Raw genomic sequence first — 135,543 nt, 5'->3', positions numbered from 1 at the left:
GTGAAAAAACAGCTGCTGACAGAGACAGACAGGGTGAAAAATCACATTGTTTGTCTCCTGCGGCTCATCAGGTTGTCTGTCTTTCTCTCTGTCATCATGTCCGTCTGACATATAAACAAAGTCCTTGTTTGGCTTGTTCGGTCTGCTTGCAGTCCACTGGCAGGCCAGCTAAACTCTCTGACCAGGTTCTCCACAAACTGCGCTTCCAGTTGTTTGCTCAGGGAACATCCACGATCTTGTCCTGTCCCTCGCTGCCTCACGTTGTCTGTCTTGAAATTTTTCGGGAATGCTGTCCCGTTGAAATTCAATCTCTGCTGGATCCCTGCAACCCCTCCCTGTCCTTTCCCTCCATTTTAGCTATGGGGCAAGACAACCTTCAACCTCCCTATCAAATGTCACCCCTTGCCTGGCACTGCATGGTGTTGCCCTCTCTAACAAGCATGGTACTCTGACTGACAGAGGTCCCTCACTGTTCCTCATTAACTCCTCAAAAGTATTTGATTTGAATGTGTATATATTCAAAAACAAAAAACAGTGGAGCTCCAGCAACAGTTGTGGAAAAAAACATACATAAGAAATAGCCTATTCTTTTCCAGATAAGCAGCAAATATTCAATGTTAGATTACTACATTTAATTGCTAATTTTGATAAATGGATCAGTTGAGATTGTTCTTATGGGGGATTTATACTGGCATGATTTGGAGTATCTTAATTATTAATACTTTGCAAAAGCCATTTTTCTTGCATTTCCCAAACTATAATTTATAATGTGTGTTACTAGATCAAAACTTGTACAGTATAAGATATAAAAATGTTGGAAATGACTTCCCTTTTGTGTGGAAGTGGCTCTGTCTACAATATGTTTACATTTTTTTTGTAATTAATTTAGTATTTAAGTAGGCTATCTGCCATTTTTTGTTAGTAATGTACTTAAATATGAAATGGAATCATGGCATTGTGTCACATTGGACAGCACTTTGTTAACTTATACTTCTTTGATTTTGAGTTTGAGGTTAAAACAATAAATGACAAACAAAGAACAACAACATATACCAAGACTAAATCAACCAACCAATCAGGTTTACTGTTATTAGTCATAGGTCTTCACCCATCTGAATCCACCAAAGCAGACACTACTGTATATCACCACCAGAGGGAGGTGATGTTTTGGCACAAAGGACAAAAAACTGAAATAGGCGTCTGCCATTTCCTCATAGCTGCCTTCAGTCACAGAACAAATCCACTGCTCACTGGGCTGCTCTATTACATTCCCATTTGATCGCATATCATGTCATGAAATGATATAACTGTAACTGCTTACTATGAATCTGATGACCCTCTGTGTGAATGTGCCTATAAAGCAACACGCTTCTGTACAGAGTGTGGACAAAACAAATACAATGAAAAACAATACAGCAATGAATTCTTCATTTTAAAGGATGTTGAAATCAACCACAAAAAGATGCCCCATAAAAATGTTATGTTATGTGATATTCTTGGCGTCATGCATCATAATCTTGGATGCTGTGACAGAGAAGTAGCTGCTTCTGGTTCTGAAAAATGGCTTTAAATTCTTTATCTTACATGCAGCTATGCAGAGCAATCATGAGATCTTGTGACTGATGAGATGGCTGCACATACCACCACAGATTCACCACCATGTAGACCAGTTTGAAACAGACAGTGGGTATCCATAAGAGGAAAATAGATGACTCATCAGACCACATTACTATTTCTCACCATGTGGTCTTTACACCAGCTTATGGTTCTGTGCCTTCATCGCAGATATAAGCATTTTCCAAACAGCAGTGCTGAGATTATTTAGAAACATTTATTATATTCGACTAACTAACTTTTTTGTTTACGTCATTAAAGAAGACGGCTTTTGTAATTCTGATTTAGCGACTTCAAAATTACAGTGAAATATTTCATTTTAATTTTGTCCACCTTGTGCACACGTCCTGTGTGCTCATACAATCTCTGTTATTGGGTCCAAGAACAGAAGTATTCTGTATCAGAAATATTACAGATCCTTATGTTTATAACATGTTGGTGTCCAGTTTCACATATATATGAGAAGTTCAAGTTACAGCTATTTGATATCAAGCAAGGAAAACAGCGCTTACGTTACCTCACCATTCTCCAATATCACGACACGGTTACAGGTGACCTCAAAATTATAGATCACCATCATATGACAAATCTTTTTTGAAGCTCCATATGACTTAATGCAACGGTCACCGGCTAAAAAAGAAACTTGACAGTTGAGCCTTCTTGGAAATGCTGGCATCAAAATACACCATGGTCTTAAACTTCCAGTCATATATGTAAAGTGTCATCCTTCAGTTTCTTGGTAGACTTTGGATTTTCATCGTGTCCTCGCTTCAAGTCAGATTATATCAGTCACTGTACTGTGGTGTACTGGTCCTGACAGGCTGATAAATAATGTTAGTTGTGACAGTCCGTGCAGAATGTAATAGTGTACGTCAGTATGCACAGGAGCACACTTTTCATCAGATAGAAATCTTAAACAAACCGACACACCGTTGATGTCACTTTTTCATTTATTTTAATTTCATTTCAATGATTTTAAGCAATTTTTAATGTCTCTGAAAAAGCATCTCATGACTGTTAATCAGTTGTTCATTCAAGCTGCTATGGAGATTGGTTCACATTAGATCGCTTTGACATTCATACATTTTTAAGTCTCAATAGTAGAAATAATTTCAGTTATGACATTTTATTGATTTATTGATTATTTTTCTTCAAAATATAAAAAGATAGATCATGAACATTCCATTGAAATATACTTTATACAGTTCTTGATGAGTTGTTCTTTGTGTTCCAACATTTCAAAAATAAAATCAGGCATAAGTCACAACCAGATACTCCAGTGACCACCTCCTCTCCCCATTCACTCTCCTACTAAGACCGCAGTTCAATGGACTAGTACCTAAGTATGTTTTATACAATTTGATGGCATGTAAAATGAACATACATCTTTTATCTTTGGAATGCTTGCGTGAACACATGATGTTAGTCTGTACTGTAATATTACATGTATGTGTATTGGTATGACATTAGTGGTGTTAGTCACATAATTTCTGATTAAAATAAGATATCAAATCTATTAGAAACATCTATTAAGTATGATAAAATTTCCTCTAAAACAACTCTGATCTTATCACTTTGTAAAATAAAACATTTTTTAGATAAGTGTGATTGCTAAGTCACTCTATGGAAAGCCATAAAGCCACTACACATGTGGTTGCAATCATCTGGACTGATGACAGAACATCTGTGTCTCAGGGAGCATACAGTTAAGTGTCAATCAGTGGCATTCGTGGTGCAGATTGCATACAGTGTCCTCAATTAAAAAAAACAAAAACAAAAAAAAAACATATCCAACAGAAACAGACACATAAAGAAAGTGAATAGGATGTCATAGAGGATGTGTCATCCAAGGACCACATAACACCTTCCAAACACCTGGAGAGGACATGTCATAATATTGTCACAACACACAGTAGCCGTTAATTTTAACAGTGGCACCTACTTACCATGTAAAGCATCTTTGTTGTTTTGGTTATGTGAGTGTTACACAGGAAATCTCCAACATTGTATAACAGATTGCAAACTTGAGAAAATAAAACAGACTTAGCACTCTCAACATTGTAACTCATTCTGTTCAACGTGACTAAATCAAATGGCAGTATTATGCAATAGAAAAGGAAAGACATCATTTTCAGCCTGGTATTGGCAGAGCAGTCACAATGTAGAAAATTAAGAAATGGTTAAAACGTAACAAACAAAAACAAAAACAAGGAAAGAAAAAAAGACAGCACTTGGCCACGATAAACACAAACAGCTGGGTGAAGCACAAAGTTTTTGCAAGTGTGCACACCATTGCGAGAAGTTTACCTCTGAAATATTCATAAACATCTTTGTGACCATCAAAGCCATAGTTGCTTAATGCCTTCCAAAATGGGAACTGAAACCGGGAGTTTTAAAAATATAAAAGGACCAAAACCCCATGGACCATTTTTGCAAATAGAAGTTCTATGAACCTGTAAAACCTTGAATAGTCTATGTAGTCTACATAACACTATTGAGTCTCATGTTCCGGTGAACCTCCAACTGCAATGTACTTGGAATGGAAAGAGGACCATTCAGCTGCCTGAGCTGAACCCCGGACCAGCAGGGCCTGAAACTCATGTGGAATACCAAACCAAGGTTGAGGTGCTTGGAGAGCACTCAACAATGAGATGCTTTTTTTAGCAAGACTTTTTTTTTCTTTTTCTTTTTTTACATCAATCTCCCCCCTCCCCGGTGGACACTGGTATCTCTCCTCCTCTCTTTCTCGCAACACTTAAAAGTACTTCACTGACATCATTTTGGAAGCTCTGGGTCTCTTTGATTGGTGCTCACATGACTGCGTCGTGTGCTGTAATGAGCTGCCAACTAGCCATGACGATAACTCCACGGGTAATGACGGATGCAAAAGACCTGACCATCTAAAAAAACGAAGACGAGCTACCTATACACACTCATGCTGACACTGTGAGTGTGAGTAGTGTTCAGTTGCCTCTCGGAGGAAGACGTTTCTGCTCTACGACACGGCACAGTGTTCATAGTTATCAGGACTGGGTTCATGACAAACAATGATAGGAGGCTAAGGGGATTATGTCAAGACTCTGTTCCCCCTCGGGAGATTATCAAGTCATAATGCATGCGTTTTTTACACATCACTGTGAGGTGTTCACATTATCGTTGTCTATATACTAGAATTTATTATGTTAGAAAGAAAACACCTACATCCACACACACCATCAACACACCTGAGTCCTTTAAACCACACACAAACTTTGGAATGGCAGTTGGTTCCATGCAAACCTGAAATCTCTCTTGATTGTTCGCCAATATCTTTCATAGTCTGTTATTGGTCTTTATTGGATAACCTGCACTTTTACTCCCATTTTTTTTCTATTTAGGACTAGTGTAACAGAACTGCCAAAATCCTGCCATGGCACAATCCAAGGCCTTTTTTAAGAATCTCTTTAACACTGAGGCGTTGAAGATACTGTCGAGGTTCTCCGTTTGCCCTGCTACAATCATGTGACAACTCTTGTATTATTGCCAAAGAAAAAAAGCAAACTATGAGTACTAATCAAGCAGTCAAAGTTGTGGTTATGGAGAGCTGTTGTTTTAGAACTGCTGCTGCTGTTGCTGCTGCTGCTGCTACGGTAGTTGTGCAAATGATTCAAGGAGGAAAACATGGACTTTACAACAGACATCCTTTGCGCAAATGCTATGGTTCGGCAAAGTCTTGAATGGTCACTGCCGATTAAATGGTTAGAAAACATACTGCTCGATGCATAACAAAGTAAAACTATGGCAGTGGTCGAAAACACTGGAATGAGTGATGTAGGGCAGTAGTAGCAGAGAGATTTCATCAAACAAAACATAGTTCAGGGTGTACTTTGCAAACATACATGTTTCAATATTCACATTTTTTTTACTTTTCAAAACAAAATATAGCTCTTCTCTTTCATTATAATCTTTTTTAAAACATTAATTGCATATAACATTTTTTTTAATTCATTTTATATATACTTTTTTTTGTATCTCTAGCACCCTTGTCTTCAACTAAGGGCTTGCAGAAAAGACAGTCATGCAAAGTAGTCATGCTGGTAAACAAAGTTACAAAAATGCATTATCTTTTTTTTTTTTCATTTGTTTATCTCAGCGTCCATCCTTTGTCATCCCCACATCTTTATAGGCAAGAGTCTTTCATCGCTCATTGTCTTTCCAAAAAACATTTTCCCGGTGCTTGTGGGGAAAACTCCGCCCACACCCACCCCCACGACAAAATATCCACTTCCCATTTTTTCCAGGACTTTGACTCCATTTCATGATGCCAAATTTTCTATTAACATGTGCATCTGATTTTTTTTTCTTTCTTCCATTCTGGATCTTTTCTGCTCAGAAACCTCCTCCGGAGCCATGGATAGTTGATTTGTTTATCAAAATATAGATTTGTTCTCTTTGTACACTTCCACACTTGCTCTACTCTTGGTCCATTTCTTCTCATTTTCCCCTTTGCCTAAGGGCTCCCCTGATGGGCCATCCTTATCTTGACATCGACTCGCCTGTGAAGCAAGTCGTTGGCAGCAAGAGGGACAAGAGAGAGATGGGGCAGTATGCGTCTGGGGATTCTTGTGCCTAATTGGCAGTGTCGGCCTTTGTGTTTGTGGGAACATTTATCTGATTGGTCCCTTTCAAAGTGATAGCACAGAATTTCCAGCAAATGGACAGTTTAATGCGACGTAAAGTGTCCTTGTGGTAGGAATGTTATATTCTTTGTTTTTTTAGGCAGGCCAATATCCCATGATATTGAAGAAAGACTGACAATTGTCTCTAGGACTTTTGTTTTGTCTTCTTGAGTCAGTCTTTCTGCTCCTTGTGACTGAGCACTGTGCCAGTCAGACATTTTAATACTTAAATGTGCATATAGGGATGGGATGCTAGTGGCAGTTTAAGTTGCTTTAGAGGAATGACTTTGTACCAAACAGATGCAATGGCCAGCATGAGGGCGAGTACAAACCTCATCCGAAATGGAATATTTCTCCTAATCTATTGTACATTACAGAAGGTCATTCAGCAAGTGCATGCTACAGGACCTTTGGTATCCCCACAAGGATTTTTCGGGGAAAGCCCATGTCAGTACATGAGAGATAAAGAGAAGTCTTTTTCCACCATTTTCTTATAGTGAATGAGTCTAAATGTACAGTAAAGAGCTGATGCTACATGTGCTTCGTTTGTTCAACTTCATAGTTAGTGCTGTTTTTGATTATCTCAGTACTTGTGAAGAGGGCAGTGTTTCAGTCTGATAGAAGTGAATGGAAGACATAGGTTCAGTGGCAAACACGCTATACAAGTGCTAAACTTGAATGAGGGACTATAGTATGGGTCTTTGTTAAATACTGTGCATTTATGAATGATTTCATACGCACTATTTGTATTAAGTGCACCTTTTTTTTTGGAATGTCAAGTGTTTAAACCAGCAAGACCAATCCTTTGTCTCTCATGTACTCTCAGTATATTTGTTTCTTCACTGGAAAGGAACCCAAGAGGAAAAATGACATCTAAAAGATCCCTTGAATGCATAAATTCCTCTCTCCTCGAACTGTTGATGGTTTAAGTCAAGTTATTCCCCAGCCAACAAATGCTACAATATGTTAGCAGAGATGCTACATTGTTCATTCAGTCCTTTGTGAAGACAAGTGGGTTTTTTTTCTCGGAAACTTGTGAAGTTGCTCAGTTGTTCAGCACTGTAGATGGTACTGAGTTGGTCATCATACAAGATGGCGAGTATAATGTTGTCAGAGATATGTCATCTGGAATGTGTAATCAGGAGTCCTTTTCTCTCCCAAAGTGTGTCAGTGCAATGCTCAATCAGTTTGCCGAAAAAAGGGGAAAAAAAGGGTCAATCAGGCAGTTGTCAAAAATGTGGTCAGAGTTCCAAGAGGCTGCTTTGGTAACAACGTGAGGAGCAGACCATATGATTTTTTAATTCATGATTAACCTCTGGTCTCTCTCTTGTCACCCCAAAAATCTCCTTTAAACTGTCCATCCGTGTCACACATGTCGCTTACGTGGCTCCCGCTGCAAATTTGTGTTTACCGCTTACTGACTCCTCATTAGAGAGAAGGCGAATGCTAGAAACTTAACACTGTGAAGACAAGAACAGAGAGCCATTAATATCACGTTCACAGAGAATAAACATATTGTAAGAAATCATGTACAGTGAAATTGAAACTTGTAACATTACGACTAAGCACTTGTATCTAGATTGGTTCATAGAAGTGATAAACTAATATAAACCAATCTTGGTCATAAATTGATGATTATTCTTGTTCTCATGTTTGGAATTTGCCAATTACATAGATTTCCAGAACACAGTTTCACAGTGTTACTAACATTATGTACAATAGGGAAGTAATCAGGGATTACCATTACCTGTAAACTGCTGGTTAACTGTGCATGTCAGAATGAAGTGCACACATTTAAACTGTAATGACAACTCTAGTACAGCTACAAATACAGTCTAGCTCAAACACACAGACAGAAAGTTGGCACATAAGTTAGTCTTGAATAACAGAATCAAGAAATGGCTGACAATATTAGAAGAAACAAACAATAGACTGAATGAAACAAGCTGCCAGCCAACTGACCAGCACCACACTCTCCACTCGCACGCCAAATCTCAACAAATAAAGCCATCGTCTTTACAGGAGTGAATTATGTACAGAGCATTTCAAAGCGAACAAGATTAGGTGATAGGGAGATGATGACCAGGTATTCACTAGTGTGTGTGTGTGTGTGTGTGTGTGCAAACATTGTCATTTGAATGATGTGTACGCTTCATGGAAAAACACATTTTTGACAGATGGACACATACAAACATACTCAAAGCTATTCATGGCAGTTTTCACATTTAAAAGAGGGAATATTGTACTTTGTGAAGCAAGTCGTGGAATTACACATCGGGCTGACACCATTTCAGGAGGCTTAACCCCCAACTCGAGCTACGCATCACACAAACACAGGTGCCAATTCAAGAAAATGTTTGTCGACAACAGTAGGTTTGCACATTTTCAATTCTTTGCCCACAGTTATGGCAAACACTTCTCGTATCACATGTGCTGGCATCACGCATTATTTACTGGGCGATTAAACACTTCTGTTGTGGTCTCACCGGCAAACATCAACCCAACACAAACATCATCCATTACTGCAGCCGCATTAGCTCTTCCCGTCTGCTCTTCTTTCACCCTCTTCCTCTGTCAACTTTCCACCTTATAGTTGCAGTTTTCTCCAGAGAAAAGCTGTTAACAAGACACAGTTCCTACTTTCTAAAAAGCAGTTGTATGGTAAATGTTAAGTGATACATCCAACAAGCAACTGCGGGCTATGAGGAAGAGTCAGCCCCCATAGACTTTGTAATTGTATGTTGTATGTGAATTTCAAGTTGTATTCAATGCAGAGGCACAGCCATTCTGCACTGGTATTATAAATCATAACAGCTTGTTGATTGATGATACGAGTGGGTCAAAGTAAAGACTGAATGTACATTATTCTTATTCCCACATTATAATATGATATAGCTTAAAATATGTGTGGTGAAACTCCCTCTTAAAAAAAGGATGTTAATGAGCGTTTCGTAGACACACAGAGGTTTAAATGGTGTCAAACTTCTCATTGCACAACTCAAAGTTGATCAAACAGCTTTTTTCTCCCCTTCTCCTCACAAATTTTTCCCTCAAAGCTGCACATGTACCATATAAGCCTTTCAGGATACATTAGCAACAACCACTGAAATATTTACATTTAATGTACATTTATATTCAATAGAACACAGTGCATTTACCCCATGTAGGGCCAGTCCGAACCAAGGCTGCACTCGGAAGTTTCCCTTTGTCATTACAGCTGAATTAATAATGGTATGCTTTAAAAATAAACAGATCATGTGGAAATGGTACAGTAAAATAATAAAAAAACATATTTTGTTTTTTACTTAATATGTATGTATTTATATCCAAAAGGCCAGGTTTTGTCGGTAAGTTATGTGGGTTACTTTGGTGCTGGATTGAGCAAAACACCTTTCTGATGACATATTAAATCTTTAAACTCTGGTAGAAGGAGTCACTGTGAAACTTCCTGCCCCACACTCACAAAGTATACATAGATATATTAATTTCATATGACTTTAATGTATTCACATGTGTAGATACAGATATGTACATATTCAATAATAACCACTGACCTATTAAGCATTGCTTCGAAGGTTTAGCTAGTTAAATCTAGCTAGTTTGCATGAACTCCTAAATTGACATCAGAGCCTACAGGGGCCTCATAGAGGCACTTACAACATCTGCCTGTTTTGTTTACTTAAACAATGTTTGTGTCCTAGGTGATTTGCATTGGCCACAACTATGTGATAAAACTCAATAAAACCACAGTTATGACATTCTTCAGATCAATTTAGATGCAATACAAAGCAAATGTGAACAAATAGAGTACTTTTATAATTATAAATGTTCAAATTAAAGTGGTGGTGAATGAGATTATGTTATTCCTCTCACCCATTGCCAGTCAATTTTAGCATTAAAGAAAAATATTTCACTGCAGATTTATAGAACGGACAACATTTTCCTTCACTGTAACAGAAAATGTATATTCCGAATAAAGTGGCATATCAGTATAATTCAAAGTATCTGCAAATTGTAACATCCACATTGTGGAGTGTTTTAAGGTTATACAATATGCATGTGCGCTTAAAAGGTTTAATGAGGTTTTGTGTGCTGAGAGAAGTGATGCTCGCAAAATTTACAGACCAATATTCAGATTTTCTGATGTGGACTAAGATTAGCTTTGAGGGTTGAACCCAGGCCAATCAATGTGTCATTGTAGACTTTACACATTACATGTTCACAAAACATTTTTCTGCAAGTTAAATCAATTTAAAAACGTACTATCCCAGAGTTTCCCTTCCTTCCCTAAGTTCAGTTTGACATTATACATTGAGGAGTTGCTGTCAAAAAATGCTTGAATTCACTGGAGAAACAAAGCTCTGCATGCTGTTTCAGATATTTTCAGACAACACTAAATTATTCTCATTTTTTGACATCATAATGGTGAAATGTAACAATATTGAGTATAAGCACAACTATTAGCAACTTCTTCGGTCTGAAAATATGTGCGATGGCCTTCAAAAACCCGTATCAGACGAAGCCAGGCAAGCATTACTTCTTGCAGTGAATGTATAGTAGGATCTATCCTAAATGAGACAACTTTTACAAGCCTCTCAAAGTCCAGTCGACAGCTGATTCAAGCAAACATTCAAATAATGTCATAGCTTTCATCTTCAGTCATTATACTGCATATCTAAGTTCTCAAAGTTTGGGGGTCTGGAAGCACATCGATTTTTAAACAAAATGGTAATCAGGACCATAGATTATAACAGTGAGAACATCAGGACCTGACATTTTTTAAACAAGTATGGAAATACTCCGGCAAAAACATTGTTGGTTCTAAAGCACTTGCAGTTTTTCCTGCTGACTTCAGTCTTACCACATTTCTGTTTGTTAAAGAACAGTTAAATACAACATCTGTATCTTTTTTGACAAATGTTATTTTAGACAATCAGTGGTACAGAAAAGTCATTCCTTACAATGAAATACACCAATTAACAGTACAAGTGAAGAAAATATAAAACCATTAAGACCAGTAAGACCACATTGACTTGAAATAAAACAAATGGCTCATGTCATCGTAATACTTTTTTTTTCACTCAGCTAAAAAAAAGATAATAAGTAGACTGCCTAACAAAGTCTGTGCATTTTTAAGATAAAAAATAGATCTGCATATTTACATATGTATGTGCACAGCATGTTTTCCAGCATTAAAATAATATTGCATGTTTATTGCATATGTGAATGTGTCATTATTTTTTCAAATCTTTTTTGCTTAACTTTTAACACGAGATCTATTTTCATACGATGATGGCAATCTTGACGAACCTCAATTACAAAAATAAGTAAAAGCTATAAATAGATTAGTTTATTTTTAGTTATTGAGGGAAATGGTATATTGTAACCACTGTCACATTTTTTCAAAGATTAACCAACAGATTGCATTTGGTCATTTTAATTTGTATTTTTTCAAACTGTTTTAGACAAACATTTAAACCAAAAACAGAAAAATAATGGGAAAAATGTATAAAAAAACATCAAGTGAAGAAGAAGCAAAACAGATATTTAGAAGAGCTGAACATCCTTAGTTAGAGACGTGTTTGATGGGGTGGTCTCACATGTTCAATCTATTCATTCGTTGCAATATGGTCTGTGTCTTAAACATCATGCAAGCTTTAAAGGTTAGTAAATTTACACTGACTGTTAGTAAAGTGCTTGTATTTGTTTTAACTATATGTTATTTATGCAGTCATCCATATCTGACTTTATAGGTACATTTGTTGCACTTAGTTTATTGTTGTACCTTTTAAGTCTTTCTAAATACATTGCATTTAGATTTCTTTTAAAAATTGTATGTCTACAAGTACATATTTCATTTACATAAATGTCCTGATTAGCATTTCTTCAAAGGTCCACTCAGCCATTTATCATCATCAAATAGAAATTATTAATGAGGATATGATACCTAAATTGTGCTAGTGCTAGTTAGCATGTAGCTAGCCAGGCAGCTCAACTCGTGAGGTCTTCAGCTGCCATAACAATGTTAACAACCAAGGATATGATTTTTGCCCAGTTTCAAGCGCTAAAAACACGCTGAATTGGGTACTATACTGCCCATCGGCCTTTATGAGTACATAATCAGCTGGGTTGATGAGGTCTACGTACTCGTGTTAGGTCATTCGGTGTTGCTAACAACCAGCATTGCATATTAGCAAGCTATCTGTAAAGACTTTAAATGCTTAAGTTCCTAGCCATAAAATAACATTTTGTCGAACCCACAGCCATTGGTGTGATCTATTAGCTAAGGCCAGTAGTAAGTAACAAGCTAGCGCTAGCTCGGCTACCTCTCCATCAATCACAAGACTCTCGTCTTGCACATTGTAATGGCCCCTGCACAAAGTGGTCTCCCAACTCCAACTAACCTCATCCTGCACGCCCCCCCGAACTCCAAATATATTTAGGAATCTATCTGAGGAATATTATGAAACAAATGTTTTTGTTTTGGAATATGATTGTTATATCTGCATATAAGATGATACTGATGAATATATAGGAATGTATGAGACAGCATGCTTGCAATTGCCAAAGAAAGTGACTGAATAGACCTTTAACTGTACACCGTAAGGGAACAATTGCATATATGGGCTCCTAACAGCAATGTAATAAAACAAACTACAATTTTCAAATGTTAGGCTGCACAATTGATATAGCTCTTATGGTACAATACTTGTATTCTTTTCATTTAAGCTAAGGTTGTTGGGTTTTTTTTGTTGTTTTTTCAACTTTTGAAATCACTTAGCTTTGCTGTGTAAACTATCAACATAAAGTGTCCAATTATGTTACAATGATAAGATACAAAATGAAGTGTTAACACTGAGACTGTTCGACTGAAGCTGAGTCTGTTTTCTTTAGAGAGAATTACCAAAATGATGTCTCCACTGTACATACATCAATATTCACAAAAGACAGAAAGTAGAAACCTATTTTTAACATCAATATAATGTATAAATGTATTTTTGTCTTTGGCTAAATGAACTGAAGTATCTTGTTTCATGGTCATTTCTCTGGACAGTGTTGTGAGCTCAGTTTTGTTTGGTCCAGAATACTTAAAAATGGATGTCCATCTACACACTTAATTCTACTATTAAAATGTAACTGTGCACATTTTCATGTTTTTTAACCTCTGATACTATTTTATTCACTAACCAATCGAAATATATATATTTTTTTTAACAATTCTTCTAATAATTTAAATTAACAGTGTATCATTAAAGCTAAAATTTGTTTTTGACCCCATCAGCTAACCTGATGCATGCATCATAAACCATTAGATTCACAAGACAAGAGGTCATTCTTTCTACATTCAAGTTCACTTTACGTTATTGCTATTGTTTTTGCACGGTGTACAATCCAAATAGAGGCTTCAGTGTGATCAGTCCATAGCTAATCCAAATCTCTGATCATCCAAGCATGAACAAACTTTCTGCTACAAAATGGAAGGGATGGGGGAGCGACAGCGGCGCAGTGGTCCTGGGGTCTCATAGGTTTCAAAGGGTGGGCTAGTGATAGGAGCAAGCCGCAGTGATGACCCAGTCATTCCCGATATGTTATTGAGACTGCGAGATTTCTCGTAGCTCGTTGCTTTAAGAAAATAATTTATTGAGCGATTCATCAGATTATAATATGTGTTATTGTTTTGATATCATATGCAAATAAAATAAAAGGAAATCATAGTTGAAATGTTTGGATATGTTATGACAATTTCCATATTCAGGTGGTTTATTGAGAGAGTTACGTAGTATTAAAACATGAACGTGAGGTTTAAGATGTTGTAAGAAGAAATCAAAATGAAAAGAGAAGGATAAGAAATTGAAAGCGTTATCAAATCATAAAGACATTTAAAGGACAGACGAGGACAGACACAGACAAGACAGACAAGACAAGACAAGAAAATGCGAGTTATGATATGTTTTTTTTTTTTTTCTTTTTTTCAAAACAGAAAAGCAAAAGATTCTTAGATATTAATAAATGTAACACCTATAGCAGGCCCATTGAATAAAGCACCCAATATTTCATCATGTGAAGCGTAATGATCGGGTGTTTTAGACAACTATTTGGCCGAAACTATACAGTTTTACATAAATACACAGTAGCAAATACTCAGATATCACAGATACAGTGTCGGAGTTGACCACATGAAGTTTTAGGTGAAAACGCTTAGAGATATACCACTAATGAAGTTATGTAGAATAATCAATTGCATTGCATTACGCTTCATAAACAGCCCACTCAGTTTTTGCTTTTGGTTCCTGTAAACTTCAAATGGCCAACACAAAAATGTCCTCGCTGCAACATTTAAAAACACTTCCTATCCCCCGGTAATCGCATCCTGTAATGGAGATCAGTTCACATTTTGTTTACAGTGGGAAATGACACACGGAAAGAAAGGGTGATATATTAAATTGTGCAAGTGTATAGCAGTATAATGCATAGTACTGTGCACTTGTATGTTTACAATAACCAATTTATCTAAGAAATAACACATTGGCCTTTGTGTCCTTTCCCGCTGTATTTGTGGTGTGTAACACAGCATGCAGACGTTGAATTCACCCTGTAGGAAGCAGCCACAGAGAAGGTAGTGCTGTGCTGACGGAGTGTTGTTGCATCAGGTGAAGTGAAAACACCATTGGTAGGTAGGAGTTAATCTGCCCTAACAATGGCTAACTGACCCATAATGGGTGGAGTTTTACAGTTTTTTTAGGAATGTGTTACATTAGCTGAAATTAAATGTTAAGGTAATGTAATAAAGCTGTAATGCTCCAAGTTATGGTGTATATTTTTGTCAAACTCCAACCATCACAGGGCTACAGTCAAACAACAAAGAACACCCATTGGTACAGTATGACGCCTTTTGTGCCTTCCTGCTGAAATGGAAAAATACGGCAATATTGTGTTGCGCACAGTGGCCAACTCTGGATTACGCATCATTTGAGCCAACCATAAATAACAGACCTTTTTTTATTCTGACTAGCTCAGGCACATTAGTCGGATGGCAACTCAGTAAAATATTGATGATGCATTCTTTTTTCCCTGGGTTTCTTAGGCTGTATGTCGCACAAAGATTTCTGAGAAGCTGTCTGGCCAATCTGTGGTGCTGTTTCCAAGTGCTTTGTTCATACCAGCCAAATGTATCAGGACAAATTGTGAGGTTGCATCAAATGGCAGCTATATTTGTGATGTTTGCTGAGTCAGAGTTGAGGGGCAACAACACGAGGTACAATGTAGTGAAAAAAACATCTCCAACTTCTCATCCAGCTAACCACAGGCATCACCAAATCAACCGGGACTGAAATCTTAAGGATACAACTTTAACTTATCTAAATTCATTTTTATTGATTGTGCAACCCGTCTAAACCACAACGCTAACGTGTAATATAACATTGTTCCATTCAATAGTTTGAGTTGCAGAGCTTTTTATGAAATAGATAGCTTTAACGTCTTGTTATTGCTGTTACAACAAGTTGAACTGACATTTTTCAAAGAATAGAAAAATAAATAACGGGTATAAATGAATATTGTGTATTAATTCAACTGTTATAGTGTCCCAACAGCTCATATGAGAGTTCAGCTAATATTAAGCTACAAGTTGTATTAGGTTAAATATTAAGTAACTGCTTTACTTTGATACGTTTGATTAACAATGATGAATGCCCTACAGATCTGACGTATGCATTATGGGAGTTTACAAGACTAATGTTGGGAAGCCCGTACATGAAGCTACAAAAAAGGTTTTGATTCCACTGAGAAATTGCTTTGGATCTATTTTTGGTGCTAAGCAAAAATCAGCATGCAGCATGCAGAGAGGAGAGAAAAAGAAGGAGAGGAAGAACACACACTGCTCACGTGATACAAAAAGACTAAGAACACTGTGTTCCATTTACATTATGATCTTCAACCAAACTAAGACTAAAAAGTAAAAGTATAGGTGGCCATGTTTGCAGTATTTCATTCTTAATTAATAAGTAATTATTAAGTAATTCATCTTTACTGTTGCTTTGAACAAACATCCTTTATTTGGCACTTTTTAGTCTGATATCAGGGGATTTAAAACACTTGTCAAGCGCAATATGAGTAAAATATGGATAAGAGGAATAAAAGGAGTTCCCCTCTGTTGATTAGATGAAGGTGAAAGTGATGAAGAATAATGTAGAGAGGGCAGTAACGTGGTTCTGATGATATATGTAAGTGCCTGGTTTGGTTGGCTGCTTTGCAACCAAAAGCTTTAGTATTAGTTTGCATTAGTTTGCCTTTGCTGTGAAAGTATTGCTTGGTAAAATTAAAGACAAGGAAAGCTTTCAGGAATTACAATAAAAATGCTTATAAAGTTAATCATGTCTCAGCCACTGTAGTCTGTCACGGTCTGCTAGCTACCTCCTCACTGTGCTAAGTAGTGTATTTACAACAACATCAACAGGGGTTTTGTGCTCTGGGATTGTCTATCAAGGGAAATGTTGAGTCTGGCTGTCACTGTATTCAGTGATGACATAATTCCTGCCGAAAGTCACACTTAATTTACACTATGGAGCGAGTGCGTACCTACCTACAGTCAGACTTTAGTTACACTTGCACTGCATTGGCGGCCTGGGGATGGGATGGAGAATGAGTGTTAATCACAGAAGGAGGAGGTTATGGAGAGGGAAGACACAGAGGGACAGAGAGAGGAGAAACTGCAGATATTCTGACCAGACTGTTTACCAAGGAAATAATCATGTCAAATTAAACAGATTGAACCGAGATAATAGACTTAGAATTAATCCTCCTTGTATGTGCGTAGAAGGAAGAGAACTATTTGACCGTCTCTACATATGTCTCATATGTGTGTGCTTGCGGTGGATACACAGGATTTGCTGACTGTTCAGATGCTATTCTTGGCATGGCCACATGCTGTATCATTCTTACATAGGATCAATTGCCTGTTAAAGATGGTATGATCTCCTGTTACCCATAATTAGATTTATTGATCGCTTCATGACCATTACTGAAGCCACAATGTGTCCATACAGTACATACAGTGCCTGGGATGTCTTTAGGGGAAAGTAGATGACATGCAACTGTATCTGCATCCTCTTGTTAGCTCTATGTAGGTCATACAGACCTATATGCGTCAGCTGTTATCATTAGAGCTCAAATCCATTTAATATTTTATATATATACTTCTCATACATATTCATAAATATTTAGCATATGTACATACCTACATAATGTACATGTATACATATCATGTATTATTTCTTTTAGGTAAAAGTCTGGCTTAGAGAAAAGAATATTTGCAGTGTTGTGATGAGACAACATAGTAAGAAACACAGTTATATTGTTTCAAAAGGTAGAACATGCGTGACAATGTAGAACACATTTTACATACTGTTGATGACTGCAATGACGGACAGGAGGACACTGTCAAGTGTTAGCACATAAAACACGTTTTCACACAGATGACTTTCTACAAGAAATATCTTAGGAGTTCAATTTAGAGTTGGTATGTTTTATTTGGTTGTAGCCTGTTGTGCTGAGCCACTTCACATAAGAACTGGAAATTGAGCGTGACAAATAACTCAGGCAGAAACAACAGAGATGTTGTGGTGGCCAGTAAGTGAATATTATAACCACCAACAATCTATCGTAATCAATGTCATTAAAATAAATAAGGGTGGGATGAAATGTGGATGAAGAGCAAATGCGCCCTGCTAAATATAAAAACTTGTTTATAAATAGATTTATACACATTCTGTCTAATGTATGGTACTTTTTAAACTTCAAAATTTTATTAAATTGCAATGCATAAAATATGTTGGTTTACGAGGGCTGGGAAATTATAATCCCTATCTTTGGGTTAAAAAGACATTGAAATTTTTCATATTATGGGTTTGGTTGAATTTGCTGACGAATGAGCTTTTTTGCCAAATAAGTCCTTGAGAATGTCCTGAACCAGTGAGACATTTTTATGTTATTTAATTTCACTGTTTAGTTTGCAATTTCCTTTATCATTCCAATTCATTGAAGACAAATAGTAGGTGATGGTGAAACTCAAAGGAGAGACCACAGGAAGAACATAGGGGGTGTCGAAACATCAAACAACAAAACACAGTTGTACAAAACTCAAAGACATTTAGAAATAACAGACCATAACCACAGACGACAGCAAAATGTGTTAATTCAAAATAAATATAACTTAATCCTACGCACATTGAAAAGATAAAGCATTCACACTACACATGAACACAAATCTCTACAAAAGATGTATACACCATGTTAGAACCACAGAAATAAAAGAAAAGAACTACTCGTACACATGTAGGGAGGGACTGAAAGGAGAGAGAGAGACAGAAACAAACAAGACTGAGACCCTTGAAGAAGGTCTAGAGGAGTGATTGGGAGTGGGCAATCAAAGGGGTGATTGACCGTTCAACCTTAGTGAGACATGCATATATTGCATTGGGTGCATAAGGAAGTAAAATGGCCAACGATCAAAGAGAAGAAACTGAAAAGCTAATAAAAATAAGTTGGCAAAGACATCTTATGCTTGTATCTATGAAATAAATCACAACTGAAGCACACAAGAATGAGTTTTTGACAGCATGAGAATCCCTCTTTAAAAACAAGAAGGAGAATGTTTATTGTCGGCGGAGAACACGGACATGAACTAACTTAAACCCAGTGCTTTTTTTTGTTCATTTTCTAGATATTCAGTACTGTTTGTCTTGTCTTAAATCACAGATTTAACGGATCATTAATCATGTAAGTTGGAACAGCCAAATATACTTTTTATTTTTACATGCACTGGGCGAGAGGTGGGCTACACCCTGGACTGGTCATATGTCTATCACAGGGCTGTATACACATGACCTGGTTATCAAATGCTTGAGAATCAGCTTACAGAGATCAAATATCTCTGGTATTTACAGGAAGCACCGAGGCTCAAAATATTAATGCAGACTAAGAAACAAGGACCATTACAGATCCCCAATCTGTGTATGAACTTTCCTGTGAGAAACCCAAACCCTGAAGCGTCATCCTAGTGATGCCAGCGCTTATTTTCTTCAATGGACTCCTGATTTGCTTTAAAGAGGGATTTTTTTTTGTAGCACTTAAATTGCAGTTTATACATAAGAACCACTGAAACAGAAGCAATGTCAGGGACCTCTAAGTGAAGGGCTTGGACAGCTCAAGGCTTGCTTACCTTAAACAGCATGTAGCCACTTTTCAATCAAATCTGTCATAGCGTTTTTCTGTCGGCCTGGTCAGTAAGTGTGTAAGTGTTTCAGTCACAGAGTGCAGCTTATAACCCTTTTGATTTCTATCCAGGTCTCCACAGTACAAACACAAAAGGTCCTGAACTTTTGGACTACACAAGGCACTGAAAGCACAGATACATGGTCTAGGGAGTAGTATTTCAGATCCATTACACGCTTACAAGGCAGTATTTTGGCAAATAAGTTTTGTCATAATTGGCTTTGTTTACAAAGCTGAAGTAAGACATGTAATGACAGTTTTAAAAAATGTTGTTTTCAGCGTGGCATGTTTCAAGAGGTACTATCCCTTGACCTAGATGGCTCCGCTGACCCCAGTGACCTTGGGCCTTGGACAGATGATTGTCGTACAACACTGCACTCTCACAACTGTGTGAAGCTATCAGGGCTGCCCAATTGATATTACATAAAATACGGCATATGTACATGTAAGTATGCACATCTTGGAGCCTGAAATGTATTCTAGCATAGAAGGAATAAGAAGCTTCAGCTAATACCTGGAGAGTTTGTCAGTTAAACCTGTGCATGAGTACATGTACATACAGTATATATATATATATATATACACAAGTGTAAAAAGACAAGACCTTTCTAAATTGCAGTGTGTGCTTTTGTTTACCAAGGTGGAGGTCTGTGGGGTAGGGAGTAACACGGATAAACACAGTAGAAGGGAAAAACAAAATTAAAGCCACACACAACAGCACAAACACAACACTCAGACGGCATTGAGAGGACAGAGACGCAGTGTATAACATGTAAGAATGAAAAAGCCCACATACACACGCGTGATATGACACAACCTGAAGAGAGAGACAACAACACAGAGGCACATCAGACAACAACGTGACCCGCTGTTCCCGTTCAATCTTCTTCAGTGTTATGTTTTATTAGTTATTGACACAGGACACGACAACTGGGTTATTTTCACTTGAGCTGCTAGATGTATTTGTATGTGCACGCCCAAACGGACGCGCTCTTGCAGTCAAGAGTGTGTGCAGGTTTTAAGGTCTCACACAGACACATACACACAAGTATACACAGGTGTGTGCACACTACTCATTATGGGTGTATATCACAGAGCAATCCCATTTTCTTTCATTTTTTTTATACCTCGTACATTGTTTATTGTTCACAAAAGTATGCAGGTAGGATATTGGGCTGAGGTTAGGTTTCATCGGATAAAATACCTCACAAATCAGATGACGACCCTAAAATGCCATTTGCCACCCAAAACCTTAATGTTCAGATTTAAGCACTACCTAACCTTAGCTCAACTGTTTGCATCAATCCCTTATTTCAATACTTAAAATTGCCAGCACACTTTCCACACTTTCAGGCACAGAGAAGACTCTTCACGGGTGACACTTTAAACTCTATTGAACATGTAGACACAACACTGTGGAAATGGTGGTGTGTCTGTGATTTGAAGTCATGCAAAGTGTGTGCAGCTGCGTCTTGTGTTAAAGTGTGTGCACTGAACTGGTGCAGTGTAGTTTGTGCAACTGCGAAACATGCTATGTCATGGAGAGCCGGATCAGACTTTCTGTATGTTTTCAGTCAAATGTTGACTGGGCTACGGGCTCCTTTACTTAATTTTAACTTTTTGCAGTGTTACCTCTGGTCTATGGTTTGATCCAGGAGGAGGTGGAGTTTGCATTGAGGTCCTGCTGTAACAGAGACCCTTCCATCTTATACCAATCCTCAGTCAGAGGGGAGTCTGGGCTGGGTGCCAGGGCTGCTGCCTCTAGTTTGTTGTCAACAGGGGGTGTTGAAAGTTTGGAGGGAGTGTAAGGGAGTGTTTTGGTGCAGGTTGGCGGCAGTGGTTGTGGTTGGATTGCGGTAGTAAATGAATTAAGGTGTCAGGTTTTCATGAGCATGAAGGTAATGCACATTGGGTAAATTAAAAAAGAAAGGGGGGGGGGGGGCAGGAGGAGGAAAATGAGTGCATGTGTTTAAAGATGGGGCAGAGTAGAAAGGGGGCCAGGAGGGAAAATGTGCGGCAGGTTAGGGAGGGAAAGTCATCACAAGGGGTGGGGAAGGGGGGGGGCAGACCAAAATAAAAAGGCAATGCAAGGCAAGGGAGAGAGAAACAGAGAGGGAGAAACAGAAGTGACAAGAAGTAAATTAATGCATGGTCAACTGTCTGAGTCCAGAAGACAGAGAAAGACAGAGATCGTTCATGAGCATGAATGAATGTGACATCATGGTACAAACAACTGAACTCACGGACGCCGTGGAAAGATGGAAGATGAGGAAGAAGAGAAAGAAAAAGGAGAGAAGTAGAGGGACAGAAAATCTTGTCTGACAGAAGAAATAAAATATGATACCAAGCGGTGATGGATACACAGACAACATGAACGTGAAGAGGTGGAAACAAATAGAGCAGAGCAGAAGAGCTATATGCATGTGTTGTTACTGTGTGTTTGTTTTGCTGCTAGCTGTGATTGGAGCCTTCAATCTGTAGTTTCATGTGTGCTCTCCCATCCAACCCACCCTTCCTAAATGTTTAGATCTTATACACATACAGTGACCTATGTGTGCTCATATATATCACTTATATAATATATATGTTTACAGTATGTTGTGCCTGGCATCTTGCTGTGTGGATCTGTTTACATAAGATGTTCATGTTTATGTATCCGTCTCCTGGTGTGAAACGTACCTTTCCGCACATTCCCATCTGTGGCACGGAATTCCCTGGTGTTGAGCAGGAAGCAGGCGCGGTCCTGCTGGTAGCGTTCCCGGGTAGGCCCTCGCCCAATAGGGCTCCTCTCGTCTGGGCTCAGCACCTGGTCGATGGTGGGGCAGTCCTCATTAGCCAGGGCGGCCGAGGCTGCATCACCGTTCTGCTTGGAATCTAGAGGGACGGTGGGGGCAAAGCAAAGGGAAAACATACAGGAGGATTATGAGGAAACCACAGAGAAGAGCATCTTGTCTGTCGTCTTTAATGGATTAATTGATCTGCAATTTTTTGTAGGTAATTTATTAAGAAAGCTACCAAATCTTTGCTGATTACAGCATCCCAAATGTACACATTGCTTTGCTTGTTTCTATTTCACATCACTCTAAATGTCTAAAAGTCTTGGATGTTTTTTGTTGTTAGATAATACTAATTATTATACTTATTATTATACTAATAATCTTTATCAAATAATGAAATGGTCTTATTCACTTTAGGCTGTGATGTTGTTTAGTGTTGTGCTGGAACATGTGGTGCTGACACTGCACTCCAGTTGTCAACCTTTTGACTAATACAACTTCCTGCTAGAAAATCTACTGACACAACCTACAAGAAACCTTTTTAGACTGGAAGAAAGCCAAGCAGACAGGATGTAGTAGAAGCACTGATGAAACCAATATTTTCCTGGCTCACTGATGACTAAGGCAGTAAAGTAATGCATTAAAGGTGCATTATTGTTGCATGTGACCGACGCCTGATGCTGCAGCATGTAAAGAGCAACAAAGAGCCAAATTACCGCTCGTCCTGATTTTACTGCTAATGCCAGAGAGAAAATATGTGATGTCAGCCCAAATTGAGATGCATTAAGCTGTTTTAATAGATAATTGAGTTCATTTTCCTTCCATAGTGTTTGTTCTTCACTGACAGATGGGCGCCTTAAGGCAACTGTGGACCTACCAGTTGATCATAAATTACACATGAGTTCTGATGGGCCAGTGATTTCTCCAGGGTGGATCCAGAATCAACTATGCATCATTTCTTGATAGTACTCCCACTTCTTTCTCTTGACACTTTGGCACTCTAAACCTCCACCAGACCAATGAAATCCTCCCTGTGCATGCCTAAAGCTGCCATATTTCCCAGAACCATGCCAGTCAGTTTTACCCAATTTACTTTGATTATAAACATTACTCTCCACAAATATTGAGGAATTTGACACTTGACTATCAACTATCAAAATAAAGAGACTTAACATGAAAAAACAAATCTCTCACCTCTGTTAATCTCTATAATTTCTTCTTGGGCGAGAGGACAGTCACCCCCAATGCCTCCAGACCCCATCACTCCACCTAGGACGTTTCCCAAGAGCCTTTGCGGTGATGCGGTAGCCATAGCCAGGGCATCAGGCTTGCAGTAGTTGGGGGACCCTGGTTGGGGTGCTCGGGGGATATGTTTGTTCTTCTTTTTGGGCAGCTTTTGTTTGGCCATGGCCAGAGAGTAGTACATGCCGAAATTGTTGACAATAACAGGTACAGGCATAGCAATGGTCAGCACACCAGCCAAGGCACACAGCGCACCCACCAGCATCCCTGACCACGTTTCCGGGTACATATCTCCATAGCCCAGAGTGGTCATGGTCACAACGGCCCACCAAAATCCAATGGGAATGTTCTTGAAGTTGGTGTGGGCGCTGGCTGTCGGGTCATCTGGGTCTGCGCCAATTCGTTCAGCATAGTAGATCATAGTGGCAAAGATGAGGACACCAAGGGCCAAGAAGATGATAAGCAGGAGGAATTCATTGGTGCTGGCACGAAGGGTGTGGCCAAGGACACGGAGACCCACAAAGTGGCGGGTCAGCTTGAAGATTCGGAGGATACGTACGAATCTGACAACACGGAGGAACCCCAGGACATCCTTGGCAGCTTTGGAGGACAGACCACTCAGGCCCACCTCCAGATAGAAGGGCAGGATGGCGACAAAGTCGATGATGTTGAGGGAGCTTTTGAAGAACTCGAGCTTGTCTGGGCAGAAGGTGACTCGCAGCAGGACCTCAATGGTGAACCAAATGACGCACACACCCTCCACGTATGTCAACCAGCTGTCAGTCACCACCTCGTATACAATCTCCTCATGGGTCGTGTTGCCCACCGTGACGTTCTCCGTCTTGTTGAGGATGGTGTTGAAGGCCTCATGCGTCTCCATGCAGAAAGTGGAGATGGAGATGAGGATGAAGAATAGGGAGCCGAATGCCACATACTGGAAGAAAGGAAACCAAACAGAAAAAGAAGATAGGAAAAGAAAGCGAGGGAAGGAGAAAGAGTCAGTTGCAAATCAATAACATTCAGCTAGGCAAAGAGAACATAGAAAATAATAAAGAACAACTACAGCATTGGTGAAGTTTGAAACCTTAAGCCAACAGCAGAGAAAAACAACTGGTGTATTTGCAACCCGACTACATACCCAAGTGCTAAATACTATACCATGCACGGGAAACTGGCCTATTGTACAGAAAACTACCACTGGTCATCTACATTGAGGTCTCATCTAAAATATTGGAATCATGTTGGAAACAGACCCATGGATGTTTCACCCAAATCTGATGTTTACAATAATTAAAAAATAACCCAAAGACCTGTTTTGTAACAGACCAGAGAAGAAAAAAGAACCATGGCACAATTTGACCCGTTGTGACCAAAGTCCAAGGATAATCAGACTCATTAGGCTGGATCAAATTATATCTGACAGTCATAAATGAGTGTGATGAACAATGAAGCCATAAAAATAGATGTGCTGTCAGTATCATGTCACATCATGTGCCATCAGGAAATGATGACTTACAGCAATTACAAGTTGATCAAATTATTAATAGTACTATGAGTTTAATCTTAAAAAGGTCAGCCTATTTCAATATTATCATACAACATGTTTTACATTTATAATATACAAAGATTGGATTTAAAACATATTAATTTAAAACAAATATAAATAAATAGGTTACACACTTTTCGGTTCTACCCAAGAAAATAGTCTGACCTAAAACCTCAGGGTCCTGGCCAAAATCTTTGAGTCTGGGAGGACCTCTTAAAACCTCTGATCTACACGACATAGGGAGAAAATTGCATAAGAGAATGAGAGAAAAGTACATTATGTATTAATGTAATCCTGACTCCAAAACAAAAGAGGAAAAATTGGTCAAAAATTAGGATACAGCACTTATTGGTGGTACTCTGCCAGAGAGGACACAGGGTGGGATGGAGGGATGAAAAGGAAAATAAGCTGTGAGGATAAGATCAATAAATAACTGATAATCTGTTTGCCACAGTCCAGTAAACTTCAATCCCACAGCTCACTGTCTGCTCTGTGTTGTTAGTGTCAAAACATGAGCTTGGTGCAACTGCAGTTTTCCAGCAAAAATATATTTGTTAGCAGATGTAGAGTATGATGTCAGACCTTGCAAACAATCAATTAGTTACTTTGAAATCTTCTTTTTTAAAATTTAGAAAACTACAATTTTTTCAACATTGATGCATTTTTTACATGCAGCTTCAACGACAGCAGCTCAGAGAAAAACGTCCTGTCACTTCACTTGATTGATGGTCCAAGTAAATTGCAGGTGCTTCGGGTGGCGTTACCCATCACTTCATCATGACATCAATCACTCCTACTTGAGTCATCTATTCAATTTAGATTTAAATAAAAATTAGATTAAAAGATTTGGATTGTTTTTGCTGTTGTTCTTCCTGCGTCCTGGAATTACTAGACGAGCAAAAGACGTTGAGCATTTTCCATTGCTTAATGTTTTCAAAGTCTTGGAAGCAAAGTAATGGATTGATCCATAAAATTATGGCTGTATATGGATTAACTGCACAAATACAAAATGTCTCTCTGCCTCCTCCTCTACCTGCTTCTGAGTTACCTAAACTCGCTGGCATACAATGAATGTCTGTAGTAATAGTTGCCCAGCTTGTACAAGAGGACATAAATCATTTTGTGTCAAAAATATTAAGTCTTGTGTCCTTGAAGTGAACTTCAGGTTTCCATGAAACACTGCCTTTGCTGAATTACCTTTGTTATTGTAACCGAAAAAAAGGAAACAAATACTATTAAAGTCCCTGCTTGAAGTTAAAATGTTTTTATTGGCATTTGCCTCTATCCACATCTTGGGAGTATTACATTAGTAGTCTTTCTACAAGTGGCATCCTTTCTATACTACAATGCCTTACAGCTCCATGTTTGCTTGTTCATTTCCGAAACGTTGTCCTCGGGGTAAATTTCCTGGACAGAAAGCAAAAACTAAGCTAAGTTATAACAGCATATCACCACAGAGATCTCTGTTGTTTTCTCAATGAGGTTTTTTTTTTTTAGCTTTCTCATTCAAAGGCAAATTTCTTAGCATTGGCCATCTGTGTGATCTGCAAGCCTACCATCTGTATGTACCCAAGCTTATTACTCTACTGTAGCCCATTCAATTGTCGCTGAATCAGACACAGTATCGTGATAACCCCAGTGTGTGCGTGGCTACTGCACAGTCTTTCCCAGTTGCAGTCCATTCCTACACGACCTGCGGTGTATTTATAGATGCAGTATACTTTGTGCTTTATCAAATAAATAATAAAACATAGACATGGCCTGAAGAGCAAAAGAGAAAGGTAATTCATACTTGAGTGGAGCCCATATATATAAGAAGCCTGAGTGCCCTCAGTGTATTGTGCGTGTCACCGTGTATTTTCGACATTATGCACTTATGTAATATCAAGAGCAACATACTTATAAGAGGAAGCCGTAAAACTAAGCAAATGGAAGGAACCAGTTTCAGTTATTTTTCTTAAAAGGTCTCGCTTCTCACTCCAAGCTTTTCTTTGAATTGGAAATTGGATGAGAGCCTACACACATTTTCTCTAAGTGCCTTCATGACAGAGACAGACTAAGCAGAAGACTTAAGACTCTGAGCCACTGTATTTATTGAGGAGATTAGCTGAAAAGCATTTAGCCAAACAAGTGACCTTCCAGGAAAGTCAGCGATGTAGTCTAAGTCAATGTCCAATCTTCAGTTTTAAATTGTTAAATTAGCAGAATGCAGCGATGGTGTTAGTGGAATATGCTATTGTGCTTTACAGAAGCAGCATAAAGATGCAAAGTAACTCAAACCATGATATTTTTAAGGATTATCTCTTTGTATCCCAAGTAATTTGACAATTTAGATTATGAGGTTTGCTCCAGGTTTTCTATCTTCTGTCATTCTCACAACCCTCAACCCAAACCCCCCACCCCCCTGCCTTTTTTCCTCATCTCTTTTCCCTACCTCTTTTCTCCTCTGCTATGTTTCTCACTACTCGGTGTCTGACCTACTTTCTCAGATTGCTGCAGTGCTCTCTCCCTCTCTGTATCATGAAAACACACACACACACACACACACACACACACACTGAGGTTCTCAATCACCCTCCTACCTCTACCCCCATACCAGCCCCCCCTGTCCCAGGGAAGCAGCATAGCACCAGCGGGACCTGCTCAGGATGCTCCCTCATTGGCTGAACACCAGAAAACCTTCACATGTACAAATCAGGGCAACGAGGAGAGTTTTGCCCTGAAGTGTTATGCACTTCTTTCTTATGTTACTGTTGCCATTATCCCTTACAATGACATCAATGATGTAAGTAATACAATAACGGTTAGACTGAGGAGATGAGCAGCACTGGTACTTGTAGAAAATAATGAGGCTGAAATGTTGAGGATAATTAGAAGTGTGAGATCTGTCCTCAAACGAAGTGTTTTCATGCTGCAGTGCTTTTAGACCTGAAGAACGCTGTCATTACACATGTACAGAACTGCAGTAACATCACATCTTCTATGTAGGCTACACAGGTGGAGACACAGGAGGGGGCGGACAGGTGGGAGGGAGACCAGACGTTGTGGATCCATGTGTAGAGAAGCACAAAGAAAAGTGCTGAAGCCATCCAGAAGAAAGAACAGGGCATGATAAAAAAAAAAGAGAGAAGGTGAGGACCGAATGCCAAAACAGTGAGAATAAATCAAACACGGACAGAGGAAAGTATCCTGAGCTAAGTTTTACAAAGATACACTAAGGTAGCTCATCGCTCTGATGATCTCGAAGTGATGTGACTGTGTCATGCAAAGAGGACTTTTAAAAAGACAAAGAGGAAGACAGACAGCACAAAAAGAAACAATGAGAGTAAGAGTGAGAAGAAAAGAAAAAAGAGGGAAAGCTATCAGGAGAGTGAAGGCTTATAGTAAATGACAGGCCTTTGCCATAAAGGCGACTTCTGCCGACCAGAGGCACAGAAGGAGTGCTGTGTGTATTTTTCCTACATATCAGAAAATGTTAGAATCTTGTCCACAGTACATCAAAATGAATGATGTACTATAATGTCAAATACACCCATCTAATGACACCAAACCCTGATGTGAGATCTCAACACAGAAGAGGTTGCAGGTGATGTAATAGAGGCCTACATTTTAAAATGTTCAACATCAAAATCTTTTAATCTAATTTAAAAAAAAATATATATATATATATTTTGTTTTGCTAAATCTGTCTGCTGAGTAGCTGCACAGAAAGAAAACAAAGGGTTCATCTACACTTTTGATCAGATTTTATCCAACCCACTGTATCATTTTTTTTAAAAATCTGTATAAAATCAATACAGATACATTTCCAAACAATGAGTCCTGAACTATTATTTTTTACTCAGACATTCCTGAATTAACATACTCCTACACAAAAACAATGTTTTCTTTTCGTGGCTGGTACAGTATGAGTATAGTGAAGGCACCAGAGATTTGTGATGCAAGAGCGGTGGGAACTCTGGTGGGAAATCTTACGCACACAGGACATAATAATATCTGTATTTCAATCTCAGAACCTGAGACTGAAATACAAAAGTCGTTCCTAAACAGCAGAGAAACTCATCACTGACAGCTGACCCTATTCAATGAAAATCAAATGAAGGGCACAAATGAACATTAACATGCTAAGTGCAGCTTTGCAGTGCTGTACTGTAATTAATTTGACCATGCTATAGATAAAAGCCACAATGCAATAGTCCTGCTGATGAAACAAAGGTTCACTCATGGTTTCAGTAATTAAACGATACAGTATTTCAAGATGGCAGAGCACAGTGGATTACACGGTAGATCTGAACATCAAATCAATACTGGTCAATCCATCACAGCAGTCAGTCCTTTTTAAATATGCAGCAGCATGTCAAGCAGAGATCTGCTGTGTGATAGAAAAGCCCCCCCCCCCCCCCCCCCCCCCCACTGCTTGGACATTAAGAACATGTGTCTAAAGCTGTTCATCAAACCTGCATGTATCACACAGGTGTGGATGAGTCTGTGTGTATACTGTATATGCCCCATGTGTTGGCGTAAGTGCCTGGCACAAGTGTGTGTGTGTGTGTGTGTGTGGACATGACTCACCATGTGAGAGAGAGACAAACAGCCTATGGGCACAGGAGGTGTGTGTGCACACTTGCTGATCGCAGATAGTGAGTGGTAGCTACATGAGCACTGCATTGAGGTGATGGAGAGGGATGAGCGGAGAGAGAGACGGAGAGAAAGAAAGAGGTGGAGGAAGATGATAAAAGGACGAGTAGCAATTTGTCACTTCACACTTATTTACCTCCTCGGGCACTTTGTCTCTCTCCTCACTGCAACATGGCGGTATGTGTGCGTGAATATACGATTCAGAGGCACACTGTAATATTGGTGTGGAGCTTAAATGCCCTGAATTCCCTACAGTAAAGCTACCATGTGTGACACCTGCAGCTCCAATGACCTTCAAGGCCCGATAGAGTCTCCCTCGCTCTCTAGACTCTGAAATTAGATTTGGAAAGATCATCAACATAAATTTAAAAGAGCGGGAGTCAAGAGATGGGGAGAGAAAGAGAGAGGAGCAAATGAGAAAGAGCCTCTGAGAGAGAGAGAGAGAGAGAGAGAAAGAGCAACTGTGAAAGGAAGCTGATGATAGAGAGCGTTGATTGTGTTTAGGCAGATGAATGAAGGAGAGAGAGTGATGGAACGGAGGGAAAGGAGATGAAGAGACGAGCGGAGGAGAGAAGACAATGACGTGAATCTCACCAATCAAGAGGAGAGAGAGCAGGGCATGGTGTGAGTGAGAGTGCAATAAAGAGATAGAGAGGAAGAAAGGAGGAGGTGTTGGGAGAGCATGAATGTAAGTGATATAACCAAGGAGAGATTGTCAGAGCCGATATTAGCCCTATGGGCGTTTTTGCATGCACGGCGGTGCGCTGCGCTCTTCCTTAACGGGACCCTAGTGGCGCTGTGTTTACTGCGGCACCATCCAGAAGAGCTTTATCATTACAGTATTACCACAGCCCTGCCTGGCTCTCTGTCACCATGACAACCACTGCGTTAGCCTCTGCTTTCAGGCACCAAGGACAGGACTAAGCCAAAATACTGCTCCTACAGCTGGCATAAAAGGGCTGAATGTGGAGGAGCGAGAGCCAAATTGTGATCATTCGGTCCGGCTGCTGATTGTTCACTGAGATTAACGTTTGGAAGGTCGAGGGTGAGTGACCTTGACAGAGATGTAAAGACAAAAAAAAGATTTTGCTTCTTATTAACAGTGCTTTTGTTGTGTGTGCACTGATGGTGATGTTTGATCAGCATTAGCATGACGGACGTCTCCCGTTAAGACAGAGGATGTGGAGAGGGCAAAGCAAATGGGCGACCACTGCTGCAGAGTCAGCAATGATAAGAAGACATTGAAGGATGATGTGAAATCTGCACATGAATGAGGCATGAAAAATGAACATTTAAACGATGTGAAATGCGCAGCATTGTCCTGAAGGGCAACCCGAGCAATGGCTCAGACTGGGATCAGGTGATTAATCTATTATCTTAGGTGAACGACTGTGGCCATCACTCAGAGACTTCCAAAGTAGCCACTTAGCGTGCAGTGTGAGTATAACCTTGGGTGGATTACAGGAATAGCCTTCACTTGTAACATCATCATCACTGCTGTCATCATCACTGTTACGTCCTGAGGAACACTACAGAGTAATTGAAGGTTTTGCTACTTTAGACTGAGATTACAAAAAAAGCCTAAACCTAACAGTCAAACACTCTTGAACAAGACAAAGAGAACAACTAAAATGTCAAAAGAGAGTGGAAAGGAGAGAGAGAGAGAGTGAGAGAGAGAGAGAGAGAGAGAGAGAGAGAGAGAGAGAGAGAGAGAGAGAGAGAGAGAGAGAGAGAGAGAGAGCAGAACAGAAAAGATGTTTTTCATTTTTTTCAGTGTTGCATTTTTTTTCTCAGCTGAATTATAAATTACTTTAGTGGCTTTTAGCCGTTTATGACCCTCAACCTCAGGGCGTCCTCATGTGAGTTTAAGTTATGCTGGCATGGTCCATGAAAAGTGTCAAAGAATGTTATTCTTTTATTCTGCAGGAAGTCCGTTACGGACAGTTAATACCACATTGAAAACAACTGACTGCACGTCAATTTAAGGCTGCAATTATCTATTACTTTCATTAATCCGAATCATTATTTAGTCAAATAAGTTACTGATTTTAAAGAAGTTCTAACCAATATTTTTATATCAACAACGGATCACTTGTATGTGAAAGGGGGCTCGCTTAAACTGATGAACCCACAAAGAATTATTACCTGACTCTGCAGTTCCCCTCAGCTCGAAAGAGCATTTTAGTGTCTTTTAGCTCTTTTGGTTCTACGACTCGCAGCTTTACTGTTTTGGTTCACGCTCTCTGCTCTCTCAGCATCATTTTCAGCAAAAACATCTCTGACAAACCATCTGTATGTTACCTGCTCAGCACCAAACAGCAGACAGACAAAGTTAGTGACTAGCTGGTGAACGTAGTGGAGCATTTAGCAGCTAAAGATCTAGATAGATCAGGTGGACTCCAAATTAATGCTAATGTTTTAAAGATTATCGATTAACTGAGTGATCGTTTTAGTGCGACATTGTTGCAAACACCTGGGCAACCTCCTCTTTGTGCTGCAATAACATGATAGAGATTTTGATTGTGGTGGTTCTATCATTGCAGAATAGTCTAGATCTCAAGGTACAGTGATCTCGTGGCCCCTCAGCTTATTTCCAAGAGAGGATCCATGACAGCTGATACTAACAGACTGACAACAGGCAGAGGAGACATCACATTCTTGTGACCCTTTCTTCCCCTCTTTCTGTCCCAGAGGGACTGCAGCTGAGTCTCACCTCAAGGGAAATGCAATTGACGTGGGTGGAGGACGCTGGTGTCCGAGCCAGGACAGGCAGTTAAAGCAGAAGATTGTGAGCCCCTGCTAGGGGTCACCCTGCACCCAACACGGGGCACTGCGGGATAGTGAAGGGCAGGAGAGGTGAGGCGTGGAAAAGGATGGGACTGGCAGAAGTAGCTGGGCGATGGCTGAGAGGAGGGACGTAACGGGACGGTTGCATGTGTTGCATGACTGCAAAACACGTGGCTACATGCTGTGCGAGTCTCACATGTATGCATCAGGCTCATCAAACACCTGAGTGCAGGAGGAGATGAAGGAGGAGGAGCGATGGAGGTGGCGCTGAACTTCAAGATATAATTAGTTTCTGCTCTGGGTAATCCTCCTCACGTATATTTCATTTTCTGATTGTGGGAATCGCTGAGTCTCGGAGGTCAGTGCTCATGGAAGTGATCCTGGTAAAATTTCCATCTCAACACAGAGTTCTGTTTCAGACATTCCCTGAATGACTCAACTCCTTGACACGATACAGTCAAATCGTTGTAAGCTCTCTGACATACACACACACACACACACACACACACACACTGCTCTCCACACGTCACAGTGTCGTATCTGCTCTGCAGCGTTCAGGTCCTCTCCATTTAATTCCCACTGCAGTCCTGTCAAACATTTGTGGAGACAAACAAACACCGTGTGGAGGTGAGTGAACTGTACACGTGTCCGTTCCCTCTCATCTGCTTTGTATTCGCTCCAGATTACTGCAGCATGCTTTGTGCATTTGTCCTTGCGACGCAGCCCCCCTCTTTCTCAGCCGATCCTCCCTTCTTCCTCCCTTCCTCACTCCTTTCTCCATCCATCCTCTCCTGTCCTGCTTGTATTGTTCAAGACAGGTAAAGCAAGTTTGCCAAAGCTGTCCCTGTTCTAATAGCTGTAATGACTGACTGCCTTCATGCCTCCTCTTTTTCTAAACCCCCTCCGTCCTCTCTCCCTCTGTCTTTGCCCCTCGTATTCTACCTCATAGCTCTATCATTAAAGAGAAAATGAAATGTCATGGGACATGCACAAAGGATTTCTTGGTAAACAAGAGCACAACATGTATCAAACTGTCAACTTTTCTATGTCAAGCTGCTCATAGAGTGAAACAGTTGATATACAGTCCTGATCTCAACAAACCTCCACAGCACATTCAGATACATCTCCTGAATGAGACTTCTCTAGATCACGTTTCCATTTAAAGCAGTCATCCCCTCTCTGCCTCCACTCCGCTGCCACTTGGACAGGAGGGACAATCACAAGGAAACAGATGGTCACACAGGAATTGTCCCAGTGACGCCCCTCCAGTGTCATTTTCCAAGGGAATGAGCAGGGATACAGTTTGACTGTTTAAGTGCCACAGGGTAACGACATGTGGCCAACCATGCATAGACGCTCACCAAACCGTTAAGCTGACAACACGGTAACCATCAGCAGGTTAGTTCTGCCTCATACATGTGGCATGTGTGGCAATATTTGATAATTAACTAATTTAACTCATTCTTTAAGCAAATATACCAAAATTCAACTCTTAAATGTGCAGATTTGCTGGTTTTTATAGTCTACGACAGTAAACTGAATCTCTTTGGGTTGATCAGACAAAACGGGAAACATTTACTTGAGCTCTGGGAAATTGTGACGGATGTTTTTCACTATGTTCTGACATTATATGGACTAAATGTTTAATCAAGAAAATGTCATCAGTAGAGCTAAAGAAATTAGTCGATTAATCGATTAGTTGATTGACAGGAAAGAAATGGCAACTATTTTGATAATCAATTAATGGTTTGAGTCATTTTTCAAACCAAAATGCATTCCAACAACATTCCCCAGACTGAGATTCTTAATAGTGAGGTTTCTTTGCGTTATGTGATAGTGAGCTGCATATTTTCAGGTTTTGAAGTGTTTTCCACTGTTTTCTGACCAAATGATTCATTGATTAATCAAGAAAATAATCTGCAGATTAATTAAAAAAAAATGTTGGTTATTAATTAATCATTTAAATTTATTAAGAAAAATAGTAATCATTTAACTTAACTTCTAAAATATGTTGTTTTGTCTCTGTTTGATATTATTTCAAATAAAATATCCTTGGCGTTTTTTTAACGTTGGTCAGATAAAACAAGCTATTTGAAGGAGTCACCTTTTCACTGTTTTCTGAAAAGTTATTTACTAAACAATGAAGTGATTAATAAAAAGAAAATGTAAAGAATTATCAAAATATAAAAATCTAAATATTGATTCGTTTCCATCCCTAAAAATGGCGACAGATTGGAAAGCTTGTTTGCGATGTCATCTGTCATTAACATCCAGTTTGTTGGTTTGTGTCTTTGTTAAATACGCATGTATTTGGGACATCCACATGTGAGAGTGATCTGCAGGGTTACATGGGGGGGGTGTCAAAAAGTGATTTATCTGTGTGCTGTAAGTGTGAACGCTCAGCAGAATGGTTTATGGGCAGCTACACTTACAGAATATGGGCCAGTGTATAAAGGTGAGTGTACTGAGAGTGATTTATGATCAGCCAGCTGTTTGAAGGGGTCAAATGTAAGATGCCTGTTGTAGTGGAAGTGGGTAAATGTGTTTCTATACCACGCTAAGTTCGTCTTTAGTTACAGTGTGTGCTGGATATTGCTTATGAATAATTGACTATCTTGATGCAGTGAAAGCTCTTTTGATTCAGCGCGCAATTAAAAATGTTTTTTTTCTCCGTCAGTATGTGCACACCGTGTACTTGTTTGTTTACATATACATGTGCTTATGCGTGTGGCGGTCTGTGTGACTTCGGTACACAATACACTGCTCTCTCGTGTGATTCGACAAGATTTGCCCCATTTAGAGAATTCAAGACTCCCACCACTGTAATCGGCTCTGGCACCGTGTGAGCTCTCCACCATGCCAGCGTCCTGAATCATTTCGATTCCAGAGCATAAGGGCAAAGTGTCCGGGGTTCACCACAAGGTCCAGCTAATTGACTGTCTGTCCGTTGGTGTGGAGCACTGAGTCAGCACTTAACCAGCATGGCTAAATGGACCGAGGAGGAGGAAGATGGCTGAGAAGGAGATAAAGAGAAGAAGTAAGGCATTTGTGAAGGTGGGGTATGGGGAAGCAGTTTTTGCAGCATAATCACACAACAAGTTAAATGCTTCTGTCGGAAATGTGATGTGATACTTAAAGCAATAGGTTGACATTTAGGAAAATATTCTTCTTCGCTTTCTTGCTGAGTCAGATGAGAAGGTGTATACCACTCTCATGTCTGTACAGTAAATATGTAGCTACAGCCAGCAGCTGGTTAGCCTAGCTTAGCTGGGAACAGCAAGCATAGCTCGTAACGTCTACCAGCATGTTATATCATGTTGGTTTAATCTGCAGAAAAGCCAAAGTGTAAAAATGACAATTCGTTGTTTTACGGTGGATTATGTGCCAAACTATTTCTTGACTCTGAGCAGCTGCAAGGCAACCAGGAGACTCGAAGAAGTTACTGGTGCCGGCCAAGAAATGGTCAGTCTAGCTGTTTCCCCCTATTTCCAAGCTTTGTGCCGGCTGCTGGCTGTAGCTACATATTTACCATACAAACTTACAAGTGGTATCAATCCTCTCATCTAACTCTTAGCAAGAAAGTGGATATGCGTATTTCAAAAAATGTTACATAGCAACAAAGGAACAGCTTCTCAAGTTCAACTCTTAGACTTAAACTGAACCACGACAGCAGGCCATAACCACCAAAAGACTTCAGTTAATGCTACCACTAAGAGAGAAAATGTAGTCACAATAAATAAATGTAGAGTTGTCGTAATACCACTAAGAAGTCCAAATCAAACACTGACGTTTTTTCGTTTTTCCCCCTTTAAAGTGCTTCTCACTTAAGACTACAGGTGTTTTAAAATCCTAACCGATAACTGAAATCGGGTTGCATCACGAACATATGGAGAAACTTCACAGATGTTCTTCTCTCTAATGTCTAAGATTTGAAACATTATCTTGTAATGCTCATTGGCTATCGTGGTCCCACTCAGAAAGTAATCATCCAGATTTTAACCCCTAAATATGGGCATGTTTGAAATGATCGGCCACGATGAGTCTGCGAGCAGTGACTGGACTGGAGACTGGATCTGTAAAGCCCTCACATTACCAGATAATCTGGGCCGAACATCTGCAGTGAACAAAGGTCCCAGACCAGATTTCTCCTCCGATTGTCGGGAGGGGTCAATCTGGAATAAATCGTCCCAAAACTCCTGTGGTCTGAGCCCAGCTTTACTTAACACAAAGATCATGTATCTGCCCTTGTTATGAGACATCAAGCATTTATCCAGTAAAGTATCGCCAACAGACAGTGCTCAAGTTACAAGGCAGCAAACGGAGGGACTGTGACTTCCGAGGATGCAAACACAACATGAGAAGGCCTGCGGTACAAAACCTTGTCAGGGAAAATTGAAACAGAACACTATACATTTACCAATTGGAGGCACAGGAAAGGCAGGTTGACTAATTACCACGCCCCTGTCAGCAGCTACTGCTTGAGGAAAACAGTTTACCTTAATAAACTGTGTGAGCACCTAAGAATTTCTCCCTCCATCTGTTTTTCTCTGTCAAGACAGGTTTGGTGCTTCAGCTACATTAGAATTGCTTATGTGCTGAACGGTCATACAAAGAACATAGTCTCATCCTCTCACCAGTAATGGAGGAATAGATTTGCCACCAGCGAATGAAATTAAGGCCTCCTTTCCCTCTCTTTGCTATTTTCAGATGCAGCCCACAGGGAAAGGAGCAAGAATGGAAGCGGGAAATAGGCCTTTCAGCGGGGTCGGGGTTTGAATGGAAACAACCTGGAAGCACGAATACTAAACCCCACTGCTGAAAGTAAAAGTTTAATGCTACGCTCTCAAGACCTGTTCAGTTCACAAAAGAGCACTAATGTAATGTAATGAGAAATCCTCTCAATTTCACATCATCGCTGACACTGGGACACTGGTGAGGGAAGCTACAGCTTTGAGGTTCAATCAGGGTGTTTGCACACTAAGGAGATGGATGTCTTTTTCGCAGGTTTAGGGTGAGATGCACCTTGTTTTAAGATACAGGTAATGATAGTGGGAGCTGGTAGCAATGGGTATACACAACAAATAACAGAGGACTAAGGCAAGGTAGAGTCCAGAGTTTGCTATGATTGGCTGAGGCCTGAATAAACAACACACAGTCACCTTCACAACAGTTCCCATTAAGCTCCGACCAGAGTTGGGAGGCACTGTACCTTGGAACTACGTGGCTCGGGGGCAAACAAAACTAGTGCAAAAAAATCTCACAAGACTATTCAAAATTAGAAGTGACCTAGTATGTAGTCAAAATGAGCTTCTTGATACTGGTTAAAATCAAAAGAGGACAGCATGTTTTATTGAAAATGAAACGTAAGGCCTCACTTTTGTCTTTTCCAAACCCACAAAGAACTTCTCGGTCACAAGGTCTTCTCCCCTAACAATGTGACGCAATGTCCCCGACAAAAATGGTAATGTCACCCAAACCCTCATCCGATCTACCCACCCAACACCATGTCTATATATAAACCAACACCTATCAATACATCTTTTTTTCCCTATTTTCTGTCCACCACAGTGATTTTCTACCCGGAGACGAGGCCGTCCAGCACAGTGGCAGGACACATTTGTGTTTATGACAGCATTGTGCGCTCCAGCACTGAACACTGTGGAAAAGAACAGCAAACAATGAACCACAAGATATGACCTTCAGGGAGGGAGGGGGGGTGGGAGGTGGGCGGGGGACTCTACACATTATTGCTCCCCCAAAACGAATCAAATACAGGCACAAAAAGTCCGATTTGGAGGGGGGCAAAGGGGCATCTTGTACATGCTGAGCTACAAATGGTGCTTTGTCAGGAGATTGCTGACAAAGACAACTGTGCCCTTCTGGTGCGAAACTGGAAGTGACCAAAACACAGCTAAACCTGTGGGACAGTGGGACTACATTATAGGACAACATCCAGACTGTCAGCAGTGGATTAAAAGGTTTAAAATGTTTCAGGCGATCAAAGTGCTTCTTTTTTTTTAAAGAAAGACGCAGTATTTAGAATATTCTGCTTCTCATGTTTCTATTTATGCAAGAATTTACACTGTATTAATGTACAATGTGTCACATCCATTCAATTTATCTCCAGAATTTACTGGTTTATACACGCTTTTTTCTTTATATACATGTAACTTGCACCTGACATATTCACCAACATTGAAACCTTCAATATTCCTTTTACTAATTGCACCATTTGATTTTTCCAAAAGACCACCTATCTTGAGGGCTATTTTCTAACTATGACCATCTTCTTCATCTTAGTTTAACACCACACATTCAACCTGCTGAGTGACAAGTGATTACATCAAATTAGATTACCAAACAAAACTCTGACTAAACCATAACCACAGTTCGTCAATACTGGCGTATCCTTGATTATTCCATTGGGATCATTGTCATTGAGGCAGATTAGAGTTTAAAACAGTTGAGTTAGGAAATGGGCCAAAGATCCAAATCTGTCAAACATGATATAACAGCTCCGTGTCATCTTAGCTGCACTGCGAGTTCTGGTTAACGATCATGTAGCCAGAGTAGAATAAGTTCCAGAAGGTGATGGAGACAGAGAATGGCTTTAAAAACAGACAAAAAGATAATCAATTGATTATCAATCAATAGGCAGGCAGCAGGGCCAGGGGAGGAAGATTGGATGGCTCAAACCTTCACAGATAATCGAAGATGCTAAGACAAAGGTCCCCACCCCCATCATGCAACGTCTCTCTCTCAGTGGTTGTCACCTCCTCCCTGTTTATCTCGATACCCCCCTTTTCCTCCTCTTCGTCTTCCTCTTTCTCCCTCCGTGTCCCTCTCAGGCTCCCCTTCAGCCCCTTTCCCCTCTGTTTCTCTCCAGCTATCTCCCTCTTCACTATTTCCCTCACTCCATCTATCCCCCTCACCCCCCCCCCCACCTCTTTTCTCTTCCTACAGTGCTCCCCCTCCTCTCTCCCGTGTCTACTGCAGCAGAAAAGCCAGCACAGACACCAGCATGTGTGTGTTTGTACATGTGTGTGTGCCACTACGGTAGATCCGCGAGCAAGCCTCACACGATCATGAGCAACGAAGGAGGTGAGATTTAGAAAAAGAAAGCCCTGCATGAGTGTCGAACGCTCTGATCAAAACATTGATTGCTGATGCGTTACATCACAGCCGTGCAAACAAACCCCCTTAAATCATTAGAGTAATGTCTCTCCTCCTGTCTCCCTTTATTTCCTCCCGTCTCCCTCCTCCTGCCTCTGTCTCTCTCTCATCTGTCTCATTGTATTTCCACATCGGCATCTCTTTTTTTTCCTGTCCTAGCCTCTCTCTCCGTCTCTCTTGTCTTTTCTCTCCACATGTAATTTGCATCTCTCAGGACCGAAAGACCAAAAGGTTCTGCCGCGTCGGACAGGATACTTTTAGAAAGAGCGAGGGTGGAAAAAAAGACGAGCGATCTGGGTCACAACGCTGTTTGACGTATAGCACTGGCATATTAGACCTACAGAAATGGGGCTGCGTTCACCCACAAATAGAGCCACTGAAATGAATCCCACCTACTACCTGCTCTGTACTCTGCATAACCCCAACGTGCCATTACACTCAATCAATGTTAGTTTTTGTATGATTCATGAGATCTTGGCCACTGTAACCAGTGGATGTGGTGTAAAACTGTACATTACATAATATACAGCATTCCAGCAGCAAAGGCAGCAGCTACAGTATTTTGAATCCGAGGTATGGCAGTGCTGCAAACGCTGCCTCCTCTTGCTGTAGGATAATTCAGCACCAAACACCACACACATTTGAAGCATTTTGCCTTGCTCTCGTCAAATCTACAATGTGATTTGAAATATCCAAACCCTGAAGCTGTCTACCTCTCATGCAACATTTGGACATTCTGCAAAGAACGAGCCCACTCTGAGCTGTTTTGTTGCATGGAGCAGGGGTAGAGAGGGGTGGGATAGTAAGAAATCAATCCGATTGGCATGAGAGTGACATTTAGAGAAGCACTTCCTGCCTGATCCTGAGTTCAGAGAGGCAGATCAGGTGGCCTAAACCAGACTATCTGTCTGACACTTTCCTCTTCCTTTGGAGGGAACTGAATCCGGGTATGTAGATTTATACCTGGTGCCAGAAGAGGTGTGTATGTGTGTGTGGGGGGGAATAGAGGGTAAGTATGTCCTTATCTGTGATTGTAGATACAGTATGTATTGCTGAGTGTGCAGTGATTTGTTTTAATTTTATTTTTTATTTTTCACAGACATTCTGCTATTTTCCGTGTGATGCCATGAATTGGCCACTGCAGGTGTCTGCTGACTGTCTGGTTTTGCATGTGCACCTACAGTGTGCATGCATTCACAGTATCTATATCTATCCCCACACACACTCACCACAGGAAAATAGTACTAACAAAAGCCTAGACAGGGTGCAAGACAAGAATGATCAAGCTATATCACTGGATGTACAAAACAATGCAAATCAAAGCAGCTGTGATCAAGCAGCTGGATTCGTCTGTAACTGGAGGGTCTGAGAAAAAACACCCACAAGCCCACTGTAACTGTTTTCATGTGCCACGGATCAAAAACACAGTCGGGGTACTTGTTACTCGTACACCTGTATGATCAAATGCCATCAAACGTTTGCTCTTAAGAAGTAAATCATTAACTATTTACATGAAAACAATAAAGGGTATTCCAACACAGGAGCAAGTTATGCGTAACAGCAAGGAAGCCCGTGCGTAAAAGCCATGTAGCATTCAACTGGGAGAGGGGGGACTGGCAGAAAAACAAGCCAGCAGACTGTAGCACTACCAAGGGCAAATGTGGGAAAAGACATGCACTTCAACACCGATTCGGCGTCGTATGAGCCTCCTCAGTGCGGTGCCACAATAAATAAGACCAACATGAAATACGGCGCGTTGATGTGCATCGTAAACGGACAAATATGAGCTAATGAAGGCGTTTGGATGCAGGGAGCGCAGCAGATGCTGCGTTTGGAGGCAGGTTTGTATTAAAACTGCTCGAGTCGCAGAATACAGCGACAGGAATTATGATAGCAATAAAAACGGTATTCAGTGTGAAACCAGCTAGTCTGAAACATGTGATATATCAAGCGGAAGATGTGTTTGACAAAAACCTTGGTTGCTATATCAACTAGTACCCATCTACCAATAGATGGCCTATAGCTGCCATACCATTTTCCATTTTTCCTTTGCTATCAACATAAATTATTCAATATCAGTAAGTCTATATCCTGCCATTGAACACAAGCTGTACTGTCAGAGAGGACACACATTCCTGCAGTCAGCCTGCAGTTAATGATGAAGGCGGGTTCATCAGCAGTGATGATGAGGACAGAACATTAAAAAGACAAAGTTTTAAAAACTTCTCATGACTCAAGCAGTGCCCTGAGGCATCACCAGGTAGAGCATGCAACAGTACAGAAACAAGTTGCCCCCCCCACCCAGGAGAGACATGGGTAACTCACCCGGGCATACTTGGAGGAATACGGGTCTTCAAACAGTGCCCATATTCTAGGCTGCCAGGTTTTCCACCAACCCGCTTTCCTCGCGTCCTCCTGCATGCACAGTCTTTTCAAGTCCCCATCCGCGCCGCCCAGCGCAGGGTCGTCGTCCGGCGCGTCCGGTTCTGGAGTCTCGAAGCTGTCCAGCGCCTCCTCCGCATCCCGGTGCTGCCGGTAATTCATCCAGCAACACGCCTCCACGTCCGTCTCATCGATGCCCCAGAAGGCCAGCTCCTCTTCAAACAGGGGACCGCACACATCGTTGGGACAGTGCAACTTCCCGGTGCGGTAATAGTTGAGGATGAAGGAAAACACTGACGGGTGGCGGTCGAAGAAGAACTCGTCTAATTTGGGGTCGTAGTCGAAGTTGCTGAACGCGTCCGGCTCGGTGAGCCACGATAAGCGGGTACCGGGCAACGTTTTTAGGGTGCTCCGGTAGGTCTCATGCCGCACCCCCCCGCAGTTTATCACGATTTTCTCGCTTTCCGACGGACAAGTCATGTCTGCACTGTAACATGCTTTGTTGGACGACTTGTTCCCACCCTTGCGCCCTTTGAAAGAGGATACACACACCGAACTGAGCATAGAGGATCGGGGGGGAGGGAGAGGATGAGAGAAACCGAAGGGAGGAGGAGGGAGGAGTCTGAGGAGTCTGCGGGGAGAGAAAAAAAGGGCAGAAATTTTAGCAGAAGGGAGAAATAAATGTGGATTATCAACATTGCAATACAAACGAAGAACCACACGCTAACAGCAGCTGTATGTGCAATCATTCACTTGATAATCAGCTGGTGGAAGGGCACTAAATGACCTTGTGCAGGTGCAGTGAGAGGGGGGGGGGGGGGAGGAGAGGGGGGTGAAACTGAGGGGTGGCAGAGTTGTTTTTAACACAGCATCCTGGAGCCAAAAAAGATGTCTTTAACTTATTGGTGCAACATATGAAAACAGGTGAGCGCATCCATGAGTCAGCATCCTCGCAGGCTGTGAGTGTTGACAGCACGGAGATGAGAAGATGCCCCAAGCTGCTGTGATGTGAGTGGGGGTCCCTGCACTGTTACCACCCCCTTTATTCCCTCCGCTGAACCAATATTCCATCCGTCACTGCGTGCTGTCCCTAAGCTAACAATCTCCAAATTGATCTGGCTGACGCTCAAGTCAGTGTTCATTCAAATCCTCTCCCTAATTAGGCCACTGTGAAACTTGCCCCCCCCCCCCCCCCCTCCCCCCTCCCAAACACACACACACACACACACACACACACACACACACACCACCACCACCACCACCAAGATGGGAGAAAGAGAGGAAAAGTGGGGATCCATCTCCCTGCCCCCGCCCCCCCACCCTTCCACGAGAATGCCACTCTGACGTAAGGTGGCGCAGCACCGTGTGTGTGTGTGTGTGTGTGTGTTAATTGCCTCCCGAGAGTGCGGTGTCCGTACTAATGTTAGATCTCCTCAATCAGCCTATGTGCGTGCTTCACACACACTGCTGCAGCCCCCTCCGACCGCACCGACATTCATGCGATGCACAATTATGTCAATGCTCTCTCTGCCACTTCTCCCGTGCACTGTGTGTGTAAAGACATGCAGAGCGAGCGGGGGGGGGGGGGGGTGTTGAAGAGGCCATAAATTTGATTTTTAACGGGAAGGATCGAAAAGGACAGAACAATCAGGTAAACAAGGCAGGCCCAGACCTGCAGATGGGGACGGAGAGAGAGAGAGAGAGAGAGAGAGAGAGAGGATGGGGGAGATGTGGAGGGAAAGTGAATGCAGCACACTGACTAGAGGCAGTGTAATATTGCCTCCCCCCTATTAATGGAAGAAGGGGGTTGAAGAGAGAGGAGTGTAGGGGGGAGGAGGAGGAAGAGCATCGAAAAGGAGAGTGCACTATAAAAGTGAATGAATTCTGCTGCAGTAAAAAGCCAGAGTTATTTGCTCTCTCTCTCTCTCTCTCTCTCTCTTTTTCTCCCAGCGAGGTCAGATTATTCGCCTGCGAGCGATGCGTTTGGGGGGGGGGGGGGGGGGGGGGGCTTCAGAAAAGACACGCGTTCACAGCAAAAAGCCCATACATGCACCGTATCTATGTTGTTAACCTTTTTCTCTATTCAAAGAAATGCACCACTCGCCTCCTCCCCTCCTCTCCTGTGAGCACTCGCCGGCCCTCCCCCTCTCTCTCCTACTACTCTCTCTCTCTCTCTCTCTCTCTCTCTCTCTCTCTCTCTCTCTCTCTCACTTTCTCTTCCTTGCTCGCTCTCATATTCCGCATAAAGGAATCACATTTCATTGAAGGAGGAGAATCAAGGCTTCATTTCTTCCTCCTCTTCCTCCTCTCACAACAGGGTCTCATTCCTATCCAGTGCCCCCCTCTCCCTCTCATTCTTTCTCTTCACTGCTGCTCTTTCTTTCCCTCCCCCTCACTGCATTTTTACTCTAATGCATCTTTCTTCCATTTGCTTCACTCATATCCTCCTGTCCCATTCTTTCCCCTTCCCAAAGTCAGCTTCCTTCACTTTGGGTCAACTCTCCTCCTCTTCCCCCCTCAGACTTTTGCTTTCTGTCATGTCAGGTCACTGCAGTCTTTCTTTCGTACTTGTTACTAGTGTTCAGTCTTTACTTTACTGATAATTTCACTGCACTTTACACCTGAAGGAACAACTTTTTGTACATGGAAAAGTTTTCTTTCTCCAGATCTTATATTGACTTTCAGTTGTTTCTTTGTTTTTTAGATCACTTTCTTGACTTTTCTTTTTCTTATCCTTTTTTTCTTCATTTTTGAGAGCCTGGAAAAAGACAGAAGAACACTCAGGTAAGATCTACTACGACCAAGGTTATTGCATGGGTACGCAGTCAGTTTGGAAACATTAAACTCATCCTCCACAAATATTTAGTACGTGCACAGTTGACAAAAACTCAAATGGATGTATCATGTGTGCACAGATCAGAAAAATCAAGATCAGGAGTTAAAAGCATTACATTTCTACTGTTTTTCCGAACTATCTCAAGTCTTTGCAGTGTCTGCTGCAGGAGCATCAAATCTGCTTGCTTGACAAAAAAAAATCCTGCACCCTGAGTTTCAGAGTTGTACTGCATCATCCTGCTGAAGTAGTTTATTCTGCATCTTTACAACTAAAAACTCTAAGGAAGTAATAACTTCTAAAACTAAACAATTTGAAAGTGAGGTCTGGCAGGGAGAGTGTAAAAAGATCTTTGTCTACAGTCAGCTTTGTCCTGCGGGGCATTCCAGCAGGGACCGCTTATGTTGTGGGATGGATTACATTTCAGCACCATGGACAGCGACACTCTCTCCCTCTCTGGGACAAACTCTTTCTAACGGGATACTAAACTTTCCAGAAGCAGCTTCTATGATCTCACAGTGAAACTTTTCTCCCTTAGATGACTTTTTTTTCTGACTTCACTTTGTAACTCTGTGCCCCTTGCTTCCACTTCATAGGCAGCTGTAGCTTATTTGTGAACTGCTGAATATTTTATACATGGACAGCCACAAGTCTGTAACTGTGGTTAAGTGCCTTTTTGTTCCCTCTAAGTCATGTGTGGTGAGCTTATTGATTTAAATTTTTACTTGAGTATTCTTTTATGCATTAAAACCAATTTGGAGGTTAGTTGGGACAGGGAGCTGTTAGGTTCGTCCCTCCTTCCCTCAGAACAGACTACACTGTTAGATTTAGACATCTGAAGTTGGAGTGAAAACAGTTGTCAACAAGACCAGATTACTAGATCTTAATGAGTTCGGGGCATGTCAGTTTAAGGCTTTGTAGTTGCATTTCAGGAGAATGTTTCAGCTTAAAAACAGGGGAAGTAAGCACATCTCTCTAAGAGCGAGCCTCAGCACTTTAATCACTGACATTGCTCGAAGAACAAAAAAAAAACGCCACCGGAGAGCAAAGGGGGGACAGCATGAGGAGGAGGACAGGTATGGAAGGGGGGGGGGCTGAAGCTTGAGGTGTAAAATGGAGGAAGGAAGTCGAGATCTTGTGGAGATGAAAAAATGCACAGAGATGACAGGGAAGGCAGAAAGAGAGTATGCATAAGGAAGAGGCTAAAAACTGAAGCGGGAAGAGGGGGACAGGCAGAGGGGCACAGAGGAGAAACAACACCCCCCCTCCACCACCCCTCTCTCTCTCTCCTGCAGCATTTCCTGCCTTGGCCACCATGTCCTGCGCCACCCTGCTACAACTGCCTCACCACTGCACACACACAAGGGGAAAGAAAGCGAGAGGGAGGGAAGAGGGGAGGGAGACACACACACACACACACACACACCTGGCTGCAACAAACAAGGCTAAGAAAACCATTTTGAGGGCAAAATGAGGCTTGATCATGATGAGCCTTTAGGGAGAGAAGATCTGCAGTGGACTGACAGATAGAATAAGAATGGGGCTGAGAGAGAGAAAGAGCGTGCACACGGCTCGCACGCGAAAAAGGCTGCACTGACGCTAATATATATTAGCAGAAACACTGCAGCAAGAGGGGGAGGGAGCACGGGATTATGGGATGCATTGACTGTGAGGTACCAGCAGCAGTAACCGGGGGGAGGGGAGGAGAGCGCACACTAGAGAGAGAGAGAGAGAGAGAGAGAGAGAGAGAGAGAGGGAGAGAAGGCAAGGGAGGAATTTGGAGGAGTGCTGACTATGCGGAACAGACCCAGCAGTTGGCAGAAAAATGCAAAAACCTTTACCAATCACAGAGGGGGAGAGATAGAGGGAGTGAGATGAGATGGAGAAGTAGGGGTACTGGAAAGAGAAGGAGAGAAAGAGGGGGGGCAGGTAAGGTAGAGGGGAGAGGAGAATGTACGATCTTGGGGAAAATGAAAGAGGTGGGGGAGGACAGGGAGAAGACAGAAAAGGACCTTGCAGTGGCTCAGGATAACACCTGAATGGCTGTCAAGGTGTGTGGGGGGTTAGAAATGGTCAGCAATACTAATAAGAGGAGTGGAAACAGTGATTAAGAGAGAGGAGCAGAGGAAGGAGAACAAGTGTAAGGATGTAAAGCAGACGCACAGCTGAGCTGAGTGGCAAACACACCACTGGGGAAAAGGAGGGCTCTGCAGGCGAGTGTGTAATGTATGTTTGTGTGAGAGCGATAGCACGAATTACGTATGTGTTTCTGGTGCGCAGCCATTTTTTTTTCCCACCCGCTACCTCATCAAAGGATGTAACCACAAGGCTTCACGCTGTTCCACCCATATCACCTCCCTCCCTCCTTTCCCTCATTCCTCTTCCCCTCATCTCTTCCTTATCTCCCTTCGCCTCTCCTCTCCTCTCCTCTCCTACGCACTCCCCAGTGCTGAGGAGACCCCAACAGGAGAAAGTGAGGCACTGCAGCGCAGTGAAAGCACTGCGGTCACCTCCCCTTTTAGTGCGGTGTCACACCACACAGTGTCCTCTCCCCCCTCCAAATTGTCATTGCACCTCAAATTATAACTCTGATTCTGCCAGGAGAGGAGAAGCCAAATAAGGTGTGTGGCATGTGTGAGGATAGCAGTGGGGTAAGAATTGAATGAATAAGAATGAAAATGGCAGAAATATCATGAATGGATGGAGCCAAAGACAAAAATAAACGCGGTGCGTATGCAAAGGAAAACAGAGAGATGCCACACAATGACCCAGTAGCTCTGAGACAGCCAATGTACACAGAGGAGGGGGAAAAAACAAGGCATTTCTCATCATAATACAGCTCACCAGTGGCCAATTCCCAGAACATGAATTAAATAGCCAATCAATTAAGCAAGCAGAAAGGAAATGGACAATCTACCAGAGGCAGCTCCTCTACTCAGCAACACCAGCGAGGAGATCTCCAGGGGCTGACCAATCCACACATACTGCAACACGCCCTCGGGGGTCTTGAGCCTTGTGCATATGGGTCCCCCCCCCCTCTATGATCCCTCCAGCCACGTCTTTTCTTTTTTTATGAGAGAAAAGAAGAATCATGTGCTCCTGGTTTTCTCCTTTTAGCCAGCTGGGGATGATTAATACATATGGCCATTTTCAGGAATAGACCAGCAGAAATGAAGCCTGTAATAGAGCTCTAGAGCTCAGGCAGTGTCCATGACTAAAATCCTTCCTGCCCACGGGAGGATAAATGTTGAGATTTGCTGGGTAGATATGCCCACTGGGTGAGGCTTCACCAGTGACAGAGGGACGGTAGGGTGAAGGAAGTGATGGAAGAAGAGGTGCTAAATCTCCCTTCAAGGACCAACGATTGGTGGAGGAGAGGTCAGAAAAATCCTGAAACAGCAGAGTGCAGGGAGGAGAGAGAAAAAAAGCCACGGGATAGTGTGTCATGTCGGGGAGGAACTATTTTTGGACCTGGATAAATCTGAGCTAATATCCCTCAGTATTCAGCTTTAAAATCTAGTTAGACAATTTGCATCAGGAGCAAATAGCTTTGACACACACACCTCCCCAACTCTCTCTTAGGTCATTTAAACCTGTCTACTCCTAATTAATGACGCTACCCTTCCTGCATGATTAGGACCATTATGATCCAGCGGTGCAATGATGTGGTACACGGGGCCAGACAGACAAATGGGACAAGGGAAGAAGTATTATTGACTCCTGACCTGTGAACTAGCCGGCGATTAGACATAGAGGAGAACTAGGGAAGTCACAGATTACACAGATTACACTCTCAACGGCCGTGGGAGGAGGGAGAGAAGTTGGGTTTCAACGGGAAGAAATAAAATGAGGGGAAAGGAGAACAAAAGGAGATGGAAGGTGAGCTGGAGGTGAGGCTCAAGGTCAGGGATTTGTAACACAGAGGCCGGATCAGCTCGAGTTGAAGGACAGGGGGAAAGTTCTCTGAAAGCTGGAACGAAGACGAGAGAGAAACCATCACAGCCGAGGAGAGAGGAAGGGTCAGAGGCAAGAACACACGCAAACCCAGGACACGACGGATGCGTAATTCAATCACAGCCTCAAAATAGATTTATTCCCCCCGTTGCTTAAACAGCAGCGCCCTCCTTTTCGAGCCCCATCACCCCTCCACCAATCACATCCACTGACAGCATGCCACTGTCTCTGGTGGGGAGGCTTTTTTCCTTTTTTTTTTCTTTTTTTGCTAAAATCGAAGGGGTGTTTTCTGGGTTACCCTCAATCTAAAAATAGCATCAGCTGTAGATTTATAATGCAGGATTGTGTGTGTGTGTGTGTGTGTGTGTGTGTGTGTGTGTGTGTGTGGAGGGGGGGGGGGGGGGGGGGGGGGGGGGGGGCAGGGAGAGAGCAAATGGAGGAAGAGAGGGAAGAGAGTTCCCATTAGGGGAAGAGCACGCTGGCAGAAAAAGCGAGGCATGCGCTGGAAAGTGAAGGAGGAAGAGGTGTTATGAAACTAGAGACTTTGTGTGGAATGCAGTGGAATGCAGATGGAGCAGGTTGACAGGGCATAGGTGGTGTAGGGGAAGAAGTCTAGACATTTAACTGCCCCCAAAGACTTCCTGGATGAGATCTCAGTGGCTGTGTCCTTCCTGTGGTTCCGCTCCAGTGCCCCCCATATCCCCATCTCTTCCTCACACCTTCTTCCTCCTCTCCCTCTCTCTCTCATGTGTGTGTGTTAGTGTGTCAGCCCTCTCACCCTCCTCCTATGGTTCCTTTATCAAACCTCCATTTCAGGCCTTGACACTTACCCAGTGCTGCCACGCCGCCGCACGAACACACACACACACACACACTGAAGGCACATACAAGTAAAACAAACGCATGCATACACATGAACAAAGCAATACACACATGAGACAACTGAGAAACAGACAAGACACAAAATGATGCTGAGAGGAATGCACACACACACACACACACACACACACACACACTCCCCTCAGAGGCATGAAACTGCTCTGATCTAGTGGTGTAGATGGGGAAACACCCACCATTTGTGCAATGAGGAATATTAGGATTTATAAAATGAAAATCTTTAGGCGTCATATCAGTGGATACATCAAATCTGACTGTGTAAAAGTGCAGCTCCCTTTGCATTACAGCAGCTAATATTAATAACAGAAATACAGTGTCCAATTTCAACAATGTTCACACACAGATAATAAAATAAATCGCAATTATTGTGGATAAAACGATACTTGTTGAATGTAGGCTAGACGCTGTGCTTTCCCCCCCCCTCCCTGTTAGAGCTGGCCAATGAATGCTCTGTTATTAGACGGATAAAGGCAGAATAAAGCCACTAAAATACAGACATATACACAGACACGGTTAATACTCACTTGCTTTTGGTTCAGGTTCGTTTTCGAGTGCGTGCGGAAACACGCACATCAAGCTTAAAAGATCAATCAAAATGTAGTTTTCTTTGTCAGATCGCTCTTAATGATTTCAGAGTATCCAGTTTCTCGCAGGCATTCAGATGATCTGGGGTTTTTTTTGTTTGTTGTTGTTGTGGCTCCCCGATTATAATAAATCAGAATAGGATTGCGCGCGTCTGTTGCTGAAAATCTCGTTTTGACACCGTTATTGCCGAATGTTACTTATAGCTTATGGTCATGCTGATGATGGCAAAGGGATGAGTCTTTTCGGATGAAATGAAGCAGAAGTCCCCCTGAAAACTGGCTTCTTTTTTTGTTGCTATTTCCCTCGATTTCAGAGCCCCTCTCCCACCTGTTTGTTATTGCCAAAAAATAATTGCCAGCCTTTGTTACAGTGTCTCTACGCTTCCAGGCGCAGGGTGTAGCTACCATTCAGCTCTTCCTCTGTCTCCCTCTTCCAAATGTTTCAATGGAGATGCAGCCTGTAGACACCTCTCTCTTATAGCCTTTCCCTCTCTGTGCCTCTCTCTGTTCCTTAGGAGGAGCGTCACCTCCTGCACTATTTTTTTCCTCAGACGGTACATGTGGGCGGATTAGAGAACAAGACAGAGGGGTGGGAGGACCCGGGTGAATACAGAGGCTAATTTCTCATATGGCTGCTGAGCTTCATAAATACATATGCTGTGGGGGGAAAAAATAAAACATAAATATACACATAGCAGGGCTATAAGAGGGACGATTGTGTTGATTCACTGCCATCTGTTTAATTGGTTCTCTTTCTCTCTTCTTCCTCCACTTAGCCTACATTGCCCACACATGCTCACTCTGCTGGACGGCCGCACAAACACCATTTTGTCTACAGGTTCCCAGCCTTGACTCCGGCTTGGCTGACATCAGCAGTCATGTGGTATACAGAGGAGCAGGTGGGTTATACGACAGAGTCAGCATGACAGCACAACAGAGTAACAGAGTCAGCTAACAGCATGTTAGCATGCTCAAAATGTGCAAAATAGCTCTAAACAAAGTAGCTGCTGCTGAGGCTGAAATGAATGTTAGTTTTGCAGATACTGTTTGGTACTGGGAAAGTATTGGGGAATTTGAAATGTTGACTTAATAATGGCGTGAGATAAACAGTCAGGGGATCATCAAAGTCCAGCTTCCAAGCATTTCTCTCTGAACCAACAAGTCAACCTGTTTTTGGCGCTGAGGTCAAACCAGCCGCCCCCGTGTTTCAAGTGTGCAACTAATCTAACATTTACGGTAAATCACAGTTTGAAGTGATATTTGAATACAGTTGCAAAAATATGGAACAGATGTTACAGAAATACTTTCACATTAATTATTCCCAGTAATGAACTGAATAAATACAAAGTTTTGTACATACAGTATTATGTAATCGGCCACTTTAAAGCTTACACAATTCCCACCAAGGTTTAGGCCTACTTCGGTATTTCAAAGGAAAAGATGGCGGGAGTTTCATTTCCATTATTTGCGATTAAGGAACATAAAAATGCTTGTTTATCAAAAGATTTAACAAAAGTCGACTCCATTACAGTTCAGAAATAGTTCAAGACACTTGGGCAGATGGAATTAGTACTTCTTAGACTACTTCAACCAATACTGTGAAGTACCTCAACTATGTAGTTTTTGAGAAATCCAATGTCCCTTCAGACAGCAATAAGCCTTTTCCTTTTTAACTCTAACTTTAATGTGGGATAAAAAAACATTTCTTCTATGAGTACTTCATGAGCCTAATATTTTTGGAACAAGTACTTCTTAGACTATTTGCACTTCTTGTACAAATACTATGAACTACTTTTACTGTGTACTTTTTGAGTGATCCAATGTCAAAGTCCCTTCTAGAGAAAAATAATGAGCCTTTTCCTCTAACTTGTTAAAGTCACTTATAGTGCTGGACTTAGTACTTCTTAGAGTACTTGCACAAACACTATGAACTACTTTTACTGTGTAAGTTTTTTTTTTTAAGTGCATTAAGAATTAGTACAAAGGAGATTGTGTTAATGTTAGATTAACAATTTAAAAATGCAAAAGGGCTGGTTGTTTTGCCGCTGCGGTCACGCACACGGGAATGGTGGCTGACTTGACTGCAGTCTTTTACTGGAGGAAAAGTCTGGAGATCACTCAGTTATTATTATAGTTATTGAAATAGCACGCAAGCAGCAAAGTGGTGGAAAGCTCTGTTAGTATCAGCTAAGAATTTAATTAATATACAGCATTTGCATGTTCAGCTAAGACAATAACAACAAGACCGTTAGTCACCTCTCATAAAGGCAACAATCTGTGCATCAAACTAACACCAGAACAGATGAACAGGGAAGTGGTCCACAGGAAGAAGCTGACACTGTATAATAATAATAAGAAGATGAAGAGGGACAGACACTGTTTTGATGGACTTAATATTTGCTCTCTGTTCTCAACAAACATATGTCTGTTTTTAAAATATGGCACTATTTCAATGAAATTCCAGAAAGAAGACAAGCTGCAGGGACATTAGCAGATCATTTCAGTCTCTTTATGAAATATAAGTGACTTGTTATTTGAAGGCATTTTGAAACCGGTATTTTGAACACTACAGACACTGACACTGAGGCCTAATTGTCCCGAGCCATGTTCTAGTGGAAGTACAGTGATCAGCAATGCTGCCGATGCACTTATCGGCAGGAAACTCAGAATGAGTTTGCCTCGTAAAAATTACAACAGCAAAAAGGGCAAAAGGCTATTGCTTAGGTGCCTGTAGCATCTTCCTTTGACCACAAAATGTTCTTATGAGAGCAAAGTGCAGACAGAAAGGATGAGTGAAGGAGACACAGTGAGATGGGAGGTTTTTTTTCTTTTAAAGTGCATTAAGAATTAGTACAAAGGAGATAGTGTTAATGTTAGATTAACCATTTAAAATGCAAAAGGGCTGGTTGTAAATAAGTCTACAGAAGACATTCATTTGTTAATCAATTATTTTTAGTGGATTTTTCCAAAGTTAAGGCGCATACAAGCAACATTCAGATCTCCAAACAACCTAACTTGTAGGTGTTTAGACTGGAGGGAAACCATTTGAACAACCTCTACCGAGATAAAGGTCAGGCTTCTCAGTGCTAAACACAGAGCCACTGCAACGTCCTTCCAAAGACCTTACAACTCATAAAACACTTCACTTCTTTAGTCAACCATATCTTTCTGTGATTCTGATACATCAAATTTGGTACTTGTGTCAGATGGGAGACTCTGTGTTTTGGTAGAACATATAAAGTAAAGGAGGAGGGGAGCTGTTGAATGCAGAAATATATAATATGTGCACAAATACAGGCACTTAATATCATGAAGAACACAAAAAAGGCTTAGATCAGCAGCTATTCTGGACTGCAGATCGAAACCTTTTTTGTGTTCTTCATTAAATGTTCTCACTTTTGTGCTGCCCTCCTTTTTTCTTTGTATTATCACGGACCTGTTTGGGAAGCCTTTTTCCATGGTTTCCATGGATTTTGGTAAAAAAAAAAAAAAAAAAGATTACAGGTTTGATCCCTTCATACTTCGCATTCATACGTAAACATGAAAGTATTTTAGGTCTTTTAAAGCTGCTTTTTTTCTGTATGTATTTTGTATGTCTTACATTTAGGAACAAAGTCACACCTTACGTAGCTCCCAACCAATATCTCTACTAAATGTGAGGTTTAGAGCTGTTTTCTGCACCCTCAGGAAAAAATGCATAACTCTATTCTGCACTATATCACTCCTTGTTCATTTACAACCCCCAAACCCCCACAGCACCGTCTAGGATCGGCCAAACACAAGATTTATACAGGTGTTGTACTCAAGAATTCTTAGATATTTCAGGCTGTTCAAACAGCAGCCAGTGGCCCTCCACCAGAGTCTGTAAGACTTTTTATACATGCATTTAACAGCAGTTTGTATAAAGGTATAACAATAACAAGAGTCTACAGCCATGCTAGCGGCTCCATAAGTCTGTACTTAGGCACATCATTGACACAGTAACAATGCTGTGCTGAGCAGGCAATATTTACCATGGTCACCATCTTAGTTTGTTATGTTAGCATGCTAAAAATTTGCAAAATAGCACTGAACAAAGTAGCTACAACTGAGGCTGATAGGTAGTAGATACTATTTGATATTGGGAAATTTGAAATGTTGACTTAATAATGGCGCGAGATAAACAGTCGGGATCATCAAGTTACAACATCCAAGCATTTCTCTCTGAACCAACAAGTCAACCTGTTTTTGGCGCTGTGGTCAAACCAGCCGCCCCCGTGTTTCAAGTGTGCAACTAATCTAACATTTACGGTAAATCACAGTTTGAAGTGATATTCGAATACAGTTACACAAATATGGGGTAGATGTTACAGAAATACTTTCACATTAATTCCCAGTAATTAACTGAATAAACACTGAATAAATAGTTTTGTACATACAGTATTATGTAATCGGCCACTTTAAAGCTTACGCAATTCCCACCGAGGTTTAGGCCTACTTCTGTATTTCAAAGGAAAAGATGGCGGGAGTTTCATTTCCATTATTTGCGATTAAAGAACATAAAAATGCTTGTTTATCAAAAAATTTAACAAACCTCAGATGATCGACTCCATTACAGTTCAAAAGTAGTTCAAGACACTTGGGCAGATGAAACTAGTACTTCTTAGACTACTTCAACCAATACTGTGAAGTACCTCAACTATGTAGTTTTTGAGAAATCCAATGTCCCTTCAGACAACAATAAGCCTTTTCCCATTTCCCAACATTTCTACCATGAGTACTTCATGAGCCTAATATTTTTGAAAGAAGTACTTCTTAGACTACTTGCACAAATACTATGAACTACTTTTACTGTGTACTTTTGGAGTGATCCAATGTCAAAGTCCCTTCTAGAGAAAAAGAATGAGCCTTTTCCTCTAATCTGCATGTGGGATAAAGACATTTTGTGTTGATTCACTGCCATCTGTTTAATTGGTTCTCTTTCTCTCTTCTTCCTCCACTTAGCCTACATTGCCCACACATGCTCACTCTGCTGGACGGCCGCACAAACACCATTTTGTCTACAGGTTCCCAGCCTTGACTCCGGCTTGGCTGACATCAGCAGTCATGTGGTATACAGAGGAGCAGGTGGATTATACGACAGAGTCAGCATGACAGCACAACAGAGTAACAGAGTCAGCTAACAGCATGTTAGCATGCTCAAAATGTGCAAAATAGCTCTAAACAAAGTAGCTACTGCTGAGGCTGAAATGAATGTTAGTTTTGCAGATACTGTTTGGTACTGGGAAAGTATTGGGGAATTTGAAATGTTGACTTAATAATGGCGTGAGATAAACAGTCAGGGGATCATCAAAGTCCAGCTTCCAAGCATTTCTCTCTGACCCAACAAGTCAACCTGTTTTTGGCGCTGAGGTCAAACCAGCCGCCCCCGTGTTTCAAGTGTGCAACTAATCTAACATTTACGGTAAATCACAGTTTGAAGTGATATTTGAATACAGTTGCAAAAATATGGAACAGATGTTACAGAAATACTTTCACATTAATTATTCCCAGTAATGAACTGAATAAATACAAAGTTTTGTACATACAGTATTATGTAATCGGCCACTTTAAAGCTTACACAATTCCCACCAAGGTTTAGGCCTACTTCTGTATTTCAAAGGAAAAGATGGCGGGAGTTTCATTTCCATTATTTGCGATTAAGGAACATAAAAATGCTTGTTTATCAAAAGATTTAACAAAAGTCGACTCCATTACAGTTCAGAAATAGTTCAAGACACTTGGGCAGATGGAATTAGTACTTCTTAGACTACTTCAACCAATACTGTGAAGTACCTCAACTATGTAGTTTTTGAGAAATCCAATGTCCCTTCAGACAGCAATAAGCCTTTTCCTTTTTAACTCTAACTTTAATGTGGGATAAAAAAACATTTCTTCTATGAGTACTTCATGAGCCTAATATTTTTGAAAGAAGTACTTCTTAGACTACTTGCACAAATACTATGAACTACTTTTACTGTGTACTTTTTGAGTGATCCAATGTCAAAGTCCCTTCAAGAGAAAAAGAATGAGCCTTTTCCTCTAATCTGCATGTGGGATAAAGACATTTCTTCCGTAAGTAGTTCAAGTCACTTATAGTGCTGGACTTAGTACTTCTTAGAGTACTTGCACAAACACTACGAACTACTTTTACTTTTTACTGTCTAAGGTTTTTTTTTAAGTGCATTAAGAATTAGTACAAAGGACATTGTGTTAATGTTAGATTAACAGTTTAAAAATGCAAAAGCGCTGGTTGTTTTGGTGCTGCACTCAAACCAACCGCCCCCATGTTTCGACTACTTCAACCAATACTGTGAAGTACCTCAACTATGTCGTTTTTGAGAAATCTTTTCAGACAATAATAAGCCTTTTCCCCTAACTTTAATGTCCCGCCATCCTTTCCTCGGAAGTAATCCTTGGTGGGATTTGCGGCCACTTTAAAGTGGCTGCAGCGTACAGAACTTTCTATTTATTGTTTATTTTATGTATATTCAGTTAATTACTGGGAATAATTAATGTTAAAGTATTTCTGTAACATCTCCCATATTTGTGCAACTGTATTCGAAAATCATTTCAAACAGCGATTTACCGTAAACGTTAAATCAGTTGCACACTTGAAACACAGGGGAGGCTGGTTTGACCGCAGTGCCAGAGCAATCTTTTACTGGAGGAAAAGAGACCGTTAGTCACCTCTCATAAAGGCAACAATCTGCGCATCAAACTAAAAGTGACCCCCCCGTGTCACAAGGCCAGAACAGATGAACAGGAAAGTGGTCCACAGAAAGTAGCTGACACTGTTTCTTCATCAACCTGCATAAATACTGAATGTTCAATTTTGTTCATCCTAAGAGTGCGCATTAGTCAACAACAGACACATCCACAGTCAGTCTCTTGGCGGCAGCATAGTGCAGCTCATGCATAAGGAAGTAGCGAGCAGCAGACCTGAGGAGACATTGTGTGGTCACGAGAAGATCCTCCAGCACTGACTGAGGAAAAAAGCACATCGGTTATGTTGTCCTCAGTCTATTCGGTTCACCATTATTTCCAGTAAATGTTATTATCATTATTTTGTGGGTAGACATTAAAAATTGTATATATTATGAAAATGAAAAAAAGATTGCAAGGAACAGCAAACAGCCTACTAGACACTGTGTTTGCTGTATATCTAGCATGTACAGTATGTAGGACTGCACTGTTGGGTAAACAAGGATCGCTGGCCTTGAGGATGCAAAGACTGATTGACAATGAGAAACTGGCGGTTCAATAATCTGTATAGATGTTGTCCATCACTAATCGAAAAACAGTGTCCGCCGACTTGGTGCTTCCTTGTGTACAGAAATGAAAAATGTCACTTCAGAGATGAAACCTGGAGTGATCTTCAGGTCTGTAACATATTTTATGTTCAGTGGACGGCGCTCGCACGGGAACGTAAAATTGGTTTTGGTGTGAGAACTAAACAAGACACACAAATCAAACTTTGCTGCGCTCACTGCTCATATGTTGTGTGTTGAAAACCTACAGAGCACACAGCAAAAGCCGAGGCAGAAACAATGTGCAGGAGTATGGAAGACGGTAAGCTAGAGTTTATTGAATTATGAACTAAGTGCCATGTTAGCAACAGCAGTAATGGCTCCAATCCCATCATGAAATTTGGACACCGTCATATTACCATGTTATATCCAGCACTGCAGTTATTAGGAGGAAAATCTCAGCAAGCGTGTATGCAGCCAACATCTTGATTACCTTTTAAAGACAGCCTTATTGAGACCATAGTTTTACACATAAACTACATTCCACTGTACGTGTAACAGACTCATTAAATAGGATTTTTGTGGTGGCCTGAGGTCTTGACATACAACTGTACATGATGTTCTTCCAGACTGATATCAAATATAATCACAACACAGACCTGAAGATCATTCCAAAGGGCAATAAAGTCAAGGCATTGCCAGATGAGATGAAATAATGTTTTGGGCCTCATTTAAGCAAAAATTGAATTTGCCATCAATCTCTAATTGAATAGACGTGTTCTGTTCTGCTCGCCTGTGAGCCATCACAATGTGGAGCCGCACAGGCAGCAGCAGCAGCAGGGTGGATGGATGGATGGAGCAAAAGATGAATGATGATCGCAACAGTGTGGCTTAATACATTCCATACAACTTCTCAGAATAAAATCCTTTTTGATAAAAGGTCTCTTGAGTAATGACTCGTTTTTGTACTCTCGTTTCTGTGTGTTCAGATGTCTCTTTTATAAAGGCTACAGCAAATAAAACAAACTTTATTGATTCCATGAATTAGTAGTGTTAAACCTTTAACCCTTACATACAGTACATAATTTGTCAGTATGGAGCCAAATGTTGAACAATAACTATTTTGCATTCATAAATAGTTGTAAATGAATGGACAATTAATCCCTAATTAATGCTGTAAATCAGAGAGCATCGAGAGTGTATTCTTTCTAGGTTTTATACATTTGGTTTATGGAGAAACATTTGCCAGTTTATTATGTACATCCAGCTACAACTAATGCAGTCTAATAGAGAAGTCCAGCAATAAATCCTAACAATTCCTAATGAAAGCTATAATATTTAGATTTGTTGAAACTGTTTTAGAAAGGTTTCCATTCAACTCTATGGTCATTTGGAGACTGTAATTTGTGTAGCTGTTGAATTATATTACATTATATATATTTCTAACATTTAGTCAACCCTCACTGAGTATGTTTACATGCATATTAGGATCCTGGTTTTGATCTTATTCAGGATATGATGTTTACATGGAACATGAGAAACCTGGTTATTCACATCCTTGTACACAACATTCAACAGTATCCAGGTTTACGATCATCTGTATGCAGTTGTGTCTTGATGAATATCTCAGCCACTATGTTCTGTACCAACAGAGAATATTCAGAAACCTAGATAAGGTGTTTACATGCCACAGTATCCTGGCTTTTATCAGAGTACTCCAGGTAGCATAACCAGGTTTCTCAAAACCAGGACCAGGTGTTTACAGGTGGGAGATCTAAAGACTGTGGAGATGGTTGTGGATTTCAGGAAGAACCCAGCCCCATATATTGATATAGAAGTGTTAAACCTTTATCAGCTATGTTCAGCAATTAATTTCCTATGATTTATCAAATCTGCAACTAGCCTGCATCTTCTCCTCATAAGCCCTGACTGAGCTGTATGATGAGCAAGAGTCTCTTCTTAAGCCTCCCTCCTTCAATGGCTGCTATTAGCTTTCATTAATTGTCAATGTTACAGGCCCCCGGTCTCTCTAACTTGCGCCTCCAGGTTAAGATTCAGACAAAGTGGCCTTGATACAAAGACAGGTGAAGCCCTACATCATCACAATTATTCTTAGATTTGTATTCATTCTGCTGACTTTTCTTTTATGCTAATCTGCTGACTTTTAGTTAGCCAATCACTTCCCAATCAATTTCACAGAAGAGAAATAGTCATCAGTTTGAACAGATCTCAACATATTGTTATATATCAACAACCGCGCAGCTTTTCAATTTCAATCAAATTTCCACAAAATCTTGTGTTGTGATTGCCTGTATTACATGTTTACAATATGTTTTATGTACTGTAAATGTTTAACCACTAGAGGGAGACATTATATAGTTTAACAGTTATTGGCGGTACATATGGGACATCCAGTGAGGAATCATCTCTGTTGCACTACAATCATACAATCCATCTATACAGAAAACTGAATATTTATCATTTATATATATATTTATCCTGCATTCAACTGAGGTTTGCTGTCCTGCTCTTCATCTGCCAGAGACCTTCACAGTGTCAGACCAAGCTCCACATAGAGCCTAATTTAGAGCCTGCAGGCTGCAGACCAAGGGCATCATCTTCATTTCAGCAATGCAGGGCACAAAATGCACCAGCTTCTGGGCAACAAATCACACCGACACACTGTTGGCACACTGGGAGCCTAAATCCCTAACTTCATCACCATGAAGCAAAAAAACAAAAACTTTGTTAAGATGCTTGATGATATTAAAAGTATATTCAAACATATAACACACTTTAAAAAAAAGATACACTAGCATTTGAAGCACAAACAATCAGGAAAGCTCGTCCTTCTAAAACTGAAGGGTGTCCGTCACTCTGTGTGTTTGTCAGAGAAAGAAAGACAGTTTGTAACTGCCTGAGGCCTCCTGAGTCTGATCAGGCTCCATAACATAAGAACTTCATTTAGAGCCTGGACTCTAATCAAGGTTTCACTTCTACTATGAGAAGGGCACATTCTCCATCAAACATGTGCAGCAAATCACACTGGCATGCTGTGGGCACACGAGCAGTCCAAACGCCTCGCTCTATCACTGGAGTTGAAGCATGAGACACATTTTTATAGAAGACTACGCAGCTATGAGGAGTCCCCATCCAAATAGGAAAGACCAGTCTCGTGAAGAATATGTTCTTTTTAAAGGCGTGAACAGAAAAGGTGACAATACAGTACACTTGGGTGGGTGGTCTAACTTTGAACAAACTTTGGCTGTGAATAATCCAACAAATTATGTCGTAGTAAACCAGCATCACCTCGAGCAAGATGACGTAAACAAGCTACAAGACACTACTGTCGCCATGCTTCCAAACAACTCGAGGGTCATTAGCTCATAAGAGAGAGGATTAAAGAAGACATGAGCATAAAAATGTAAAGGAGCAGATTTTGGATATTCTATGTTCCAACAGTGAACCCTCAGCTTCTTAGAGATCAGCATATGGCACGACCGGACTTGGAAAGGTTCACTTCTGTCATTGACAAAAACAGTATCACTGGTGATGAGTTTCATAAACAATAATTGCAATATAGCTACTTAGAAAGCATTAATCTCATGTTTTATTCATGCTTTTTTTTTTTAAAAACATACAACTTTTAAGGCAACCAGGAATCAAATTATTACAAACCAAATCATGAGAGAGCAAAGATCTAAACAAACTATTTATAGAACACTGGAACCATAATGCAAAAACAATACTTTGACAACGCCTCGAGTGGACAAATGATTTTGGGCACTCTGTAGAGGAAACTGGATTGATTTCAACACCTGCCTCCAACTGCTGGGAATAACATGAGGGAAATGATGTCTGGAAATATTTAAGGAGGAAAGGGCTGAAAGGATCAGTGCACCTCTCTTAGATGTTTTAATCCCTGTATGAGTCACAGCCTGAGATGCTCAGGCACAACACTACTGGGCAATCAAGTCTTCCACATCCTGTAACGCCCTATCAAGCTGACAAAATCACTCTCACCAACTTTTTAAAAAATGCTTTTTTAAATGGACATTGCTATTCTTAATAGTATGCTTTTCCTAACTTTGAAATCGATCTTACATAAGCTCATGAGTGTCACAATTTTACACTGTCAGAAGTGTTCAACATCTGTTACTTTCAGAGGTCTGACTGTCAACAAACCCAAACCTCTGATCATTTCAGTCCAGTCTGCTCTGATCCAGGGACGGTCTGTCCTCTCGCAGTTTTAAAATTCATAATCCTGTGAGATTCTTTCCCTTGTTCTTGGGTAACCTGGGCTTTCTCTGACTCTTCTTGTCTGAGTCTTTGTTCGTCCGACTGGCTTTAATCTCTGCTTCCCACTGTTTTTTCACCATTGTGTAGAGTCTCATGGTGGCCTGTGCGTCTTGGACCTGGTAGACAGCGGAAGAGAGAGAGGGGGGGGGTCATACAGGGTCATAACAGGGGGAGATCAGTCCAAGATGCTGTGTGTGGGGCTGTGTCACCATTTGAAAACAATGTGAACCAGTGAGAGATGTGTTTGATGTGTTGATGACTTACGGATGAATGTTCACCCTGTTGGACCTTAACGTTGAGTATTTCTCTACAGAGGAGTTTCAGCGAGGGTCGACCACTCTAAAAAACAAAATAATCACATAACATACAACTTGGATTCTGAGAATTGAGTCAGGGACACTTGGGTCTTCTGGAGTGTCCACATTCACATGGTTTTGTTAACTTTAAAGTACCTTTACAGTCTTCCTAAAAGGTTTGTACTTCTGAGTGTCCCGGATTTTCTTTTTCGGATGATCCAAGAGTAAAATCTGAAACAGGAGTTTAAGATTGGTTTATAAGTGCTTTCGTTTATTTAGAAAATTATTACATTTCCCTCTCAGATATTTCATCCAGCTTACCTTTAAGTCATTGTGTATGGCGTGTCCAACCACTATTCTGCCTCGCATGATCTCACCAACCTCCCTCTGCACAGTCTGTACATCCTCTCCTGCGGTGAGGCAAACATGGATGATAAATTATGGTATTTCAGTTTCTCTAATCGTTGTTTATTGTTCATTAAAACTTCTTTCATGGCTCACCGTCTTTGATGTCCTGCGGTCGGATTCCACTGAAGGCTGTCCTGTAGTCTGTCACCTTCTCTGTGGGTTTCACGTACTTGTCATAGATGCATTTCCCAAACTGGTTCACGAGGGACACACGAGCCAAGATGCTCTCCTCTCCGCCAGGACCAACTCCCACCATCTCGCAATCAATGGCCACGGCTCTGGTGAGGCTAACGGTTGGCAAATTGCAAACCGGGTGGCAAGGACAGTCATCACTATTATGTCAGACTGCCTGAGGAGTTAAAGCTGGGAGGTTGTATTGCCCCGTTTTGTTACATGTGCTGTTTTATTCGTGTTCTACATTCAAGGCAGTTATTTCGTAGCTTTGTCGTTGTAAAAAACAGCTGTTTGTCAGCTGATTCTGAAGGCTCAGATGTGGGAAAACCAACACTTGAACACACCTCAGAGAAGGCATTTTGCTCTTAAATGCAAAGTTTTATGTTGATTTTTTTTTTTCAAGTTGATTTTCATTACAAAACAAATGGAAACCAGTGGCTGTCTGGAACAATCTAAACAAGTATGATACACTGGGGAAAACAGTAAGCAGAAAGGCCTTTGAAAGCACAGAGCATGCACATCTTCCACTTGCAGCATTAAGTTGACAACACTGCCGCCAGACTGGTACCAATGCTGCCTTCGGGTTATATTGGATTTATCAGTTAATTAAGATAATTCTGGATGATGGCATTCTAATTAATTTCACTTGTGAATGTTCACCCTACTCACCCCTCAAAGGCTTTCTCCTTGACCAGGGCACTCTCTGTGTCCTTCGTCTGAATGCCCAGCTTCTTCTTCATGATCTCCGCTGCCTCTGCTCCCATCGCTGCCTCAATGTCGTCTGGGTCGACATCATCAAACCAAAGATCATCTCTACAACAGCACAGAGAAAGATTAAGTTAGCAGCCACAATTCTTCTTGACCTCAATATTAGCAGAAGTTAGTGCTGTATACTTACTCTGTAGGTTTCGTCACTTCAACCACAGTCTTCTTTTTCTTGGCTGCTTGCTCGCTGTTTGACTTTCCACTGTCCTTCTTCCTTTTTGGAGCAGCAGACGGCCTTGTCTCTGAGACAGCTGGAGCCTTTAACTTCACCTGAGAGTCCTTGGAGACAACACTGTTGGGACCGGTTTTGTGCTTCACCTTTTTTCCACTGTCTGTCAGCCCGGGACTGACACTGTTCTTGGAAATATTTTTAGAAGAATTATCTATGGCCTGCTTTTTTCGCAGAGCACCATTCTGATGTTTTGGTGCCACAGGCTGCTTCTTCTCTGGTTGACTGGCCTTTAATATCTGTGGAAAGTTTAGCAGTTTAGTAAGTTGTGAACAGTCTTCAGGGATGTAATGAATGTGACAAAATCTAATACACACATATGACATGCAAGCTTGTTAACAAGCATAGACATTCTGAACTCTGCAAATGACAAACCTCTTGTAAGCTTTTCCAGTTGGCAGAGAAATGTTGGACATCTTTTGGAGGTAATGTTTGCTGAACTTTAGCTTTTTCTTGTTCCTTGGGTGGAGGCTTTCTCCTTCTAAACTTCTCTTTCATCCAGTTCTTCCTTTTCCTTTTCGCTGTGTTGTTTTTCTCTGTAGATGTGGGTCGTTGTGATTTAGCAGGAACGTGACTTTTCTTTTCCTTCACCTCAGACATTATGGCCAATTGAAATATTTTGTATTATCTGTTTAAAGTATGTAAAATCTGTTGACCGTCCCCAGCCACGTTGGACCGTCAGAGCTCCGTCACTTGGTTACCAGGTAACGTTAAAAGAAGTAACGGTCAACGCCGTCTCGTCAATAAATGTTTCTCCAGACTAAGTTTACCGTGTAGCCGCACAAAAGCAGAGGAATTGTTCGGCTATTCTCCTTAACTTCTGAGAAAATTGCTCAGTGCTAAACTCCAGCTGCTCCAAAGCCATGCTGAGATGTAAATTTCCGAGATGTGTACCAACCAAATGTGTCCGGCAAGAACATGAAACCCTAACATAAGCGCGTGTATTGAGCTACTAAACTAAATAATCCAAGGAATAAGGTGTAGTTTTTCAACTAATACCCAGTCCAATTTATATATTGAATTAATATTTGACGTATTAAGTTATGTTTTGGTGTTTGGTTTGCTTCTAATTCCAAATGCGGAAATATTTTTCTGGCAAACGTTTCACATCGGACCGAATATCATATGGGACACAATACAGGCAAGATAATTGGTCAACGATGTTTGACAGTTTTAGAGAAGAGGAGTTTTGGTTGACATATTGATTACAACGTCGTTTTTTAAATGTCTCTTTACTTCCATTTTGGATAAACACGTCGTGTCGCATATTTCGAGGACATCTTGGAAATGAAGCAAAGCTCAGTTGAGGTGCGCTGACAGGAAAATATCTGGTCCTGGGAAGTCAGGACGTCCACAGGAGGCGTGCACTAGCTGATCAAGATTAACCAAACTTGTACGTTTTTATAGGTATGTAACTAACTTTGGGTCTGACGCTTTATTTGAATTGTGACACTTCTTCATCTACACCTTTCTCTGTTTCTGTTGTGGTTTCAGATCATGGTGGAAAACTCTCCCTCTCCTCTGCCTGAGCGGGCCATTTATGGTTTTGTTCTTTTCCTTGGCTCACAGTTCGGCTTCTGTAAGTCAGATATTGTTATTTGACATGTCTAATTAAAATGAGCAGTCCACAGAGACATTAAGTGAATTGAATAGCATGTTAGCATCATGTACATACTAATACAACAGCACAAACCTTATTCCAGTAGGCTCAAAACAATTTTAATCAGGTCTGACTTCCCAGGTCATAACGTAAGCCAGGCAAATGATGTAGTCTTAAATATAAGACACAATAATACAAGGTAGAAATGTAGCCCGAGTTTGTTCTCTCATATATGATCATTACATCCGAGTCACAGAGCTAAGCATCTGTTTTCTGGAACATAAATACCCGGCCATCTTTGGAAAAACCCAGAAGGTTGTTTAACAACACTTCACCGCTTTTCTGGAGGAATTTCCAAACAAAGAGCGTAGCCCGAAATTACATCTGTGCTTGCTCGGCTACATAACAAACCTGTAATCTTTTATCCAACACAGCAAGACACAATGCAGTCAGTGCTTATAGCAACAAATTAATGTCTAATTTCTTTCATGGGCAAAATCCTGGTGAAAAGCTTGTTTCCATTGTTGCATGTCTATGAAATGTTTTTAATTTATGCAGCTACCAATATAAAAACACATTTTATGTATTTTGTATATTAATTTCATGTGTTGAATTAGTATTCAAACAAAAAAGCCTGTCAGCAATACAACATCTGCTTTCCTTTCCTCTCTCCACAGTCCTGTATTGCCTGTGGGCATTTATACCAGAGGAGTGGCTTCATTCAATAGGGCTCACTTACTGGCCTCAAAAGTAAGTAGAAAATTATGATCAGATGTTAGTTATCCAATAACAAGCTCCCTCTCTTGACTGTTAAATGAAATTGTGTGCCTCAGGAAATACATGAATCACATTAGAAGAGTTTGATCCGTTAACAGATACACTTTGTCTCGTGTAGATATTGGGCTCTTGCTGTGCCGATCTATCTGCTGGTCGCATTAATGATCTTTGTGGTGTTGCTGTTCGGAGTGAACATGAACAACACGGCTCCACTCGACTCCGTGGACAACATCACAGGTAAGGACGTTTGCTACAGTCTAACTGTGATCTGCTGGTGAGATGACCGTGCACCTGCGTGGCAACATTATACAGTAATTAGTACTACAAGTACTTCTGCTAAAAGAAGAGCAACATACTACTAGATATTTCATACATACATCATGCTTCCCGACATAAGAAAACACTAATTTTCTCATGGAGATCCGACCCCGCCACCTTTGAATGTCTTCTTTCTGTCACAGATGTGTACGCTCAAGGCCAGAGGACAGAAGGCTGCCGCAAGGGAGGAATACCCAGACTGAAAGACGTTTCTATTAGTGAGGTCAACCGAATGTTCTATTTGTCACCCAAGCTGTAACACCTGGAGGCAGAGTACGAGTGAAGCTGCTGGGGATTTGTAGTGGTGTCACTGTTTATACAAGAATGACTATGGTTTATTTATTCATCCAGGAACAATGCAACCTTCATAACATACTGAATGTGATGTAACACAATATCACAATATGAACAAATTAACCTTTTGTCAGAGCAACTTGTACAATGGATGAAAAGGCTAGCATATGATTATATTCAATAAATTACGTACTTTTTATATGTTTGTTTTTTCAAGTAATTACACTTTTGATGACATTATTATCATATGAAATAAATAAGCTATGATATCTGTTACATCCATGTGATCGGTCTAAATCACAACTAGAACTGTATAAAGTATGAAAGTTAATGCATGTGTTAATCGTGTGTTAACTCTATGTCCTCACTTTTAGTTCTCCAACAGGTTTTGGTTTATAGAGATACATTTTAAAACATTTTGTTTGTTTGTTTTTTAAACATAGTTGCATTCATTCAGTCATTTTTATTCCCGTCCACTGGGTGGCGATAAAGACGCATTTGCAGACTGCCTACACATGACAGAAGAAGACCGTGCCTCCATGATACTTTCTACTGTTTATCATTTGCCATTCATCCAGTATTCTTTGCTGGATGTGTGTACTTAAACAAACTGCAGTAGTAAACAAATGGCCTTCGCTCTGCCGGTGTGGCTCGCCGTCCAGGAGGAGCTCCTCGGACACGGCGGAGCGGACTCTGGGGCCCCGAGCTGTTTCGACGAGTTCGACGACGAAGCTTTGTTCCAGATGTTCCACCTCACCAGACCATGCATCGCTTTCGTCACAGACGCTGTCAGCAACCGCATGAAGAAAGTCGATTTGAAGAAACCTGCGCTGTCCGTGGACGCGATGATCATGGTGGCTCTGAACCATTACGCGCACGGAGTCTCCGCCGCTGCCGTCCTGCAGAGAGTCGGGCTGAGCCAGGCGGACTGCCTCGCTCTCATCAGTACAGTCTCCGGGGTCATCGCAGGGATGTCCGATCAGTTCATCTCATTCCCACTAATCCGGGAAGCCAGAGCCAACGTCGCCTTCAACACAGAGAAATTCTGTGGGATCCCCAACGTGCTCGGCGTACTGGCTCCAGCTCACTTCAAGATCAGAGCTTCTCCCTATGAGAAGGACACTTTCAGGTCTTTTGTCAACACCTTGGGCTACACGTCGGTCGTGAGCCAGATCATATGTGACTCCGACGGCAACATACTGAGTGTTGAAAAATGTTGTGTGGGCAGCACGTTTGAGCAGGAAATGTGGGACTCGTCGTTCAAAGGAAGGGAAATGGAGGAGGAGTTGCACGGATCATATTGGGTTATTGGTGAGATATCAAAATATAAATTAGATACAAAAGGAAATGAATGGGAGAGGCCCATTTCATCATACGCATAAATAACAATGGTGACCTCCTGTTTGGTCTTTACTCTGTGCAAAGTGATGCTTAACCAATGTATGTTATTTTTTGATTTCAGTGTGAAATCAGCCCTTACACACAGCCTATAACTTCATTACCTCCAAGTCAACAAACACATTAGAATAACACTGTTAAAAATAATATTCAATTTTGACCCAAAAAAACTCAGCTGAAGGTCCACTTACTAGCTCTTTCAAGCTGTATGTCAGAGTCTTCCTCAGCAGATTTAATTTGCTCAGTTATCACTGAATCTCCATGACAGTTGTCTCCAGCTCAGGTGCCATGGAATCACCATGACAACTGAGCAAACTCCATTTTCTGAGGAAGACCACAATATAGGGTTGCGCTCTCTCCTCACTCAGTATGTAAATAATGCACATCCTCTTAGTGTCTAGTCAGCTTTGAAACACATTATTGTTTCATCATCTTCTAAGTAAAACATTCACTTCTGGTGTAATCATGCTGGCTTCCTTGAGTTTCTCAACTTTGTGTTATGAATTTCTGACAGACTGTACACTGCAAGGCGGGTTTGTACCCTCCACAATCAATACTACATGTTGAGTTTCATCCGCATTATTAAAACTCATTACATTACAATCTCTAGGATTAACATTTTAATGGTGTTTCTCTGACGCTGTATTAATTGCATTCTCTTGTGTCTTTTCTTAAAGGTGGAAATGGCTACCACTTAAGCAAACATGTCTTGACTCCTGTGTCAGAACCTGAAAATGACAACGACGCCCGCTTCAATGAGGCCCACGCAAAGATCCACGACGTCATGCGGACTACGCTCGGCTCCATGAAGAGGCGTTTCAGGTGTCTGATGCAACTCGGTTTTGCACAAGAGGGCTCTTTGGACAAGAAGTCCAACATTATCAAGGCGTGCAGTATCCTGCACAACATCGCTAAGAAGTTCTCCGTCCCTCCCCCACCTGTAGCTGGTAAAATTGAGGCCCTGCATCCAGGCAAGCAGCATTCAGTGCCAGTAGAGATCAACTCTGAGGCCCTAAAAGCCAGACAGGAACTCATCAATGGCTACTTCTCTGTTGTCTCCAGTAGCCAAGACCCACCAAGTAAATGCATCACAGAGGAGGATGTGTGAGCAGAGCGAGTGTGTTGTCTGCTCTAGAGGATCATCGACATGCTGACACATAAAGGACAAACGCTGGAACCAAAAACACAGTTTATAATGCTGATTTATACAGTTACTGCTGTAACTGTATAAATCTGCTCACTGTCAGCTTGACACTAACACGTAAAGGTGACAGCATACTGTCTGCAGACTTTGTAAAAACACATTCAGGTATTTTTGTAAAAATAGTTTATTTCTTGTACAAATAGAAAATCATTCTTTTCTACCTACATTTCTTATTGTTAATAAATGTAATTTGAAAACATTCTTTGGTCGTCTGGAGTGTTGTTCCCTTTCATAATGATGATGTTAATAATAATAATAATAATAATAATAACAATTACAGACATTAAGCAGAGGATAGGAACAAAAAATATTTTACAGAAAAGTTAAATACAATCTTAAGTGTGCTATGCATATACAGTAAATATATAAGACTAAGATGTTTTTCACATTTACAGCGTATAACGAAATACAGCAAGTAGACGTTAAAATTAGTTTGTCATTAAGTGCATAAAAGACTGACTGCATGGCTGACAATCTTGTTTAGTTTAGGCATGTGAGTTAAACTCTCGGAGTGCAGTGGCATTGGCGTATACCACGTCTGCATTCTCATATATGTTCTCTTCAGTCTTGTCATTTTGCTGCAGATAGTCCATGACGCATTGGTGCAGGAAAACATACTGGGACTGAAAAGAAATAACCCAAAGATGCTGGTTATTTGAGAAACAGAACTTTGGGTGTAGAGTGCTTATGTACACATGTATTCTGGCTGGTACTTCCTTGTTTGCAGTATTTCCACAGAAATTGTTGAACACATTAAACTGTAGATGTTTACAAGCCTCAGAGTTTCCTAATAATGTAGGCCAAGCTTTTGTTTGGACTTACTTTAATTTAGCATCACAAAGAATGTGCATATAAGTATACACCTTAGCCTAGTGTTTAAATGGGACAGTAGATGGAAATGAGCAACTACATAGAAATCTAAGCATATTTTACACATGCTATAGTATCGCTGCTTGTACTGTATCACCAGCTGTGTGTTAAATGGGTACCTAACTAAAGAAGTGGTAGCTCAGCCTGAAGCAACTTGGTATGATCAGTTTTACCTCTGTCTGCACCATGTGCGGTCGACTCAGTCTCATCTTGTGCACAAAGGCATTGATGTCCACTGCTCTTTCTTTCTCTAGCTGCTGAAGCAGCACATCCAGGGCAATGATCGTGCCTGTCCTCCCCACTCCAGCACTAAGAGAGAGACACACAGCAAAAGGTAAGCAGTCAGTGCCCAGGTATGATGGTCATCATCAGGTAGTCCTGACAGATTTTTAACATGTAGAAATCACCTACTACTGACTTAGAAACTGAAGACCTTGTTATCTATAACTAACATAAAAACTAAGCCAGTAAAGGTTATAAAAGCTGGTATTCCATGTAAAATGTATGTATCATAAGATATAATTGCAGTAAGCTATTCAGTTGACCTTTAACTGAAATGTTTGTCACACTAAAGTGTTTTTCATTTCAAAGTACCCAAATGGCATAGGTTAAAACAAGCACTCATTCTGTACCTGCAGTGCACCGCGGTTGGTGCTCCAGCTCCTTCTCTCTCTATGTGCTGCCTCACCAGTTCTCTGAACTGGATCAGGATTTCTGTGCCCCGTGGGACTCCATGGTCAGGCCAGGCAGTGAAATGAAAATGTTTCACTGGGCGCTCCTCTGCAGTGTTCCTCTGTGAAGAAGATTCACATAGAGGAATTCAAATACTTTAGGTCTAAGTCCTGAACTTACATACTTATAGTCATCAAGCATTATCCTCTTTAAAAGCAAACGTGTACAATTTCAAGCAAGCTTCTTCTTATGACATTTAATATTTTTTTGTGCTGTGACACAGTTCGAGATAAACAGTCACTCACTTTGTGACTTGGAGAAATATTAATACCCAAACTAGTTAGTTACACCAGAAACATTTTAGAGATGTTTCGTACATGTTTCACACTAAATTCCCTCAATGTCCAGTTGGGCTCCTGCTGCTCAGATCTGATGGTGACCAACAGCTCTCCATAAAGGCAAGGCTTACTGTCTGCGGGCCAGTATTGCTCACACTTAGTCTAAAAAAAGGGAAACATACAGAAAAACAAAATTAGGTTCTTGAAGTTGTTTTAATGTAGTCGTAGCAATAGACTAAAACATGTCAATGAACTGTGACACTTGGACACGTAAACTGTCACCATTTGATGACACATTAGCTATAAGAGCAAATGATTCACAGCAGCTCACTAAATTTTAAGTTTGCACTTCCCTTAAAATCTGGCAATAAAAGATTCTCAGATATTCCTGTGAACTCACCCGTCCACTCTCAGTGCAGTTGGTTACCATGACAATGCCTTTCACTCTTTGTTCCCAGATCATCCTCCAGAAATCATTGACTGTGGTGGGCAGAGGACCCTGAGTGGCAATGTACTCTCTGTTGCCGTTGTAGCCCTGAGAAGCAATTGCCAAAATTTATATGTACACTTCTCTAGCTTTTATATATTTATATGTCCTACATTGCTCAACATGAAAAAAAACACCATATTATCCTCATGAAATCATTGAAAGTCAGCATAAATTGGTAGACTTCAAATGAATGTACGTATGCAGATGTTTTAGCAACCATTTACTTGCAACTGTGGCAACTTCACTCCAGATAGTGAGTGGTTCTAGCTCATCAAATCTGTCCTTTCTTACTAAAGGATTGTTTTGACAGTTGAATCAAGAATTTCATAAGCTTACTGTGTGGTGGTGCACAATAATTTCAGAAAGAGCTTAATCAAATGATAATTATTAAGTAATACCTACTGGCATGTAACTAGCATTAATGTAGTCAGTGATCCCATTGGTAATGGATGCAGTTAGCTTCACCCGACACCAGTCATCTAGGATGAGAAAACCAAAGACGGTTTAACTGCAATGTACCACAACAGCTGCAATTAGAACGAGTCAGTGGATCAGGACTATTTCATGAGTCTCTATTGCTCGTGATAGCATGGTCCAGCAGCCAGAGGGCAGGCTTACATGGCAGGACATTGTTGAAACGATTCCTTGCTTTGTTCTCAGGTACAAGAGCTTCCTTTCGTGTCTGCTCCGTTCCAACAGCAACGAGGCTCTGCAAGAAGTTGGCAGATGACACGGCATGCAATTGAGACAAAGGTCAACGGAAAACAAATAAAACAGTACGAGAACTATTTGCACAGTTTTGCGGTCCAATTCAGAAATAGGAAGATATAGAGAAGGGGAAGAACGAAATACAATTAGCTTTTTTGTGCACCTCATATTCCTGGCTGAAACCCCTGTTCTCATCAGCACTTAACTGGTAGAAGTGGTCTGGAAACTTTGCCACAGAAAGAGCTCTGAAAAAAAGCATGTCATGTCAAGTTGTAAGGCAATTGACATACATAAATATTACAGAATAAAGATTGACATTAATCTTAGATACAGAATATATTTCATATGTAGTTAACCTACTAATTATCTCTCAAATTAACCTCATTATATAAGACTTAATATTCTTTTATTATCGAATTATAAGGGACTGACAGTGGTGTTAACATTGTGAAGAGAAAATGAAACGTAAACTTACTTGCACTTTTTATTAGATAGTTTGGAACCACCAAAGAATGGCTTTTTTCTGTGGTGGGAAAAAAAGCAATGAGGTTCACAGATTGAGTCTAATTAAGTACATTTCAGGGAGATAATCTAACTACAGCCACTGAGGCAGCACCAACCTGTTGACCACAATGAAGGCAGCCAGACAGACCAGGAGACCAAAAAGCAGCACAGCAAATACTGACCCTGCAATGACCCCTACAAAGAATAATAACTGGATTAAATTTGTAATATAAAGTAGATACTCAACACAGCACAGCAGTCTCCATTTGCATCACAGTCACACTATCTTTATTTTTCCACTGGGGTGAATTTTGTAATGTAAGAAAAAAACGAAAATAACCAAAACCAAACAACAAGCAAGTCATATAACTGATGCCAAACAGCACAGTATTGAGGAAAACGCGACAATATATTGTTAGGTTTTACATCAGGAAACACATAATATTTCTATGATAATAATAATAGTAAAATGGTCACTTTGACTCACCCCTTGGATCAGCAAGACATGAAAAAACAAAAGCTTCATGACTCCTTACGGTGCCAGAAAGTAAACCTAGCGAGACCTCATATGTTCTGGCAGGTAGGAATCCAGGTATTTTGATATGCTGTTCCCCATATTCCACTTTGTAAGTTTCCCCAGTCACGTTCACCTCCACTGCAGTCCACACACCATCCGGTTTATTCCAGACAATAGAGACAGAGTAGCCGGCTGCCCAGTACTCACAGTGAGCCCTTAAATCTGGAGGAACTGAGTAAAACAAGATGCCTTTAGAGTACAATCACAAACAGCAACATACCAACACAGTGTAACTATATAATTTGTCACAAATTCATGCATTTCTCTACTAAAGACACTTGAAAATAAGCTATCACTTTAAAATCTGCACTCCACTGCAAAAAAAGTGATTTTTCCATTGAAAATAAGTAGCCCTACATAAGACAATAACGCCACATCATGTATTGTGTTGAAACAATCTTTCATTCAAACAATTAGTCAATTATTTAAAAAACTGTAATAATATTTAATTCATCGCTTAAGTCACAAAAATGCCAATCATTCCAGCTTAACCAAAGTGAGGCTTAGAACCATTTCAAATAGCATCATTAAGTATATATGTGAATACAAGGTACTGTATTTGGTTTTTCCTTTTGATTAATTATATGGTTTCAACAACACAAGAAAACTAAATTAATTACATAAATGTACTAGGCAACTTTCACTACCATTATGGTTAAAATGCTTGGAAATCTTAATTCTTAAAATATAGATTGAGAAAGATCATGTTAGTACACATCATTTCTGTTGGAAATGCAGACAAATATTCAGTTTATGTGGTAAGATCGATTTTTACTTACTGGTTGTCAGTTTGTGGCTACACTGTGGAAAGCATATGGAATTTCCTTCATACACAAAAGACACCTCATAGGTTGCTCCAGGGTAGAGGCCAGAAAACGACACATTGCTCCCTCCAGAACTGACATGAATTTGTGATTCATTCATTTGTGAAGTGGCTGTTGCATTCGAGAACAAGCCTTCAACCATTCCTTGGATCGATGAGGTAGTAACATGCCAGGTTACACTGGTGCAGTCTATGGCTGTAATTAATGAGAAAATAATTGCTCCAGCACATAATTCAATCCAAAAGAACACTAACACTCGAGTTTTCCAGAACCAAGACTTGTAGGGTCTTCATAAGTGTACAAGTGGAACAATATTTTATTATTCATATTGAAAAACTATCCATTGACAACAGTTTGTCAGAGAGAAGGTCTCTAAATACCTGTTACTGCGAAGCCTTTATAAGCAGTGCTGTTGAGTTCAGAGAACATTGTCATCACATTGAATGGATACTCTGTTCCAGGCTGGAGAGATAGGAATGAATGTGACACGACATTCGTAGATCTATTTGAAGAAAATTGCAAGTTTTCTCCATTCATTTGGAGAAAGTAGCCCCACTCTTTATCCACATCCACGTTCCACTCCAGGGTTATACTGGTCACAGAGCATTCAGTCACATTGACAAAAGACACCATTGAGGGAACTGATGAAAAGAAAAAAAAAGCATTCATTCACCACAAATTTAAGGATGTAGGATTTTAGGATGTGCACCTTAAATCAAACACACACACACGATGTATCAATGTGAATACTTTAGGGAATGAATTTCGAATCTGGAAAGGAGCTTAAATTAATAAAATACTTCAGTTTTAAAAAATACTGTACATATTGTAGGACGTAATTTGAGATGCTGTTAACCTTGTCCCATATCAGAGTTATTCTACTCTCATGTTGTGTCAACACAGTATAATCATATCACTATTTTTGCAAATGCAAGTTTTGTTTTGCCCAAATGACGAAGAGGAAAGTGTGTGGAAATGTTAATTGAAAGTACAATTAAATACAGGATGTTGTCTGTAATTTGCATATCACATACAAAATGCCTGAATCCATACTATACTTAAAGATCACTTACCAGTGGGAGCAGAAAATGTGTATCCAGTGCTGTTGACTCCCTCAAACACAGTGATGACAGTGAAATTATATTTTGTCCCAGCAGTAAGTGAAGAGACCACATGTGTAACTGATGCGATTTCATTAGATCCAGTGATAGTTTCCACCTTGAAACTGCCTTGGTCAACATATTGTAGGAAGTATGTTGAGATCTTCTTAACCTTGTTCCACGTCAGAGTTATACTGCTGTCATTTTGTGTCAACACCGTCACCTCCATAACATCTTCAGGTGCTGAAAAGACAAAAGAGTTGACAGAGAAAAGGAGTTGAGTGCTTTTGCTGCAATAATGGGTATTGTGTGGTCTTTTTAGCAAATTAAATGTTTCATTCACTTCCATTAATTCATCAGCAAAAGTCAAAAGTATGGTGAACAATACAGTAAGTGAGCAACACCCATTTATCAATAACAAAAAGTACATTACATATTGTTACAGAGGTCTGTCCTGGTTCTTGTTGTAGGCCTACTTCAAAGGAAACACATCTTACTTTTAAATGCAGTGGTTATTACTCAGCTGCTTCTTACATTTTCAAACAGTAAAGCGAGTGAAACTATGTTCAGTCCCACTTGTGAGTTCTGACATTGGTGCAGTGACGTTTATCTCTCTTTCATTGAATCTAAGGTCATATTTGAGAATAATTTCCACTTTTTTTCATTATCATGTCTCTATATTTCCTATTGCAAGTTTGATTTTACTCAACTGATGAACAGGAAGGTGTGTGAAAATAATACTAGTTCAATGAAACACAGTAATTGCTCTTTAATTTGCATATCACAAGCAAAATGCCTGATTGCAAATGGAAGATCACTTACCAGTGGGAGCAGAAAATGTGTATCCAGTGCTGTTGACTCCCTCAAACACAGTGATGACAGTGAAATTATATTTTGTCCCAGCAGTAAGTGAAGAGACCACATGTGTAACTGATGCGATTTCATTAGATCCAGTGATAGTGTCCTCCTTGAAACTGCCTTGGTCAACATATTGTAGGAAGTATGTTGAGATCTTCTTAACCTTGTTCCACTTCAGTGTTATACTGCTGTCATTTTGTGTCGACACCGTCACCTCCATAACATCTTCAGGTGCTGAAAAGACAAAGAGTTGACAGAGAAAAGGAGTTGAGTGCTTTTGCCGCAATAATGGGTATTGTGTGGTCTTTTTAGCAAATTAAATGTTTCATTCACTTCCATTATTTCATCAGCAAAAGTCAAAAGTATGGTGAACAATACAGTAAGTGAGCAACACCCATTTATCAATAACAAAAAGTACATTACATATTGTTACAGAGGTCTGTCCTGGTTCTTGTTGTAGGCCTACTTCAAAGGAAACACATCTTACTTTTAAATGCAGTGGTTATTACTCAGCTGCTTCTTACATTTTCAAACAGTAAAGCGAGTGAAACTATGTTCAGTCCCACTTGTGAGTTCTGACATTGATGCAGTGACATTTATCTCTCTTTCATTGAATCTAAGGTCATATTTGAGAATAATTTCCACTTTTTTTCATTATCATGTCTCTATATTTCCTATTGCAAGTTTGATTTTACTAAACTGATGAACAGGAAGGTGTGTGAAAATAATACTATTTCAATGAAATACAGTAATTGCTCTTTAATTTGCATATCACAAGCAAAATGCCTGATTGCAAATGGAAGATCACTTACCAGTGGGAGCAGAAAATGTGTATCCAGTGCTGTTGACTCCCTCAAACACAGTGATGACAGTGAAATTATATTTTGTCCCAGCAGTAAGTGAAGAGACCACATGTGTAACTGATGCGATTTCATTAGATCCAGTGATAGTGTCCTCCTTGAAACTGCCTTGGTCAACATATTGTAGGAAGTATGTTGAGATCTTCTTAACCTTGTTCCACGTCAGTGTTATACTGCTGTCATTTTGTGTCAACACCGTCACCTCCATAACATCTTCAGGTGCTGAAATGACAAAGAGTTGACAGAGAAAAGGAGTTGAGTGCTTTGGCCGCAATAATGGGTATTGTGTGGTCTTTTTAGCAAATTAAATGCTTCATTCACTTCCATTATTTTATCAGCAAAAGTCAAAAGTATCAGAATCAGAAATCTGAATCAGAAACTATTTATTGCCAAGTAACATACATTACAAGGAATTTGCCATGGTCTGATGGTGCTACATTGCTTTTAACATATAACATATAATCTGACAGACAACAAGCATGTAAAAATATAAAGGTAAAAGAATAAGATAAGATAAATAGGAAACAGTGCAGTGACCAAAATAAAGTGTCCAGATAAAGTGTCCAGTATTGTCCAGTGGGGGGTGTGTGCGTTAAAGTAACGCAGGGGGGACAGGGGTGGTGTACGTTAATATAAGTATGGTGAACAATACAGTAAGTGAGCAACACCCATCTATTAATAACAAAAAGTACATTACATATTGTTACAGAGGTCTGTCCTGGTTCTTGTTATAGGCCTACTTCAGAGGAAACACATCTTACTTTTAAATGCAGTGGTTATAACTCAGCTGCTTCAGACATTTTTAAACAGTAAAGCGAGTGAAATTATGTTTAGTCCCACTTGTGAGTTCTGACATTGATGCAGTGACGTTTATCTCTCTTTCATTGAATCTAAGGTCATATTTGAGAATAATTTCCACTTTTTTTATTATCATGTCTCTATATTTGCTATTGCAAGTGATATGTTGCTCAACTGATAAATAGGAAGGTGTGTGAAAATAATACTAGTACAATGAAATACAGTAATTGCTCTTTAATTTGCATACCACAAGCAAAATGCCTGATTGCAAATGGAAGATCACTTACCAGTGGGAGCAGAAAATGTGTATCCAGTGCTGTTGACTCCCTCAAACACAGTGATGACAGTGAAATTATATTTTGTCCCAGCAGTAAGTGAAGAGACCACATGTGTAACTGATGCGATTTCATTAGATCCAGTGATAGTTTCCACCTTGAAACTGCCTTGGTCAACATATTGTAGGAAGTATGTTGAGATCTTCTTAACCTTGTTCCACGTCAGAGTTATACTGCTGTCATTTTGTGTCAACACCGTCACCTCCATAACATCTTCAGGTGCTGAAATGACAAAGAGTTGACAGAGAAAAGGAGTTGAGTGCTTTTGCTGCAATAATGGGTATTGTGTGGTCTTTTTAGCAAATTAAATGTTTCATTCACTTCCATTATTTTATCAGCAAAAGTCAAAAGTATGGTGAACAATACAGTAAGTGAGCAACACCCATCTATTAATAACAAAAAGTACATTACATATTGTTACAGAGGTCTGTCCTGGTTCTTGTTGTAGGCCTACTTCAGAGGGAAAACATCTTACTTTTAAATGCAGTGGTTATTACTCAGCTGCTTCAGACATTTTCAAACAGTAAAGCGAGTGAAACTATGTTCAGTCCCACTTGTGAGTTCTGACATTGGTGCAGTGACGTTTATCTCTCTTTCATTGAATCTAAGGTCATATTTGAGAATATTTTCCACTTTTTTTCATTATCATGTCTCTATATTTGCTATTGCAAGTGATATGTTGCTCAACTGATAAATAGGAAGGTGTGTGAAAATAATACTAGGACAATGAAATACAGTAATTGCTCTTTAATTTGCATATCACAAGCAAAATGCCTGATTGCAAATGGAAGATCACTTACCAGTGGGAGCAGAAAATGTGTATCCAGTGCTGTTGATTCCCTCAAACACAGTGATGACAGTGAAATTATATTTTGTCCCAGCAGTAAGTGAAGAGACCACATGTGTAACTGATGCGATTTCATTAGATCCAGTGATAGTTTCCACCTTGAAACTGCCTTGGTCAACATATTGTAGGAAGTATGTTGAGATGTTGTTAACCTTGTTCCACGTCAGAGTTATACTGCTGTCATTTTGTGTCAACACCGTCACCTCCATAACATCTTCAGGTGCTGAAAAGACAAAAGAGTTGACAGAGAAAAGGAGTTGAGTGCTTTGGCCGCAATAATGGGTATTGTGTGGTCTTTTTAGCAAATTAAATGCTTCATTCACTTCCATTATTTTATCAGCAAAAGTCAAAAGTATCAGAATCAGAAATCAGAATCAGAAACTATTTATTGCCAAGTAACATACATTACAAGGAATTTGCCATGGTCTGATGGTGCTACATTGCTTTTAACATATAACATATAATCTGACAGACAACAAGCATGTAAAAATATAAAGGTAAAAGAATAAGATAAGATAAATAGCAAACAGTGCAGTGACCAAAATAAAGTGTCCAGATAAAGTGTCCAGTATTGTCCAGTGGGGGGTGTGTGCGTTAAAGTAACGCAGGGGGGACAGGGGCGGTGTACGTTAATATAAGTATGGTGAACAATACAGTAAGTGAGCAACACCCATCTATTAATAACAAAAAGTACATTACATATTGTTACAGAGGTCTGTCCTGGTTCTTGTTTTAGGCCTACTTCAGAGGAAAAACATCTTACTTTTAAATGCAGTGGTTATTACTCAGCTGCTTCTGACATTTTCAAACAGTAAAGCGAGTGAAATTATGTTTAGTCCCACTTGTGAGTTCCGGCATTGGTGCAGTGACATTTATCTCTCTTTCATTGAATCTAAGGTCATATTTGAGAATATTTTCCACTTTTTTTCATTATCATGTCTCTATATTTGCTATTGCAAGTGATATGTTGCTCAACTGATAAATAGGAAGGTGTGTGAAAATAATACTAGGACAATGAAATACAGTAATTGCTCTTTAATTTGCATATCACAAGCAAAATGCCTGATTGCAAATGGAAGATCACTTACCAGTGGGAGCAGAAAATGTGTATCCAGTGCTGTTGACTCCCTCAAACACAGTGATGACAGTGAAATTATATTTTGTCCCAGCAGTAAGTGAAGAGACCACATGTGTAACTGATGCGATTTCATTAGATCCAGTGATAGTTTCCACCTTGAAACTGCCTTGGTCAACATATTGTAGGAAGTATGTTGAGATGTTGTTAACCTTGTTCCACGTCAGTGTTATACTGCTGTCATTTTGTGTCGACACCGTCACCTCCATAACATCTTCAGGTGCTGAAAAGACAAAAGAGTTGACAGAGAAAAGGAGTTGAGTGCTTTGGCCGCAATAATGGGTATTGTGTGGTCTTTTTAGCAAATTAAATGCTTCATTCACTTCCATTATTTTATCAGCAAAAGTCAAAAGTATCAGAATCAGAAATCAGAATCAGAAACTATTTATTGCCAAGTAACATACATTACAAGGAATTTGCCATGGTCTGATGGTGCTACATTGCTTTTAACATATAACATATAATCTGACAGACAACAAGCATGTAAAAATATAAAGGTAAAAGAATAAGATAAGATAAATAGCAAACAGTGCAGTGACCAAAATAAAGTGTCCAGATAAAGTGTCCAGTATTGTCCAGTGGGGGGTGTGTGCGTTAAAGTAACGCAGGGGGGACAGGGGTGGTGTACGTTAATATAAGTATGGTGAACAATACAGTAAGTGAGCAACACCCATCTATTAATAACAAAAAGTACATTACATATTGTTACAGAGGTCTGTCCTGGTTCTTGTTGTAGGCCTACTTCAAAGGAAACACATCTTACTTTTAAATGCAGTGGTTATTACTCAGCTGCTTCTTACATTTTCAAACAGTAAAGCGAGTGAAACTATGTTCAGTCCCACTTGTGAGTTCTGACATTGATGCAGTGACGTTTATCTCTCTTTCATTGAATCTAAGGTCATATTTGAGAATATTTTCCACTTTTTTTCATTATCATGTCTCTATATTTCCTATTGCAAGTGATATGTTGCTCAACTGATAAATAGGAAGGTGTGTGAAAATAATACTAGGACAATGAAATACAGTAATTGCTCTTTAATTTGCATATCACAGCAAAATGCCTGATTGCAAATGGAAGATCACTTACCAGTGGGAGCAGAAAATGTGTATCCAGTGCTGTTGACTCCCTCAAACACAGTGATGACAGTGAAATTATATTTTGTCCCAGCAGTAAGTGAAGAGACCACATGTGTAACTGATGCGATTTCATTAGATCCAGTGATAGTGTCCTCCTTGAAACTGCCTTGGTCAACATATTGTAGGAAGTATGTTGAGATCTTCTTAACCTTGTTCCACGTCAGAGTTATACTGCTGTCATTTTGTGTCAACACCGTCACCTCCTTAACATCTTCAGGTGCTGAAATGACAAAGAGTTGACAGAGAAAAGGAGTTGAGTGCTTTGGCCGCAATAATGGGTATTGTGTGGTCTTTTTAGCAAATTAAATGTTTCATTCACTTCCATTATTTTATCAGCAAAAGTCAAAAGTATGGTGAACAATACAGTAAGTGAGCAACAACCATCTATTAATAACAAAAAGTACATTACATATTGTTACAGAGGTCTGTCCTGGTTCTTGTTGTAGGCCTACTTCAGAGGAAAAACATCTTACTTTTAAATGCAGTGGTTATTACTCAGCTGCTTCTGACATTTTCAAACAGTAAAGCGAGTGAAACTATGTTTAGTCCCACTTGTGAGTTCCGGCATTGGTGCAGTGACATTTATCTCTCTTTCATTGAATCTAAGGTCATATTTGAGAATATTTTCCACTTTTTTTCATTATCATGTCTCTATATTTGCTATTGCAAGTGATATGTTGCTCAACTGATAAATAGGAAGGTGTGTGAAAATAATACTAGTACAATGAAATACAGTAATTGCTCTTTAATTTGCATATCACAAGCAAAATGCCTGATTCCAAATGGAAGATCACTTACCAGTGGGAGCAGAAAATGTGTATCCAGTGCTGTTGACTCCCTCAAACACAGTGATGACAGTGAAATTATATTTTGTCCCAGCAGTAAGTGAAGAGACCACATGTGTAACTGATGCAATTTCATTAGATCCAGTGATAGTGTCCTCCTTGAAACTGCCTTGGTCAACATATTGTAGGAAATATGTTGAGATGTTGTTAACCTTGTTCCACGTCAGAGTTATACTGCTGTCATTTTGTGTCAACACCATCACCTCCTTAACATCTTCAGGTGCTGAAAAGACAAAGAGTTGATAGTTTCATTAGAGAGTGTTGAGGTGAGTGTGAGACTTTCACCACAATTAACATCATTCATGACTGGCCTTCACACAAGTCTGCAATATAATACAAGAAAGTATAGACATGTCACCTTCCAAAAACAAGGAACAGGGGCTCACACTTACGTGGGTTTGTTGTTGAAAGGGTTGTCAAAGGAGTAGCTTCTGTTACACTTGTCTCCGTTGATTTCGGCATTGTGTCTGGTGTTGATGTAGAGTTGGAGTCAGTGATACCCTAAAAACAGAATAGGAATTGTTGGGGCCCGGAGAGAAGAAAGAAGAAAAAAAATCAAAATCAAAATTTCTGGACAAAATTTCCAGAAGTGTTCATCTGACTATGGAATCTACACAATTAAGAGAACTCTAATGCAAGTATAAGTATCCCAAAGCAATGTTATTTCTGCTATTTTCATGCATGTATATTATATTGTATCTAACATACTGTGAACGCCAGCTTGACAGGGAGGTAAAAAAAAAAAACAACACTACTGTTTCGAGGCGTTCTACTCTGCTTTGTCAACAATTTTCCTTATAGGTAAAAAACATACACCACAAAAAGGTTGACAAAACCTTTTGAGACAAATATATGATATTGTTGTGCAGGAACATGAGATCTTCAAGTGCAAATTATCGCCCGGAAATTGTTTTATCATTTTGCACTTCTACCTTCAAATCTACAACCCAAGTGCAACACCTAAAATATGTTACTTAAAGAACTGAAAAAAAGATAAATTCAGACAAAACTGTCCAACCATTATTTTTTTGTAGTTGTTTTGAAATAATAGCAAATCATGTTCATTAAATACAGCTATTTGTGTGTAAAGATATCTTCCATAGGCTACATTTTCAACCATATCATAACATTAAAAATTCCGTATCTTCTAAAAAACACAAACTATAATACAAAACCGTATCCATCTACTTCACCTTAAATATACAATAAACAAGATAAGTGTTGGACGTATAGCTCCCTTTGTGATTTACATTAAGTTATTTCCTCATCTGTGCTGTTGTTACTCTGAGGAAGTGAGTGACAAGAGATTACTGTTGCTGAGAAATAATTAATTCATATTTCACCATCTGAAAAAGTCCATCATTCTTAAATTGTGCAAGTCTTTTTGTTTTCTGTATATAATGATATTTGAGGAAATGTAATTCCAGTTAAACTTTGTTGTGACGCATATCTTGCTTTCAACATTCACTGTGGTTTTGACTCTAGTTTCCTTTTGTTAACCGTCTTTTGAATAAAGGTACACTATCTGATCACTATCAAAGTGGAAAGCAAAAAAAACTTACCCAAAGTAGACTCAGAAAGACGCACAGCAGCAAGTGGTCTGAGGTGATTTTGAAAGATAAAGGCTTCATCATTGTTACGGTTTATAGAGCTACACACAATGCGAGTTCGTTAAATTCCTTTCTTGTCCAAAGATAAACTTCCAAGTGTCTATTTTCCCAACTGCTATTGGTGTGTTGGCAAAAACAACAACACTTAAGGTTGGCAAAGAATTTCTTCGTGCCTAGGCTGACGCATTCCAATATTAACTTTATTCCAGTGGTGTTGACTTTTAATTCTTAACCATGTCCTCCTTCTGTAACCTCTGGTCCCCTCTCATATTGGCAAGTGACTAAGTAAATAGCTGCTTCTCCTTTTTGGCCTTGTACAACCACACAGACCTTTGCCCCACCTGTTACTTCCTTATTAACGGTCAAAGTTTTACATATTTATTATTGGTAATTGTTTTATATGTGCTGTATGTTTTACCAGTTTCATGCTTGTGACTGCCTATGTACCTTTATGATGTGTGTTTTTTACTATTTTAAAGCATTTTAATGATTTCTTAGTTCAAATCACTGTTTAGTGTCTTCCGTTCGGCTGGTTTCACAGAGCAGTTGATTTGCTTTTGGTTTCTTTGCACTGTCTCAGTAGACTGTGATATTTATATCTTCCTTGTGGTTAACATCTATAAGGAACTGCAGAGAGAAAAAACATCGCCAATACGCTTTTAACTGAACATGAAGTCATGACAGTGGTTATAGGCTCATATTATGGTGCTACACTCAATAAAAGTGATAGGATGTCAAAGAAAACGTTGTCCAATGTTGTCCATTGGGGAAACATGAGAAGGAAGTTCTCTTTATAAATGATCATAGTCTTCCTCACATGCTAATATTTTATGATTACTCTTGAACATAACGACTATAATGAGCTTCCGTATTAGATATTGAGCATAACTAGTGCTTGTTTTAAAAAGCACATTCATTCAACATTCATGCAAACTTACTGTATTTTATAAACTCATGTTCAACGTGGTTATCATGTTTTTTGAGTGTTAATCTTTATGCCTTAAAAGTTTCCACTAATATTTGTTACAAATGTTGGTTGGCTATTAATTAAAACAATCTTGAATTTCAATAAATGTTTAATTTTGATTCAGCACCATTTTTAGGTCAGCAATCAAATTTAAGCTAATTTGTGGCATTAACCAACTCAAAGAAATCTGACCTTGTTGTATCCCTTCCATCGAAGCACGCGTTCAGATGACAGGTGGATTTGATCTACTCATCGGAGGCTTGTTAAATTAACTCAGCTTGCAGCCAGTGTTATAAATATGGCTGTGCCTCAAGTTTCCAGCAGATCATTGCTTACTGTGTAGCATTGTGATAGTGGGAAACAGGGCATCCAAACTAAGTGAAAATGTCAGAAGTCAAATTGTTATTCTGAGCAAAGAGGGGCTTTCTCAGTGTCAAATCATGACAAGTAAAGGTTTCCAGGTGCATGGAACTCTAAAATGGTTTGCAGAAACGGGATCAGTTGTATCCAAAGCACGATCAGGCAGACCAAAAGTGACCACACCATCAGAAGACCAATACATCAAGCTTAGTTCCCTGATAGATAACAAAAGCAACTTCATCACAGATACAGAATTTGCAGATACAGACAGTTCAAAAGAAGGCTGTCTTGTAGTGGTCTCAGACGAGTAGCAGTTTCTAAACCACTTTTCAGAAGGGGAAACTAGGCAAAACGCTTGGGGTGGGCTCATTTTACTGTGGAAAAAAGTCCTATTTACTGATGAATCAGGTGATTTTATGGGTCTGGCCACTCTTTAAGAGAGAAAGGCCTAAAACCAATTAAAAATCATACAAGTCAATGGTTATTTGAAGTACTATTGGTTCTCCAGTCAAAAGTATATGAGGTCATACAGTGCAATATATGTATCTGTATACCACTAGATTCATGTTATCAGGTATTTCTATGAGTGCAACACTAAATATGTTGCCCTTGAAATCAGTCCTTTTCTCTTGAACTGATGATGAGAAGTTCATTCATGACTTCTATCACAACTGTTTCAGTTCCCTGTCAACTGTTTGGTCTCTCAACATATTGCAGCATGTACAGTAACTGTGCCACCTGTCTCCTCTTATCCACCCACTCCTGCCACCACATCACCCCGACTCCAGGACATCCACTGACTTCCCATCCACTTCAGGACTTACTTTAACCCTGACTGCTGCTCATATACATAAACCGGCTTTTTATGTAATCAGTCGTGCGTTGATGTGTTTACCAATCAGGGTCTGCTTACCATCTTCACTTTTAAATCTTCATTTCTGTTTTGACAGATCACTGTGCAGCCTGTTAAAAGAGATGTGTCAGTTACAGTATTATGGCTCGGCAATATGTGGTCAACTTTATTTACAATTAGCTGACATAACGTTGGGTTATTTACACTACGCATTTTGTTAAGGTTGGGTTGAACATACAATCTATGGGTTGAACACTCTCACATTGTCTGAAATATGTCATGCGTCCCCAACACATGAGGTGGCAGTAGACATGCACCGAGAATATGAACACAAAGCGAGCTAACTAGCTAACGTTAGCCAAGGGGAGGATCGCTGTTACGTCGTTTGTAAACAAGAACATAAAGTCAGCTAAGTTGCAGTACTGGCAAAGAGGAGTAGCGGTAACTTCACAAACCTAAGTGAGTGACATTGACTTGTAACAGAGCAATTGAACTTAAGCCATAGTCAAGATCAACATAGCAAAACATGTCTGTTAGCTAATGTTTAGTTGATTCTACCTTAGCTAATGTTAGCTAAACAGTCAGCATGCAACAACTAGAGCTCAGCGTTAACTTGTTAAGATAGCGATAGTAACGTTAGCTAGTTCTTGTTTTCAATGCTTTCAACAAACAAGCTAAACTGGGAGCTTTTGAGGTAACTGTTAGCGTTAATGCTAGTCTGTACTTAAATTAACGTTATCAAGCTAACAAAATATGCTAACGTTAGCGTAACTTTGTAAACACTCTAGAAACGTTGCAACCCACTTGAACTCAACTCATTAGACATGACGTCAGTGTGGCTGGTGTTTTACTGAAGGCTGTTAAACATCGGTTGCTCAAAAGCTGGCTTGCAAATAAGTGCAGAACTTTGGTAAGCTTACTTCAGAGGGCGAGTGAACAAAAGCCAAGTGAGTTGAAGAAGGAAAGGTATTTATTATTCTATGGGACTGTTTTCTTCGACAAAACAGGATACCTATCTACCAAACGTTACCTCTGAAGTTAAGTAATGGTTTTATCTCAACTGTTGTTGGTTTACACTAAGAGCATTTTTTCTTTTAGAAATGCAGTCTGTGGTAAAACAAAACTTCCATTCGGAGACCGAGGGAGACCTCAACAAACTCATCAACCTCAAGCTCAATGCATCCTACACCTACCTCGCTCTGGTATGATTTCTGTAACATTAATCCACAGCAGTGTAGTCCCTGTATGACTACTAGTATTTGTTATGTAATGTATTTAAAGCCTGTTTTTGCATTCATATAAAACAATAGATATTGCTCTCTTTTGATCTTCTTCCGTATCCCCTATTTACTGTGTTTCTCTCATCTGTCTAGGGGATGTATTTTGACAGGGATGATGTTGCCTTGCCAAAATTCTCCATTTTTTTCCTGGAGCGCTCAGTTAAAGAGAGGGAACAGGCTGAGAAGCTGCTGGAATATCAGAACATGAGAGGAGGGAAAATTTTGCTTCAGACTATTGCTGTAAGTATGCAACGTCTTTTCAAGCCGTTATCGATAACATTGGTACATTTCTTGGAACATATGTTTATCCAAGTATCAACTTTCTGTTCTAGAAACCAAGTAGAGAGGATTGGAGAGGTGGTCTGGATGCAATGACCTTTTCCCTGGACTACCAGAAGTCCCTGAACACATGTGTCCTTGATGTGCACCGCAGAGCTGGCACCCACACGGACCCTCACGTAAGTATGGCACTGTTAGATAGATATAACTGCCATTTGTTCTAAGGTTTTTGTTTAGCTGTGAGATAGTGAATATGAAAAAAAAGGTGTGAGTTTAATATACATCAAGCAAGGCTCAAGCTGGAGTATTTGTTTGTCTATTAAATATTGTGTCCTAATTTGTTACCTAATCGACCACCTTCATAGCATTGTTTTACATCTCACTCACTATTTTCTGTCTTACTTCTGTTGTAGCTGTGTGACTTCCTCGAGCAGCACTTCCTCCCCGACAGCCACGACACCATCAAGAAGCTGGGCGATTACGTTGGAAGTCTGACCCGCATCACTGCGTCTGAGACACACGGTCCTATGGGAGAATATCTGTTTGATAAACACACTCTGTAAAGGCCACAGCAGTACAGTGACACAAGCTCCACGTTTCAAAAGTCAAGAGGGCAACGGTCCCTCACACTGTGGGCTCTTTTCCGTTAAGAAAACTACACAATACTTTCACAGTTTACGACAAACTTCTTTCTTGTAGCAATGGCACAAGAGAAGTTGAAAGCAAAATAACAGAAAATACCTCAATTTTTCTTGAAAGCCACAGTGGAAAAAACTAATATGGTGCTAAAAACAAAAAAATCTAAGCTGTTAAAATGAGTCACTTGTTCATTTATGCTCATTTGTATCATGTGTCATACATTCCAGTGTGTCAGAGGTTTTAAATTTAAAATGCATACTATTTTGAGTTAAAGAAAATTATTTAATGAGTTTAAGATTTGGGATATCATTGACAGTTGAATAAAGTCAAATTATGCTAAGATATTGGTTTTGTCTGGGGTTTTTTTACTACCAGTTTAACCAAGTTAAACTGTATGTCCAATTGTTCAGATAGTCATCTCATCTGTGAAGCAGTCCAAACACACTTTCTGTGCTTTTCCTAATGCCATATCTGCACCTATAGAACACTGTAAAGATAACAGTGGGACTTTGCTTACTCACTGTTGGGTGGGAGCTTAATGGTTAACATTAGGCTACCAGACAGCTTGTGGTTAAAAATGCCCATGCTGCTTCTTTGTAAATCATATGTTTCAGCAAAGATAAGATTCAGTTGCAGGATTATGTCAACAGAGTGCATCACAACCACTAACAGAGTAAAATATGTCTCATTTTACTCTGTTAGTGTTTCAGTTGCTATCTAGTGATGCAACACACCCGAGATAAATGAAACACAAATTGTACAGTTAAATAAATTCTTGATTTGTGCCCTCATAGGGGAAAAAGGTCCTGTTAATTAGCTGACCTTGCTGAATACGAAAGCCATATGTTGATCGGACACTCTACACAATACAGGGAGAATATAATGAAACTAAGTACAACGTAGCCCTGCAATAAATGCCATAAAGCTCACAATATTCAATTTTTGTGTGTTAGTGTTTTTCCCCATTTTGTTTCCCTCTGCAGTTTAGTAAGTTAACTATTAGAGGAGGCTGTTGCATGTTGGATTGGAGCCACTGAGATTTCCAGATGTAGCAGTGCAAACACGTGGCAGCATGCCTGAGGATTAATGTTCACAGTGCTCTAAATGCGGATATGTGTTTTGTACAGTAAAATGGTAAGCCAAGGGACGGGGTGGATGGAATATCCACTCTCGCTGAAAGTTGTTGGTAGATTGACGATTGACTGCGAGGACGGCTATGTTGAGGGGATTAGCGAAGGGCCTGATGCACTACAATCTCTTCAGTCTAATGGATAAACACAACCACCACTGCCATGTCTCATCAGCCTAATGAACAGTCATTTTTCTTACTCAACAAGGAGAAGCCTTAAATTGTCCAACGTGTGATTTTTTTAACAGTGGAGTTGTAATATAAGAAAAGGTGACTGCTGCTCTTTACGGATCTTCAGTCAGAGACAAGAAGCAACAGATGTGTTGTCAGCATTCTAATATCAGGAGGAGGGGTAGGGGGATTAAATCACAACACTGCTCTAGTGATTTGCCAGCGATTTAGCTTTGACGGATGGAAAGGGTTGCAGGGAGCCTGCCAGTCAGAGTCAGCAGCGTACAGAAGGAACAATGGGTGTGTGAGGGCTCCAACAGGCCAAAGGGGAAGCAACAAGAAATACACTTTGAACTAAAAGTTGCTCCAAAAGCTCTTTCGGCATAGAGGGAATTAAAGGAGCATGTCACCAGGTAAGATCAATATGCATAAGATTTCAAACATTTCTGTTATGATCAAGTGCAACAGCACTACACTGCAAAGCTAGACTTTTTAAATTGATTTTTTTTTAATGACAAAATCATTTAAGGTTTTGAACATTCAGTACCCACTTAAAAGACAGGTTAATCACTTGACTGGTTCTTTTGATGTAAATGATTTGCCTGTAGAATCTGAACAAAATCATCACCCCCAACCTAACGGCTGAAAAGAGTTAATCTATAAATGTGAATAGACACCAATAATGTTTTAATTTCATTCAGCATCATCTATCAAAAAGCAGCTGCCACTAGACAAATGTGACAATCGCCTTTGACGAATTTCTGTGATTCCAACAAAAAAATTGTACATCTATGTACAGCATATTCTAAAAATTATAATTTTTTCTTATTTTAAATGGCATGGGCATAAATATTTATGAAAACTACAAATAAAAAGATTGGAGTTTTCCCTCAATTTTGGCCATAATCCTCCTGGCTTGCTTTGAAATACCTTAATATACAGTCGATATTCCAGAAAACCCTCCAAAGGAGGAAAATTGAGGGAGGAGACCAACCTCTATTTATTTAAGCTTTGAGGATCTGGGATTTTGGATTAATATTGTAGCGCCAGAGTTTAATCCAGTTACATGCAGAGACAGTGACGAGAGAAAAATGGGGATGGGACCAACGGGGGAGTGAAAGCGTGGGTTGTGGGGCGGGGGAGATGACAGAGAGAATGAGAGTAACAGAGGGATTAGGGTCAGCCATGTTGAGCATCTGGCTTAGAGATGTCCTATGCTCTTGGACCTGTACTGCAACGCATGGACATAGGGATTACACAGCGTACATACAAAATTGTGTTATCTCTGACTGTAGGGGCCAGCATGACAGAGAAGGTAACAAACCAACACCACATGAATAACTTGAACACTGATTCTGCCGTCTTGACAGCTGACATGAGGTTGGGCAGCGCTGGGGTCCGGGCCCGGAGGGCTGCGGAGCCATCTGAACCAGAGCCAGAGGAAGCAACAGAGCCAGTTCATCATGAGCACTCCCACACAGACCACCATGAGCACTCCCATACAGAACATCACCCCGGCCACGACTACAACCACATGAAGGAGAAGTTCATGAATGAACTTGGTCATCTGCCACGTAAGCCACTTGTACAATTTTCCAAAAACATGGCCAATAGAAATTCATGACTTAATTTGATTTGATGAAATATTATTACATATTTGTATTGACCAGTTTAGTCTAGCTTAACATAAAGTCTTTCTTAAAGGTTCAAGATATTGTAGATATGAGGGAAAAAAGAGTGTGTTTGACACACTTTCTGGGTCATTATACCAACTATTTTCAACATTCATGCCCATGAAAATCTATGTGGAAAAAATGAATGAGAATTGTTTTCCCTTCAGTTAAAGACTACTGCTAAGGTGCTTTGAGTAAGGCACTTAATGATGAACTGCACTGCTGGGGACTGTGGTTTTACAGGGCCACTCCCAGCTAGCAGTGTGTTATTATCAGATTGTGGTGAAGGGTGTTGACAACACATATGCGTGTCTAGATAAACGAGTACTTAGAAATGTTGAAAAGAACCCTCCAATCCACTGTTGTAAGAAGCACCATATTTTATTAAGAGTATCATATTTTATGTTGATGATATTACGCCCTTGGTTCTGTTTCCAAGCTTTGGAAAAGCAGTTTATGTTCAACAATATTGTTGGAACTGATTTAAATTATAAGAGTAAACTGATTTATGAAAGTACATTTTTCTTTGATGTAATCTCAAGATGTGAAAGATTTAAATCCTCTTGAAAGTCCTGATGTGTAAGACCAACAAGCTTTTACAAAGCTTTCAATTGAGAGGAGAGTGTTTAAAAAGTTAAGGTGCCTACTTTCTTGTTTTGTTGTTGTTTGGGGGTCAGGATTTTTCCACATCATCCTACTATTGTGAATGTAAAGGACATCAGGGGATCAGACATGCACTCCTCTCTGCCATAATAAACACACTCCCATGCTGCACACAGTGAATACTGATGAGTGAATTCACCTCTTTTTACTTTGCAGTTCCCATGTGGGCAGTAGGAGCCATTGTTGTGGTGGTCCTGGTTTTGGTGGCATGTTTCATCTTCTGTCTTTTCAAAAAATGCTTCGGGAAAAAGAAAAAGCCAAAGAAAGTGAGGGAGAGGAAGACAGGTCGGCGCAGAAAGGAAAAGGAAGGTGAAGGAGAGGCTGGAGAGAAGGTATGTGACCCATCATTGTATAATCTTACCTGATTTAGATCTTCATGATGAATATCCAATGCACTGATTTTTTTTTTCTTGTAGGAGGGGGAGGTGAAGAAGGAAGGGGAGGAAGAGGAGAAAGAACAGGAAAAGTTGGGTAAGCTGGAGTTCTCGTTGGACTACAACTTCACAGATGCCCAGGTAGGTCCTGTGTGAAAACAAAATCATTATCAGGTTAATCAAAGGAATTCATATCAATGATTAGACTAAGGGAACTCAACAAATAACTATCAGAAATAAATGTATACAATCTTTTCATGACAGCTTTTTCTTTTCACTGGTCATTCTGACACTTGTTCTTTGTCCTCTGAAGCTTATAGTGGGTATCCTCCAGGCTCAGGACCTTGCTGCTATGGACATGGGGGGAACCTCAGACCCCTATGTCAAAGTCTTTTTGTTGCCAGACAAAAAGAAGAAGTACGAGACCAAAGTTCAACGCAAGAATTTATGCCCTGTTTTCAATGAGACTTTCATCTTCAAGGTACCACGTGCCTGAAATCGTGTCTCTGTCGACTTGATGTTGTCTGTCTTGTTTGTTCTTTCTCTTGTCTTTATGTCTCTGTCGCAGCTTGTGTTGGTGTTCCAGGTTGTTGATGACATATCACTTTTTACCCCTCATGAGGCAGAAGTTTGGCCTATGTCTCTACTCCCCCTCGTCTTTAGTCTTTCATTCCCTGAATGGCGTCTGTCAAGGTATCCCTCCCCAAAAAATAACAATGCAGTATGTTTTTAATTGTCTCCTGTCACTATATGTTCTTTGTTATAGTCTGAATTAGTATATTTTGTTACATGTAAACAAAATTGTCTATCTTCATCTATTCTACATCTCAATGTTGTAATAATCTCTTTCTAGATCCCGTACGCAGAATTGGGCGGAAAGACTTTGGTGCTGCAAGTCTTTGACTTTGATCGTTTCTCCAAGCATGATATGATTGGTGAGATAAAGATTCCCATGAACAGTGTTGACCTGGGCCAGCCAATGCAACAATGGAGAGACGTGGAGAGTGGTGAGAAGGAGGAGGTATGATATATTGTGTTTTCATTAAATCTTGTGTCAGTTCTTAATTTTAATTTGATGGGGCATGATGGTAAGACATAATATTTTCCTTTCAGCAAGAAAAACTGGGGGATATTTGCATTTCTTTACGGTATGTACCCACTGCTGGAAAACTGACAGTGAACATCATGGAGGCAAAGAATCTGAAGAAAATGGATGTTGGTGGCTTATCAGGTAATTAAGTCTCCTGTCACTTATTATCATTCTCTCAGATATTTGCTTAATTCCTCATATTAATGGGCTACTTCAACAAACGACAACAAAGTCTCATAAGGAGGTAAATTAGCCCCACAAAACACAACTATATCAGCATCTTCTCCTCTTCCATAAGATCCGTATGTGAAGATTGTTCTGCAGCAAAATGGGAAACGGATTAAGAAGAAAAAGACGACGGTCAAGAAAAACACTCTCAATCCTTACTTTAATGAGAGTTTCAGCTTTGACGTCCCCTTTGAGCAGATACAGGTAGGCTGTGCCTTCATATCAATTCTCAATCACTGAGTGTTGATGTGGGGAATGATTTGATAACACGTCTTTCTTTCTTTTTTTCAGAAAGTGCAGGTTGTCATCACAGTGTTTGACTACGATAAACTTGGGAGCAATGACCCCATTGGAAAGACCTTCATGGGTTATGGTGCTACAGGAGTTGGCCTGCGCCACTGGTCAGATATGCTTGCCAATCCCAGACGTCCAGTAGCCCAGTGGCACACTCTCCTGCCGGAAGAAGAAGTCGATGCAGCAGTCAAAGCAAAACCTCGTTAGAGTCGCACTTTATTTGAGTATCAAATACTGCTGATATGTTACTTATTGTTAATCCTGATGTTTTCTCAATTTGCATGTTCCTTTTTCCGTTTTGTTTCTCTTAGATAATTTAATGTGTGTGTGTGTGTGTGTGTGTGTGTGTGTGTGCGTGAATGTGTGTGAGTGTGATAAACAGACAATTTTTGAAATTTGGTTATTAAAACGTGAGCTTCCCCTACTTACCTTGTACTGTAAACCAATATGACTCTGTACGTGTATACTTGGAAAACTTGTATCTTTAAATGTGCATCTTCTGCGTGTATGCTCATGCATGGGCCTGGTAAAATGTGGATGCATGAAGGAATCATTTCAGAATTACTATGTGTTTCTGAAAAGTACCTACATCTCATGGTATGTATACTGGTCCTTTTTGCTGTTTACAAAATGCTTGTTGTAATGCTCTAGATCTTTTCAAATGCAAATAAACCATAATGGACAGTTTCACATCAATGCTTCTCTTACTCTCTTATCTTTACTTTAATTCAATGGGTTATTCAACTTAGTATTAGTTGATGTTCTTACTGTTTAGCCGTGAGGAGGTATTAAATAAAAGCTGAAGGAGTTGTATGAATTACTCAAGAATGCTATTAGAGGGAGAAGAATATTATGGATAATACAATTATCCAACCATGTTTCACCTTAATAATCAATTGGTCTTAAAATGTAAAAAGAGACGCGTATACTCGCATCAAATCAAGTCATATTACCGGTGGATGGCGCCTGCCCTCCCCTTTTAGAAACTGTTGCCAAGCAACAGAACCCAAACTTTCTGTTCAGACGGTTCGCTGCAAACTTTACTCAGTTGACGTAGTTCAGACTGTGAGGTGAGTTTTTCCCATAACTTTTGTTGCAGTTGATAATATCTGGTCGCAGATTATGACTTTGACTTTTGACTTTTATCACTTCATTGACGTTTGTGGCCCTGGAACACAGATTCACTGATAAGCAGTACCGTTAGCTAGCTTTAGTTAACGTTCGTGCTAAGCTAAGTGTCTCACGTGAACACTGTGCTAGCTGACACTGTTAAGACATTAGCCCTACTGGTTGAGTCTTCATGTGAACCACTTACAGTCAGGTGTCTTTCCGTCACTTTACAGGATGAGTGCTGGACGGGCATCTGAGGGCGCGGGCTGCGTCACATGGTGGGGCTTCAGTCCTGCGCGAGACCTGCTGAGTATGGGTGAGTGCCTCAGGTGCACGAGGAAGCGTGGTCCTGCTACACACGTGCATCAGAGCACTTGTGATTTTATACAGTGGTGGAAAATAACTAAGTACTTTTAGCTGACGAAAAGTAGGTCTGTACTTTAGTGCAATTTTGAGGTAGTTGTACTTTACTTGAGTACTTCCATTTACTGCTTCTACTTCAGTAGAGACATATTGTGATTTTTATTCCAATACATTCATCTGACAGCAAAAGTTCCAACAATATAATAAACACTAACAGGGGCCATTCTGCGTTATGATTACTTTAACTTTTGACACTAGCAGTACATTTTGTTACTTTTGTATTGTACTTTTAAACAGGTGAATGCAGTTATTTTACTTGTAATAGAGTATTTGGTAGTATGCTAAGGGTTTTATGTTATACTGGTAGATAATGCATTACAATAACAGAAGCATAAAACAAAACATGAGTTTTAATGAATTTAGCGATGTACACAAAATCAAATGATACTCAGTGCTACAGACACACTTCAGTTGGTACTAAAAAAGTAATGATGTTCGGTACCTCACCCTGGAAGTGTGTTGGAACTGCTGCTTTCTCTCTCTGTATCCAGGCCCTGTGAGACTTGAAGGGGAAGTCAATGTTTTGCTGGTTGGCAGTGGAGATCCACGACATATTTTGAAGACTGTTGCGGGTTTGCAGAACGAAGAAAGCCTTCATGTGAGTCCCAGTCTCTTAAACTCTCTTGTGACACAAATTGGTATGCTCTACTGTGGGCTGCAAATGTCTTCTCTCTGCTCTACTGCAGGTGTGGGTGATAGAAAACAACATGGAGGAGGTGGCCAGACAGCTGCTGCTCCTCTACCTGACACTGATGCCCCAGGAAAGCATGGGAAATAATGGTGCGTGGGATTTTGTGAAAGTATTCACTTAATAAATATTCAGTAGATATATTAATAAACCTAGATGTGTCCTTAACCTTTAAGTTATTTTGCCATGGTTTCTATTTTCAGAGAAGACTGAGGTTTTCCTGGAGGTGTTTGGGAACAGTGAGATCCGCAGTCAGACAGAAGAGACAGTGAGACGTGCAGCATCACAACTCTCACTGTCTGTTACTGAAACACTGGAAACACCCACACATTCCTGTCTGGACACAACTCTTCTCAAGGTACAATCATTAGTTAAACAAGCCCCTCCTGTGTGTTTCTTTAAGACCTTATGATTGATCTTTTTCTGAAATCAGACACTGAGGCCTGTCTGTCAAAACCCATGTGAAACTAGACTTGGTGTACAGTACATGATGGACAAAATGCAGCTGTGTTAGTGCTCCAAAAATTCAGCAAAAGTCTACTAATTTATATAACCCATACATTTATATTTCTACAGTCCAAGGAGCGAGATGAGCTGGCCAGGATATTTAAGTCGTGGATCCAGCCTCAGTCTTCATCATCTTCATCTGGGTTTCCTGCTCCTATCTTAATGTCCCAAGCCTGGGATTATCGGGTCAGGCAGCACCTTGGAACACGCTACAACACCAAGAGGGGCTGCTTCGACTGGGACCTTTCAATGAAACTGCACGAGAAAGGGGTATTTGAATATCTGGTGTACTTTCCTTTATGTGTCCTAATTTGCCTACAGAGGGCGGAAATTTGGAGGCTTGTATGTTGCACTGAAGGATGGACACCCTTTCTATACTGACTCTCTGCAGTGTGGGGTCATCAACAAACAACAATATGTGCAATGGAGGGAACGTGGTTTGGCGTTCGAAATGAGGGAAGGTGTCTACCAAACAACCAATCCAAGTTTGCTCTCTTCAAGAGTGTTCTGTCAGGTAAGTGTTTGTTTTTCTACACAGTGCAGCAGTAAGATAACACAAAGGAGCTTAACTTTGTGTGTGGACAGAAATGGGACAAAGTGGCTGTCAGGGGCTACTGGGGAGACATTGTTTCCAGTCCTTACCTCTCCTTTGGCATTGAAACTGATGACAAGAGCCTGCTGAAGACACAGAATGGGCAACACATCAAGGTAAAATATACAGTAGTAATGGCGCGAATTACATGTGAGATTATAGTTACGTCTCCACTTCCTTTTATCGTCCTCCCTTCATTTCCTCTGCAGACAGCCCAGGATATCTCCATTGCAAATGTACAGGCATTGTTTCAGTCCCTGTCCAGTAGACGGGGCTGCCCCACTACTTCTCAGTCAGAGGCAGAGGCAGTGTCCCCACAGACTGACCGAAAATCTGTCACCCTTAATGGTAAGTGGCTATTAACACTAGCAGGCTTCAGATGATTGTCAGTGCAGCGCATGGTATACGTATGGTAGATCCCTTCCCATCCTTCTGAAGCCTGTTTTGATGTTTAGCACACAGAAAACAGCAACTGTGTATGAAACCTGATGGTTTTAGCACTGAATCTTCTCAAATCCTCTTCAGACTTGATGCGTCTGAATGGGATCTCTGTGACCTTCCTGCCAATGGACTCACTTTACAAACTGCCAGAAAAACAGAAATACTCCCACTTCTTCAACACCATCTACTTTTCTGCCAGGTGAGAGATTTGTTTCTCTAATAACTACAAATGTAATTTCACTGAGGAAGGAATTCATGTTTTATTAAATATGTATACTTTATACGATATAACTTAACCTAAAGTCCCTTCACCATCCAGTCACCTTGGCTGCAGACTACTGAAATGACTGATCATGTTTCTTTTCTGTGTTTTTGTTCCCCTCTTTGTCAATGCTGCAAAGCTGCATGCACCAGTTGGGCCCGCCGATGAGACAGATTGCAGCACCAGACGCTGTGCTTGTCGTGGAGTTGGCCAAGTGAGGGTTTTTATAGTAACAGGGCTTGTTACCATGGTGACAGTACAGTCACCACGAGTACAGTGACTATGCTGTGTAATTCACAAGTGCAGAGAATTTGCTTTGTTTCGTGTTTGCTACATATTTAAGTTCACTGATAAACAGTTAATACCAATTGTAGTCACGTTTTTTGTATTTAAGTTGCATTTGTGTGTCATTGTATATCTCAGGTACATTCTGGATCTGAACAAAGGGCAGGAAGCAGGCTTTGCAAAGAAAGTGGTGAGCATCGCTCTGGAGGCCGAATTTGAGCCAGGGCCGGAGGGGAAGAGTGATGACGTCCATGCTGTTTTCATACCACAGAAGAAGTGAAGGTGGTTAATTTAAGCCGAGCTGTTTACTCTGCTCCCATTGCCAGCAGCTTTACCTCCACAATATGCAACAATAGTCGATAGTCAAGGTGATATTGCTTCACTGCACAGACATTTTACAAGATCTTATGCAGACAATTTATTCCTCCTTCATAAGGAAGTTTACCAGTCAATGAGTAGCAACTGTGAGTGGCCTCAGTAGTTCAGATTTAATTTCCAATTTGAATTGACACTGATAGAAAATGTCAATTTTATGTACACATGCATTTTAATAATTACAAATGCAATTGCAATTCCACACAAAAATATCTTATGTCTCTCAAGTTTAAGTGATGAGCACTGCAGAATTGCTGCAATCTTGTCCTGAAACTAGTGAACCGTCTTCTTGTTTCTCTGTGCCTCCTGTGTGACTTCACTTCCAGCGTCCTCCAACCTTCCCCTTACCATGGACCTTTTTGCTGCATCAAGACAAGAGAATATAAAGTAGATTATCAACAGTCATAGTACACAGAGAAATGAGGTGGGACTGAGTGGCAACTGAAATGCTCTGCTCTATCACTCTATGTTCAAATCTTATATGTGTGCATCTTGTAAATAAAGAGGCAAATGTTTTGTGAGTTTGGCATTTACTGTGTAAATGTTGCCATCCAAATATAGTATGTTTGCATAGTCGATGCAAAGTAGCTCTCTACAATGCTCTACTTGTTCTTTCTCAGGGCGTGGGAGTTGTGTGATGCTGGATTGAGCAGACTGACTCACAATTTCTGAGCATGTTGGATTCTGTTGAGGAGGACGTTGATCTGAAAGAAAAAAAACACGGATTCTGACGTCACAAATTTGCCATTTTTAAAATACTCGTTTTGTGTATTCACAGCTAAATGGCTCACCTCATACTTCTGCCTCCTCATCTTCTCTGTCAGGTCAAATTTCTCTGACTCCAGCTGGTAGATCCATTCCCACATCTCCTTGGCTCTCTCTCTAAAACACGACAGCATTAACAACTTGAAACGGCAGACGTATAAACCTCCTTAAATCTTAATGAAAGGTCACCAGCTACTTGCAGCAGATTTAAATGGCATGTGCCAGGCTTACCCAGCTGGCATGACCTTAAACTGACCTCAGGCTGTCCTCTCTCAGGTTCTCAAGAGCCAGCGGCTTGCGTCTCTCTGCCAGAGTCTTCTTCTTGATTTCCCTCGCAGTTTGTCTTTTGCCTCGCCTCTGCTCTACCTGCAGGAAACAAACACAACTCACTCATCAGACACACATGAACTCTGAAACATCATGCAGAGCGGATCTTTCAGAAAGCACTAGACGTTACATGCACTTCACATACTTGCGGTATATAGTGACACACCTGCCAACAAAAGTATTGTTCTGACCTTGGCCAGGAACCCTCCAAAGTGAGCCCCCATGTTGGAGAGCACCTTCTTCTTCTTGGCCTCATCCTCTGCCCTCTTCTTTGCCTCTTCGTCCTCTTTCCTCTGCCTCTCCTCCTGAGGAAGTCATCTTCAGCTGATTACTGCAGTTCCCTTTACTGGAATTGCTCTTTTATAGTGTGAAGGGTCAAAATATTGTGGATGTGCATGGATTAAACAACATATGTAGGATTAACATTAATTACCGCAATCCTTGTCTGCCTGTCCCGCTCTTTTTCAGCCCTCACGCGCTGCTGCTCAGCTCTTTCTGCCCGGCGGCTCTCCTGTAACAGACAAAAAACATGTCAGCTGGACTTTTACACACGCCTCTTTAATCACTACTACTCTGAATACTCAGTGTTTCCGCACAAATCTCTCTTCCAGACAAATAAATGGGAAAACAGCATTACAATCCTGTCTTTGAGTCCAATCAGCTCCTCTTCCTCTTTCTTCCTCTGCTCAAAGTGGACATCAATCAGGGTCTGCAGCTCCAGAAGATCTTTCTCCATCCTTTTTCTGTGGATGTCCTAACAGGGACCAGTGGATACAAGGATGTAATGCTGTAATGTTGCTTTTGGTGCTGTAATCATGCAATTGTTCCATTAACAACGTTAAAGGAACATACATCGAAGTCGACCCTCTCCCCCTCAGGGATCTTAGGGGCAGCGAGCTGTGTGACCAGTGGCCTGTAAAATAATATGAAGGCATATCAACATAGATGTTTTTTTTCTTTTTTTTGACCGATCACATCATTTTTACTTCTTAGCGATTTTGGTAAACTCTAACAATATTTTTAGATGCTGAGTATTCCCATGTAGTCTTACTTGTATTTGGGGCGTTCTTCTTCAACATGACAGCCAGAGCAGCGGTGAAAAAGTGAATCAGTTTATTTTTTTATAAACCACAGAGAGATTTGAAAACACAACACATAACATGTATCCAAGTTTGACTCTTAATAGGCAAAGAGGCATACAGCAAATTTGAATGAATATTTGTATACATCACAATAAGCCCACTGTTCATAAAAGATAAACAGCGGTTTGTATACTGACACTGTGCCTGGGGGCAATTTGAGGTGTGAAGTTCCCTGTTTATTTAAATTCAAAGTTCTTGTGTTTTTCCATGCTACTCATGATGGACTTGGATCCTGGAAAAAAAACATACTGAAAGCTACAAGTAAACACAATATGTAAATCAATAATTACATTTTGAAGGTTACCCTGAGGGGGCGGCAGGGTTGCTGTTAAAGCTTGTATCTGAACGAGTTATTATAAAGAAAAGGTCGATAAAATCAGCATCTCAGTCTCACCTCCCTCTCCCTGCTCCTCGTCTTCTTCTGGAGGAAGAAAGAGTGACAAAGCAATTGAGTTGAGAGGAAAGAAGAAATGTCTGCTTTATTAAATGAACGAATAAATGTCCTTACCCTCATGATGGCCTCTAAATAAATAAAAATAAATAAATAAACATATACATCAGACATGCCTTAAAGCTGAAGCTCATGTATTATGAATGTAAAAGAGTTTATAGATGAGAAACTACCAGTGAACTGGTAGGACTTGATTGACTCACCCATGATCTTCTAAATCAGACATGGTGATGCTGGAGAGAAAACAATAAGTATAAAAACTGTTATAAATGTGCAACAGCATTAATCCAATATATGAAGGGTCTCATATTATTTTGTTTTTTCATGTTTCTTGTTTTAAAAATGTAGTGTAACGGTTGCATACATGTGTAGAATATATCTTAAATTGTCATAAATTGCCAACAACATGAGGGGTTTTGCTGCTACTGCCATATTTGGTCTGGTATGACTGGTCGCCTAATGATGACGCCTTTAAAGCAACTCAAAAATGTTGGGAAATGAGGAGAAATTCAGTGTTCTGTCTTTCTGCAATTGCCACAGTTCAGCAAAAGTTACACAGTTTAAACGAAAATATACACTGATAAAAACAGCAGTATCTAAATTAAATATTTGAATATAAATAGATGAAAACCTCAATTCCTGGAGTGGAGATCATTTCAATATTATAACTTCTAATTCATGAACATGTTTGATCCAGATCACTGGGCTTCAATAGTCATAAAAGCTCATGTCTCTTGAAAAATAAAGTTTTAAACATATTTCATGACTCGTGAGACAGCCACTGGAGATGCATTACCCGTTCAATGCAGGTCAGTGCTTTTGTTCAAAGAATAAGATTAAGGGGAAGGCCATTTGTGGCTAATGATCTAGGAATAGAAGAGGCCGGAGGGACTACAGGCCGGAACAGTGTCCTGTTACTCAGGATAAGAGTGAGGTATCAGCTGGCCAATCCTTCTCGTTTAATTTGATTTACAAGAGAGAATGTGGGATGGAGAGATTAAGCTGGTCGGCTGGCTGCTATTAACACCAGCCAAGTCCTCTATTATCATTTGATCTACTCGCCATCTCACTGAACTGAAGGGATGTCTAAATGTGCCTGGAGCCCCATAAATATTTTAGCATTCCTAACCATTATTGAAGCAGTTAATATACATATTTCAGTGTGACTTGTTACAGGAGATATAGTATTATCATTTTACAGAGCACAAAGTCAAAACCGCCTGATGAGCTGCAATTATACTGAACAAACAGGAAAATGTGGTTTTCCATATAGATACACCAGCAATAGACACATTGTCAAAACACTATTTTCAATGCAAACGACTGGAAGGGCCCTCCAGGCTGCCTGTCTTTGAGTGTGTTAACATGGCAGATCAAGCACTGAGGCCACCCAAGTCTCTCAGATCCCTTAATAGTTCGTTTTTAGCCAAGATCTCAGGGCATTAGCATGTGAATCTGAATAAACACGGGCACATGGACAAAAGGCAGATGAGGGATTGGGAGAGGAATTCATCCCATCACTTCACTGTTCAATGTTTCTGGCCAAACTGAGCGACACTCAGGCAGACAGAGAGGCCAAGGGCACCCAGAATAACTTGTCATGTGGGAGCACTCTTAATTCCAGATATATAATACACCTTTATCAACGCCCGCTGACCCACTGGTGGGTCCTGTGTTCAAACACATATTATGCTGTTGTGTTTTGATCAAGAAGATCCCACTGAATTTTATCGTAATTAAGTGGAAATTCCAAAGTTTCCAAATATACCTAATACTGCCAACCTAAAATGTCTAGCCATCTAGATTTTTCTGTTTGCTGCTTGGATTTATATATTTGACTCAATATTAAGATGCTATAGCTTCAATCAATGAGTGACAGCAGATACTGAGTATTTTATATCTGTGACAAAAGTGACAGTGTTTAGACTACAAATTTCAGTCTTTCATCAATCATTGTCAATTTAATTTGTTTTGAAGCATCTTTAACTGATCAGTTATTTATTTGCTACTATTTAAGAGTGCAATATATGATTTTTTTGGCCACTTGGGGGCAGCGTAAACAAGGCTACAATGACATATTAGCACCTTTTAAGTTGACATAGCATAATTGTTAGCAAAGATTTGCCATTTACATGTCCAGAAGACATGCAGCAACATGAGCATTCATTCTGAGTCGTGTTTCTGGAAGCTGGCAAATGTAAGTCCAATATTCGCTCTCCTTTTAGCTCTGTTTTTGGTCTCTACCAACTCCAGAAAAATCAAATATGATAATGAGAATGATAATTCTCTGTGGGTTCATCACTATGAGCGGCCCTTTTCACATAACACACGTTTGATCCGTTGTTATCATAAAAAATATTGATTATAGCTGCTTTAAACAAACGAATTTGAGCAAACTGTTTCACAGCCTTGAAATTCATTTAACAATAACGTCATTTAAAACTTTCACAGTCCATCAACAATACTATGTCATCAAAGGTGTGCACATTCACTGGAAATTGTAGAACTACATACCAGTTACAGTACTACATAGTGATTGTGCCAGATAAAAATGATGGAAGAAAAGCCCAACTTTTTGATTGACTGCAAATATCTCAGAAAGACAGAAAGTGCTGCTTCTAGATGGTCACATATTTCAAATATCACAGCACTGTACAAGAATAAACACCTCGGTTTAGGAAAAGAACAGTTAAAGCCCATACCTGAACAGCACAAGAGAAGGATGTTCACTGGTGATGAAAACAACGGGAGCAGCAACTAGAGGGGAGACAGAGCTTTATATAAGGGGTCCTCTGGGGTGACGGAGAGGGGACTTGGAATAAAATGTGTGTGTGTGTGTGTGTTTGTCTATGTGAGGCATTATTCAGAAAAGACTATGTGGATTATTGGCAGCTTCTGGGAGCATAAACTGAAGTCTGACAGCCAGGATAATGAGCAAAGGGTTTGTTGCTGACCTCACTGCAAGAGACAAAAAAACAGGTGGCAGACGAAAAATAGAGACAGAAGACAAAGAAGACAAAAATAAGACAATTTCTGCCAGGACACAAAGGTGACAATGAAAGACCCTGTGTAGAGCCCAGGATGGAGAGGCTCTGAACATCTCTGGTACATGTGGTTTTGGTTACAAAGCTGAACCACGAGCCTATCTATCTGCTGTAACAACAAAACTGCAATTGCTTCTTACTGGACATTTTTGTGAAATACAAATATGCTTTTGCCATATGCAAACAGCATTTCCATAAAGACAAATATGGAAGCTTTTTGGGAACGACTGAAACATATGTATGAAGAGTAAGAGAAAGAAACAACCTGCAGAAGTGCACTTCATCTCTCATGAGGAAACATTTGTACATAAGGTAAGAAGAATAATTTTTAACATTATTCAATTAACATAGAATTTTATATTAAAGTACCTACCATTGAGGACAATGAGGTCATGTCCACAGTAATACTGAGACAAATAGGGGTTTAAAGGGTTTCAATTGTACCATTACGCACATAATACACATGTTGTTTTTTAAGGCTGATTCTAATCTTATTATAGACTAAATATATATCTTTGATTGTTTTGGGGTGTTAAAAATCTGCCCTGCACTGAGATGAGTACCCACTGGTGTTCCACTGAATTAAAGGGACAACATTTTAACATAACCATTTGATTTGTATAACTTGTATAACATTATGCCTTTATAGCTTAGGGGAAAAAATGCTCCATCTGCTGATTTTGCTGTTAGCTTCAGGTAAGTTAAATTAAAACACACACTTTTATAATAATAATGCCCGCTTTATTTGATGTTTTGGTGGTTGTCCCTCTAAAGGTTGTGTCACCTGGTGTTCACACATTCATCGAGAGAATTACCTGATCATGGAGGCAAAGACATGGGACAAGGCCCAGACTAACTGCAGAGAAAACTACACTGACCTCGCTACCATCGGCAGCCATGATGACATGAAGAGGCTGGTGAGCATGGCAGCAGACAGTGGCGTGAAAGCAGAGATCTGGATTGGTCTGAAAAAGACCGGGTTGACGTCCTGGATGTGGTCTGTAGGAGAAACTCAAACCAGTCACGGATTAGCTGAATACACAAACTGGGCCATTTTTCCTAATTCCTCTCACCACTGTGGAGGCATGAGGGGTGATGGGAAATGGCTCAGTGCGCTCTGTGAAACAACACTTCCTTTTTTCTGTCAGGAAAGTAAGTAAGATGACTTTAAGATGACAGTCAATGCTTTAGATGGGGTAAACACCTCAATTTCCTCCAATCAGGAACAAGCTTGAGAGATGTCACTTATCCTCTTGATGCTCAGTTTCAAGGTCTTATTCTTATTCACTTTCTTGGCGAGAGTTAGATGATTAACTGGGGGCATGGAGAATGAAAGATGTTGCTGTTGGAGCTTGAGCTATACTAAGTATTAAAAGTAAGCATATCTCAGCCTCTGCTTTGATTTAGACCACGCTTTTTAAATCTGTCTCTAACACCTCTAACGACTTTATGAAAGTGCAATATTAATCCACTGGAGTATCACTTTAATGCACCTTTAAGTGCATGCAGCCGCTTGAAAGCTAGTAGTGTGTGTGTGTTTTTCCATTCTCTGCAAACATTTTAATCTTTACAGTACACTTTGCAATATTCACAGATAACGGGTCCAGGGGGGTGTATGCTGTTCTTCAAGAGAAGTCTTGGAGGCAAGCCCAAGAGTACTGTCGACTGAATTATACAGACTTGGCCAGTGTGAGGAGCCAGACTGAAAATCAGGCTTTACAGCAAATAGTTCATGAAAAATACCCATCAGCGTCTTTGGTCTGGATCGGTTTGTTCAGAGATGAGTGGAAGTGGTCCGACCAGAGTGACAGTTCCTTCAGATACTGGGGGGTCAATCAGCCAAATAATGACGGACGCTGTGCATTGTATCACCCCGCTTCCAAGAAGTGGTATGACAGAGGTTGTACTTACCAATATCCCTTCTTCTGCTATAATGGTGAGCATATAATATCCGTTACAGTCTGATTCTGTCATGTACGGTATCTGTTTTTTTGTTTGTTCTGTTGAAGGAGATGAATTCCCCCTTTTTGCAAAGATAAATGTGAAATCCATATTTTAGTTCTCAATTGTCATTGTTACATTATTTTTTTAAAATGTCATCCTTAACATGATTGACAAAACAGACTGAATGTACACTTGAAGTATTATTTCTGTTTGTTTTACCACAGAAAAGAAAGTCATGAGGCAGATCGTGAGGGTTGAAATGAAGTCATTCTTCAACTTCTGTGACTTTGCTTTGAGCAAAGCCATTTTGGACCAAGTAAGTTTTGTCTAAATTTCAGTGCTGTTGATAGTTAAAGTAATGTCACATTAATGTTGTTTTTTTTTTTTAAACATTGGTAGAAGTCAGGAAGTTGTTTTATCACTACCAGTGTACACTGGCGATGACCAGGGTAACATAATAACTAGCTAATTTGAATGAAGAATACTATTTTTTTTCTTGCTTCCATAGTTCCAAAAAACATACAAGGGGGTCAAGCTTCAGTGGAGGGTCCAGCCAGATGGGAAGATTTTCCATAAGAAAGAAAATTAAAAAAAAGAATGACGCCTGTTAGAAAGTGACATAAAGTGAAGCTGCCACTGAAGAGTGCTTTCTGATGCATTTGGCAAGTGAGAATTATTATAACAAGTAAATCACTCCTCACTTTTTAAACCCTGCTGTCAGTTTACGCGAGATATTTATCTGACATTGTACACAAGATACTAATCCTGTATTGATGAGGTTGATTTTTACATTTTTCATGCTGACTTCAAAGTTTCATGTCCACTTTATTTCTAATTATTAATTAGCAGTAGGTGTGCGGTTTCCTTTTGTAGAAAAATTACATAAAATAGATACATACACATTTTCCCTTCTAATAGAAGCCGGGAACTAACATGGAGGTCTGGTTACAGGTCTTGAGGAGTACTACTGCATATGTGAGAAAAGTTGTATAAAGCCTTTTGAGCCTCCAGGGGGAGTGGCACAAAATCTGATAAACTGCCTCTAGTGATGTCCTTGGTTGAGTTACATTTTGGGTAATGTAAGCGCCAGGTTCTGACAAGGAAGAGGAATGCATGGAATAAAAACAAGGATATCTCTGGTTCTGCTGCGTCCGACAACGTTGTAGGAGTACAATGCTAAATCAGTAGAGTACTCTTTTAAGGCAACAAAAAGAAACACACTTGAGGCCTTTTTTCTTTAACAATGACTTTATGTTCTCTTGTAATACTGCATTAAAAAAGGCTGACAATAGCAATACAATGAGACAAGCTCAACTGATCTGGAGTTAAAACAAACAAAAAAACAGAGGAATCTGCGTCACTGGTAACACACCATCCTTTGAATCAGATGCACTGCACATGATGTTCATAAATATAGCTTGCATTGTTATGGTGATTGATTAATAACACAGTGATGAAAATAAACAATACAAAACAGATTTATAGATGGCAGTGAAATAACTGGAGTTCATTACAGTACAGTTTGAAACGCGTACTGACCACTGCAAGAAAAACTGACCTAAAGTTTTTGTATGTACAGTTTGAATATGTTTGACAAATAAAATTAAAAGTTATTTCCTGGGTGAGTTGGAACTGAATATAATACCAGTCAAACAGTAATGCCAACCTATGAATTTAATAGAGCCATGTCATTTCACTGCATGTATAAACAGCCTGGCACTCTCAGCACAGCATTACAATCATGTGCTTTTGTAGAAAGCAGATTTATACACAATGAGTAAACACTGAGAAGTCACAGACTTCTTTCAGACTTCACAAACATTTTTAAAATACCTGGAGTCACTGTTACAGCGATGTTGCATTCAGATGGTAGAAACTGAAACAGTCCTGCATGTTTTCTCTCCATGCTGATGCTCTGAGACTCAAGATGTATTTCAACAACAGAAAATTTGTGGCAGAAGAAGTGTGGCATACTTAATGGTGTCAAAACATACTGCTCTTGAATTTATATTAAATTACTCCCTGCAATAAGGTGTTAGGAATTTCTACCTTAACCTTGAGTGGTGCAATTCATACTGGCCTTTTTATAATGGTCAAACCATGTCACGGTAATAACTTTTTCATTTAGGGTTCATGATTATATTTTTTTCAGTGGTTTGACTTAACTAAACCAATAAACCGTACTGTACTTGAATCACACTTCCTGACTTGTTATTCTATGGACCATTTTCCTTCTCACACTACCACACAGCTAATATACATACATAAATACAGATGCAAATCAGTAAAAACACAACCTCCATTATATCAGTTTCCCCATGGAACTGTCTCTTGAATATCATCCGGCTGGCTATAAAATTCTCCCAATGCATGAGGGAAAAAAACCCTGTCTTTCCTCACATCATAGTGTAACATTTATGCTTGCACACCTTCTCTCCAGTATCCTTTTGCCCTGAGTACCCGCCTACAGGTCTTTCTTAACCTCTGGCCGACTCTCTTCCGTCTTGTTGGGCTCTTTTTGGTAGGGGCTCAGCAGATGTAGCAGGTCGTTCAGGGCTTTTCTAATCTCAGCACCAAACTTACGGGCATCCTGGAAGGGAGACGCACAATAAAGAATGAGGAGATAAACGTGTCTGGGACGAAAAAATAATTAGCATTTTACAAAACTTAATTCTAAAAAAGGTCATCACATCTGCTCTCATCAATCTAAATAATAACAGAGATAAACTTCAAATCCAAACAACTTCCCAACCTCAGGGTAACAAAAAGCAGTGCTCGATGTGCTGTTATTGGCTCTCCAGTATTGATATCGATATCTGATCTATCCAGTATCAGTCAAATATCATACTTGCACACATCTCAAACATAAACTTACTACTTTCATTAAACTCACAGTTTCTGGACACGAGTGCTTGCACGCGATGTGGAAGGTCAAGTAATCTCCGAAAACTTGGTAGCTCACCCCATAACCCTCATCGGCAACCTGAAAGAGATACAGACAACATTTATCCCAATGGCTGCTAAATGAAAACAGAGCCACTTTCAAAGAAGAAGAACCTGTGTTGTATGTGCAAGAAATATAAATAAGAGTATTTGCTTATATACTTTAACTATGTCAAGCATGGGATGGTAGTTATTTCTCAAAACTCAAACTGTGTACGGCCATTAAGATGGGCTGTTTCCACTAGAAAGAGAGACTGAAAGTGTGTCCACTAATGTAAAAGCTAGCCATTAACTTAAAACGTTTAAGGACTTTGAGATTGAAGCACGGAGGGCAGCACTGACCGGTCCAAAGCCCCCTCCACAGGAGATGTACTCTGGGTGGTTGACAAGGTCAAACATCTTTAGCAGCTGGGCTGGAGTCTGACTGGTGGACAGCCGCCAAGGCTCAGACAGCACCTGAAATACCCACAAGAAGCCATCGCATCAGTTTGCTGAAGATGCTGCTCTAGTAAAGAGATAAATACTCATAATGAGATGGACTGTCTGATATAAATAAAGCAACAAACCTCTTTCAAGAAAGGAGACTCCACTCCGAGGTATTTGGACACCACATAGAGGCAAAAGAGGTGTCTGTCGATGCCAGCTCCAGTCATAGCCATGCGGTACAGATTCTGGTGCTTTTCTGACGCTGCGCGGAACAAACGCCTGCACACATCTGCTGCCTGGTGGAGAACGGCAAGAGCGGCATGACTGCTTGGCATAGCACACATTAACAATAGAGACTGTATGATTTATGCCAGGAAAATAGCAATTAGACATGATAATTTGTTTCCATGGTCTCACCTCTCCACACTCCAGCGCTTGGACGAAGGCACTGGACTCACTGGTACAGGAGCGAACAGTCTCGGTCCTGCCCTCCCTGAACAGACGGGTCATGGAGGCTTCGTACGTCAAACAGAACCTCTTCTGGTTCTGGAACATAAAAACAAAACTCACATGTAACAGATAATATTGACAATCCCAAATTACATGTGCAAATGTCCAAATTTAATGTAGTCAGATTTTCCTTCTTTTGAGCTGTCACATGTGCAGAGTACAGAGCCAAAACAACAGGCGGACTGCCTTGGTGTTGATCATGTAGGTGTATACACACACATATGTTCTACTTCAGAGGGAGGCTCACCCTGTAGTTGGCCAACTGAAGAGCCATCTGAATGAAGGCATCTGGACTGACTCGACACTTCTTGATCTTTTCTTTGCCAAAGTCTTGGAAGACAAAAACGTGGAAGTCCACATCGTCAGCCAGGGCCTGGGCCACCGCCAGAGACTGGGAGATCTGCTCCTCACACTGAGACAGACACATCCAAACAGTTAACATCAACAAGACTGAGATACCTAAAACCAAAAGATTTCAAAAGAATAAGCCATATTGCTTCCATATTGTTATAAATAATGAATCAGTTTTTACCACCCCTTGTTACATGTCACATGAACGTCTTTTCAATCCATGTGGTCTTTTTCACAATGAACAACAACCAAGTACTATGCATGGCAGTGTGTTTACAACTGAAACCATATGTTTTTTGCAAATACGCTTATTCGCTGTCTTGCTGAGTGTTATTGATTGATACCACTCTCATGTCTATACACCAAATATGAAGCTACAGTAGCTTAACTGGAGTGTTTTTGTCGCTGTGAGGTTGCCAGGCGACAAGTGGACAATCCAGAAAGTTACTGCACCCGACACAAAACAGTCCAGCACTGTGAAACCACAATTTTCTGTTTTTAGATTTCGGTTTATGCGTGATTAATCAAGCGAGATGTAACTCGTAAACAAATTGTACAGACGCTGGTATGGGTAACCGCCCACTGGCTTGACCTTCCTATTTAGCTCACAGACATTAATTAAAAAAATGTTGAACTATTTCTTTAAACATTGAAAGCAGTCTAGCAGTTCAAGGAAAAACAGTACATTTGCTTTTTTAGGTAATGATGGTAGTGATGAGTGATGACATCAGCATCAACCTGTGATGCTGTCAACTCTCACTGCGAAAGACAAAATTAAAATAAGATGTTTGCATGCTACAGTACCCATTTAAATTCAAATAATCTCATTGTGATCTTATAATTTCAGTTTGAGCTTAATGTGAGTTATGATGTGATGATGATTAGCTAAGGGAGTAAAGGAACTAAGGGAAATGTGTCAATGGATAACTAACTTCTGGAGGGATTTCCCAGTTCAGCTTCTGTGGTCGTGGCAGTGATGAGTCCACTTCTCCTTTGCAGTGACCCTCTGCATTGTAGCCAAGTTGGAAACATTCAGTGGCAAGGTTGTGCTGGAAACACAACAACAATTATAAGTATATGTATACACTCAGAACCAGATGATTACAGTGTGCAACCTACTTTACTGTCATGTTTCCTTACCTCCCATAAGTGTGATAACACTGGTGCATCAGCCCACGAGTGCTCACAGTTTAAGCCAGTTTTTCCATTCTTGTAGAAAACAACTGAGAAGGACTTGTCAAACCACCTGCACGACAACCAAGATAATGACTGAAGCATTACAACAATTCAACAACATAACATTAAAAATTAGTTAATATATAACATTACATGTTCACAAGACAGTGATCAGTTTAGTGTAAAATTACCTGTCAAAACATTTCCCATGCAACACGGATTTGGCGTAGCAATCTAAACTAGCTGCGGGGTCATCTCCCATCGTGCACTGCTCATCATCATCCAGGGTCACGAAGAAGGCGGCTTTCTCAATGCAGTCCAGAGAGCGTTTGTTGACCCCACTGCTGAAATACTTCGTCCTGGCTTTAGCCCATGGAATTCTGGGAGACATTTCAGAGGAAAATGACGACATTACATAAAGGATACAGTGTGCTGTACGGTCTGTGTGATTTAAGCACAGGCGGCTCGTCAAACTGACCTGTCTCCAGCGGTGAGGGCCCCGAGTTTGGCCTCTCCTGTGGAAGGAGGTGAAGGGTCATCCAGGATCCTCTGAATTTGGGATTCAATTTCCCTTGGTGACAGGAGTCTGCCTGCCTGGTACACCCTAAGACGAAAGTAGCGACCCCTGTGGTAAACTGCCACAAAGTCACTGTCCTGCCAATGCTGCAGCGTGTCTTCACACATAATAGAAAGAGGAAAAAAGAAAGTGTAAATATTTTGTTTCATTTAGTCAAAGGCATATCATGGAAACACAAATAAAGAGATGATGCACTTCATTCAGGGATTTATGTGTGCTCAGAATAAATGTCTCATTCTATCTTAACTTATTTTTATCTTCTATTTATTTTACTCTTTTAAATCCTATTTAAATGTGTCTTTTTACATTATCTTTTGATATTGCCCTGTGTTTCTTTTCTTAAAGCATTTTACGTCTTATGTAAAGCACTTTGAATCGCCTTGTTGTTGAAAGGTGCTATAAATAAACTTGTCTTGCTTTAGCTTTATTTAAAACCTCAGCATTTTGTCTGTCCTACAGGGGTTTTTTCTCACATTCATCTCATTCATTTAATTCAGTTTTTGTTGGGATTGCAGCACCTGCATCATGTCCTGTTGACAATAATTGTATAAAATGACAATAAAAATGTTGATAAATATGCTAAATAGTCAACAAATACAGTTGGTGGGTGCTCTTAAGTGAGGCTCTTGCACCCCCAATTTGCTCCACTGAAGTTACTCAAAGGCCACAAACAGAAGACAATATCTGCACTGGGCAGCTTCCAGGTAAAACATGTTTGAATATAAAAATTATTGGAAAACACAACTCTGTCGAATGAATAAAGTAAAAAAAACTTAACAAATGGAGGGATGAAGACATACTGTGGGAGGTACGCCTGAGTAAAAATCAGTGCTGCAATACTGGACGCAGGGACGCAATTTGTGTTTCTTTTCAATGACATGATGTTTTAATTTCAAATTCTTAAATTATACACAGTAAAAAAAATGTTAAGCACATTTCTACTGTTATTATATTGGTTTGACATTTATAGATCTAAAGCTAGGATTGGGCCAGTTGTGTAAAAACATAAATACTACCTGTTAGTATTCCAGGGATTCGACAAGTGTCAAACATCCGCTCAAACTGATAGGAACAGCAAGGAACCGCAGACCTCAACAACCACTGAGCAGGATAGAGAAGGAAGGGCCAGTACAGAAACACAGTAAGAGAGAGGAAGAGGGGAAACAAAAAGGAGGACAGGCAGAAGTGTGGGCAGAAGAAAATAGACAGTTAGAGACAGACCCTTTCCAGTAACCCAGACAGACCTGAGACGAGACCAGAAGGCAAGAGGAGACGGATGAGAGATGACAGGATGGGGCTGTACAGCAAACATATCATGACTCAGTGAATCACCACAGCATGCTTCAGAAGACCATACACACTCATACATACACACATACATACACATACACATACACATACACACACACACTTAAACTCAGAGGGTTCGGACACCTTCAGTATGCCTCATCATCTCTGAAGCAGTGGTGTGTGCATTGTTCACTAGGCTTTCTTGTTGAGGTTAACTGCTCATGTTCAGACAGTATCACGTATCATATATCAGCACTGTGTGAAACATCCCTTTGCCACAGTGTGTGTGTGTGTGTGTGTGTGTGTGTGTGTGTACATGTCAGTCTCTTTACCGGTCTCCTCTCCAGGAGTGCGTGTGGTGTTGAACATCCTCTCACACTGAGCAGCACACAGAGGTATGACAGTGCCTGGTATACGAGTCTGGGGAAACGGAGAGGAGAAGACGAAGGCAAGGGCATAGGGAGAAGGACAGAGGAGAGCAGTGGAGGAAACGCAGAGTCAAGCAAAAGAAGGGAGTTTGTTTTTTTTGTTTTTTTAAAGGAGTGAGAGGAAACGAGGGAGGTAAATAGAAAGAAATCAAGCAAGCGAAAGAGAGGTTGACAGGAGTACAAAAGGAAGGGGTGAGAGATGAACATGGTATGAGAACATGAGGGAAATGTCTTCTCATAAACATGAAAACTAAATAAACGAATGGAGACACACATGCTATCATATCACAGTCAAGACACACAAACACTGATGGATGGATGTTACTCACACAGTCAAAACACATACTGATGGTCTCATACAATTCTATGTTCTCTGATTATTTACCAGAACTTAATATTTTGAGGTTCCAGAAAGAAATATCCCAATGTCTCAAAATCTGAGACATTTGATTAACACATCGCCCGTTGCCATGGCAAAGAGACATGAATAATGAACGCCTCCGTGAATGTAGAGCAGCAAGGGTGGACTGGTGGCTAAACTCACAGGTTTAATCTCTTCTTTGTTGAGTTTGCGGCGGTAGAGGAAGAATGCATGAATGTGGTTGCCTGCCCTTGCCGCCTGGATGGGTGTGGGTGTCACACACAAGAAGTCCTGGGGAGAGAACGAACCGAGACCGGAAGTCAGGAGGAGGACCACAAAAAAAGATCCGTAAGTACACATGGGATTGCAGAATCAATGCAGTGAGTCCTTCCAGGAGGGTGTGCATGTAAGTTGTATGAATATAAACTTGAGTGTTGTTGACAATGAGCTTAAATTGTCGGTTAACTTTTCCAAAAACAACCTGTAAGGCCTGGTACAGTCACCATAGCAACATTAACATTGTTAGACTGGAAATGTCTTAGACCAAAAAGATACAAAGATTTTCATACCATTGCATAATAGTTACTGTTGACCATTATTGGGCTCCGTCCACGTAGATAGACATATTCCTCCCACCAGTCACTCACCTGAAAACACACACAGATACGAATCTTTGTGAGAAAGCTGATATGGCAGTCACATCACTTGCATATTCAGGGTGGATAAATAATTCAAGCCACAGAACCTCACAAAGATATACATTGTTAATAGAATTTTAAATTTCCTGCTTTGCTTTGGACATTTGAGTGACGTTTGAAGTAGCCACACTTAACCAGAGCATTGTGGTCAGCCACTTACGTAGTTGGCGGCCCAGAGAGCCTTGAGTTTGATGTACCACTGCAGGCGGTTACCGAGGCTGCTCTCAAACTCGGTGGCCAGCTTGGTCATGCGTTCATACTCATTGTCATCCATCAACGGACGCACTGATTCCAAGTACTAAACAAAAAGAGATGTGCAAAAACATTTAAAACACAATTCAACTGAATAATAATTAGCATCCTTCAGCAGAAATAAAATGACCAACAGGATTACATGGCCTCTACGTACAGAAGCAGTAAAAGTCTTCTACCATCACAACCAAATCTGAATCTGCGGATATAATACCAAATCTCTGGGTCCATACCATGCATTTTTATACATTTCTCAACTAGCTTGCAGCCAGATAAAAAAAACAATAAAGGAAATTTGGTGCAACAGGGGCAGAAAATGATGAATGTGAGAAAGTGATCCATCTGTTTCATGGTCAGCAATCAGCGTGTTGTCATTTCCTCTGCTTCCTATGACGTCTCACCCTCTTCACTGTGTCCTTGATGGCAGGCACCGGCAGGTTTGGCAACGAACCCTGGTAGCTGTAGAGCAGAGGCTTCCTGCCAGAAAAGATCCGCACCAGCGCCTGGCATAGAAACACAAGAAACACAAGCATTCAAAAAACAAACTAAATACTAAAGTGTGGACATACCCTAATTGTTTTTGGGTTTTATTTTTTCTTCAAGTCGTTTTGATAAAAATCAGACAGAAATCTACAAAAAAATAGGTGATTTTGCAGCAAAAATACTTTTTTTATCCATTTGTTGTTCAACTTACTGTCCATTTTCCTATTATTTATCTCTTCACTTTATATTACTGGAAATATTTTCTGAATTAGAGGACCTTATTCATTGTAGAAGTACAGTAAACTGTGTTTTCTTGTAGCATAAAACACGAACATTTTGTACTACTTTGCTACTCAAATCCCAAAAAACAATATGAAAATGCAACAAACACATATGGTGAGCTTTAGATTTAGATTACACTGTAGTAGCTGTATTTTTAACAGCAGCAGGGGACAGTGAACATTATGGTTAATTTACAGTAACAAGTGGAAAAGGTATGAACAACACTGACCACCCAGACTTTGGTGGTGGTGGACATCTTGGCGTGCTGCTCGAACATCCAGCGGTGGTAGGAGAGGAGCTGCTTGAGGCACAGGCGCATGGTGAAGATGAGCAAGAGCCATAGCATGGTGCTGAAGAGCACTGCTGACACCAACGTCCGGCACTGGGTACTCATAGACTGGCTGGGAACGGTGGGAGAAGATGGACAGATAGATAAAGGGGAAGGAGGGAGAAATAAGGACAGTGAGTGAAACATATAATAGAATAATAAAAAAAGAAATTGAAGGAAGATGAGGCCAGAAGCAAAGTAACCACACATAGGGATGGATGGGAAGAACAACAAATACTTTTATTTAGATTACAAAGAGATAGCTGTTTCACAATGGTAATATAAAGCTAGGAAATCTCAAATTAATTTGTTCCATTTGGGAAATATCCCTTCACTTTAAGACAAAAAGATATTACAGAAGACTATGAAAAAGGAAGAATGGGAAGGGGTAAGGCCTATTTAAACAAAACTATACATGTATACATACTGTACACACAATGTACAATCAGGAAAAGGGAACATTTCGTTTCTGCAGGGGTGTCTGGTGAGTCATCAGATTAATCATTAACTTTAACCATTTCATGGAGTCACAAGCTGTGTTACCTGACTGGCAGATGCTCCTGAATCTTGGCTATGAGTCCCATGGAGGGGTCGGAGCGAGTGTACATAGTAGCCAGGATTGCTATGACCACAAAAAGCCAGGAGGAAGGACTAGCAGGATATACCCCTGTTACCACACTGTTCTGTTAATGTGAGAGAAGAGAGATCGATTTTAAATCCCATTCTTCCTGTTTACAATCAGAGACAGACAGAGACATGCAGGCTGATAATTCAGTTATGATCAGATCAAGATAATACATGTCATGTTAACTGCATTTAGCTCAGTCTCAGATATTAACCTGGTTTACACAACTAATGACCAGGAATTTAACTGTTCATTTAAGCTGCAGCTACATGTCCGACTTGGTGTGAAATGCTTACACATCAAACATCACTTATTATCATTAGTCACATTGCTTCTGAAAATGAATGAGTCATGGAAGTGAGGATCGAACAAAGACAAGAGGATACCCACATGCAAAGAGTGATGTGAGTCATAATGCGTGCCATTCATTATTGATTTATGATGAAGTCCACACATGACTCACTGAGAGCAAGCTCTCTTTGTCAGATTACAGGGTTATACAAAACTAAATAAACTAAAACGCAACATTTCAAATTAAGGATTGTATACTATATAAAGGACAACAATTAAAAGACCATATTTGAAAAACTACAATTAAAACAATTCAGCCTGTGCCAATGATTCAATGATTGAGGTGAAAGTACAAGCAACTTAAGTGTTGTTTATTCTTGAGCAAACTAAAAACCTGGAAATTGAGAAGAATGAGCAGAAAATTAATGAAACCACTAAAACCATTATATGTACGGGCCAACAGAACAGAAGAGTCCTCAACATTTAACCAGTAATAACAAGGAGGAAGAGCCACATAATTGTGATTATTATAGACGGTTTTGGGACACATGCACAAGCATGAACAAAAAAAACAGACAACAAGCGTGAGATACCTTGAGTCTGACGATTCGCTTCTTCCAGGAGCGCACACCAGAGAGGTAGATCTCAGTGAGGGCCTGGTGGGACAGCCGCAGATCAATGCCATCCTGGGTGACGGTGAACTGGAAGGCCACCGCCTGGTGGGCTTCTGCCATGGCTACTGTGCACAATGAAAGTGACAGACAAGGAGACAGAGCAAAAGAGAGGAAAAAGAAACTGTCAGCTGTCAATTTAAATGGTCAGCCAACAACCTGAAGGCAAGAAGAAATGTGTGCGTCCCGCCTTTAAAGTGTCAAACCTCAAACAGCTTACGCAAGAGGTGAAAATGGAAATCATGCACAAATACTTACATTCTTAAGTGACTAACAATTGCTAACATTTGAAAGCAGCCTAGCCAATATGTACAAACAATCCTGTTTAAATACCTTGTGTATATTACTGGCAAAATAAACATACAGTATCAGCCTACAGTTAAACTGTCTTTCAGGTTTAACATGACTGTAAAATACCTAATATACGGCGCAAGGTTTGTACGCGTTCTCCTTAAATTCAGAAATAATGAACAGCATCATCTTTTGTAACAAAAGAAATAACATCAAAAAGATAATTGTTAGCTTGACAGACTGCTCAAGTAAAGGTATAGCCTAACTCTGACGCCTTCCACTGTCATGCTGTAGAGGAAGTCCTGCCAGCTCTTGGAGTTTGTGCTTAGAAACAATACACAATGGTTCTGATGAGACCTCGACATTCACATTTAGGTACACATGGGTAGAAACATCTCAACAGCTGCTTTTTATACCATGGAATGACCCACTTAATAGCAGGACAGTGAGGACTGCATGCAAGCTGTCAACAAGGAAAATAAACAAAAAGAACAAAGTAAACTGCCAACAGCAACATCCCTTAGGCTTTGAGAATTGTGATCACAATTCATATATGCGACTGCACTGCAGCAGCTGTGAAGGGACTTGCAGATGATTCATCAAACTAATGATGGATTGCAAAATGTGTGCGTGTATGCCTGGCAAAACAAATCCATCTTATGCATGAGCATTTTTTTAAGAGAAGCTCAAAAGAGACACATTATTTATGAGTCCTTGCAAATGCAAAGTCAGCTTGAAATGGATACAGTTTGATGGGAATGCGCTGACTGGCTGCTGATGTGATCGGGTATTTTTGTTTAAGGCAATAACTGCTTCTCTTCACAAAGAGAATTGATTTTCCTCCATAAATAGGCTATGGGTAATGCCCTGAGGTTTAGTCACTCTGACACTGGACTGCACCCCCATGGAGGCCACGTCTGCTCTTATTGTGTGTTTAAAAAAGGGCAAACACACACACACACACACACACATACACACACACACACATACAGACAGACAATTCCCTCATCGTCCCCAGGTCCCATTGAGGTTCTGCTCTTCAGGTCAGATCTGGCACATACAGTCGTGACTGTGCCAAGGACTAACAGCAGTACATTTCAGCCCCTTTCTTTCAGTGCCAACACAGACACAACACACCTGCTCAGATCAGTGCTGACTGCACGCACACCAAAGGAGCCACTTAAGAAACGCTGGTCCCGCTAAATTTCATTACCTATATCCCTTTGACTGGAAGAAATGTTGTGACAGCAGCTTAGTCTGTATTGACAGTGTGGTAATCCTTAGCATCTCTGCAACTTTGATTCCCAATTCACTGAGAGCTTAGGTCTTTACAGCTGTGTTATAAAAAAAGACTACCAGACAATGATGCAGCTTAACAATGATATTTTTGATAGGCTACAGAAATAGCATAATTTAATAGAGTAATTAATAAGGGGAATGGGCTATGAATAGAAATGTCTGTTCAAAGATGTTACAGTTTAAAGGGTTTTTACTTTTACTTACTACAACAACTTAACAACTTTGCATTTTGATCTCTAGAAAACTTCCAGACAGAAAGCAAGCGGATCAACAGTAGACAGTTGGTTCAGAGCAGGAAGAGAGGACAGAGCTAAGCAAGACCAGTATGTGTAAACTAGGTAAAAAGTAAACACCTCTGAGGCGTTTAGATCGCAGGAAAGGTATAAGCAAACTCAAACAAAATACAGAATGAATGGAAATTATTGTTTTGTGAGATACATTAAACAACCAAAAAAGTCTGTATATTTCTAAAATCTAAATCTGTATATTTTAGTAATAGTTGAAAAAATAAAAACAGACTAAATTACACATTTAAGTCTATCTTAAATCTTTAATTCTATTGTTTGACCCTAACCCAACTTTAGCCTCTTCATGATATGCACAATAAGTTTGTTTTGGGGCCTTTTGCCCACCAGAAACTGTTACAATGAAGAGTAACTGGAAAGTAAAGTAAAGAGTGAGGAGTTACATGAATTTCACACAGCAACAGATATATTCTCAGTGTTTCAGTAAGATCTGCCTTATCATAACTTCTCTTGACAAACCTTTTCCCACCAGTCTGCCTGACAAGGAAATAAGAGAAGATGCAAAATAAAGCTGTGTTACAGTACTACGCCCCATTACGGCAACGAGTGAAAATGTGATATTTACAGGTTACTTGAGGCAATCACATAATTCAAGACACAGAGATGCGAGAAACTAAATATTCTTGAATTTCAGTGAATCTTATTAGTCATTGAGAGCTGGATGTTGCAATTTCCTCCCAAATGTTGACTAAAAATCTGAGATACTTTTTTCGGGTTACCCAATATTCCATGGGCTCTTTTTGGTCGAAATCATGTAAACTTGTCCACCGGCCGTCATTTGGGCATGACATCCCCATCCCAGGTAGGACATTCCTTGTTCTTAAAACATGCTGTTCAGACTTTGCTGTGGAGCTCCCTATGTATGAATATCTAGTAAAGTCTTCTGTTAAATTCAAACTTTATGATACTTCAAGATCTGCTGAGCTTTTATCTGGTTTGCTGAAAAACTAACTTTGTTTTGGAGAGCTAAATATAAATGAATGTATAATGTACACTGGTATCTCAGCAGAGTCTAAGCTTACAGGAGTACCTTGTAGACCACTAATGTAGCTACTGTGTAAACTCTATAGAGAAACATTTGTAAAGCCATGCACTGCATCATTGACTATATAAAGGCATATATGATGGGACAACTCCCGAAATGCATGTCAACAAACGCAGCAAATAACGGTTAAGGTGACATTACAGCCTTGTCAGCCTGGTCTGAAACACTGGAGACCAGACAGGGGGGGGGGGGGGGGGGGGGTCATTATAGCTAGCTAACACTTACATTTTAGTAAAAACTAACGCCAAGAAACGTCCTGTTTGGTCGTGAACACAAAGCAATATATGAATCAGAAGTAGCAGTAATATTAATCATATTTACGTATTTAACTACCAACCGTATTATTATTATATCTGAAAGCGTCACACTAATGTTAGCTGTTATGCTACAATTATGGAGAATCAACTGATGGACGTTAGAGCTAGCTGACGTTTTAACTACAGCAAGTATGAAAATCAACGCTAGCTGCGGCTAGTGCTGGCTAGCCGAGCGCCCAGCCCATTATGTACGTTAGTCAGCTACACAGAAACGGCTGCTGATGGGGCTTCTCAACGGTCCTGGAAAGATGCGACTGTTTGTGTCTTCATTGCAACGCACTACAACGTTGTGAGAACCCTGTTAGCATACCTGTTGTTGCTGTTGTTGTTTACGGGGGCGAAATTTCAATGTAGAGCAGCAGAAACCGACTGTTAACTTCTGACGTCGACCAAGTGCCCGGTGTCTGTTGTATGGATGCTGTGGTATCAGTGGTCGGCCGCCCCCCTCTCGACTGAACAACTGTACTACAGATGCTCGCCTGGATGGAGCAGGTGATGCCTTCAGCGACTGTCGGAAATGTCGCAATCATGCAGTGGCAGTGAGTTCTCTAATGCCCGAGCTGTTACGTTTACGTGGTGGAGAGGTCGTGGTAAAAAAAATCTTTTTTTTCTTATTTTTTAAGTGACATTACTTAAAGTGTTTTAACGTGTGGCTGTCGTATATTTTGAATAAACTCATGAACGAATCCGTGGCGTAGCTTACCTTTATATATAATACTGAGATGATTAAGGCATTTCCAGTCCTAACAAAAAAAACAAAACATCCTCACTCAAAGTCCACTTACTAGATTTTTCAGGAGCTTTCAACTGCATCTCACGGTTTCCCTCAGCTCTTATGTTATGGTGAGTGGATGAAGTAATGTCATCTGGGTGACCATGAGATGAGCTCCATCCGCTGAGGAGAAGCCTGATATGCGATTGAAAGCTCTGAAAAACTAAATTTGCTGAAGAAAACCAGACCTTGAATAAAGGTCAAGAATTAACTTTCATGCAAATTTTTTTTAATTTTGCCACTTTTATCTTGTTTGATTTAGATTCATATTATTATTATTATTATTATTAAATTACTTGATATTATAGCAAATAATTCAAATAATATTCACACCTATAATGTAAAACAATCTAAAGCAATAACTTTTTTGGCATTAGGGCAGGGTAAAAGAAACAGCCACATAAAATGACCATTTTAACCCAGAAACTAAATAGACACACACATGAATTTAGGGTTTATTATTGTAACCATAACAATAAGGTGGATCTCTCTTTATTTTGACCATCACTTCAATCATAATTGTTCTTTTTATCACAGGCAATAGTTATAATAGTGCACTTTTTATATTTAAATTATGATACAGACATTTCTTTTTTTAAACACCTTATTCTACTGACCCTTATGAATGGAGAATAGTTTACAATCTTAGCCAGAGTTGGGTCAATGAAAGTGAAGGTGATGTGGTGATGAGAGTGTGTACGGACAGTGAGGCAAACAACTTTGTACAGTTTCTCTTGTGATGATGACTACACAACAGGTGAAGAGGCAGACAGACAGGTGAGAGGGACAAGGCATCAAAGCAAGAGATGAAGCCAATTAGCAAGCATTCAATGTGTGTGAGATAAATTACGTGCCTGTTAGGGTTTGGCTATGTTAAGTAATTTCATATTCCTGGGTCAGTCGAAATCTCTGTATGTAATCAGCTTAAAATGCATCGGCGGCAAAGTTTTCAGCTCACTCTCACTCCCCCGTCATCCACCCGTCTCACACAAAAAAAATCCATAGTTTCCAGAGATAAGCGTGATAAAAGAGATGTGAGATATAAACACAGGTCATCAGAGAAGTAAGATGACAGCAACTTGTCAGTACTGCAATCAAAGTCGTTCCTTTGCGTGGAAAGAAGCACTCAAAAAAGAGTGGTAATGAGAAATGAATAGAATAAGTTTCTTGAATTAGCTTGATATATTTTTGTTGGCAAGTCTAGTTCGTAAACGAATATATGACACAAGCACATGACCAAATAAATAAATACATAAATAAATAAATATAAATAAATAAATAGATGGACAGATAAGTGGACAAAACAAAACAAAAAAATGTCCATTGAAATAAACAGAGCTGTAGCATGTATCTCTCTGAAAACATTCTGCACTTTTGTTGCATATTGTGCTGTATGGAAGACTGGTGATGAACATCGACTAGTCTGATAGAGTGCTGGAGTAATACATGACTGTCCGAGTTGCTACGTCTGCTTGCAGAATGATGCGACTCTCAGGGATGCGCGTGGGTGCAGTGATGGACTACTTGGCTTGTTGGTGAACACTGAAGTGAGGAGCGTGGGGTTAGGAGACTCTTCGCTTGCTTCCCATTTTGAAGTCCTGTTCAACGAGGAATTGACATCGCAAGCCTTTTAAGTCCGGCATTATGAAAATGTCCAGTGATGAATTTCCTTTGTGTGTTTTTTTTTGTTTTATTTTGTTCTGAGTCAGTAGGTGAATACTATGGCAATAAGAGACAAGCTCGACGAGAAAGGGGGCTTCTGTTTGATCCGCGATCCAGGAACGCTCTTCTCATTCTGGGCACAAACAGCTGTGATGAGGTTCATGGAACTATTCACGCATAGTGTTTTTTTTTATTTTTTCATATAGTAATGTTCATATTTCTGTTCAAATCAAAAATACTTTTCTTCAGAGCAACAGGGGTCCAATGCGAAAATCTTAGATGCATTGTTTCATATTGTCTCTGAGTACAAAGAAAATACAAAAGAATCAAAACATTTAACTTTAAACGGATGCCTGCTAAAAAGCAACTGGTCAGCTTCCCCTTTCCAACATTGTAGAGTGTTTTCAGTTACTGCTATCACTGTGCTACTGACATCCGCAAAAGAAATACGTTAACATAAATAAAAACTAAATAAAAAAATATTTTTTTCACATTCACTTACTTAGCTTACTTTGTTGGTTTTCTTTACCTCAGGAGAAGACACTGCTGGAATTCCAGGATGTAGTTTCTCCTGAGAAAATCAGGACCTTTTGTTCAGCTCGTCACATCTCACTGAAGTGGTAGCAGGTTGCTAACTCTTAGGGTTCATCTGCTGAGATACATCTTTATTTCTTTCAGTGTGGACTGGTAATTGCATGTTGCTTGATAATGATATGAGCGCACTGGTTAATTTTAAGAGTAATCTTGAGAGCCATCACAAGGCTGTTATTTCTTTTTGGTGTCAGATACTGTATTACAATGATATGGTAGACTAGCCTATCTGATCATGTCAGCATCCTTTAGCAGGCTGATTTGCTAACTGGCATGCACATTAGCACTTCAAAATTCCTAGTTTGATCTGTGAAGCTGTATCTATGATGGATACCAAACTGCTCATTCACATATAATTTTTTTTTCATTAAAGGGTGATTCCTTAACACTTCTTTCTCATTTAAGGGTAGGAATCCTGGTGATCCAAAAGATCGAAAGAATGTCGAGTTGGAAAAAAGAAAAAAGCATGACGGGGAAAAGGCTCAATCCTCGCTATGGTCGAGAACCTTCAATAACGTAGTCAAGGAAGAATAGGAGTAGCTCATGGCGTGCAGGGATACTTGGAGATGAAGTTATACCGTCTTCTTTCCGGTGTCGTTTAGGCATCCTGCTGCATGGTCTCACTTTCTATCCTACGGTTGGGATTGGGTTCCATTGGAGGACAGCAGTCGGGTTCTCTCTTTTGCCGAGCCTCTGCGCTGCAGAACTCCCCCGCTGCCTCCTATGCCTCCGCCATCTGCTCGGTCGCCCCACTCGCACCTGTCGCCCCCACCCTCGGAGCGCCTCGAGTTTTGGCGGGTGGGGGTCCCGTGGGGCCGGCCATTCTTCTCATCTGGGAAGGGATCAGGAGACGAGGACAGGAAAGTCACTTTTAACGTATACATACAGTGTAGGTGATGGGAGCCTATGATCTTTCAAGACCATTCTTAGCAAGAGTCGTGTTAATTTAAAAGAAACAAAAGTGTTCATTTGCAAATATGTAAGAGAAACACACATAAAAAAGTTAATCATCTCATCAACTGCTCCTGTGCGTACCTAGATGAATAAAGTCAAAGGGGTGAAGCTTTCATTTTTTTACTCTCGTGTGTGTATGTGTATAAGCAGTCTCACCAGATAGGGCTTGCACCATGGGTTGATCATGGGAGCTGAGAAGCTGAGCTTGAATCGTTTCCACCACTCGTCTGAACCTGCGACTCGGACCTGGAGATGCACCAAGACACAAACATGTAACTTGGGCTAGGTATCCCTCTAAAAATAATGATATACATTGCCAGTATTACTTGAGTTTCAGTACCAAAACCACAACTATACTATCTTCAGACCACGTTTTGCTGTGTAAAGCGCGGGAGCCAAAAATGGCCGTGCTTGTAGGGTTAAATCAGTTACTGCAGTTGCCAAGAAATCATATATGCATGCTGGCATGGCACTCCTGATCTCTGATAAACATATATAAGTTGGCTAATGAAAGGAAACGACTGTTTGTTTTCTCGTGATAATGGGTTGATTCTCTCGTTATCTTGAGATAACAAAGCTCAAACAATTATTGCAAGACCGGCTGTTCTCTGCCTCCATATAAAAGATATTTTTTCCACAAACATTTGGTAAAATTGGCCAAACTTCTCAGATGCATCAGTGCACAATGTCTACACAAAATACAGCCTTAAAATAAAGTATTAAAAGAAACAAAATTCTGAAAATGTTTGAATTTCAAGGAATAAGCCAACATTTTAGGAAGTGCGCTTATTACCTTTCTGGAGGAGAGTTATATATCTATTTATATATTTTATATATATATTTATATTCATTCAATTAAATATAAGGCAAAGAGACAGGATGAAACAGCTAGCCTGGCTCTCTCCAACAGTAACACATTACATATATTGGTATCAGTCCTCTTATATAGCTCTCCACCAGAAAGCATTTAAGCATATTTCCCACAACATGAAACTTGTTTTAAGTAGGTACAACCAAAACTACATCCAAAAATGTTAATATTTATGAAGTTGAACTGAAAGGGTTAAATGCCCACTGCACTTGCCTGATATGAGGGTGAACGTCACGCTGTAGATTCCTGTCTCCCTCCTGCCCTCCCTCTCGGTCCTCTCCCTGTCCCGCTCTCTCTCGCCCTCGGAGAAAGCAATGTCCACCTGGAACTTGACGGGCTTCTGGAAGACGGAGGGGCCGCCGGAGGACTTGTACTCGGCCCGAAAGCTGGTCTGGGAGAGGACGCTGTGACTGAGCGACGGGATCTGCGTGGTGGGGAGAAAGAGAAGAAGCAGAGAGACCGACAGACTTACGAGGCGGGAGAGGTACGGGGGCCAACGTGAGTATAGGGAGACAAAGGGTGAGGGTGAGGAAAAGAGAGAAAGAGTGAGCCATTGGTGAAAGCAAAGTGATCCATCAACGTGCCATGAGTGAGCAAGATTGAAATAAAGAGAAAACTGAAATAATGAAAGAAATGAAGTGCGTACAGTATGAGAGTGTGTGTGAAGTCCTTACAGCTTTGCCAGTGAGAGCCATGCTTTCTACACACAAGCTTTGACAGTGAGAGGCATGAAAGACAGACCACATCAGATACTCACAGACAGGAAAGCGTGGACAATGTCGGCTTTGACAGAGCTCAGAGGTTTGTCTCTGATCACCACAAATATCTGCTCCTCTTTCTCCAAGCCGATGAAGTTCCCAAACCACGACTTCTTAGCCAGCCTGGTAGCCAGACAAAAACAAAATACAGTCTGAGAATATACAGAGCCATAGAAAACATCCAAGAGCACAAACACACAACTTTCTCATTTCTCCCCAGGAGTGCGACTTACTCAGGGCTGGATTCTGGTGTTAGACTGGACATGTCTTCTGATGTGGGAACTGAAAGAGACAAATCACTCTTAAAATTCTGGAAGCCAGAGGGAAAAAAATAATCCATTGCCATTATAGAGGTCTGGAATAGTGTATTCTGAAACAGAAAATGAATGTTTTACCAGTGTAAGAAAGGAGGAAACCTTTTGAAACTGATGACCTACTTAAGTCTACTTGTTCCATACCTGAACAGATACTGGTGCATCTGTAAAAGCACGACATAAGTCCCACAAAACTCACCCTGCAGTTTACGGCGATGGAAACGGGGTGAGCCCAAAAGGTTGTTCTTGAAAGAATTGAGGCGAGTCCTCCAGTGGGCAGAGCTGCTAGCCGCCATGCCGCTTCCCCCTCCTGGGCTGGAGGGCGGGGTCAGAGACAGCGACCCCACCCCTCCCCCTCCCTCCGCCCGCGACGAGGACGAGGATGAGGAAGAGGAGGGCGGGGTGGAGGAGGGGTGGTGAGGGTGGTGGACAGGGGTACCCAAGGGTGTGGGCAACGGAGAGCCCTGGGGAGTGACCTGCGGCACAGAGTGGGCAGAGTTTGGGTAGAAGCTCTTAGTCACTGACTTTAGGACAGAGGACGAGGGGAAGAAGAAACGGGGGATGGGTGACAGGAGCGGAGAAGGGGAGGGTGAGCGGGAGGATGGGTTGTGCAGAGGCAGGGATTTGATGGGCTGCAGATGGGGTCGGTCGGCAGGTCCCTTGGTGGGCAGGGTCTGGGTCTTTGGGTTTGGGGGAGCTTTGGGCTTGTCGTGAGCCCGTGCTGAGCGAGGAGTGGTGACGCTTCCCTGCTTGGGCTCCTTTGTGAGGGGGGTAGCGGTGGCAGAGGTGACGTCTGATTGGCTGAAAGTGAAGACGGGGCTCTGATAGGACTGGGGAGTGGGTTTGTGGGGTGGGAGAGATGGATAACAAGAAAGAGAGGGGATGGAACATGGAGAAAGGATGGAAATGAATATCATGCTTCATGACAAGAAAGAGTGCATCTTGAGAGTCGTGAAAGTGTCAAATGTGATAGTACCAGTGCTGACTATAAAAGCTTTCATTAGTATCTTATGTGAGTGAGGGTTTAGTGACAGTCGTGGCAGTGACAGGGTTAAGAATGCAGTGAAGGTGTTACTGTGCAGTAATTTCTGGTTTATTCATTTACCATCTATGGATGATTTTAATACAGTTTGGAACACGAGGAAACCAGGAAAGCAAACTATCCCATAAACCAAAATAAATCATCAAATTTGAAGGTTCCATGTTCATTTTCTTGACAACTGTGCATACAACTAGTCCATGCATGGTGAGGAAGAGAAGTGACATGAAGACAGAAGAACAATGCCACGCAAACCTCCTCCTGCTGGGTGAGAGATTTAATCTGAGGAACTGGTGTTGTGATAATGTGTAAAAGAGATTGATAAATGGATATTTTAGGGGGTTGTGAAGTGTGGCTACATTTTTTAAAAGTAAAAGTTTAATGCAGGTGTGGGCAAAAATACTGTTGCGATAATCATCACAGCATGCCGATATTAATAGTTTACTATATAAACACATGTTCATACAGTTGTGTCTAATGGTTTTTATGGTTAAAAATTCTAGGACAGATATTAGTAAAAATGTAACTTTCTGTCATTTAACCTTAAGAACTGTGAACCAAAATATGTTGATGTGGGAATATTGTCACGAAACCTATGAAAGGATGATAACTAATAATACTGAATTATTGCCCAGTCCAAGCTTATTGTCAGAAATCTGTCTTAAAACAATAATCAGGTGGCCATATGAACACTGAAACAGTTTTTGCTTGCTGTAATCATTCCTCCTGTTCATAATGGCTGGTAAGAGATCCCTTCCTAATGTGCTTTCAATCTAAGTGATGGGGGACAAAATCCACAGTGCTGGTCTGTGTAAAAATGCTTCCTAAAGTTTATCTTACGCTAATTAGTAATTCCTTCTTTGTTTCCCTGGGCAGTGTTTCCTTGCTGAGCTGCAGTAGAGTGATAGTAACACAAGGAGGAAATAAAGACTAACTGCAGAGGCGCATTAGGAAGGGATCTTTTAATGGCCAGTATAAACTGAGGAATAATTACAGCAAGCAAAAACAGTTTCAAGGCTCATTTGGGCACCGGACTGTTGTTTTAAGACTCTCTTAAACTGTGAACCTATCCTTTAACTGTAGAGCTACTACCTGACAAGGGGGAATTAAATAATACAAACTAATTCAATATTTTATAATGCAAGCTTGTATCATGTTCAAAGACAGTGCAGGTAATCAAAGCAGCAGCAGTTATGTGTGTGTGCAGTTTGTTAAAGTTGGCCAGCAGGCCCTTACCCGGGGACTGCTGAGAGGGCTGGAGGACAGACCAGTTGATGCTCCACTGACGGAGCGAGACCTGACAAAGAGATCAAAGGTCAAAAAAGTATAACCAACAATAAACTGTGCGAGACTGAATGCATTCTTGGTATGCAACGATTACTGTATATGTGTAAGCATAATATACTGTACCTCTGGCTGTGTGCAGCTGTGTCCAGGGCCCTGCGAGGTGGGGTAGGAGACCCCTGTTCAGTAACACTCAGCACCTCCAGGCTTTTCCTCTCAGGGCGGCAGCGGCCGTGGCGCGTCAGCATAGGAGAGTCGACGCGCTTTCGAGGAGGGTCTGCTGAAGAACGCCAGCATCAAGTTAACACAGAATTTACCAACATCAATTTTAGCAGCTTAAAGCATAAGCTTTAAAAGCTGCATTTTTTATATAACATTACATGATACGTTGTGCAACTGCCATAAAGAAATAAGACCACTCTCAAAAAGATGTTTTGTATCTTAACATGACAGTGGTATGGTTAAAGTGTTTCTCAAAATAAAAAACAAAGTTCTGAAAAATCCTACTGCCTCCTGTATTAAGAGATGTTGCAGCATCTTCACCATCCCGCTCCCTGTTGTCACTATGCATTTATTTTCTCTTTTGCACTTCTGAAAAGTATGATTATATTGAAAGTGATTTTTCCACAGGCCTTATGCTCACTGCACCATCTGTGACTGTGATAAACTTAGCTTCATTTGTACTGGCAGAAGAGCTGCCCTCTCCCAGTTTTGCTCAATAGAGAAATCTTGCAGATGTCCTGCGAAGTCGGGTTTGAACATCGTAAAAGACAATTAAGACAAGAGTTTTTTTGCCCACAATGCCATATTGCTTTATGTTTTATTGCTAAGAGTGGAGATCACAGTAACTGAAACTGTAACTAGCTATTAGTGCAAAATATTTCATTCCAAACTTAATAATGTTTAAAACTCAAATAATCCCAAATTCATTGGCAGAGGTAATGAGTATATGTGTATGGCCAGACTCACAGACTGTAGCTCAACTACTTCTCAGAAACTGAGGCTGAGAAAAGCAGCTCCCTCCCTTGAGTGGATCCCTCCTGCCCCCTAGTGACTGACCTACGTCATTGCGTGGAGGCAAGTCCTCATCCTCATAGCTGGGGTAGCGCTCTTTCCTGTCCAGCAGTAGGTAATAGATCATCTTCTCCTGGTTTTCTCTAAGACAAACAGAGACAAAGAAAGAAACTTATTGGATGAAATGTTAAAATGCGGAAAGAATGATATAGAAAGGAGCTATATGTCATTATTGAGTAGGTAACCCTGCTAAAAAATCGGTGTCGAAAAAATGTGCAGGCTGTGGCAAGTGAACGCACCACACAGCCAGGAGACTGGCTTTAAACAGGGTTCTGTCTTAGAGTGACAAAGCACTCAATATCCTTTTGTTGTGATAAACCAGGTTTTTTTACTTTAAAGCTGACAAGGAGCATCTGATTGCACCATTACTTTAATATTTGTGAGGCTGCATCATGTTTTTTTTGGGCAGGACATGAAAGCCAATTGTCACGGGCCTTATCCTTTAGAGGATCTAGTGCCTGAATTTGGACACAGCTTCAGTCTATCCACCATCTTGCATGCTTAAACCCTGTGGCAACATAACACAGAACAGGAGTTTCACATGGCATGATGGAGAGGACACCATATCCCCTCTCCCCTTTCAGACAGCACTCAAAATGTCTGTCCACAATACACAGAGGTCAATAAAAATCAGATGCAGAAACTCATTAAGTAAACGAAGTAACCAGAATCATAGTAACTCCTGTACACAATCCAAGACATAAGTCCTGAAATGAATACTACCTTTGTGCAATTTATCATTTTTAATTTTTAATTGTAAGTAAGTTAGTAGTGTGTTTATTGCATGGCTATTGCGTTGCATTATGTTTCGATTTTCCTGCTCACTCAGTTTAGAATCAAGTACTGACGAACATAGTCATGTTTAGAGTTGGAAAAATACTTACTCTTCACATTGCAAATCACGTGTGAGCTTGCCTCGGTCTCGGAAACAACCCAGCGAGTGCATGCTGTCCAACACATCTGGGTCCAGCTCAGTCAGGGACAAGATTCGCCTCACACACACTCGCCTGGGAGGAGGCTGCTCAGGACACGGCTCATTACGACCACCCCTGGGAGCCACAAACACACACATGTAACACACAATGACACAGATATAATATACATGATTAAATTTAATGCAACGTCACTTTAAATGAGTATTTCATTTGACAGTCAAGTATGTAAAAATGAACGTATACTCACAGATACCAGGCGTGTTTCTGGATGGCCTCTAGCTGTAAGGGGCAACAGGGCAGATGGGGCCATTAGTTTCTACAGTCTGCTAACAGCCAGATGGCCACAGAGCTGTACTGGGTAAACAGTTCACACCAGATACCCTTTTTACATGCACAAAAGACACCTCACCAGTTCTGAATATTGTCTATTGAAATAATTTGCAACGTTGCAATGTTTATTGTTTTTGAGAATATGACAGAAAATCATGCATCCCTAAGTGTGCTGGATAAATGTTATAGAACCAGTTTGTTGCTGGTAGTGAACACTGAAAATCCTGGTGTGAATGCACATATGATAATTAAAATGCAGATCCAGCAACAAAGAGCTAAATCAAAGATAAGCAGGCAAATCTAAAAATGATTAATATCAATGACAGCAGTCCAGTGAAGCTGCTCTCTTCAATCCAAAAGGAAGGAAGGAGAGGTGATCCCAATTCAAAACACAGGTGTAAATCTGACTAAATTATCTCTGGACACAGTCACAGTGAGACTTGTATTCATTCCAGATGTTTGGGCGCCATTCAAACCCCCTGTGTATGAGCACAGTCTCGTACCGTGAGCCTCTTCTCAGGGTTGACCTCAATCATGCCCTTGAGCAGGGACTGGCAGTCCGGGGGAATGAAGTGGGGCATGTGGAACACCCCGCTCTTCACCTTCTCCAGGAGCTGCCGTAAATTGTCATGGTCAAAAGGTAGGGCCCCCTGCAGGAGAAAAAGAGGAGAAAGAAAGGAAAGGCAGATGTGATCAAATAAACTTGACAAAAGAGGGGAGTAAGTAAGAACTGCAAACGCATGCGGTGGACTCAACTGTATTGTGGAAACAGGAGTAAAAGACTTACCACCAGTAGAGCAAAAAGGATGACCCCACAGCTCCACACATCTGCTCTCCGCCCATCATATTTCTCCCCCTGCCAAAGACAGAAGCCCCATGAGTTCCTCACTAACAAATGAGCCACATTCATTGATAAATTCACTAGAAGATAATATGAGATAATTACTCAAGATAATTTCAGCTCATTTAAGGCTTATCCAAGACTATGTAATGTCTTTCAAAAGAAATCTCTGTCAAAAGAAACACGGTAATACATTATAATCCAGCACTTAGTCAATCTCAGTTCAAAACACAGTGAAACCAGCTTTTCATTGATAAAACTGGATAATCTTCTTGTACGCTGAGTGCCATAAAGAAGAAGCCTTCATAAAAGCAGCCCAAGTGACAGACTTCTTATTCCATTAAGGCTTTTATGACTTTGAAACAATTGGTGATGTCTTTGTGTTTAGCTCATGTGTTTGCCACTAAATGAATAATTTATTAACAAAATTTATTATTACAGGTACCAACATTAGAGGAGGACACTGTGCCAAAGCAGAACACGTACCCGTATGACTTCAGGACACGCGTAATGTGGTGATCTAAAGTGAAAGAGAAATGTGTTACAAGCAACATTACTATGCTTACAATTCTGAACAAATGGGCAGTAATACTGGTAACAGTAAAACTAAAGAATACACTCTGTAAGTGTTGATGTGTTGTCTTTAGCTTCTGTGGCAACTACTACACTTTTTATCGTGAAGAAAATACGATGTAATATACATAGATTCACATTGCGAGTTCCTGAAATACAAAACATGACCCTCTTTTTTTGTGTACACATTATTTATGAGCACACTCGCAGAGGAGGTACTCACCCACAGCTGGTCTCTAACAGACTGTCTCCCACCTGTAGGGAGGCCATGCCAAAGTCAGCAATGCGGATGTTGTTCTTTTCATCCAGGAGCAAGTTCTCAGGCTTCAGGTCTCTGTGACTGCACAAACACAACAGATGCTATTAGTCTGCTTGTGCTTATTATGGCTTTTCATCTTAACTGTGACTGCGTGAGTTTGAAAAAGTGGATTTAATGTTGGTTCATGCTACAGAATCACAGGTTTGTCCACTCATTTATTGCTTGATACACTGTTACAAAATGTGTCATTTGTTTAAAAGAAAGGAAGGAAGAATTATCTATTTAAGACACATTTTTGATGTTACTGAGGCAGCAGGAATTCATTTTGCCACAACACATCAAAATGGCATTGATTCTTTATTGTTTAAAGAGAGGGCTATAAATTGAACAGTGGAGCCAATGGCTTATTTCTTTCAGACCAAAGGCCTCCAAAGAGCTTAGTAAGTTAGCAGAGGAACCCAAACCACAACCCCACACATGACCCAGACCCTAATTCAAGAACCACTGCTCTATGCAAACACCAACCAGATGGAATGACTGTGGCAGAAATCCAAAGCAGAGATGATCTGCCTGAAGAACTTCCTGGCCTCTTTCGGAGTCAGCCGGCCCTTCTTCACCAGGTAGTCAAACAACTCTCCCCCTGACACATGCTCCAACACCAGGTACCTGTCCACATACGGGGACAACAGTGTGATTTAATACCTTCATCTATAAGAGACAGGAGGGACAAACGGAAAAAAAATCAGAAAAACAATAAATCCAACCTCAGACACTTAAACTGTTACATACTTTACTATTTATGATGTTGGATTCTAGGACCACAATATCCAGATGAAATCTTGTCATTTATCTTTTTTTATGTACTCACTTTCAGCCAACCTGCCTGTCTACTCCACCAGCTGTTTTATAACAGTGTTACAGCATTTTGGGGAGTATTTTTCCTCAAGATAGATGAAAAGTAAAGTTTTCTGAGTAAGTGTAGGAGACGAAGGAAAAGTGAGAATTAGATTGATCAGAGTAGATTAATGTAGTTCTTCCCATCCCACTCCAAAGTTCAGTATTCAACAGCAAAAAGAAGCACACAGACTGTACTGAGCTAAATTGTGAGGCTATTTTGAATGCAGAGGGGACTCACAGATATTTATTATTCTCGTAAACATCATGCAGCTTCAACACATGCGGATGCTCAATCAGTTTCAGAATGGCAATCTCCCTCTCAACCTGGTTAGAGAGAAGAGACACGTATAAAGAGAAAGAGAATTAAATTTTTGAAGCAAGAGAGCAGAGGTTAATTAATCAACTAATACAGATGCTTAATATAGAAAATATGGAGCGGTTTGCGTACAGCATAACACACCTTGCTGTATACAAAATTAGCATTGTTATCGTCACTGTGAGCAACAGCGTCATACTGTACCTTCATCAGGACTGACTCAGACAGCTTCTCTCTGTTGACTATTTTGATGGCTACCTTCTGACCCGTAATACAATGGACGCCGAGCTTGACCAGTCCTGAGAGACAGAATGAAAGAGATGAGATAACAATAAGAGGCAGACATGTATGAGGTATAGAAAGAGACATCATAGACAGTATTTAATTCTACATAAAATAGTAGTTTTAAATCCATTCTCACATTTCAAGAACTTTTTCTCATTTTATACTCAAAATCAGTTTGGTGTACTCACCTGTCTGTCCCTTCCCCAGTGTTTTTTCCAGTCGGTAGGGCCCAACATATTGAGCTGACTGACTTAGAGACAGTTCCTTACTCATACTGCTCTTACTGGAGGCTAATATACTACTACTACTACTACTACTACTACCACTACCACTACTACTACTACTGCACTGTGGTTATTGCAATTACTGTGATATTATACAGCTTATACAGAAGTTTCCGTGGGATACAAGATGGTGCTCAACTTAGAAGAAGGACTACCTTTTTATGTCAGTGCTAACACCGCTACTCTGAAGTTAACTGGGTGAACGTGTAAAAAAAATCAGTCAAACTGGTGCTGATTTACAACATCTGGATGATAAAATGAGCATTCTTCATCTAAATCTGGTTAATAAACATAGCTAAATACT

At 40.4% G+C, this 135,543-nt stretch overlaps 11 protein-coding genes and 1 pseudogene across 19 annotated transcripts; 6 read left to right on the top strand and 6 right to left on the bottom strand.

Annotated features, from left to right (window-relative positions):
- Positions 1–13,740: 13,740 nt before the first annotated feature.
- On the bottom strand, positions 13,741–42,653 carry LOC139303108 (voltage-gated potassium channel KCNC1-like). 7 transcript variants are annotated; one of them, XM_070926819.1, is made up of 5 exons: positions 42,033–42,653; positions 23,516–24,497; positions 22,224–22,418; positions 20,341–20,361; positions 13,741–13,895 (listed from the first exon to the last, which is right to left on the bottom strand). In XM_070926819.1, the coding sequence occupies exons 1-5, from the start codon at positions 42,651–42,653 to the stop codon at positions 13,741–13,743; spliced, it is 1,974 nt and encodes a 657-aa protein (XP_070782920.1). The 7 variants fall into 7 exon arrangements, with proteins under 7 accessions (XP_070782920.1, XP_070782925.1, XP_070782921.1 ...); XM_070926824.1 differs by lacking the exon at positions 20,341–20,361 and having other exon boundaries at positions 13,741–13,888; positions 22,220–22,337; positions 23,516–23,536; positions 23,591–24,497; XM_070926820.1 differs by lacking the exon at positions 20,341–20,361.
- Positions 42,654–61,238: 18,585 nt separating this feature from the next.
- Positions 61,239–64,473, bottom strand: rexo4 (REX4 homolog, 3'-5' exonuclease). Its single transcript, XM_070927316.1, has 8 exons — positions 64,172–64,473; positions 63,701–64,035; positions 63,472–63,615; positions 62,722–62,915; positions 62,542–62,630; positions 62,377–62,451; positions 62,189–62,263; positions 61,239–62,040 (listed from the first exon to the last, which is right to left on the bottom strand). Exons 1-8 carry the CDS (start codon positions 64,394–64,396, stop codon positions 61,882–61,884), a joined length of 1,296 nt encoding a protein of 431 aa, XP_070783417.1. The 5' UTR covers positions 64,397–64,473; the 3' UTR covers positions 61,239–61,881.
- Positions 64,474–64,961: 488 nt separating this feature from the next.
- pigp (phosphatidylinositol glycan anchor biosynthesis, class P) lies at positions 64,962–66,984 on the top strand. Of its 2 annotated transcripts, none has more exons than XM_070927392.1 (5): positions 64,962–65,189; positions 65,291–65,375; positions 66,074–66,146; positions 66,292–66,410; positions 66,635–66,984. In XM_070927392.1, the coding sequence occupies exons 2-5, from the start codon at positions 65,294–65,296 to the stop codon at positions 66,748–66,750; spliced, it is 390 nt and encodes a 129-aa protein (XP_070783493.1). In that variant the 5' UTR covers positions 64,962–65,189; positions 65,291–65,293; the 3' UTR covers positions 66,751–66,984. The 2 variants fall into 2 exon arrangements, with proteins under 2 accessions (XP_070783493.1, XP_070783492.1); XM_070927391.1 differs by having other exon boundaries at positions 64,962–65,203.
- Positions 66,985–67,411: 427 nt separating this feature from the next.
- Positions 67,412–69,487, top strand: LOC139303828 (putative nuclease HARBI1). The gene is made up of 2 exons (XM_070927679.1): positions 67,412–68,096; positions 68,861–69,487. The coding sequence occupies exons 1-2, from the start codon at positions 67,412–67,414 to the stop codon at positions 69,289–69,291; spliced, it is 1,116 nt and encodes a 371-aa protein (XP_070783780.1). The 3' UTR covers positions 69,292–69,487.
- Positions 69,488–69,752: 265 nt separating this feature from the next.
- LOC139303566 (receptor-type tyrosine-protein phosphatase H-like) lies at positions 69,753–83,940 on the bottom strand. Its single transcript, XM_070927417.1, has 23 exons — positions 83,848–83,940; positions 82,678–82,786; positions 82,239–82,508; positions 81,391–81,660; positions 80,257–80,526; positions 79,122–79,391; positions 78,274–78,543; positions 77,141–77,410; positions 76,293–76,562; positions 75,444–75,713; positions 74,751–75,011; positions 74,326–74,565; positions 73,457–73,717; positions 73,071–73,164; positions 72,941–72,988; positions 72,629–72,710; positions 72,376–72,466; positions 72,160–72,236; positions 71,668–71,802; positions 71,307–71,429; positions 70,890–71,050; positions 70,431–70,566; positions 69,753–70,010 (listed from the first exon to the last, which is right to left on the bottom strand). Exons 1-23 carry the CDS (start codon positions 83,917–83,919, stop codon positions 69,873–69,875), a joined length of 4,188 nt encoding a protein of 1,395 aa, XP_070783518.1. The 5' UTR covers positions 83,920–83,940; the 3' UTR covers positions 69,753–69,872.
- A 2,503-nt stretch (positions 83,941–86,443) lies between these two features.
- LOC139303280 (ferritin, lower subunit) lies at positions 86,444–88,569 on the top strand. Of its 2 annotated transcripts, none has more exons than XM_070927040.1 (5): positions 86,444–86,534; positions 87,174–87,277; positions 87,449–87,595; positions 87,688–87,813; positions 88,048–88,569. In XM_070927040.1, the coding sequence occupies exons 2-5, from the start codon at positions 87,176–87,178 to the stop codon at positions 88,195–88,197; spliced, it is 525 nt and encodes a 174-aa protein (XP_070783141.1). In that variant the 5' UTR covers positions 86,444–86,534; positions 87,174–87,175; the 3' UTR covers positions 88,198–88,569. The 2 variants fall into 2 exon arrangements, with proteins under 2 accessions (XP_070783141.1, XP_070783142.1); XM_070927041.1 differs by lacking the exon at positions 86,444–86,534 and adding an exon at positions 86,985–87,022.
- Positions 88,570–90,728: 2,159 nt separating this feature from the next.
- Positions 90,729–94,102, top strand: LOC139303117 (synaptotagmin-1-like; annotated as a pseudogene).
- Positions 94,103–95,239: 1,137 nt separating this feature from the next.
- On the top strand, positions 95,240–98,483 carry LOC139303750 (dynein axonemal assembly factor 3-like). Its single transcript, XM_070927585.1, has 11 exons — positions 95,240–95,321; positions 95,920–96,026; positions 96,115–96,208; positions 96,320–96,474; positions 96,693–96,893; positions 97,015–97,137; positions 97,209–97,331; positions 97,425–97,563; positions 97,741–97,855; positions 98,058–98,132; positions 98,342–98,483. Exons 1-11 carry the CDS (start codon positions 95,240–95,242, stop codon positions 98,481–98,483), a joined length of 1,356 nt encoding a protein of 451 aa, XP_070783686.1.
- A 355-nt stretch (positions 98,484–98,838) lies between these two features.
- Positions 98,839–101,489, bottom strand: LOC139303152 (troponin T, slow skeletal muscle-like). The gene is made up of 12 exons (XM_070926876.1): positions 101,467–101,489; positions 101,321–101,334; positions 101,207–101,233; positions 100,722–100,740; positions 100,523–100,583; positions 100,308–100,424; positions 100,104–100,181; positions 99,862–99,975; positions 99,600–99,709; positions 99,370–99,460; positions 99,242–99,282; positions 98,839–98,940 (listed from the first exon to the last, which is right to left on the bottom strand). The coding sequence occupies exons 1-12, from the start codon at positions 101,487–101,489 to the stop codon at positions 98,895–98,897; spliced, it is 741 nt and encodes a 246-aa protein (XP_070782977.1). The 3' UTR covers positions 98,839–98,894.
- Positions 101,490–105,128: 3,639 nt separating this feature from the next.
- On the top strand, positions 105,129–106,323 carry LOC139303635 (ladderlectin-like). Its single transcript, XM_070927477.1, has 4 exons — positions 105,129–105,308; positions 105,456–105,459; positions 105,902–106,196; positions 106,317–106,323. Exons 1-4 carry the CDS (start codon positions 105,129–105,131, stop codon positions 106,321–106,323), a joined length of 486 nt encoding a protein of 161 aa, XP_070783578.1.
- A 2,392-nt stretch (positions 106,324–108,715) lies between these two features.
- Positions 108,716–121,577, bottom strand: LOC139303151 (carnitine O-palmitoyltransferase 1, liver isoform-like). Its single transcript, XM_070926874.1, has 19 exons — positions 121,511–121,577; positions 117,866–118,008; positions 116,900–117,039; positions 116,258–116,429; positions 115,665–115,766; positions 115,172–115,309; positions 114,883–114,960; positions 114,497–114,604; positions 113,857–113,944; positions 112,136–112,331; positions 111,849–112,037; positions 111,622–111,727; positions 111,414–111,530; positions 110,378–110,542; positions 110,038–110,166; positions 109,761–109,916; positions 109,537–109,650; positions 109,145–109,234; positions 108,716–108,841 (listed from the first exon to the last, which is right to left on the bottom strand). The coding sequence occupies exons 2-19, from the start codon at positions 118,004–118,006 to the stop codon at positions 108,716–108,718; spliced, it is 2,355 nt and encodes a 784-aa protein (XP_070782975.1). The 5' UTR covers positions 118,007–118,008; positions 121,511–121,577.
- A 3,280-nt stretch (positions 121,578–124,857) lies between these two features.
- On the bottom strand, positions 124,858–135,228 carry LOC139303122 (serine/threonine-protein kinase BRSK2-like). Its single transcript, XM_070926842.1, has 19 exons — positions 135,144–135,228; positions 134,875–134,969; positions 134,593–134,678; positions 133,983–134,123; positions 133,422–133,538; positions 133,112–133,145; positions 132,572–132,640; positions 132,288–132,434; positions 131,702–131,733; positions 131,404–131,568; positions 130,505–130,602; positions 129,572–129,725; positions 129,398–129,458; positions 127,322–127,952; positions 127,042–127,090; positions 126,808–126,931; positions 126,264–126,474; positions 125,336–125,425; positions 124,858–125,093 (listed from the first exon to the last, which is right to left on the bottom strand). Exons 1-19 carry the CDS (start codon positions 135,226–135,228, stop codon positions 124,858–124,860), a joined length of 2,625 nt encoding a protein of 874 aa, XP_070782943.1.
- Positions 135,229–135,543: the final 315 nt, after the last annotated feature.

The sequence above is a fragment of the Enoplosus armatus genome, chromosome 20 (assembly GCF_043641665.1).
Source record: "Enoplosus armatus isolate fEnoArm2 chromosome 20, fEnoArm2.hap1, whole genome shotgun sequence".
NCBI classification, from domain to species: Eukaryota; Metazoa; Chordata; class Actinopteri; order Centrarchiformes; family Enoplosidae; genus Enoplosus; species Enoplosus armatus.
The sequence above is the reverse complement of the archived record's forward strand: the minus strand, read 5'-3'. Positions and strand labels throughout refer to the sequence as shown.

Bases quoted from the DNA above. Each gene is read 5' to 3' on its own strand.
- LOC139303280 (XM_070927040.1), top strand. From the start codon at position 87,176: ATGCAGTCTGTGGTAAAACAAAACTTCCATTCGGAGACCGAGGGAGAC. The intron at 87,278-87,448 runs GTATGATTTCTG...TCATCTGTCTAG, and splicing joins CCTACACCTACCTCGCTCTG to GGGATGTATTTTGACAGGGA. The intron at 87,814-88,047 runs GTAAGTATGGCA...CTTCTGTTGTAG, and splicing joins GCACCCACACGGACCCTCAC to CTGTGTGACTTCCTCGAGCA.
- rexo4 (XM_070927316.1), bottom strand. From the start codon at position 64,396: ATGTCTGAGGTGAAGGAAAAGAAAAGTCACGTTCCTGCTAAATCACAA. The intron at 64,036-64,171 runs GTTTGTCATTTG...AACTTTCCACAG, and splicing joins ACTGGAAAAGCTTACAAGAG to ATATTAAAGGCCAGTCAACC. The intron at 62,452-62,541 runs GTAAGCTGGATG...CTCCTGTTTCAG, and splicing joins CCATACACAATGACTTAAAG to ATTTTACTCTTGGATCATCC.
- LOC139303108 (XM_070926819.1), bottom strand. From the start codon at position 42,653: ATGCTCAGTTCGGTGTGTGTATCCTCTTTCAAAGGGCGCAAGGGTGGG. The intron at 20,362-22,223 runs GTACGTTTCACA...CTCTCTCTTCAG, and splicing joins AGATGGGAATGTGCGGAAAG to GTTGTGTCATATCACGCGTG. The intron at 13,896-20,340 runs GTATGTGGGCTT...ATTTTCTTAAAG, and splicing joins TTGTGTCATATCACGCGTGT to CAACGAGCTACGAGAAATCT.
- LOC139303828 (XM_070927679.1), top strand. From the start codon at position 67,412: ATGGCCTTCGCTCTGCCGGTGTGGCTCGCCGTCCAGGAGGAGCTCCTC. The intron at 68,097-68,860 runs GTGAGATATCAA...CTTTTCTTAAAG, and splicing joins CGGATCATATTGGGTTATTG to GTGGAAATGGCTACCACTTA.
- LOC139303566 (XM_070927417.1), bottom strand. From the start codon at position 83,919: ATGATGAAGCCTTTATCTTTCAAAATCACCTCAGACCACTTGCTGCTG. The intron at 80,527-81,390 runs GTAAGTGATCTT...TTGTCTTTTCAG, and splicing joins CACATTTTCTGCTCCCACTG to CACCTGAAGATGTTATGGAG. The intron at 72,989-73,070 runs GTGGCTGTAGTT...TTCCCACCACAG, and splicing joins AACAGGTTGGTGCTGCCTCA to AAAAAAGCCATTCTTTGGTG.
- LOC139303635 (XM_070927477.1), top strand. From the start codon at position 105,129: ATGGAGGCAAAGACATGGGACAAGGCCCAGACTAACTGCAGAGAAAAC.
- LOC139303122 (XM_070926842.1), bottom strand. From the start codon at position 135,228: ATGAGTAAGGAACTGTCTCTAAGTCAGTCAGCTCAATATGTTGGGCCC. The intron at 127,091-127,321 runs GTGAGTTTTGTG...TGTCTCTTTCAG, and splicing joins CCATCGCCGTAAACTGCAGG to TTCCCACATCAGAAGACATG. The intron at 126,475-126,807 runs GTGAGTATCTGA...CCCACCACGCAG, and splicing joins TTGTCCACGCTTTCCTGTCT to ATCCCGTCGCTCAGTCACAG.
- LOC139303152 (XM_070926876.1), bottom strand. From the start codon at position 101,489: ATGTCTGATTTAGAAGATCATGG. The intron at 100,425-100,522 runs GTATGTTCCTTT...GGTCCCTGTTAG, and splicing joins GGGAGAGGGTCGACTTCGAT to GACATCCACAGAAAAAGGAT. The intron at 99,283-99,369 runs GTGAGCCATTTA...TTTTTCTTTCAG, and splicing joins TGAGGAGGCAGAAGTATGAG to ATCAACGTCCTCCTCAACAG.
- LOC139303151 (XM_070926874.1), bottom strand. From the start codon at position 118,006: ATGGCAGAAGCCCACCAGGCGGTGGCCTTCCAGTTCACCGTCACCCAG. The intron at 117,040-117,865 runs GTATCTCACGCT...TCACATTAACAG, and splicing joins AGCGAATCGTCAGACTCAAG to AACAGTGTGGTAACAGGGGT. The intron at 109,235-109,536 runs GTCAGTGCTGCC...TATCTCTTTCAG, and splicing joins GTGGAGGGGGCTTTGGACCG to GTTGCCGATGAGGGTTATGG.
- pigp (XM_070927392.1), top strand. From the start codon at position 65,294: ATGGTGGAAAACTCTCCCTCTCCTCTGCCTGAGCGGGCCATTTATGGT. The intron at 65,376-66,073 runs GTAAGTCAGATA...CTCTCTCCACAG, and splicing joins TGGCTCACAGTTCGGCTTCT to TCCTGTATTGCCTGTGGGCA. The intron at 66,147-66,291 runs GTAAGTAGAAAA...TGTCTCGTGTAG, and splicing joins CTCACTTACTGGCCTCAAAA to ATATTGGGCTCTTGCTGTGC.
- LOC139303750 (XM_070927585.1), top strand. From the start codon at position 95,240: ATGAGTGCTGGACGGGCATCTGAGGGCGCGGGCTGCGTCACATGGTGG. The intron at 96,209-96,319 runs GTGCGTGGGATT...TTCTATTTTCAG, and splicing joins GGAAAGCATGGGAAATAATG to AGAAGACTGAGGTTTTCCTG. The intron at 97,856-98,057 runs GTGAGAGATTTG...AATGCTGCAAAG, and splicing joins ACCATCTACTTTTCTGCCAG to CTGCATGCACCAGTTGGGCC.